Source organism: Odontesthes bonariensis, chromosome 8 (assembly GCF_027942865.1).
Source record: "Odontesthes bonariensis isolate fOdoBon6 chromosome 8, fOdoBon6.hap1, whole genome shotgun sequence".
NCBI classification, from domain to species: domain Eukaryota; kingdom Metazoa; phylum Chordata; class Actinopteri; order Atheriniformes; family Atherinopsidae; genus Odontesthes; species Odontesthes bonariensis.
In genome coordinates, this window is record NC_134513.1 from 5,963,553 (window position 1) to 6,107,731 (window position 144,179).

General features: G+C 40.9%; 5 protein-coding genes across 12 annotated transcripts; 1 reads left to right on the top strand and 4 right to left on the bottom strand.

The window, feature by feature from the left end:
* Positions 1–25,187: 25,187 nt before the first annotated feature.
* Positions 25,188–31,624, bottom strand: gxylt1b (glucoside xylosyltransferase 1b). 2 transcript variants are annotated; one of them, XM_075472463.1, is made up of 7 exons: positions 31,339–31,624; positions 30,536–30,746; positions 30,290–30,421; positions 29,775–30,026; positions 29,528–29,651; positions 29,189–29,361; positions 25,188–26,500 (listed from the first exon to the last, which is right to left on the bottom strand). In XM_075472463.1, exons 1-7 carry the CDS (start codon positions 31,530–31,532, stop codon positions 26,339–26,341), a joined length of 1,248 nt encoding a protein of 415 aa, XP_075328578.1. In that variant the 5' UTR covers positions 31,533–31,624; the 3' UTR covers positions 25,188–26,338. The 2 variants fall into 2 exon arrangements, with proteins under 2 accessions (XP_075328578.1, XP_075328577.1); XM_075472462.1 differs by having other exon boundaries at positions 31,330–31,624.
* Positions 31,625–34,097: 2,473 nt separating this feature from the next.
* yaf2 (YY1 associated factor 2) lies at positions 34,098–49,035 on the bottom strand. 3 transcript variants are annotated; one of them, XM_075471446.1, is made up of 5 exons: positions 48,866–49,035; positions 48,368–48,493; positions 44,110–44,157; positions 36,929–37,084; positions 34,098–35,893 (listed from the first exon to the last, which is right to left on the bottom strand). In XM_075471446.1, the coding sequence occupies exons 1-5, from the start codon at positions 48,889–48,891 to the stop codon at positions 35,641–35,643; spliced, it is 609 nt and encodes a 202-aa protein (XP_075327561.1). In that variant the 5' UTR covers positions 48,892–49,035; the 3' UTR covers positions 34,098–35,640. The 3 variants fall into 3 exon arrangements, with proteins under 3 accessions (XP_075327561.1, XP_075327562.1, XP_075327563.1); XM_075471447.1 differs by lacking the exon at positions 44,110–44,157 and having other exon boundaries at positions 48,866–49,032; XM_075471448.1 differs by lacking the exons at positions 44,110–44,157; positions 48,368–48,493; positions 48,866–49,035 and adding an exon at positions 40,570–40,666.
* Positions 49,036–49,828: 793 nt separating this feature from the next.
* On the bottom strand, positions 49,829–53,507 carry zcrb1 (zinc finger CCHC-type and RNA binding motif 1). Its single transcript, XM_075471456.1, has 8 exons — positions 53,370–53,507; positions 53,146–53,248; positions 52,985–53,013; positions 52,697–52,808; positions 52,476–52,583; positions 52,252–52,361; positions 52,096–52,171; positions 49,829–50,149 (listed from the first exon to the last, which is right to left on the bottom strand). Exons 2-8 carry the CDS (start codon positions 53,227–53,229, stop codon positions 50,009–50,011), a joined length of 660 nt encoding a protein of 219 aa, XP_075327571.1. The 5' UTR covers positions 53,230–53,248; positions 53,370–53,507; the 3' UTR covers positions 49,829–50,008.
* pphln1 (periphilin 1) lies at positions 53,479–74,022 on the top strand. 4 transcript variants are annotated; one of them, XM_075471452.1, is made up of 11 exons: positions 53,479–53,581; positions 54,160–54,201; positions 54,566–54,630; positions 54,810–55,025; positions 58,886–58,947; positions 61,209–61,325; positions 61,585–61,763; positions 62,219–62,305; positions 64,508–64,563; positions 68,826–68,960; positions 73,316–74,022. In XM_075471452.1, coding segments are annotated over exons 2-11 (1,191 nt in total). In that variant the 5' UTR covers positions 53,479–53,581; positions 54,160–54,200; the 3' UTR covers positions 73,589–74,022. The 4 variants fall into 4 exon arrangements, with proteins under 4 accessions (XP_075327567.1, XP_075327568.1, XP_075327569.1 ...); XM_075471453.1 differs by having other exon boundaries at positions 61,585–61,757; XM_075471454.1 differs by lacking the exon at positions 62,219–62,305.
* A 419-nt stretch (positions 74,023–74,441) lies between these two features.
* prickle1b (prickle homolog 1b) lies at positions 74,442–102,195 on the bottom strand. 2 transcript variants are annotated; one of them, XM_075471450.1, is made up of 8 exons: positions 101,971–102,195; positions 82,395–82,592; positions 81,600–81,713; positions 80,059–80,196; positions 78,014–78,217; positions 77,727–77,913; positions 76,386–77,384; positions 74,442–76,286 (listed from the first exon to the last, which is right to left on the bottom strand). In XM_075471450.1, exons 2-8 carry the CDS (start codon positions 82,578–82,580, stop codon positions 75,319–75,321), a joined length of 2,796 nt encoding a protein of 931 aa, XP_075327565.1. In that variant the 5' UTR covers positions 82,581–82,592; positions 101,971–102,195; the 3' UTR covers positions 74,442–75,318. The 2 variants fall into 2 exon arrangements, with proteins under 2 accessions (XP_075327565.1, XP_075327564.1); XM_075471449.1 differs by lacking the exon at positions 101,971–102,195 and adding an exon at positions 85,509–85,840.
* Between the last annotated feature and the right edge of the window lie 41,984 nt (positions 102,196–144,179).

Here is a 144,179-nt window from a genome sequence, read left to right on the forward strand (position 1 = left end):
GTTTTATATTATAGTGGAATAAATGACTGATAAGGATGGGATAATGATTCACAATTTTCCATTCATTAAACATCTATTCGTGGCCCCAATTATGCGCTAATAGCTCATTCAGACTTCTAATGAATAAGATGTATAATTTTGCTGTCTTTTCTCTATGAAGGACAACTAAATGTATCGAGAGGGAGTTCAGTAACAAATAACTATTTCAACATTCTTTTCATATCTCTGTATATTTCGATGCGTTTTACTCATGGCTATATTTTTCTAAGGTTTTGAGCAACAGACCACTAAGCAGTAAGTGAGGTTCCAGACATTCATCAATCCTTTTCCTGAACAAGATGTGTTTATTTGCACCATGGCGTGGTATGAAGCAGTAAGTGGTTTTTTTTTTTTTTTTCTCCAAGCATGAAGACCAGATGGAGATCAGTATTGGATAGGCTTGTTTATCACCAACACATTTATGCAATAGGAAGAGCAGTGTTACAGTTACACCACAATTAAGGCCATTTTGTGGTTTCATCAGACCAGCCAATGAAGCTTTATTGGCCCATCAGTGTCTGTTAAAGACATAAAGTCACAGGCCGTGCAGCGCTAAGAGCTTCTCTTTTCAAATAAAAACTCCTGCAGAGCTGTGAGACTCTCAGTAAAGGTGGCTCAACTTGTGCTTAATGAGAGGTATGAAATATTCAGAAGCCCAGCACCAGTGCACCAGTAACACTTGAGATAATTGGAACAGAATATATAGAAAGGGCAGGGTGATGGGAAACAAAAAGACTGTAACTGTTCTTCTAGGGGATGGTGGAGGGAGATGTTATATGTAGAAAAGCTTCACTACGATTTTTCTGGCACAGTGGCACAATTTCCACACTTACTTGCATATATAAGTGTGTATATATATATATATATAAACACTTGGGTTTTTCTTGAATTACAAAAATCTGATTTCTGACTTTCACGCAGAGTTGTTCCAAAGACATGGGAGAAGTAAATACACCACCTACAAAAATGTTTAATTTACTTTTTGCTATTTGTGTAATATTAGCATATGCTTTCAAACATTTTTTTTTCCCATCTCTACCTCAGCAGGGACAAAAACAGCCTGTTACAACTGGTTTTAGAAGCCAGCCGATCTAAAGCCAGGTCTATCCTGTGGGGTGGAGGCTTTGATTGAACAGTGATGTGCTCAACTATTGATCTGGCTGACTGCTCCTTATCTTGCACAGTTATTACTGGTTTAGTGAAGGCGTCGTGATGGGCTTAGTGGTTTAGAGTGTTGTGCTGGGAATACCAGCTCTGCTCCGCTCTGCTTGGGTGCTTCAAAGCTCCCTTGAGCAGAGTAGGAGTTGCAAAGAAAAAAAAAAGTCCCCACAAATGTTCTATTGACAGCAAGGAAGACCTTTAAAAAAATCATGCTCATTAAAAAGGTTAAAAGCAATTTACGTCCCTCCATAAAGACAACTGACAGAATGTGGAGCCTTTGTTCTGAGGCGCCTGCCTTGGGTTTCTCATCAAAGAATACAAGGTTGAAATAAATACAGAGGTGGCCAATGTTTGAAAAGAGGCAAAAAGCTAAATTTGCCTGGCAAGAGAAGATATTCCTATTTTGATGCACATAAGTGCAACATCAGAGGCTGTCTTTTTCATTTGTTTTGACAAAGATCATACCAAGCTTAACTTTGAACCATTAGATCAAAGCCTATATGGTTAAACGAATGACAGATACAGCACGGGTCTTTTTACTGTCAACCAGTTATACATCAGTTAAGATGGCCACAGCTCTTTTCTACCCGTGATCTATGGGAATTTTACAAGCCAATCTCAGCCAGGGAAATAAAATGTTAGTGGACTGCTCAAATCAGACAGATGTGATGGAGCACGTTCTCATCATTGAGGCAATTGATATGTGGTCTTTTGTACTAGGACTGTGGCTGCAGAGCTGGCTGTTTACTGCTCTATCCAGAAGAGACAGACTGCAATATGCTGAGCTTCATAGTAAAACTTCCCTGCCTGCCATCTGACTACGTGTGAGACTGTTTGGCAGACTATTATTTACACTAATAGCAATTTACAAATTCAAGGCCTGAGGTTTGCTTATGACACAGGATGTCACGGGGTTTTATGCCTTGTGTCTTGATTACTATACTTGTTTTGTGTCTAGTACATCTTTAAACCATTCTGAATATTTTCTGTAGTTATTTATGTGTTAGAAAGACATTTTTACTACTAATGAATAAAAACATCTATGCTCTGAATAAATTTGTTATCTCATTATTGGCCTAACAGTACTCTTCTACTACATATATTTTCTTTAAATAAAGTTTGAAGAAGTATCATGACACATGAAAGGACTAAATGATACACCTTTTGAATGGAGAGATTCAGTGTAAGAAGGTCCTCTACATAGTATACATTTTTGCTTTAACATTTATCTAATTTGGTACTAATTAACTGAAAACAACTAAGTATGTAATATACATATGTGTCTATTGTATTTGCCACAATCTAATGCTGAATCTCAAATCTCATATGTGTTGGGTATCAAATACTTTCGTATTTACACTTACAAGAATTATATCTCATGATAATCGTGCAACCAAGGATTGTGACGCTATGAGGTTTTGAATGTGGGAACTTATGTACCACTCAGATGTCTTTTGGTGGGACTGGGTGTGCTGTTTTGACTGCATAATTACACTGACAGTGATACATACAACTAACACGTGGTAAATCCAACAGTACTCAGATAACATACTCCTAATGGTCAAAAACTTAAAAATGTAAAGCAGTTTACTTCTTGTTCTCGCTGGCTTCTCTTTTATAATGGAAGGGGAGACCACATTTTCCGTAGGTAGGGGGAGAATGTTGTCAGCACAGATGGTCATGCTATTCTAGCTGACATGTTTCATGGTGTTATTTGGTGTTAATGCTCGTCAAACTGTCATTATCACAAAATAATTAAGTTCAATAAGTTGCAAAATGCAAACACTTTAATCATGTTTTCAAAGTTTTCAATCAGCGTTTCTATAATGCAGCGTGTCCATGTTTGATTTTAAGGCAACATCACATTATTAAAAAGTACATCTCAAGCATAATTACATACTGCAGTGCACACAGTATGTTTTGCTGTAGGAAATATAGTTTATTTCACCTTAGCGTGAAGTAAAGTTGGACTGCATTGGTCCCATAGAGCATGTGCACTGATGTTCTCCTTTATGCCTCTAGAGACCATGTATGGCCTGCCAGCTAACAATCAATCTATAGTTTCTCTTTGAGAATTATTTTTGAACAACTTATCACTATTTGTAAGTAGTTTTAAAAAAAATAACCTTTGATGTTCTTATGAATGACTAAGATGTATGTTTTTCTAGTGAACAAAGTGCTACAGAGATCTGTAAAATAGATTAAACCATAAAAAATAAAAACACAAAAAAACAAAAATCACATTTTCTACATTTTCAAAGGGATGTGCACATTTTTTATCCTTTTTGCATTTGGATCGCTGGATGCTGAAGCGTTTCCACAAAGTTGCGTCATCGTCCCCCACAAGCAGCCTCAGTATGGCTTACTGAGAGGTGGAGGCCTCAACCAAGTGCCATTAGGCCTGATGAAAGCAAATTAGTTTTAGTGGTGAGACGTTTTTTTCAAAAGAACAAGTTTTTGTGCGAGTGTAATCTTCAACATCGAGAAGACATATTTATTTGGTAACTCATTTATTTATTTTGACTTGGCAACGGAGCACAGATGGTGCTCCCTACTTCCACAGTCCCTGTGAAGCTGTGAAAAATGAACACAGGAAATTAGAACCAGTATGTCCCACTTGAACCAATTGATTTAGATTTATGAGAAGCTACACTGGGATGTTGTAGTTAAGCCACAGGAGGTGGTGAGATATAAGTATGCTGAGAATAATTAGGTGAAAGGTTGCGTAATGTGGAACTATTCAAGTCTTACTTTAGTTTAATTAATCAGTAAAAAATCAACAATGTTTAACTGCACGATATTCTTATTTCAAGATGTTTAAATCAAAATCTATTCATTTATACAATTAGATACCTATGAATGAGCCAGCGAACATAGCTAGGTAATAGAGGATGGCTGTAGAGCTGCACAGTTACAAGGTTATCAATTACATGATGGCTTTAATTCAAGTATCCATTCATAAAAATTATTTTTATGCTACTGTTTCTGTCTGTTTCAGTTCAACTTTAGACAAAAAATAGTTTAGGCTGCCAAACCTCAACAGAAAAACCTCCACCCCTATCAAAGAAGAATTAGTGTTTCCTTTACTGCAGGCCAAACACATCACCCTTGTAACTGATACAGAAGAGGAGCTTCAACACCTACAGTGCCTACCCCACAAATGCTGTCACTTCCAAACCAGTCTCCTATGTTTTTCTGTGGACGACTTTACAATCTGTCATGAGATCATGTTGACTATTTGGTTGTGGTTAGGCATTATAATTTATGTAAAGCAACATTAGAGAGGTTTGTGAACCTGGAAAACTATGTGGTTCTGACTCGTTTTGAAGTACACTGACTTTTGTTACGCACATTCAAGGTGCCCTGGAGCCCCCAGTGGGGCTGAGATACCACAGTTCACAACTTTTGTTTCCAGCCTTGTACATCATTTTGCTTTATGGTTGCTTGTCATTTTTTGGGGGGCTTTTGATGGTGTCTTTATGATAAAAATGGTAGACACAAAAACTACAAGTCCTACTGAAACATATTACTTTTAAAGTAGTGTTGGGTGGTATGAAAAGAAAATGCGTATGCAAAGTTTTGTCATGTTTCCGTCAGGTTTGGAGTCTTGTGTGTTGCATTTTTTGTCATGTTCTGTGTTTTTGCCTCTTCTGCCCTGCCATCAGCTTCACTCATGTCACCTGCGTTTCTTCACTCAGCTGCCTTCACTCACTAATCACCTCCCTCTGTACTTAGTCTCCCAGTTGGTTCATGTTCATTGTCAGATCCTCACCGTCATTCATGCTGAATCAGAGTCTGTCCTTGTTATCGTCATATTTCATGTCAGGTTTTGTCGGGTTCAGTTTAGTTTTTTTTTGGTATTTCAGCTCAGCTGGGCTTTTTGTTTGGATCATTGGAATAAATCAAGTTTTCAGTTAATATCTGCATTCACTCCTTCATCACCACCACACTACACTTTTTGACAAGCTTTGACAAGCCCTAGACCTTAAGCATAGATACAGAACACTTTTAGATACATGTGCCAAAATCAGTATGCAATCAGATGTAGCATCCTGTTGTTAGGCAGTGATTTATCAAATTTAGCATCTAGTTAAGCACAATGTCATGCTAATCTTAATCATATCGAAACACAACTGATGGCAAAGACAGATGGAACTGCAAATTAATCTGGAAATATCTGGTCATTTAAATGCTTATCGTACTTGTGGAGAAGTAAGGGAAGGATTAACCAAAACGTAAAGCTAATCCGTCTAGTTGCTTTCAAGACAAAATATAGAGAAATCTTTAGATGTGCATGGTTGCTCTCAACTCATCGAATAATTCATCCATGATTTAAGGAACATTTTTCATCTGTCTTCTGTTAAATTGCCCTCTGGAAATCTGACACTTGCATGAATATTCTAGTATATGCACGGTAGATCCTCTAAATAAGATGTTGTCCTCTGATTTGGTTTCTATCTTCTGAGTTCAGTCAAATTCACTGACACAGTCATAGCCGAGTCTCGGATGAGAGGTGAAGAATAATTAGAGGGACCTTTTAAAGTGAGAAATGAGACTTTGTGCACAATGACAATCCTGATGAACCTCGAGATTCATTCAGAGAAGTTCTGCTATACAGCACACAGTCCCATTGTATTAAGCTGAAGTCTGTCACAATCCACCTTTTGGATAGGTAGAAAAAACACATGGTTGCTCTGACACAGGCATACATTTGCATGACTTTTCAATTAAGAGGCAGTTATTGTGTCTACTGCAGCTAATAAAGCTTCATGATGATTCATAGAACTCTGACACTCTCTGGCACCTGCTTCTGTTATATTAAGTAATGCAGTTTTTTTTTTTTTTTTTTACTCTGCAGCTTTGCAGATCAGTGTTGTTGGCTGCAGCTAAGTATAATAGATCATCACATCTGCTGTAACTGTTTTGAATCGAAAAATGGTAAATCCAATAATACTGATAGATGTGTATTTTTCTTGACTGTTTGTGTGTTACCCAAACTTAAAGGGGGTTATAATAAATGCAGGTAGCCAACAGGTAACTCCAAGAGACAACAGACAACTGTGGTCTTTGTGATAGATCACATGTTGGGCCCCAACTCAGGACAAGAATGAAGAGGTGTCTGTAATAATGGAGTTTTACTTCAAAGGTAGTTTGGAGCTTCCAAGATAGTTTGTATGCAGGCAGACAAGTGGAGAGGCAGGTAGGCAGGTAATGATCCTGGAACAGAGGGGAGGGAACAGCTAGGATGAGAAAGCAGAATGATTTGAATCATTTAGTACAAGTTTGAGTTTGCTTACAAAGCAGCTACCACTGGGAACACAGTGGAGGTAAAAACAAGGAAACACCAGGGAGTTTTCTGGGTTTACTGCCAGGGCAGTAATATTCCGCTCACTAAACTTCTGCTAACTTATATCACATACCTTCTGTGCTCTCTGCCATTTTGTATAAGTGATGTAATGGGAAGAAATCTCTGTTAAACTTCCCAAAACCTCCATATATACCCAATTTAAGTAGCCTAGGGGCGTCTAGATTTCTAGGCTACAATTTAAAGTCTTTATGTATCTTGTGCAACAACTCATGCTCCTCGGTCCTGCGGTTCTGCTTTGTTACCTTAAAAAGTACCAGATTTGAGCACCGCAAGTACATTCTGAGCAAAAGATATTTGGCGACCCACAAAAGCGTAAGGTTCGGCACAGAACAAATAGCTGTTGTCTGAGTTTAATAAATAAGGCGACATGACGCCTGCGGTAATTACACAAAGGGCTCAAAACAGGATCCAGCTTTTCATCATGTGCACAAACAACTCCGGACTTCAGCGGCAAAGAAAAGAAACTATTTGGAAGGATAAAAATCAATAAAAGATCAATGTGAGCAAAGAGAGAAACTTGGTGATTAAAAAACAGTGGCAACATTTGGAAAAACAGCTTTAAGCAGCTTGTTTGACACTGTGACAGAACTGTGCGCTTTGGGATCGATAGTGCCAATTAACTGTTTGATGCAGCACTTTGAATATCTACCTAACAAACAAGTCAATAAAGAAAGAAAATCTGTGTGTTCTACACTTTTCTTTGGTCTCGTTGACTTAAATGCACACTCACGCCCCGATCAATTGAGTCATTCTTATGATCTGTCACGTTAGTCATCGACATTCAGCTTGGTTATTTCTGGAACCAGCCCTCTCATGATCTGGAAGAGTAATTATCTCACAAGTACTCGCCATTTGGCAAAGCGAAGTGGTCTCCAACAATGTGTCGCAAACATTGTGCTGTAACTGTATGAACATTAACAGGCCATTCTGCTCTTACAGCTAACTTTATAAGAACAATTTATTTTGGAAGAGGAGGACACTTGAGACTCTCTTTCATCTTCAGACCTGCCAGTCATGCCAGAAAGCGAATGGAAGTTTTTTTACAAGGAGACATGCTCCCTAAACCTCCTAATTTGCACATCCTTTGACTCCTCTCCTAACGTCTTAGTCTGTTTTAGTCTGTTTTAACTAAAATGCAAGCAGAGAAGGTGAGGAGAAAGATGCAGGTTAACATTATCTTTGTCAGATGAGCATAAGATGTGTTGATGACAACATATTTATATATTTCTAATTCAATTTACAATGTGGTAGAAACATGTCTTGCACCCTTTGGATGTCTTGAATGCCAAAAAGACTTCCAGAAAGGATACACTTGTGTATCCTCACTTATAGCTCCTCCAACCAGCCTGCTTTCTTCTTCACTCCTCTTTCATAGTTTAGGAAATGAAACATCCTTCAATTTCTGGGTCACAAGCAGAAGGATGGAGGAAAGAGGAGACGTAGAGATGCCAACAAGTTCAAGATGAGCTAATATGTATAATGAAACGGTACACTTTCAAGATTTGACATGCTTTTTATGTTCTGTTATGAATAAAGTATTGGTTTGTGAGACTTTATTTTTTTTAATAAAGTACACCACAAATATTAGATATTTTTATTTGTCTTATTTCCTTCCTGCTATCACGTATTTAAAGGTTTTCCTCTCCCGAGCTTGTTGATACAAACACCAACACTTCCCTGCAGGGCTTTCCATAATCATGTAATCTACCCATTCACCTTCTTAAAATTCCCTTATATTTACCTCCGAGTTCTCCTCAGGGTGTTGAGGCGTCCTAACAAGCAATAAGCTACTGTTGAGCTAATACTATGAATCCTCCAATCTTTCATCACTGATAGGGAAAAGACCTGAGGAAAGCCGTGGGGGAGAAACATAGACGAGGCTATTAAAACTAGACCACCTCCACACATACAAACATCCACATCCACACACCCATACCCACACAACTTCTACCTCTCTGCCTGTTCCCCTCCATATATCTGAATCACATGGGCCTTATGTCTGTATTGTGTCTCAACACATAATCTAAATGCAAATGGTTAATCGTCTCTACTGTAGCCCACAGCATCCCAGGAATCAACACACTCACCCCCAATGTGTGCCATTATTAGGTTAGGAGAGAAATGATCTCAGGTACGATCAAATAATTAAGCCTTCCCTTTTTTTTTTTTTATGCGGGGGGGGGGGGGGGGTTGTCTTGCCTCCAAACAATAAAGAATGCTTTTGTGGAACACTATAAAATCGGATTAGTTAACTGTACTTAGAAAAAGAAGACAAACCAATTGCCTTGAAACTAATAATAAGTGGAATCAAAATTGTAAGTTCTGACAAATGTAATTAATATGTCTTAACAAAAGCCAGTAAACAGTAGATATACTCAACCACATAAAGTTGACTAAATTAGGACTACTGGCATCATTTTTTCATGTGGGATTCTATATCCTATTTATCATCGTCTCTAACTGCTATGGGAAGAGTTGGGTATGCAATATTTAAGAAAAATAAATCTTTGTAATAGTAAAAATGTTTTGTGTTCCCAATATGCAATACCCCGTCTGTTCATTTATCATGTTGGGAGAAAAGCTTAATTACATTTTAATGCTGGTGTAGGCATTTAACCTTTTCTGACACCAATACATTAGCTGCTCTCCTTGCTCCAGTAGAAACACCAGGGAATAGATCCTCGGAGCCACACCAATTACTGGTGGGTGGTTGAAGTCGGCACTCACTCACACGTTGTTGGGTGAGGAGAGGGAGAGGGAGAGGGGAGTCCCACATCCTGGAAGCTACTGTATATGGTAATTAGGAGGGGCAGAATGCTTAAGCAGGAGCTGCTTTTTGTGGATTTCATATCAAGACGCATCTGATATTAGAGGTCAGCGTCTCTTTATTACAACTCCAAACACCCTCTTCTTCATGCTGCTAACACTGAACTGGTGCGCAATGAGACTGGCACATACATATTTAATATCCTCAGTATTTTAGATGTGTTTTGACAATGATGGATCATGTGTAGCAAGCCACGTGACAAGATGGATAACTGAATAATTCAATGTGCTTCATCGAAACAGCTTTTGGAGCTTCTGACTATCAAAGTCGTCTGGTTTATATATTCATAATAAGAAGCAGAAACTTTCTTCTTGAGAGCACATCATGCTTTATTTCTCAAAGAAGGTTTTGGCCGGTTAAAGACTGTTGGGGCATTTCTTTGGGGGAGGGAATAAAGTTTGAAAATATAATACAGAGATGGATGCAGTTCTTGAGCATCACTTGTGACGGCTGAACTCAAACTTAAGGCTACAATATTTGACTCATGGCTTGCAGCGTTTTCTCTTTGAATAATTCCCCACTTCCTGCATTCATTATTGCCTTCATGGTCTTGCTGGGGGGGAAATGAAAAGATGCTTTTGAGTCAAAAAAGCCAATGTATTCATTTCAGTGCTTCAGGCATGTGACTGCTGAAAATGGTAGCAGTTTCCAAAGCTGTATTCACAAGTCAAAGAGGTCACTTCCTCCCGCATTTGCCTTTTCTTCTACTTGGCATGAATCCCTGAAGACTGAAAAGTGTTGGCTGAGTTACAGCGCAATCAGAGAGCAAGCTACAAGTACTGTAGTGACACAGATACTTTTATCCATTCTGAAGCTGAAGAAGAAGAAACCAAATTGGTGCCTAAAATTGTCTCTAGATACTTCGCAATTAGGCTCCCGCTGTGTTAGTCAAACAACGCAACACATCACAAGGGCAACTAATTCCCCTCAAGGTGCTAAAAACATTGCCTTGTCAAGGCCCCGCCCTTTTTTTTGTGCATCGTACATGGTCTCTCACAGTGCATCTGTCAAAATACATAATCTCCCCAAAGCATTCCCAGACACCTCTATCCAAGGACAAATCAATTAGCAGTGAACGACAGGCAGATGGTTTTGAAGGATGTCAGAGCCTGTGCCTCAGGTGAGAGCCATCGGATGGCAGCGAGCAACTGTCAAGTAGGATACTCGTCGGAGTGATTCCCCCATGTCATCCACACACTCACACACCCTCCCCAGAGCCTCCGCCAATATCAGACACATGCTGCCACAAAGAGGCCGCTCACAGGATGCTAAAATCAATGCTGAGAAAGAGGGAGAGAAGGGTGAATATTTCATACATGTATTATCAAACTGAATCACAAATTAGCATTCCCTCAGAATTTCCTCAAGTGATGCTTAAGAGCAGAATTATTTGTGCACCACGCGAGCAAAAGCTGGAGATCAGACGGTGAATAACTCAAAGAAGACTAAAATCTAAATTCTTACAGCAGGATGTCAGCATCAAATTAAAAAAACGTAATCTTTTTTCTGACTGTATACTCACAGAGCGGCAATACATCAAAGTGCTTAATTATATGATTTCCCTGCATCTTTCATTTTACCTTCTGACAGATGAGATGACGAGCTAACTGAATTAGCCAAACTGCTTATCTGCAGATAACCCAGATGACCATTTAGTTTTAATTGAGGTGTAGCGGAAGCAGGTACAAAGGCAACCATTTTGACAACAGAGGAAAGGGATGATAGAGAACCCGCCAGCTGAGAAAAAGAGCTATTGGTTAAAAAGCCCATTTTCTCCAACTCAGCCATAATTAAGGTAGGCAAGGATGATACAATACAGTACACAGTGGCAAGCATGGAGAGACAATGGACTGCCGACAAAGCAGCAACGATAGAAAATTGCTAATTATAAGACAAAGACACAAAAAAAGGGGGGGGCACAGCATCTCTGAAAAAAACACAAGTTTTCAACAGTGAAGGTGAAGAAATAGCAACTGAAGTGTCACTCTACACCCAATTTAATATCATGTGGCACATGTCTCTTGTTTTCTTTTTTGCTGATTTCACAATACATCCTTCAGTGCAGCATATTAACTCTGACAAGCAGCCAGCTTCCAATCGTGGAAATTGACTCCACATAACTGCCAAAAAGATCTTGAGGCTTGCTAATTTAGATTTATGGCTTTAAATACCAATCAGATAAAGTGATTAAAGCTTAGCTTGTCCAGATCTTTAAATCATAGCTTCCCCTCCCAGAGCATCATCCTCTGATTGTCCATGTCTCGTCATTTCATTATTAATCTTTCTTTGTTTTGGAGCAGTGTTGCTCCCTTGAGAGTTTAACTTGGTGCAATTAGAAGCTGTAATTATTCCTCTGTCAAGCTGTAAATCTAAACAATCTATATCTGTCCTTTCTCTTCATTGTGTCAGTTGCTGGACAGTGTTTGAGGGACTATTGTAACAAAACGTACTGTGGGATGTCAAAAAAGCACCATTCACAGTGAATAAAAACACTGAATAAATAATATGTTCAAGAATACACTGAAACATTTTTCTATGTTGGATTGGAGACTGTGCTGATGAAAGAGTTTCCTTTATTAACTCTGCCACTTTTGTAAATGTGTTATGATGCATAAACATGGGAAAGTGTTCTGCATGTGGGAGCCGCTGACTGAGCTCATCAAAGCCCAAGTAATGCCTTAAATAAGACCCCAAAACTAGGTGAGTTGAAGAGGAAATGTCGAGGATGCAGAGCAGGAACAAGTTTAAACCATTTGTTTCCTTGATCATCAAGGGAAATGTGAGATCACTGGTGAATAAATTGGGCAAGCTTGATGAGGATGCTGCAGAAATATGATATGTTGTTTTTCAACAAGACGTGGCAGCAGGAACAACTTTAACATCTCTACTCGGCTGTAACATGAGCAGATAGAGACTGCAGACAGAGAGGTAACAGTGGGAAGGAGGGATCACAGTGCTTGTTAGCAACAGATGGTGTAATCCTGGACATGCAACAGAGAAGGAACATCTCTGCACCTCAGATGACCACCGGTGTCTATGAGTTCCTGCAAATGTTGTCTCCTGAGCGAGTTTACCTGCCGACACCATACGTGTAGCACACCAAAAAACAACCTGATCTATTCATGGGGATCTCTATCCCACCTTTCCCTGATACACTTCAACTTTCTAAATATTTGTCAGTTGACCTTTATTTTATTCTGTTTAAATATCTTTTTATAACAATAGCATATTTTCTAACCCTAACCCCATAATGTATTATTGAACTGAATTTACTAAACACATAAAGAGGTTTTTCAGACAGCAAACTTAGACTTATTTTATGGTTCAAAAGGAAGCATTGACAGTTGTTACAACTTGTGTCTCTTGTCTTATTATATGCAAATTACAGTGTGCACGTGCCAAGCTCTGATTGGCTAACACTCCAAGAGCTAATGGAGGAGAGTTTGTAGGGGTGGGCTGCCATATTACTGTCTTTAGTTTCTCCTGTTTTGTTAGACCGGGAAGGTAAGTGATTGTCTTTTCTTTTGATTGCTTCATTTAGGTCAGTTTCTCTCCTGTAGATAGCTTTGTTTGTTTGTTGTTTTTGCCTTGGCCCATCCCTTAACTCCAAGCGGACCTTATACTTCTTATACAACTTATAAATAAACTTTCGTGTTGAAACTTCTGAATTATGTCTCCGTGGCTGCTTGAGACCTGAGGAAGATGGGTCACATTTATGTTGTGCCTTGGGTACCCCTAGACTGGGCATAACACAGTCAATGCAAGATATGCAAAATTCAGGGATATTGAAGAAAATTCAAATAAAAACCCTTTTTTCCCCTCATATCTGTTGCATTCATGGCACTCCTGGTCCAACACGTGCATGGCAGTAGGAAAGACTGGCGCACTAAAGGTCTGCATATCCCACTCATTAAATGTGTGCCGCAAAGGAAAGAGGTGCAGATAAGATGGCTTGAAGCTGTTCTTCATTTATTATACGGTGCATACTATATCAGCTAATAAATTAGCTTGTGTTTGTTTCTTTGATTTGCCAGTGTGGCACCATTAAATGCGGAAATCTCATCAACAAAGCAGCTGCTATCATTCCCAAGAATGACCTCGTACTGCAGTGACAGCTTAATCGCAATCCCGAGAATGCAAATCAGTCATGATCAAAATTTAAAGCTTTAATCACTATTGGCCAATATAAAGTGCTGACAGCTAAAATAGTGTTCACTTCCTCAGAGTGTGTCTTTTTATGATGACACTCAATCAGAATGGATCTAACCACTTTGCAAATACAACTTTAGTGTGATGAGCCTGAAGTAAATTATGATCAGAATTTGTCATCATAGTGCATACATGCTTCACTTTAGTTGCTGTTTGTCTTTATTACTCCCATGTGGATAGAGAAATTGAGGGGTGTTTTTTATCATTAGGTAGAGTACAGTGACAGTAAGACCTCTTGTAAGCTTCACTGTGTGAGTTCATATGTAGCTCACTCATTTAATATGATCATCTCTAAGACAAAATCTCAGGTTTTTCATTTTAATTTTATCATATCCATGAATACATCGGAGGCCAGCTGTGCTTCTGAAAACATGAGTGTCTTTTTGGAATCAAAATGTTAATTAAACCATAAATTGAATCTGACTGAGGAAAGAGCAGCAGTCCATATATGTGATCAGCATGAGAGAAATTTTTCAAAAGTGGGAGGAGTTCATTCATCTTGAGAACATTAGGCTGATGGCTGGACCCTGTAACACACATTTAAATGGAGTATTCCATTGGATGCTGAATTAATTTTGCATTTTGAGTCATTAACCTCCTAATTAATGAGTCCTTTGAACATGGAAACACACCCTCGGACACCCAGAGCAGTGAAGACATAAAGTTCCGCAGTCATCAAGCTGTGTGTGACCTTGACTGCAGTCAGACTGATGTGTTATTTTTGAGATGGCCGAGACTCTGCTGTTCTTCCTCAATTGAGATGTTCCTTCCGCTAAACCCATATAAGTCTTTTTAGTTTGCTTGTCTTTCTCCCAGTGGGTCTCCACATCTGTGCTCTCGACAACGTGAGCCACTTCTCCCCAAGTGGCAATGATGTGAGCGACAGGCAGGGTTGTGCTGCTCACATAAGCTGTCAGTGCAGAGGACGTCTGCGTATTCCCAGATCAAACTGAGGCCTGTCTGTGCAGACGAAATGCCCTTGATGTGTTTGCTTTAGCGGGAAGATCCAGTGGCTGGTTCTGACTGCCTCGTTGCTGCTGGCTCATGACTTGAAAAAAGAGACAATTCTCTCAAGTCTCAAATAGGACAGATTGAAAACCATGAAAAAGTAAAGCTTCACTAACTGCAATGCTTAGCAGAAATGTAATAACTGATACTTATTAGTAAACTTTGGCTGTACAGTGGAAAAAATGCCCCTCCAAAAATAAGTAAAAAAAACAACAAATACAAGATGTTTTTGCTTAAAATAAGCCAAAAAATCTGCTAATGGAACTAGTGAAAATCGGCTTGTCAAGATTTCTTGAAATAAAATGTGATATTTAGGACTTTTGAGTTAAAAGTGATATTGAAATTAGCTTAAAAACCTCTTCAAATGAAAAAAAAAAGCTTGTTTCATGTGAAATATGACTCAAAACAAGATGTTTTCAAGACTTTTTCACTTAAAAAGATATTCAAGATGTATTGTATTAAAACAAGTCCCTATATCTTGCTGAAATGGTACTTGTTAGGCAATTGTGTCTTATATTAAGTGTAATGAGATACTCAATGAGACAAATATACTTGGTAAGATTTAGATTTTTTTCCAGTGTAAATGAAGAGCTCTTTAATACCTAAATATCGTAGTTTAAGTTTTTAAACTATAATTAGCAAGCCCTCTAATGAAGTGCATGACACAGAAAATCGTGTAGTGTCCTGCATGGATTGCATCTCCCTGTGCTTGATATTGTTTTGACTTGGGTGCACATAGTGGTCCACCACCATTTGTTTGACAGGAGAAAAAAAAAAAAGGAATTTTACTTATTAGGGCCAGAACCAAGTCTTCCGACCAAAGGTGCTAGTAGAGGACACTGGATCTGCATCGCACCACATCATTTACACATGCACTGCCACAAATGCTTTCCCCTCAGCCGTGTTGATGGCAAGAAATGATGTAATCTTAAAAGGACGAATAAAGTCAGCAAATGTATAGAATGTGTTGTTTTTGCAGGCTGTTTCATGCTTTTTTTTTTAAAAAAAAATGCCTGTGCTTCTTTAAAAAAAAAAAAAAGAAAGAAACCAGCCTTGTGCACTGGTGGTTAGAAAAGGAGCACAGCCACTTACGGGTCCAACAACAGATGCCTCTGCCACAAGCACACAGTCTGGAAACTGAAAAGGTGATATGTGACTGTGAGACATCTGTTTTTCCCTGAGTCCTGTCACATCCTCCCATTTTCACAATCCTATCCAGTTAACTTTGTATTAAGGCTGTCAGACTGTACACCACGTGTTACAACTGCTCAGTTACTGCACTTGACAGCAGCCTGCTCTTATTTCCATCGATATAGGTCCAATAGACATTTTCAGAAGCATGGTTCTTTTTGGAACAAGTTTATTGGCTGTATTTGCGAGTCTCCTCGCTCTTATCATGAGCAACTTTTGGACCTAAATTGGGCTTTATGAGGTGCTGAAAGAAATGTCTTATTGAATGTACTTCCTAGAATTTGGAACAAACAATTTATCATATTCTTTGCAGCATTTCACTTTGGGATCATGATCACAAAGCAAACATGTTTCAACTCCACACGACAGTATCTATCAGGGTTCACTTATCTCATGAGACTCTGCTAACAGGAGACATGACAGTGTTTTCATGGTGACCTTTTATTTCAGTTCTGCCTCTCCCTCCCTTCCACCCTCAGACACTCTGAATCCATCTTTGAAGGAGACAATTATGAGTTTTTCTAATTATATCCTTTGCCAATGTTCCTTCGTTTGGATGCCTGTTTTTCCCATGTGATGCTATCGGCAACTGATTCCAACCATCAGCCTCATATCCTGTCTCGCATCCTCCGCCCGGAACAACAGGAGAGCTCAGCTTGATGAACAACGTTGATAAACATGCATTTGATTATAGAAACTTGGAGCAAAGCCAGGATACCTCACCATTTGTCGTTATGAATTTTACTCACTCACTTTTACTCAGGAACCAGATAACAGCCAGTGATTGGACATATATGATGGCAAACCTTCACGCTTCACTGCTTTAACCTCAGGAAATAATACAGCTGCAAACAGATTGAGAAGGAACGGAGGGATTAATTTCCAATTAATAAGTCACGTCAAAAAATCAAGAGGCACGTTCATGTGTGTTTTGTGTCTGTTTTACTGAAAACGCTCCCACTTTAACCTGTACATAACATCACATAAGGTGGAAGTACAAGGTCGTTAATTAACAGAACAGATCCTTATCGTCATGGGAACAGATAGGGTAAGATGTCACTGGTATGTTTTGCCACCTTGAAAGGTTTGAGAATTACATGGTGTGAAACACACACACACACACACACACACACAACCCTTCCATCAATCCATTTGCAGCGGACATTTTGCTTTGTCTTAACAGAGCTTTGAGGCTTACATGTGTGTCCAGGCAGATCAATAGGTGCTCACTATAAAATGGACCCAGGCGTAAATTAGCACACCAGGGAGCAAGACAGCAGCACAAGATTCACCAGGGTGTAATTTGGACAAATACACTTCTGCTGCCTGAGTGGACAACAAGTAGTTAGAGGTGCAATTTACGGCGACATTTTCTTATTTAAGTACAGGTGGGTTTTTTTTTTTTTTGAAGAGGTATCGTGGAAATGATTTACTTTAATCCTCATGAGTAGAGACACAGATAAACCTTTTTGTACCACATCCACAGACTGCAGAAAACAGAAAAAAGAGCTCTATATTAACTCAAGTTTCTTTGTCCTTTATACAGCTACTGCAGAGGAATCCATACATAACTGATTAGAGGTATAAACAACTGTTAGAAAAATATAGAAAAATCTATAGAAAAATAATGTCTGTGCTATATGAGAGGTTTGTCATGTTGTACAGACTGTAGTTTTCGCATTTTCTGATGAAAGTTTTGGTTTCATTGTGAGCTTAACTTTTTTATTTTGAGTCTTACTGGATGTATTGTTGTTACCAATGAAAAAAAATCTTCACAAAGCGCACAATGCCTTTTACACCACAAATCATTAATGTTTAAAACTTGCATTTGGCTGGTGAAGTATTTATCAGCTCAAACAGTAGTAGTAATAATGTAGTTAAAGTAATCAAACGGCGACGCCTTGGACAGTTGGCTGCGCCAGCCCCATAAGCACATGTTTGAGAAAGACTTGCTCTTTTATGCTGGCTTGTGTGACAGCATGTAGCTAACTGTTCTCAGCTAATCTTTTTCTCTCCTGCCATGTAAAGTTAATAGCAGAGCTAGCATGCTGAGTTGAAAAGTGTCTCTTGATGCAGTACCATTTGAACATAGCAATATTGTCTTGACATATCAAACATTCTGTCTTGAACCAAGACCTGGGAGCATATAATTAGTTGCCTGCTCTTGGTTAAAAATGTCAATTTATAATTTTACAGTCACTATTTCTCTTTTTGTTTTTGCAGCATCCATCCGAAGTCTGTTTCTGCTATCGAGGCCACTTACCTTGTCACTGAGAGAGACGATTTGATGCTTATTTTGTTCCAGTCTAAATGTCGACAGCGCTCCTCGCTGGAAATGAAATGCCTCGACAATTGCATTAAGTGTTGTTTTGGGGGACTATTTTTGCCCTTGTGTGCTGGTGATAATATACTTTTTGTGTCCTCAAACACCTTATTCTCTCTAAAAAAAAACTGAGTAAAGTTTAATGTCATATGCGATGAAATCCTATCCACTGCTGCTGTCAGTAAGGCCTTTAAATGCTTCTTTCACCTTTGGAAAATTGAGACTAAGTGACAGGCTAACAGATTAACCTGATTAACTGGAACTACAGGGGAGTCCTTCCACAGACTGCCGAACAACTGAAGCATCAGTCTTCTTATTAGATCAGAGCATGGCAATGAACTGATCTTGTTGTAAATATTAATGCTGATTGAAATCTATCAGGTGCTCCAATTTCAGTGCTCAGAATAACATCATAAATGTTGCACCGAGCCTACTAAGAAATGGCACACAACAGTCCTGTGTACAGGAAAATAGGTTATTTTACATTTGTGGCAATGTGATTTGTGCAATATGTACTGGATTTAGTTTTCTGAACTTAACCAAGTGGCTTTGGTTCCCATACGGGGAGAAAAGAAAAAACAGCAGAGACTTGTGACCGCTTGAATTAGCGACAGTGAAGGTCATGATAAAAGAGGAGAAGATGGGTTGTGCCATTTGTTAGACCAGGAATAAAGGTCCATTAAGTGGTTGATTAAGGTGGCGTTCATGTGTGAGCCCAAAGTTGTTTGTGAAAGGAAAGTAAATTTGGTAAATAAAGCATGTAGACACTGTCCTTCACAAAGAGGAGGTAATCTTTCAAAACTGTGAAAAATATGACCATGCCTGTCAGTTAGCTAATCCCAGAAACAGATTATACCAACTGAAATCTATCCCCTAAAGCACGGATTTACATTTGCCCATATAAGACAGAGTTCCATTCATTCATATGTGCCATATTTTTCCTTATCTTTTGTTCTATTATTTATTTATTTATTTATTTATTTAGCATTACTTCATCTACTTAAATTAGGGGATTTGCCCAGTATGCTGATTGGAGTAGAAGCTATTTCTCTTGCTCAAAGCATATTCGGTAATCACTCCCCATTCACGCTCCTCCACTTAATCTCTGCTAAGACGAAGAAAACCACTCGCACAAAATGTTATCAAAGTGTTTAATAGTCTGGTGAACGTGCTGCTCGTGGGCGGCGGCGGTATCTGAGCTGTTACACCCTGCAGGCAAAATCTTGCTGCTGACCTTCCACTGCACGCTGATCACAATGTCTCACTGGCATTGTACAACATTCATAATTAAAGATTGGCTGGTGTCGTGTTGGTAAGCATGAACTAAAATAAAATTACATCTCAAACCTCCTCTATCATTGAATATGTAAAGCATCTTTGATAAAGGCACAATAAACTCTTAAGAGCCAAAATGGGCGTGCGCGCAAACGCACCTGCGTCGATGCAAATAAATCCGCAGACATAAGACTTATAAACACTGTCACAAATTCCCACATTCACATACACATGTAACTGTGTGCACACAGACAATAGCCTCAAACTCCCCTCCAGCCTGGCAGGTAATTGCTGTCTATGGGGGGACAGGTGCCTCTACAATAGAGTGCCAGTGTCCAGGCAGGCTCTATTCACTGCCACTGTAATTACCTAATTGAAAAGCCCACAAGGGAAGAAGAGAGGATACATGTGCGTGTGTACGAGGGAGAGGGAGAAAGAAGGTATGCAGAGTAAAATATGAAGAAAGGAGAAGATAAGCGCTGAGCTTTTAGAGGACAATGAAGCTCCATATACACACACATCTGCTTGCACATGACTACACATGCACATATGCTTCAAGAACATTTGTTTGCACACATGAACATTGAAGCACATAACCACACACAAAGAGGCGCGGTGTCTCTTCTGAATCAGATCACTCTGGGAGTAACTACTGTCAGGTGCAGTTGAGGGATGAAGTGAAGGAGGGGGCTGTAATGGGAAATCTATTGTCGTACGATGAGGATGCAGTGGAGAAAAGAGTGGGAGGGTCAGGGTTTGTTGAAATATAAAAGCAGCAGGGTCACTCTCATTCCAGATGTCAGCGGTGAAGCAGTTGGGTTTTTGTGTTTGAGTGTGTGTTTGCATCTATATAATCTATATAAGCACCTTGATTCAAAAATGTACTACTACATATGTATTTTAATAGCAATTACCTTCTTGAGTGAACTTCTATCCATAGCCATGGACGTGTTGAGAAATACTTGATGTTGGCACCTTTAATTTAAATGAAAATTGCACAAACACATCCAGCAAGTTGTAACAGAAAACAGCTTTTCAGTCGTAGTCACATTGTGCCAATTCACATCAAAAAGTAATCTTCAGTTACTTCACTGTAAAAGAAACCTGACAAATTCCTTCTGAGCAAGTACTTACTGGCAGAGGAAAGAAACGCCTTTGCAGGATCACACTTGTAGGGTGGCAATCTATCTGGACCAGTGAGGAGACAGTTGGAGACACAGCAAGAAATACCAGCAGAAAGGCGCACGGGGGGGCAAAGTTACAATCATAGGAGGTCTCCTAGCACCCCCAGCCTTTAGCAGCATATAGCGAGACATGGTTCATGGTCACCAAAGCCAGCACTAACTACCAGCTTTTATTAAAAGAGAAAGTTTTCAGCCTAATATTTAAAAGAAGAAATGTCTCCACAGCCGGTTCCACGCATGGCGAGTTCCACGACTGAAGGAGTTGCCTGCTGTTTTCCTTTTGGAGGCTTTTGTAAGCCTGCAGAGTGCCCTATTGGAATAATGCAGGACTCTGTCTTTAAAATACAATAGAGCCTGGTTATTAAGGGCTTTATATGTTAAGAGAGGGATTTTTTTCTGGATGTTACAGGGTGCCATTTTAAGGTTAAGTTCCACAACAAATTATGAGTCACTCTGTAGGAGGAATTAAAAGAACTCCCAGCCCATAGATTCATGAAACACCGTTGAGGTAAAAATCCAAAATACCTTTCACAAATGTCAACTGGTGAATTTAATTTTAATGTTAATTAAAATGGTGACTGCAGTTGGTTTGGAATCATAATTTCATCACTGTATAAAACAAGAAAAATGAGGTTGAACGGTTTTGATGACCACATGTTCCTCTTATGCGGGTGGTCCGTGGGGAAAAAAGCTTATCGGGCTGCAGGATTTCCTCCTTTTTTCCTTTTTCTTCAGCAGCAAGGCTGAGTGAAAGCTCTTTATCTAGGGTTTTTTTGCTACCATGTAATGACAAAGGTAGCTAACAGCAGCCTATCTTGGTTCAGAGCTAAAACATTTGCGAAGCAGCTCACTAATTAATGGAATATATGAATAAAACCAAATTCAGTCTAAAACCTGAAACCCGGTTTTAACTTTGTATTTAGAGGTGAAGTAATGGCTGTTCAAGCACGGCTTAGGGAGTCTGTATTTTAGCCATATGTTAGCATTTTTACCTTCACCGTTAAGACATGAGAGTGATTCATGGAAGGAACATATTATAAAGAGCAAACACTGCCTCTAAAACATTCTGTACTTCATTTTGTTGCGAGCAGCATCTAAACAATCTCACATACTTGAAGAGATAATAAAGATTTCATTGTCCTTGAATATGCTCGCTGCACTGAAGCAGCCTTGTTTTGCCCATGATGTGGTACAAAGCGAGGGAGCTTGTATCCCCAAGGCCAGCGTTTCCTAGCAGGCACAGACTCAAGCGGGGGGTTCTTAAAAGGTTTTAGAAGTACAGCCGCACCTAAATCTTCAAAACCACTATGCCACTCTTTCTTGAATAGATCCCCTCCAAAAAGAAAAATCTCTGCTTGATGAGCACATGGGATATTTTTGTATTTGCAGCAGGGCTGAGGAGTTACTCTGCCCTCTGGGTGCAGGAATAAACAGATATCAGAAATGAGTAACTGGGTCAAACACTGCGGTGGATTTCAAAGGTGGATTCTTGGAGAACTAATGTGTGAGGACAGAAGGGTGAAATGAAAAGATTAAAATAAGCAAAAATAATAGAAAAAAAAAAAGGCAAGGGACCATATCTGGCAGACAGCTTGCTGTCATCTTTACAGCAACATGATTTCTTCCAGAGCTGGATGGATATCATTTGGCTTGGCTAGGTGGCATTTGCCATGTAGAGCCAGACAAACACTCAGAGTAAATAAGCTGTGAGGTAAATAAAGCAATCTGCTAAAATACCCGTCAATCTCTCCGTCAGTCTTCCCACTGAATCTGCCTCACAATTCAGTGTCGTTGTGAGCAATGCACCCCCTGTACTCGGCATCAAACATACCCTGCAGTCGCACACACGTGAATGAGAAGTGCGGAACATGACATTCTGTTTGTGGGGGAACGCAGGCCTCTCATCTCCCGCAGCACTGACATGTAGACTGCATTACAGAATGTAAATGACCCCCTGCTGCGTTGTCTAGGAGTAAGGTACGACATAGTGCTCAAACTGCGCCTTGTGTGGGTATATGTTTGAACATGTGCACATTTTGTCTCGTCTACTGTGCCTATATAAGACTTAATCTGTCAGAAATGCCTTTTTTTCTTTCTTTCCATGTGGAAAGTCGCATGAAAAAAAGAAACTTTACAGCAGGTGCTCACGATAAACTACAAATATAACACAAAGTTCAGAGTCCATGTTGAACTAGTTTCCACTCTCCAATAGGATATCCATAAGAAGAGGCTTTCAAATTCAGCTATTGCTTTAATAAGGGTTAATGAATAATTAATTCTTTTATAGACCAGTAGTAGGCCATTAAAACAAACCTCACCGGGCTCAAAAGAACAATATGAACTCTTATAGAGCTGCAGAAGTGTTCCATCAATACATTTCTGTGAAATAATGACAGTGTGATGAAACCGCAGAGACTTGTACAGTTCTCCAAAGCTCTAAAGAGCGCTTCGGCATCTTTCACTTCATTGTTTTGGTTTTATGGCTGCGGCTTCACTGACGCAGGCCCGTATGTTTTTAACAGTGAAACTGTTTCTTGTTTTAAGTAATTGGCATAACTTTTAAATGTAAATGGTCAAACTCACCAAAGCATAAATAAAATGGTTATTTTTTATGCTTTTTTGATGATCCCTTGCAGATGACTGCCTGTTGCCTCAAACCCATAAAAATCACCAAAGAATGGGCTTTCTCCTTTGGCTCTGCTTTTTCTGCAGCTGCCTTCTTTCTGTCTCCAGTTGAGTCGGTGAGATGCGGCTTCATCAGGTTGATATCTGATGACTGACTTGGCCATTGCTGAGTATTTCATTGCTTTGTTTTCTTCATCTTTTCATCTTTACTGCACTTTTGCTGAATCTGAACACTGTATATCCTGATGTACCTCAAAATACATCCCATTACCTCAGTCACATCATCAGTTAACACTACCGTCAGTCTGAGAGTCAATGCCAGTTATACATATCCGTCCCATGCTTCCGATCACAAAGCTGTCCGTGCCTCTAATGCCGTTTAACAAGCGGTCTGGGTTTTCAATATGTTTTTGGGCATATTCTACTGTTTTGGCACAAAAACTACTCGGACCTTTTGTAATTGCTCATGTTTGTGAGCAATTTTTTTAATGATAGCCTAGGATAATAATATGCCTAGAATGTTCCCTTTCACATGCATGTTGAGCTCCTTATTGTGGGTTCAAAGGAACAACTTCCACTTTCTTTCACTTGCAAATTTACTTCCAAGAGTCGCAAAATGACTGTTTGTTCTTGGTCTTTTTGCTTAATACAACTAATGTATTAACAGCAACAATTCTAACAGAATATTAAAGGCAGACTGCTCATGCTGCACTTACCAAACTCTATTTATCCTCAGGAGAAAAGCAGCACTCCACAGCTCGGTGGGTGTTTTGTGGTGCGAATGAGGCTCTCAGCATTAGTGAACACGTTACATGTTTGTTTTCTCTAAAAGTGTCTCTGCCTGTTTTCTTTTGATGATACCATTTTGAGGTTCAACTCTGTTTTCAGGCAACCTCCAAAAGATCGAGCTTTGAAGCCACAAAGTACCCTAATTGCTGTATTGGCTATGACAGCCTTTTTCTTTTCTTTCATCATGAACACACTCCATCAGCCTTTTCTCTGCCCTCCCACTGTTCACTCGTCTCTCCTCGTCAACGCTGTGACCACTGACAATAGCAAAAAAATGGCCCATCTCACCTGAATTTTTTCCCATTATTTCTCTCTTTGTCCATCACCAACACTCACACATGCACACTCGTACATTTAATTATCTGGCGATGTGCCTGCTTTCCCCGCATCTTCCACTCAACCCTCTCTGAAAGCTGGAGGTCACTTATTTATTCTAAATAGTTTCTCTTGCAGCAGTGAGGACACAAAATAAATTAAATCCGAGTTATTTATTGCGAAATAAAGCATGTAGTTTCAGGAAAATGAAACCTCGGAAGATGGACCACCGACATGAGGCTCAATTCAAGCCCGTCTCCCTCCGCCACCTCAGGGGAGCAGCCCTGTTACATGTTGCATTTAAGAACACAGGTCAATAAAGGTAATTGATAAGCTCTCATAAGGATATATAGTGATGAATGAAGGACATATCTAGAGCAATGAATCAAACCACCTCGAGTCATAAATGGATGATTGTATGCCCAACCTAATGGGAATAAGCAAAAACTCATCCCCTGAAGTCAATGGCACACAGCGTCATAGATAGGCACCTACAGAGCTGCGATATTGGTCCATTACTTATACTTTATTAGCACCTCAGAGCTGAGGCAGGAATAGTGAAGAATCGGGTGGCCCAGTCATAGGTTATTGGCAAGTCCATTGATCTGCTCAGGGAGGTGTTGGAAACATGGAATCAATCTTCTTCAAGTTAGATCTTTATGAAGCCAAAAAATGTGACCAACTTCATGTTGGTCCAAATCCCTTTTTTCATCTGAAATACATTGCTCCTTTTATAAATACATACATATATGTATGTATTTATAATCTTTATGATACATAATACTTTCCCCTCCTGAAAATGAAGTATTTTTTGTGACATATGAAAAAATGCTGCCCTCTGCTGGTCAAACGGCACACTGGCGTACAAAAATATCAAACAGAAATTGTATTTAATGAAGAAACACAGAAACACACAAATGTAAAGAGTTAACAGGTGGTAACCTTACATTAAAACCATAAAAAACACACACTCAGTCTTTTTCATTTCAATCTAAAATACATTCAGCAGTGAGGAAACCATCACAGACATAAAACATTCTTTGGCATCAAGAGAGAACTTGTAGCTTATTCACACGGTCAACAGTCATCTGTCAATGCACTGATATGTAATGTATGCAGCTACAGTATCGTATGCTTAAACTTACATTACCAGCATTTCAGCACGTCAAATAGAAATGAGAAGTTAAAAAAAAAACAGTAACTGGAGTGATTCCCTGACATCAAATGCGTGGATGGATATTGCTACAGTACTGTTGATGAGGGTGGCACGCTTGCATTTTTTGCACCTGGTTCAAACCTTTCAACATTAATAAGAAAGAAAAACCGATTCAGCATCTCTGCGGTCTGCATGCATGAAGGGAAAGAGACAAAGACGATGAAAAAGGTTTCATATCAAAACATTTCACAACCTGTTGTCAATAAAGTCACATTCATTTCAATGATCTTTGAGTGGTTTCTGAAAGATGAAAACGGAGTCCAGTGCACACATCTTCCAGAGAACCTCTTCTCTTTCAATGAGAGTCATTCACAAGTTTCAATAAATTCTCCAATATGGAAAGACCCAGTGCTACTCTTCTTAACTTTTGCACTTTTAGTCAGTCACCAAAAGTACATGAAGAAGAAAGTGACTGCTCGAATGAGAATGAGAACAAAATAAAAAAAAAATGTTTTGAGAGGAAAAAAGCTAAGATATGCATTCCAGTCGAATAAGGTTTCAAGGATTTACATCATGCTCTTATCCGGCGCTGAGCGGTTATTAGTCTCAGTCTGACATGATCCCAGCTGTCTGATTGAGCTTCAAGCAGCTGTTCTCCAGAACAGCTTCACAGCTTCACACCGCAGTTGTCGGCTGTATGAAAGTGGCATGGTTTAATAGTTTTGTCAGGCTAAAAACTCGGGTTACTAAGCTGCAGCTGGTGTGTTCTGTGCGTTGTGCACCGTTTTAAGAACTGAAAAAATAAATTAACAAGCTCCAGTTAGATTTGTTGCTCGGCCTCCCTCGGAGCCTCGGCTCTGCGCTTTAGTCATCGTCCACGTGGAGCTTTCCCGTTGACGTTCGCCAGACTGTGGCTCAGCGTCTTTGTGAAGAGGGTGTGGGATTTGCCGCAGTAAGTGTGCGTCGTCTTCAGAAGTTCCTCCTCCAAAGGATCCAACAAAGAAGTGACAGGGTTGGTGCCAAACGCGTACTGGAGAGAGAAAACAACTTGTGAGATTTTTCGGGATGTTTTAGGATTTGCACACGAGTTCTTCAAAGTGAAACTTCCCTGAATGAGTAAAAAGCAAAGCATGTTGTCGAAGGGGATTTATCCTGAACATGAGCCGTTTTATGTATTAAACTGATTTCACGCTGCTGGAGATGGATGGTACTCTGGCAACCTGGGATTTCTTTTCTGGGATAAATTAAATAAACTGAATCGTTAGGCATGCCGATGTCCCGCAGGACTCCAAATGTGGCCGCTCAGCCCGGCCAAGCATCCAGTCCCAAAGCCATCTTAATGCTATAGGCTTACAGTACGGCCATAACCAGAGATTGCAGTGGATGTTTCATGTCTTCCCAATAATGAAGGGGCCTTTACAACGCTCCGAGGAAATCAAAGGGGAATTAACATTTTTTATGCCGGCTCATTTGCTTGCAGTTGGGTCCTTGATATGGGGTCACAAAGAGAATGGCGTTTTTATGAGCACATACTTATACACACCAGCTGCTCGTAAAGTAGCGTTTACAGTTTGTGTATAGATTGTGCGCGGCTGACGGGGCACTGCTGGTGCGCAGACTCCAACTGTAAAGGCAGCGCCAGCTGTAAAAGTTAACGGCCGGAGGGAGGGAGGACGGACTGCTGTGGTCTGTCGGAGACACGGACAGGGAGGAGCACTGTTTACCGTGTTCCGTCTCTTTGTCTGAAGACACAGAGGACGTACAGTTCATCTCCACTTTATTAGGTAGATGAACCACTGCAATAATGAACCTGGTTAACTCCATCTGAACAGCAGCGCTCACGTGTGAATACTGCGTCCCTCAGATGTCAGAACGTTCCAAGACTTCTTACAACCATCTTTGAGCTGCTATTTTCAAAGCTAGCAAAAAAATCTAAGAACAACTCTGTCATGTTGGTCACTTTTTGGCGAGGACAGTCAGACAGTGTACCAAAGGGTCTGAGTGAGGAGACGCGTACTCCACTGCATTTGGTTCTGCCTTTCTTTGTTCTGCTGATGCTTTTTCCTCAGAAACAACACAGCAGAGCACGTTGGTCTGTTCCATGTTAGATCGAGCAGGACCAAACCCTTAGAGTAAGATCTCAAACTTTCTTTAGTGGTTGTGGCTAAGCTCACACCTGCAGATAAGGAACAGAAGACAGCTCATCACTCTGCCTCACCTCAGCTGCTCTGTCACCTGCTCCTCCTGTGCAGTTAGCCTTCAGCCACAGCATATATCTACATCATATATCTGCTCCACAACAAACGTGCACACTTTTAACACGCTCATGCTGCCCGTGCTTTTTACAACTTCACACTTTCAAAGTGAGAAAGCTTGTGTTTCTGTCGGCTTGCTGCTGGACACAAAATGAGCTTAAACCCTTTCGATTTGTACCGCCCTCTTTTTAAATGTACTGAAGCCTCACTGTGGAGTGATGTCATCATGTGAGATGATTAAGCACACAGAAAACCGACCCACTCGCCTGCATCCTCCTGCCAAACCAGACTGGATCACAAATCTATAAAAGCATTGCTGTGGACTGGGGGGACTGTTTGTTGGACCTTTGTGTGAGTGTCTCCTCTCACAAGCACCTTGTACAAGAACATATGTGTCTCGTTCCGTAATTGATCCTGTCCTCCAAAGCCGTAGCTTTAACTGCAGACTGTGGATCAGGTATGGATAAGCCATCAGCCTGATCTATGTTCAATAGGAAAGCAATGACACTTCCAGCGTTGATGGCTTCATTAAGTAAATGCCACTTGTGTCGTCAATATCATTACACTGCGGGCAAGCAACTCATAAACATCCTCATGGGGGAAATTAGCTTTCACTCCAACCCTCTGTGAGTGGTACAGATTTGTGCTTTTCAATGCAGACGCAACAATCCAAAAGGGCAGCAGAGAGCAGATGTGTCACTGGGGTTATAAAAGAGCTTTTCACCAGCTATATTACACCCACAAGACTTGGGAAATGGCTTGTCAAACCCCCTTTTCTAAAGTTTGATATATCAGAGAGCCTTAACAAGAGGCGCTTGTTCCTTTTCACTGATGGAAAAGTTTTGTTCGGTCAGTAATTACAGTGTAACACGTCACGGTTCTTTTTGTTTTTCAGTTAAGTCCCAACACAAAACGTTAGAGTTGAAACAGGACATACTTTCTCATTAACATGATCCAACATAAACACTAATGTGTCCAGTCAGATATGCTGTAAGAGAGACTTTCCACTTTGAAGAATCCTTGGCATAAATCTAAGGGACAGAACCCCTCAGATGACATTGCAGGTGCTGTTTGAACATAAATATGACAGAGAGGCTGAGGGGAATGCACAGGAACCAGTTTGGTTTAGTCACTTCACTGGAGACACAAATGCAAACAAAGCTGGTGTTGTGACACATTCTGTGTGCATGTTTCAATCCTGTTTGCATTTACAAAGAAGCAAAAAAAAAAAGAGACTTTTCAACAGCTCTGTCCAATCAGAGTTCTCTCTCTGTTCCTTTACACAGGGACCTAATGTCAACCCAAAAAGACCGACCGGGCCGTTCCCAACACAGCTGCAGAGCTGCGGAGCTGCAAGGCTCGTCTGGAAACACTTGGGTCCAGCACGAATGCTGGCTCAACAAAATGTTGGAATGGATATAAAAGAGATGCACAACCCACACACTTCCACAAAAAACACAAACCTTTTTTATGGCCTCGTAAACGGCCCTGAAAGCAGGTTGTTTGTTGTCATGGTAAACCCCTCTGTTTCCATGCAATACGTAGATGCCGTCCTCCTCAGCAGAGGCACAGTTACTGCCATAGATGCAGTGATCTGGGCGATAGTTCCACTTGCACGGAAACTCCTGCAAGAACTCTGAGAATGGAGGGCAGAGAACACCTCGGGGACATAAACTCGGCATTGAGTGTAATTACACCTGCAATAAGCCAGTGTCTAACAAGAATGATACAGAAATCTGGACTTTAAGCACATAGATCTGCTCTATGCACAGTTATTTGGGTCTACACAGGTGCGGTCTTACCAGGGTTGTGGTGAAAAATGATATTGAGAAGGTCCTGGTCTCCCCAGGTTATATTCAGTTTGTATTTCTGGAGTAGAGGCATCAGCAGCTCTTCCCAGCGCAGCCCCACCGAAGTCATGTCATTCTGTTAGCACACACCAACAAATAGGATGATGAACAGCTACATTTTCAGCCTGGGCATCAACGACAGCAGTAGGAGGCCATCTTGTGGTCCATAAAGGGCAGCACACCCACGCATGAGCCTCACCCTGAAAAACGCGCTCCTCATCCTGGTCATGTTCATGAGCATGACGCCTGAGTTGATGCCCGTCCGGCCGTAGAACGGGTGCCGGGCGAAGCGGTTGTACCAGGCGATGCGGGGCTCCTCGTGCTCTGGGGCCATGGCAGCCAGCTGAGTGGGATTAAACTGCGACAGGAAGGCCCACAGGTGGTCGACAGGCTGCAGGAAGAGGATGTCTGAGTCGACGTACACGATCGAGTCGAAATCTTTTAAGATTAGCTGCAAAGCACAAAAGGCAAAGGCAGACGAGACATAGAAGAAAAATTCAAATGAAAAGATTCTCCAGTGGTTTCAATCGGGGCGTGCTGCAAGCACAGAAGGCAAGGCAATTTTATTTATAGAGCACAATTCGTACACAAGGTAATTCAAAGTGCAGAGGAATCCCTGCAGACGAGTAACAGGGCATCACTGATATCATGACAGCGTCATATTTCCACTTTGGTTGCAATTAGGAAATAATTTTGTTGCTATAGGAAACTCACAGGTAAGAAGAGCCTCTGAGAAGCGCAGGGTTTGAAGAGTTTCTTCCACTCGGCTGCGTTGTCACTGGGGAAGCTGATGGCGTACACTGTGTAGTTGAACTTGGAGCGAACAGAACCCGTCCACGACTCCAACTGCAACACAGATAAGAATGCACTGGTGTCCTGGTGGGAAAATGCATAGAAGAGCACCTTTTCTCTTTTCTAAGACCCCAAAATGAATGAATTATTGAAAAGAATCCTTCTCACGGCTTCCATGAAGCTGGCGTGGAGCTGATCCTCAGCGAAGATGTGCAGGTAGAGGGGCTTGATGGTGAAAAGCACAGCGGATTTGATCATGGTGAGAGTCTCCTCCAGCCTCTCTCCACAGGCCACCACGGCCAGGTTCATGGGAGGCTCAGGTCTCCTCTGAACGCCGTGAGCAGCTGCCTCCATCTGACCACGCTGACGCATGATGTACCTGTGGGGAGAGGACAGAGTCAAAGTGGGACTTCAGTGGGATTTCAGGGCCAATGTGAACCGTCAGGACACATGAAACTGTTTTGCCATTTGAAAGTTAGACAACTGTTATCTCCTCTGAACAGCAGCCACTTTTACCAGCTGTCCACCTCACACCCTCAGATCTCCTCTGAGGCGTTAAAGGTCAGCAAGAAAACTAAAAAACGTATTAAAACTACCTCACAAACATCTGATTATACATTTGCACAACCAGATCCTTTTTTTTTTTGCCTTTTTTGTGTCAATTTCTAAGGGATGAAAAGTTGGTGTGGGTTCTGGGACACGTACTGGCTTTTTTTTCTACATTATGTTCACAGTATTTTTGCAAAAACAGCTGCACACTTACACCTGAGCCGGTCGTAATCACACAATAACAGCCCATTCGTAGTAAGTTTCTCGCACCAATGTCTGACATTCCTGTGCATCACTGGTGTTGGTGTGTTGCTCACTCAACTTTTCAGTCTACGTTTAACAACACCGTTTTTACAGCAAAATCCAAATGGCGACCTTAAAAAAAAACAAAAAAACAGAATACCCAATTCTACCTATTGTACCAGCGTGGATTTTGGTGCCCATTCTTGTCCGCGGCCCCTCGCCTGGCTCCGGGGTCTTTCGGTGGGATGAATACCCTCTTCGGTCCGTTTGCCCCGGCCGACACGTCCGAGAAAAACAGCTTACTGTACACGTATAAGCCCGAAAACACGGCAAATACCATGCACAGCATCAGTGCACGTATGTAACGCCGCATTTTGAAGTTTGAAAACGTATCTCGGAGCTAAAGTCATGACACAAAAACTAGCGTTTTGGACTAACTGCGAAGTTAGACGCCATGATGAAACACTTCCGGTTGACGTTTAGAAAATAAAACCGCTTCACGCTGGATTTTACAGATGTGACAATTACGCCCTCTGGCGGACAAATGTGGATTATGCAACTGTTGCCTCCATTTCTCAACAAATCTAACACATCTCTACTGCAGACAGAGAGGTAACAGTAAAGGAGGGTTACAGTGAATTGAACTGAGTTTAATTGAAGTTGTTTGTTTTGAAAAAAACTTTGTTTCTCTCTTTGTGTAGTTTGATATGGTTCTTACTTATAAACATGTCATGATCACACTGTAAGGAATAGCATCTCTGCACCCTCTGGCTTTAATTCTTTTGGTATTTACTTTTTTCTTTTTAGAGTAACCTTGTATACTACACCTTAAACTCTATCTACATTTCTCTATCTAAGAAGGCTATGTTGATTCACAAAGCCAGAGAGGCTCAGGGGACACACAGGAACAGGGAAAAAGGTGTAGGAATTTATTCAAATACATGTCAACATAAATGCAAAAACAGAATGTGAGGCAAAAATAGAGTTTGGACAGTTTTAATGAGCTTGAAACTCAATATTTGTTATGACTACTTTTAATCTTCAACCAGAGCCCTCTTAGATAATTTATCTTGCCATTTCTTTAAGTAATCTTCAGGAATAGTTCTCCAGGGTTCTTGAAGGACATCCCAAAGCTCGTCTTTGGATGTGGGCTGCCTTTTGTTACGTTCTCTGCCAAGATGATCCCACACTGCTTGAATAATGTTGAGGTCCAGGCTCTGGGGAGGATTCCTCCCTCCATCAGACCCTGCTGCTACTTATTTTCAGTTCACTTCTTGTATCATTTGGCACAGCTCAGCCTTTTCTCCCTGTTTCCCTTCCTTAAGAATGACTTCTTGACAGCTACATTTCCATGGAGACCCTTTATGATGAGGCTTCAGCTAACAGTAGATGGATCAGCTGAACAGCCAAATTCGCCTCTCAGCTCCTGTGTCAGGTCTTTGCTTGATTTTTTTTTTTTTTTCTTTTCTTCCTATCTTGATATGGTGGAAGCATTTATGCGCCTCAAAAACTTAATCCGTGAATTTGCAAATCATCAATAAACAGACAAAAGTACTAGTCTCCCTTTAGAACTGGAAAAGCTAATTTGCACCTTCATTATTAACTAATAAGCTCGATTAATTAACGATAAAATAACTATTTTCTGAGTACTATTCAATTCAGTTTAGCAGCTTTGTACGCCATTTTTCAATATTTTATTCTGAAGGGAGCATCGGAAGCTTCCGGTCCTGTCCTCCAACCTGAGGCAGCTGCTACACAAGCGAGAGGCCGAGACCCTCCGTGGGGGAAGGGTGGGAGCGAGAAGTGAATTGGTTTCACCTCTGAAAAGACTCATTCAGTGTGACTTTAAGAGAGCTGTCCTTTTAGATGTTGGATGCTTTTTTTAAACACAACTGAATGTCAGGTGAATTATCATTAAGTGTGGGAACACAGAGTCGATGGCTGATAATAAGTGGAGGTGGCCCCGGTGTAGAACCCGGTGAAGAATAATAAAGTAGGAACACGGAACAGACACAATAGAATCTTCGGAAACATATATATATATATATATATATATATAATTGAATAATATTTTAAAATGTAATAAAAAAGCTGTTTTCTGTAATGTGCTTTTTTGAGGGGGTCTTCTGACGTTTTTCTCCTTTTTGTTTTGTTAAAAGTTGCATGTTGCTTTGTTCTCAGTGGCCTGTTTTAAGTTGTAGTTCCTGAAATGTTGCTTTGTGTTGGGTTTAGTTTATTTTCAGGGTGCTTTTCTTCTGTGAAAAAGGGTTATTTTCGGTTCAAATCTTCCTGCGCTTTGGGCTTGAAGTGTCACGTTTCTATGGTTTCTCTCTTGTTTTTATTTTTATTGCTGATGTTTTTTTTTTTTTTGGTTTAGTTGTGTTGTTTCCAAACGATGCTTTGTGTCTAGTTTCATTGTGTTTTGTAAAGTGTTTTTAGTTTTAACTGATGTGTTTTTCACCTAGTTGATGGAGCTACTCTATATAACTCTTATAACCACAACATAGTTTAACCAAAATGTAGCATTAAGAATTGGACAATGGTGTAAAAAAACAAAAAAATTGGCTTGATGATGTGAGGAAGACACAGTGATAATGAAGTTATTCTCACATTAACTGCTTAGAAAAGGAGGAGGCGTAGGCATTCACACACCTGCATGTTCAGAAGAAATAGACAAGTTCTTCTTGTTTGATTTTTGTGATTTTCTTATTCAGACATGTAATAAAAGTCCACACACTTTTTTTCAACAAATAAGCATGGCAAAACTAAAAGAAAATAAACCTACTATTAGGTGACACCAACATATTTTATGTGTCCTTGCATCTTTGCCACAAATGTTCGAACAGTTCTCCGAGTTCACACCTAGTCCCAGCTAAAGTAGTGAACCCAAGAAAATCACATTAAACAATACTAACAAACTAAGACAGTGTCTCCCACAATATATCAAGACTTTTAATATCATCATGCCATGACAGTCCTCAGGATGTGTGCTAAAACGTGAAGTAAAAATCTCAACAACACTGATATGATGAAGAATACAACCACATCAAAACATTGCAGTACAATATTTTAGAAATATCTATTTTCTTTGTCATTATTCTACAAGTTTTATAAGTTATTGTGTAGTTAAGTTGATCTATGGATGTTCTGCTGAAAGTTTAATAACCTCTGAAACTCTGCCACTTTGCTCAGTTCATTTCTGAAGTCCATCACACTGCAGACATCTCTTGCACAGCTCGTAAAAGTTCATGTCCAGAAGTGGAATCTTCTTCCCGTTTTGAGTCCAAAGAGAGGGCCGAAGCGGCTCCTCCAGTGCTTCTCTGCTGGGACCTGAAACCAGTGCAGCCCTGTTTGTGCAGCACAGAATGATTAAAAGGAGCATGCTGGTGTCATTTACAGCTTTAGCGACCGCCTCTGGCATTTTGTTCATTTCTAAGTCATTCATATCAGTCACTATGCAACAAATGTTTAATCAAAGCAAACTGTGATAAACCTTGCTCTAGTTTTTTTTTTGCTTTCTGAGCAGCACGAGCGCAGCTTTTAACTCTTAATTTGGTCTACAATCGGCCAGCATCAGTCCTCCACCGTCTTAGTGGTAGTTGAACAAAATAAATGATGAGATTAAAACACAATGACACCAGGATTTACCTTTCAAAAATTCAGCCAAATGCCTCCTAAATGGACATAACAATCACGTTTTCCACTATCAAACCTTCTCCAAACATTTTAGAAATACACCACATGGTGCCGGGAGTACAGTCTCTACGCTGTGTCAAAAAATAGGTCCCACTACAGCAGAGGCAGTCCACGAGGAGAAGCTTTGAGTATCAACATCGGTGGGAAGGGTCGCTGTCAGGTTGAAGGCTCAGTGCAGGAGACACTGATGGTTCGGCTTTTTAACGGGTCACTAAAGATTCCAGACGAAGGCAGAAAATTCCACACAGGGGGTAAGAATAGGTCACCCTGCCAGCCAACCGTGAGCCAGAGAAGAGAGCAAGGGTGGGGCTGCACATTTCTTTGAATAACCACACTGTGGAGGAGGAAAAAATAGAAAAAGGAAGAAAAAAAAAAAAGGATCCAGCGCCCTGTCCAAACTCGATCCATAAGTTCATTCAGACACATTTCTCAGGTCAGTTCTGAAGAAGTTTCTCATCAGGATCAAACTGTCTGCGAGCAGCGGGTTTGGACAGCGTGTGGTTTCCTTCTGATCACATGAAGTATCCCATTTAAAATGTCCAACAAAAAGTCTGTCATATTGCTTTCTAAATGCAGAATTTCAGTCTTTTAGCTGACTAAACTAAAACCGTCAAAGCAACTTTGGGATCTTTCAAAACAAATTCCTCCAAAAAACAAACAAAAAAACCCCCCTTTTTTAATAAAGACCGTGCTGCTCTGAATGAAAGGCAGGATGCTCCACTAGTGACCTGTGGACCTGCATGTGAGATATGGGTGGGGGCCGGGGGAGGATCTGAGAGGCTGACTCAGTGGGATTCCCCGTTGACCGAGCTGCCCTCTCCTCTAGGCGAGGAGGAGCGGGACAAGCCCCTCTCTGTGTTTTCTGAGCTGGAGCCGTTCTGGCTGAGGTGGTCGGCCGAAGAGGCGGAACTGGAGGAAGTGGTCGAAGTGGACGAGGGCTTGGCCTTCTCCTTAAAGTCCGTTATGATGACTGTCAGGTCCCCAACCGTCACCTCCAGGTGCTGGGCGCTGCTCCGGTCGATGTTTTTTAATCTCGGCCTGACGGTGCAGAAAAAAGAAAGAAAGAAAGAGGTGGTTAGGTGGGATGATTAGAAAATAAACAAATTAAAAACTTTCTTATTTCACTCCCAAATAGCCAAACTTTCTTGTAATCTTTTAAAGTGGTCTTTAGCAGTAGTTCTCCAGGGTTTCTCAAAGACTTTCAAAGATTTATTTCTCGGGATATTGGCTCCTTTTTCACTCATTTGCAGTCAGCTCCTTGTGTTGCAAAGACATATATTTGGCTCTCCTTTCTATAGCTGCATTTATGCCAAAGGTAACGCAGTGTTTGCACCGACCAGATGATTCCCTGTTGGCCAAAAACGTTGGTACTATGCACGCTATCAATCATGAATTGGCATATCCAGCCTGTACCTCAACATTATTGAAGCAGTGTGGGACAGAACGGAACAAAAGGCGGCCAACATCCAAAGAGGAGATATTGAATGTCCTTCAAGAAGCCTGGAGAACTATTCCTGAGGACTACTTAAAGAAATTACGAGAAAAATTGTCTGAGAGGGTTAGTATAGTATAGTGGTAAATACTGACTTTCAAGCTTATTAGAATTCTACTTAGTTTTTACCAAATTTCCATTTATGTTTAAACAGATTTCAGTGCCCATTTTCCTGGTGATACATAAAGAAACGAGGAGTGGCTCACTGAGTCTTGCAATAAATAAACTCTTGTATTAATTTAATCTCAAAGTTTTTCAGTTTTTCTGGTGAATTTAGGACATTAATCTAAAATGAATTGGAATATCAACCCAGTTTTTCCATTTGTTGACCCTCTAAGGCCTTCACTCCATTCTATGCATCTAACGAAGAAAAAATAAAACTATATTGGAATTGATTTACCCAGTCTTTTCACTAAATCACTGAAAACTCCCGAATATCTTCCTAATGTTCCTTTGAAATATATTTCTCACCTTCTCCACCTTGAAGTAATTCATGTGTTGTGACATGAGTGCCAACATAACCAGAGTGATTCTGATATCTGTTCCCTGCTGATCCCTAAACCTCGCGCTGGCTTGTTTACCTCATCTTCTTGTGGCCGTTCTTCTTGAGCGCCGGCTCTCTGTCACTCTTGTCCCTCTCGACTCGCTCCTTCTTTTCTTTCTTGGGCTGCGACGGCAGCACAAACTGCTGCGTTACCTGCTGCTGAGAGACGAGCTGGGAGACGGGTCGAGGCTTCCTGATCCGGGGGGAGGGAGGGTGAACAGAGACATAAGGCAGGAGAGAGAAAGGGAGACAGTGTGGCAGATTAATGAGAAGGAAAATCACACTGAGCACATGGTCTCATGCTAGCCTACCACCATAATCAGGACACAATAATGGCTGCCAGTGCTGGTTAGGATGGAGGCAGCAACACACACAGTGCATTGAGAATAAATTCTGCCATGAGGTAGATGTGGTATACCTGCACAGGCTTGTTGTAACGCTCACAGGGGTTCACACTGACAAGATAAGATCTGTTCAGAATATACAAGGATGCAGGAGGAATCTCAAGCGTGCACACATACTGAATTCAGAATGCATGTACGTAAAGGCTGGAGGTGCAGAGATTACAGCTTTTCAAGCCAGTAAAGATTCATTGTTTATCCCAGTTTCTTTTTGTCTAATCGATCTAACGAACAGCCTATAAATATTTCCTTTACTTGAATATTCAAATCCACGTTTTGAATGACTGGTAAAGAAAAAACTACTCCAGGTTACGTGAACCTTTCTTATCCTCCGGCTGTTTTTTCTGCTTGCATGCTTTTCCAACCTCACTCCTTTACATATAAAGAAGTGGGCAGAGTGAGGTCACAGTATGTTACATTTCTACAAAACATTTCATTTCTACGTTTCCTCTGTCCTCCCTGGTTTGGAAAGTCAATTCCACCCTGAACTCTGTAAAGCTGGGGGCATTAGAATCATTTCATTTCATTTAGATCTGGCAGGTCTCAACTAATTGCCATTCTCTGTTTGGAGTGATGGCTGCTGAAAGTTGGTTCTCCATGCGACTCTCCCCGATAAGCTGTCAAATGACTTCTTACTCAGCCAGAAGTAGACCAAGAAGCAGTCACTGTACAGGTGCAGCTCCTGGATGAGCCTAAACTCTCCGAACTCTTGTCCTGCCCCGAGGATATGAAGAACCTGCCCTCGCTTAGCTGCTGCTCGCCTCCTCCTCCTCAGTAACAGGAATGGCAGGACTTGCCTCTGACAGCTTGACAAATACAACCGACATCCAGGTTTGCAGCTGGAAAAATGAGCTACTTCCTGGATATCTTCTCTGCACATGCACACCCTTCTCCTCTCCTCTGTGACCCATCCCCGGCAGTGAATGCAGCACATCCCGCGTCCTATATGAAGGCCCCATTAATTCTGCTAATAGCCTCTTCAGATTATAATTTCTACATCACAGCTGTTATGCCATTTTGCAGCAGATGTTGGCCTATCAGAGACATTATGAGTATCAGCATATATGTTTTGCCAAAATGCTTGAAAAAATAAGCTTGGGGATGTCGGTGTAATCAGAGTGCCGAGCAGCCAAACTTAGTTTGGAATGCAGCCCTTCAGAAAGACAATACAACACGCAGCCAGGGTAATAATATCATATATTTATATTGTTTATATGTTTGTTTTAGTTGCCAAGCGAAAGTGTATCCCTTCAAACCAACCTTAAAGGACCAAGGGCATGTTTATCAATGTTTTCTGCCTGATCCGCATCTGTTTCTAGGAGGTTGCAGAAACAACTAACAGAGTTACTCACACAAGCAACCATAGTTTGAATTTACCACCCCCTCATGCACTTCACTATTATTGCGAACAAGGAAAAGCAATTAGCTACTCAGGTAACAGCATGCGCAAAAACAAACAGCGCGTTTGTCAAAGCTTTTGACCTGTCATGACTCGTTTGGTTTCTGTAGAAAACGGCGTCTCGTGTTGCCCACAGTGGGAACAGGGCGAGGAGGCCTCACGCTGATCTATTACCCGTAATAATCATAACACGGGTTCACTTAGCGGCAGCTGAATTGACCCAGCAGATTTTGTGACAGACTCGACAGCAGTCTGTTCGGTAAACGGCAAAATGATAATGTTACCATGAATCTATCAAAATAATTCTATAAAGTTAGCATCACAGTCTGCTGTAGATAGAATTAATAACAGTGAAACATCCTGTAGTTCCCTAAATGCTCGTCCTCAACGTAATGTCTACTGTCTATAAAATTGCACATAATGCAACTGCTCTGAGTATATGCATGAGGGCTGAAATCCCATTTCTGTCACGGACTGTGTGTATGTCTGAGTGTGTTTAGGGGCTGGCAAGAGCCATAGCCAAGAGGCGAGTGTGCTGAAAAGGCCATCTGTTGAGAGGGTCTACATATCGAGCGATGATTTTTCATGCGAACACAAACACATTTACTCACACACAGAGTTACGCGTTTAAATGCGCCTGCACACATCACAGCATGAATCCACGGCAACCAAAGGAGAAAACAACTCAAATGTGGATCCGCATGAAAATGCTGTCGTGCTGTTAGAGACAGATGCTGTACTGACTGCACACGCCTGCACTCGTGCATACATACACATACATACAGCAATGAGCATGAGGAAAAGAGGATGAAATGATAAGAACACCATCTTGTTTGTTTTTGTCCTATTTAACTGTCATATTGGTATTTAGTGCTAAAAATCAAACACTGAAGATATAATACAGTGTTGTCACTCTACTAGCTTAGTATTTTATCTTCACCAGTTTGTTTAAAATGTATCATTGTGTTTATGCTCCTATAAAATGACCCTAAAAGCTCATGCTTCATGAAAAATGAATGTCCATTAGCGCTTGGCTAATTCAATCATAAGGATGGTAACACAGAACAAGTACAGAGTGTCTTTTTAAATGTACTCGACCTAGCAGAATCCATCTGTAGAATTAGTCTGAGCGCATGGACAAGTGTTGCAGTGCTCCGTGCCACATTTGTGCCAAAACAAGCCTCGGTGTCCTATTTAACTCGGTGTTGAGTCTTCTACATTACTTTCAGTGAGGAGTTACATGGTCAGCTTCCATGTTCTGAGGGCAAAGCTGTTGTTTAACAATTCGAGGATGACCTAAATTTGGGCTCAGCTTCAAAGAGACTCTTCCAGTCATTTTTTTAAGAGTTATCAGTGCCTTCACAGAACTAAATGTGATGTTAGCAAGGCTAGAGTGAAATGCAAATGGGTCTCTTGGCCTACATAACTATCTGATAAGGAGGAGATGGTAAGATCCTTTAATATGCCTGTCTTGTCAGCAAGATGCTGCAGAACTGCTTAGATTCTTTCTTTTAAACAAAGTCAGAGGCCTCGATATGTCCTCTGAGTCCTATGTAATTCACTACTTTTGTTTACAACTTAAACCATAAATAGCCCTCTTAACAGCAACTATCATATTGTGACATGCACAAAAGAATTGTCCTGATTTCAAATACTTAAAACAAAACTAAAACAAAATAAACCCCACCAACTAGGTAGTGTCTATCTGAGACCGTCACTGTAGTTCTCCTCCACAACATTAGGTGGCAATGCCCCGATACCACAGAAACAGATTCAGGGGAAGTCAAACAAAATGCATTTGTAACAGTTTCAATGTTTCTGTTTCATTTTTAAGCAGGGTTTTATGTTGTATTTTTTTAGCTTCTACAATGCTTTTACCTTCTTGGGTTTTGATTGGTCATATAGACACTCATCCAGACGGACCTGCTCGTGCACTCTTCCCTGCAGCTCTTCCTGTCGGTTAAATGCACCCCTCACACCAGGTTACAAATATCAAGACCTGCTTGACCAGACAAACAGATACCGAAACAGATGGAACGCCAACTTTTCAATTTTGGTGAGCAAAGCCGAGAATGGTGAGCATAAACAAAGCATCAGGCCTTAGGAGAATATTGATCTATTGTACAAAGGTGTGTTTGTATGTGGTTGGTCAAAGGTTAGCCAACTGCTGTGTTGACCACATAACAAATGCATCTTACCAGCAAAACTAAAGCTGGTTTGAGGCCACTAAATTTAGAACTTTTTGAAGAAATTTAGCATTATCAAAGAAAAACACTTTGATGCTTCATCGTCCTTTATGGGTTTCTGTTGGGCACCTAACAAATGTCACTGCGGTTCCCCCATATGAACGGTACAGTTTTAACATGTCTGTTAACCCTAATAAACAAACATGACATCATACAATATATCTACATTCACTGAGGGCCTTGGTTTCATCAAACACATTGATACAAAAGACCAAATCGGGTTACAAGTTAAAGATGAGCAGTATGCCTCATCATCAACTGTTCAATATCACAATCTACTTGGCACGGTAGGAAACATGAGCAACTGAGCCTTAGAGCAACTGAGGCCAATGATAAACACATTTTGTATATCCAATCTTCCTCTGTGCGTTACAGTGATGCTGTTGGCCACTTACCCAGCCGAGCCAGCTCAATAATCTGAAAATGAAAGAGGAGGCTGGTGAGGCAAAGCAGCAGGTCTAAACAGAGCTGTTTCTCTTAACCCAATCAAACCGTGTTTATCTTACAACTGAGTCCTTCACCAGCAGCCTCCCTTTGGATACCGAGTGTGTGTTTGTGTGCGTTTATTGACTCCAAAAAGAATTTCTGCACATAACGTAACAGCCTATTCTCTCTGACATTAATACTGAGTGTTGGAACAGCTGCTGAAGTCGATATTTGCTCCCCCTCATGCAATCCATTCTACAACAGCTAATAGTCCCACGCTGAGAAATTAGGATGTTATGAGCAGGGCTTAAATACAGCAGAATTTATTTCTTCAAAAAAAGGGGGAAAAAAAAAAGGGCAAACAATACCATCATTCTTCTCCTCAATTTGCAGAAGTGGTCCAGGAAAACTTCCTTTTGCCTTTACTTGCTTCTTTTAACTGCCACTTATGCAAGACACTTCTGTTTTACATTAGTTTAAACCAAAAAAAAAAAAGTGAGTCTCGCTCTAAGCCTCTTCAGCTCCTACTTTTAAAGATGAGGCAAAAGCTAAAGACCAATGTGCTTCATTCTGCAAAATAGGGGGCGGAAAACAAAAATGTCGCCACTGAACAAGGAACTCTGGGCGACCTTTTCTCAAATATGTCACACGCACACACAAGTGCACACGTCATCTATTGCCATCTCACTCCTCTGGCCTTTCTCACTCTCCTCCCTCCTTCTGATGCACCCATTGACCCAAAACACTCTTCCCCCCCTGCTGCTCGCCTGTGCTCAAACCAAACAGCCCCTCCTGTGGTGCTGACTGGCTCATAACCATAAAACTGAATCTTTGTATGTAACAGATTCAATAGGTGGTTAACAGTAATGTCTGTGCTATAGTGCGCTAACGGGTCACCTCAATGACTCATGACATGCATGAACCAGGACATTAAGAAGATAATGGTTTGCTTGGATTCAAACTCTCTCCAGGGGGTTTTATGTGATCTGATGTCAACCCAGCACAACGAGAACTATTGCGTTACTTTCCCTTGAGAACCATGAATCTCGAAAACACCAACCCAAGTTTATTAGGATTGCTCAAATAATTTTCTGTATTGATTAATCTGTGGTTTGATTATTTAGATTAATACAGGAAATACTGAAAATGTCTTCAATGCAGTGTCTGATCAGACCCAAACCACAACACATAATCTCTGCAGCTCTGTGGTTAATAAAAACTGCCCGTTTTGAGCTTTGTGGCAAACCCTGGGTTAACCCCCCCATTTTCTTTACCGATCATCTTTTATGCACATCTTCTTAGTGCATTTATTAGTCTTTAACAAACTTAAAACAGCAACACAGAAAATGTCAAACCGTCTAATTTTTTTTAATAACCTCATGAATTGATCTGAAGTATTTGGCTGACGGCGTGCCAGAAGTTCCCCAACCCGTGAGGAGTAAGCCGCACATACTTGGCATGTTTGACGGGGAAGCGGACTGTGTGTTTATCAGTTATCGAGTATAATGCCTGATGAGGAAACAGCCCACAGGACAGCTGATGGTCTGCAAATATGCACCAGAGGGTTTGGTTGCAAACAAATCTCCCCTCCCTGTTCTGTGATGATTGTGAGAGCGCTGTGGAACACCTCATTTTACGCCCTGTTGAACACCCTCAACCTCGCTGTGAGTGTGTGCGTGTGCCCATCAGGTTTTTCTTTTTAAATTCTTTTTCATCAGCAGGTAGTATGCCGCTCCTGGGAGCTCCTCCAACCAGATGATTAATATCTTTCCGTGCCTGTACATGCTACTCCTCTTTGTGTGTGTGTGTAACACAGAGACAGATGGCTTTCCACGTCCTGTGGTTTATGACACCTTCTACAGCCCGCTGGCCACACTGTGCTACATTCTCCTCTCTCAGAAGCGCCTGCCTGCACAAACACACAGAGCAGGGTGTCGTGCATCAGTGTCAGCGCAGTAATTACAGGCTTATCACGCAGCCATAATCTTGAGCCACACTGACGTGATAACAGTCAAATTCATTGTCAGTAGTGTACACTCTGTCTGTATGCTGAGTGAGTGAGGAGGTTATCGTTTAAATTGTGTGACAAGCTGTCCGTTGCTGGTTTATATCCTGCTTTACGTGTATGCCACCAATCAAAAGATGTTATTTTATCAGTCATTATTATCATGTCATTATTGCTGTTTTATCGTGCAAAAATACCACCTCTGACAAAATGTTTGTCTGGTGTCTCCTGATGTAATGCTAATCTGACCTGATTCGAGGGATTTTTTTTCCAAAAATCAGACAGCAGGGGACCAACAAAAACAACTGGATGTGTTTCGTAACACTTTGTCTGTGGAAGCCTTCACTCGGAGCTACACAAAGGTGTCGCAGAACAATAAAAACAAACTCAGCAGCACTTTAGGGAATGGAAATGCGAGATTCTAAGGAGTTACTTTCTGCTAGTTTCATGTTTTGTGTGATCAGAGAGGAAAATGCACAATGGCACCTTCAAAGCAGCCAAATGTTTTTTTTTGGTTATATCGTAAACGTTTTTAATGTGCATACCTTGGCAGATAAAGAACCAGGATAAAAAAAGCCTATAAAATATGTAGAAAAAGGCAGCTTTTACCTAATATAGTATACGTCTAATAGAGTACATGGTAGAGGTCATAAATTTGGCCAGAAGGTTACATGATTATCCTTTTGGGAAGACTTATGATGTCAAGAAACAGAATATAAAAAAAATATATAAAATTCTCACCAGAAAGTCTGAGTGCAATCCATAACCCTTTCCACAAAGAGATCCCCACTGGAACAACAAGAAAAAACAGGGGTAACTAAAAAGCTGAGAGGGCGCCCCACGTTCAGAGGTTGAAAGCACCTCGTTGCAGACGGCCCAGGCTTGAATCCCGACCCGTCGCCCTGTCCTGCATGTCACACCACTTTCCGTACATCTACAGGTATGAATAAAGGCCGCTACAGCCAAAAGAAATGACACTGATGTTATGTCACCTGTGCTCATCTTTGCTATAAAATAAGACGATCTTCAGACTATCCCCTCTTAACACATGGCTAACAAAGATGAAGGGTAGACTGTTTACATGGTCTCTGACTTTGTTTCTCCAGGCTGGTAAACTTAAAGAAGAAACGTATGCAGACACATGTGGAGCACAGGCAGTTTTTGATTATTCTCAACAATCTATTCAACATATTTAAATCTAAATAAATGCACAAATACAAAATCTACTTGATCAGACAATGCACGCACAATCTTATCAAATAACCTTTGAAAGTTGGACTTTTTCTGTCTAGTTACAAAACTGTTTAATTTGGTCACACGTGAGATAAAAAAAAAGCAACAACCTCTGCAGTGGAATTACGTGTTAATAAAGCTTTTTCACACGTCGTGCGTTTCAGATCGACACATTTTCCCTATGGAAGCATCGTCATGTGGAGCCTTTCTATTGCGGTTGCACACATTTTTATCGTGGTAGCAATTTGTGAGGTAAAAAAACCAAGATATTGGCAATAAATTCTTCTTTGCATTACAAAATGTTCCGAACAGATCCCACAGTTTGGAATCCAAAACCACATTGGGGCTAGACTTTGCAACTTCCTGCCATGACTCCCAGTCTCCGTTTCCCACAATCAGACAGCTCCGGCAGGCAGATCGTTATCTTCTATCTTCTAATGAGTGTCGAATTCAAAAAGCTCAAGCCTAAATTATAAGAACTTGATGAACAATATCCGAATCCAACGTTTTATTTTTAAAATGTTCAAAAAAGCTGCAATTGTGTCCATTTTTAGATCAACAGAATATGACTCTGTTTTGATAATGGACTTTAGTTTCAATTGCATTTTAAGCTCCAAACTTCCAGCGTGACATCATCAAGTCAAGCACAATTGCACCATAATTTTTAGCACGTGGAAAGCGAGGTTGAGTTTTTCCAAAGCATGAGCAAATAGCATCTAAGACAGCCAAATGTCGAAAGCTTCTCAGCAAGCCAGAGTGGCTGAAGCTTGTTTTAGGTGGAGCCGATGAAAACCTGCACATCAGTCATTCTGTCAGAGAGACGCCCAGGGTTAAGTTCATCTCCAGGGGAGAGACGGAGACGTAGGAAGGGAGCAAACTGCAATCACCGAGATGAAGAACAAATAAAAGGCAGAGACAGGGTGAGCACAAACTAACCGGAACGTGATCGGGCTCCGTGTCCTGACCTGCAGTGATATACTGTAATGCTGGAAAACAGAATGTGGAGCGTTTCCCTGGTGGCTCTCACTTGTCAGATCAGCTCAGTGAACTGTTGCAGGTGGTGCAGACACCAGAGAAGGTCACACGCTGCTCTGTTATACCCTGTAGTATTTAGCTATAGATTGCATTTAGCTGGAACAGCTGTCTGTCAGCAACATGTCACATGACATTTTCAGCTTTCATTCCAAACAAGACAGGAGACTTTAGGATGACAATATAATCCAGAACGAGTCATAATGGGTGCAGTGGGAGGCCTTCTGTGCCTTGCCCAAGGAGCCGGTCTGGGTATTTTAGCTAATGTAGGAATCAAACCTGCTTTCACACCCCTGCACGACGTCTGTTTTTAAAGGCTGGGACTGAGACCAAAGACTTACAAGTTGACTTGTTCTCTGCAAAGTTAATGAGACTGCCTGATATGCGATCCAAGAGCTGCTCCAAGACGGCGTTAATTAAATAATGTGCGCTCACAGGTTGCAGTGGAGGAGCAACATCATTTTTAAGGATTAATTTACACTAATGACTGCAGCGAGTTTGCAGCAGGACAGTGTTTTTCTCTACAAATGGAGGCAAAGAAAACAGCAGCATAACCAAACTTTCAGCGCGGGCAGGTTCCAATTTTGTTCCTTCAAATTTGACTACAGAGGTGCTGACAGAATAAGTGGAACATCAGCCAGTTCCCACTTAGTCAAACTGCCCTCCATTTACAACCCTTCCCTGAGATAAGGGTGTCCAATTGCGCGGATGTTTCCGCTGTCTGCCTGCAGTCAGAATCACAGCCTTGACATTCTGCCTTCAATCGGGCCGCCAGCCTCGGACCCCTGCTGTAGATCATCTCACCACATCACAGGGATGTAGGGGGCAAGATCAGCTAAACCTGACCCTTATAAAACATTCATCTTGTTGTCCTCACGGACATCGACATGTGAAGACTCTTATCTCCACTTCTCCAGTGTGTCTTCTGTTTTTAGCCTCTACTTTTAACCAAAGGAATAAAGAAAAAAAAAACAGATGTGTGCTCTGAGATGATTTAACAGAAGCCACATCAGGTGCTGTAGGACTCTTCCTCAGACCACTGGACATGACGTGCTGCTGTCAAGCCCCAATTCATCACCTCGCAGCAACAGCTCAGTCATGCTTATTTAGTAACCGGTGTAGGAATTTGCCATGCCTCACATTTATATTCCGCACATCGTTCGCCCTTTAGCACCTTCAGCTTGCTCGCAGAGAAATCCACTTGTCTGGCGTGTTTGGCCATTAACAGCTGCGACCACCTGTGTGGCCGCTTTTGCTGCAGTGCTAGGCCATGTTTGTTGTGTGTACGTGTTCGTGTGTGTCCTTCTACAAGCGCACGACAATATTTCTGCAGCACTGAAGTCGGCAGGAGTTTATCCGCATCAAACAAGACCTTCTCGCAGACATTTTTCTAAATTTGTTGCTTGAGCGTCAGGGGTTTTCGTGATAAACTGTTGCCCAGATGGGGAAGACGAAGAATGCCACATTTTCTGGTGTCAGGAGGACTGAAGACTCAAGGTTCTTGGCAGAAAATGCTGCTCAGAAGCCCAACGTAGTCAATGAAGTGTCCACAACAGTCAACACTCAGCTACAGGAAGATGGACAAAATGACAGCAGCAATTCTGTAACTCAAGCTAAACTCAACAACTGTACATGTGAGGATTTATGCGTGTGTGTGTGTGTGTTTGCATTCAAATATGCATGCGGTCATGTTGAAAATTTGCATGATGAGTGCATCTGGGTGTGCGTGTGTGCCTCTGATGACAGCAGGCTGATTAAGCTGTTGCATAGTAATGAGCTACGGCTGTCTGTCTGGCAGCTGCTCTGACAACCTCTTTTCACAGCTAGCCCTCCCACACACACACACACACGCGAAGAAACAAACACAAGCATTAACAAACCCACGCAACAAAGAAACACCACAAAAGGCATCAAAGATTCATTGTTTGCTCTCTTGAAGCTTAATCATTAGGAAAGTTGTGCTGATGCAGAGAAGGATAATTAGTGATGCATTAAAGAGGGAGATCACGTAACAACACACACTGTGTCCCCGAGCCAGAGCAAACAGCTACACTTCCTCTCCTTCGCCCTTTGTTGTGTTTTCCTCTCGATAATGACTGCCACTCAGGAATAACTGCAATTTCCTGCTTTAAATCACTGATGTCAGGGGAAATATCAGCCACAGGCGCAGAGGGCGTGGAGTGTGTGCCTTTGTGCTGTTTATTTGTACGCCTGAGTATTTGTAAGCGAGGTCATGAGCACCCTTCTGAGAAGCATCTATTGCCCCTCCTGTCTGTTGCAGATTTCTCCAGGGCAGTGGGATGAATGTGTGGACCGAAACAGCGAGCCCTTCCTGTTAGTGGTGTCAACACCCGAGCAACACTGAGGAGGGGACTGCACAACTCAAGGGATAAGTAGAAAGTAAAATCAGCCAATCAACAGACTGAGTTTGACTGAGTTTAAGGATCTGCTTGTTTTCTCTTACACACAAACATACTGAATGAATACACTTGAAGAAAACTAGAGGGGGAAGTACTAGCTAACATTATGTTTTTGTGTGGATTGCATGCAAAAGAGTGAGAAGAAACAAATATCCGACAACAATACAAATAATTACTGGTAAAAAACACACAAATTGCAAAGAGAGATGGGGCGACTTTGCTGTGGGGGGCGGCCCCTCTGTCCCCAGGGACCTCCTCAATGGGGCCCGCAAAAGCCAAACACATCAAAAAGCAACGTAAATCCGTCGCCTTACCTTGTTGATGTCCCCTTCCTGACATCACACATCATGCACTTAAAAGCCTCTGCCGTGTTCTTGTACGTACACACGCTGCAGTCCCAAAACCCCTCGTCGGAGGAGGGCTTCGGTTGACGCTTCGGCCTTTAAAGACAATAAATGTAAAAAACAAAAAGGAGAATTAAACAAACGAAAGGAGCAAACAGGAAAGGAGAGCAAATGAGACACGGGTGAGTTCGGCTGTCTTTCCGACAAGGCTATCGATAGCAAACATCTGGCCTTCAGCCTATAAGATTTAGGAAATCCTCTGCAAGCTCGCTGTGATCTGACACTGTAATTGCCGATGAGATTTTCACACCCGCGCGCGGGTACCTCGCACACACTCACACAAAACGCAGCGCGAGAGAGTGAGAGACCAGAGAGAAAACCCATTTTTTTTCCCCCTCCGTGCGCTCGCCGATGTCCGCTCCCCTCCCCTAGCAAAGAATATTTAGGACGCACTGAGGCGGTAGTTACCTTGTGGGGCTCCTCTTGTCGCCCATGCCAGACCAACGTTTATTTAGAGGAGCTGAGACGAGCAGAAGTCTTGTTATTTCAAATTATTTTAACCAAAGAAACGATGCGCCTGTGCCGCTCGGCTTCCAGCTGTCGTGGAAACTCCGCTTGGGAAATAAGCACGTGATTCAATGCGGCCAATCAGAGGCCGGGTAACTTCCCAAGGCTGACATTCCTCTTCATGAATCAAGGCTGCCTTCACGTACATCTTGTAAGCTTCTACTTCTGTTTTTTTTATGGTTGCTAAATTCTCATATTGACTACTATAAGAAATACGTACACCTATATTACAATGTTAATAGTGGAACGTAACATATAGGTGAATGTTTGGACATTTACGTGGAATATATTCAACACAACACCCATAAAATTGTAGTTTTACGCCAAAATGACGTTTCAACTCATTATCACATCTCTAATATTTATCCTTTGTACAGCAGGTATCCATCCATGAGCTATTCATGCAGCAACAAAACAGCATGTGTTCAGCTGCTGCATCAACGTGGGGTGCCGCTTAAAACGGATCACTGTACCCAGAATTATTTTACATCCCTGCATCTTTGTGTTAACCTGGCACACAGACATGTCGCAGCTGTTTATTTACACAGACTAATTAAAATCAGGGAAATCCTCAGCCCACTCTGTGTGTTGACGCAAGCAAACATTAAAAAGAAACACATTTCGGAGCGGACAAACGAGGCCAAACCCTTTCACATCCAAACGACTGGATCTTTCTGTAGCCAAATCCCAGCTGGAGTAACTCCACTTAGCTGTTTCACTTTAATAGTGTCCAGGTCATTGTATAAAGTGCCTCTATTTAAGTGGGATTTTGAATGAATGATAATGTTCTTTTTGCCTTTAGAAACTTGACATTATCCATATCATCAATTGACATATTTGAAACCATAGTTACTGATAAACACATAAGAAACAACACTTTTCCTTTATTAAAGCAAACAAAGCAGTTACTGCACACCCATGGATCACACTGAATCACAGTTACAATAAAAAACTGAAACAAAAAAAACAATATCTGACAGCAGGGGCACTTGTTTTGCACCCGAAAAATACGTCCTCAAATTTATTGCTAAAGTCTGTGTGTTATTAGTCGCTGAGCTCCTCCTCGTCACTGAAGTATGCGCTCTTTTTTATCCTTGGTTTCTTAGAGTCTGAGGATGTCGAAGCGTGAGCCCTGTCCTCTTCTGCCTGCCTCTTCCTTTTCTCCTCTTCCTCGATACGAGCTTGCTGGAGGGACAAAACATAACAAGTTTAGCAGCTGACGCATAACACAACAAGCGTTTAAGGAAATTAATAGTTTATGGAGAATATTCTATAGCACTCTCTCTTTTTGAGTTATTTAAATCAAGATTGTAGACTTAAAGTCTGAGGGGTGCTCTACAAAGCAAGTTCAGCACAGTCAGGATTTCTCTGTGTTTGCTGGCTTGACAAAACCTGAAACTCATCAAAGATGATGGATAAGAAAACAACTTTGTTAACCTACGCTCTCCTCTTTGTGTTCTAGGTATGCTCACAAAAAAAAAGAAACCAAGGCATAATCCCATTTTCTTGTCAGTTTTTTAGCTCCGCAGAATGGCTTTGTTGGCTCACACAATGCACCGATTATATGATTCAAGAGTTTTGAAGAAGATAAAAATCTTTACAGCGGCCATTAACGGGCAACGTTGAGGATCGTAGACGCAGTGGTCGGCCAAGGAAACTTAGTGCAGCAGATGAAAGACACATCAAGCTTATTACCCTACGAAATCGGAAGATGTCCAGCAGTGCCATCAGCTCAGAACTGGCAGAAACCAGTGGGACCCAGGTACACCCATCTACTGTCCGGAGAAGTCTGGCCAGAAGTGGTCTTTATGGAAGAGTTGCAGCCAAAAAGCCTCCGACAAGGCCAAGCGACTCAAGTATGCACGAAAACATAGGAACTGGGGTGCAGAAAAATGGCAGCAGGTGCTCTGGACTGATGAGTAAAAATTTGAAATATTTGGGCAGTACAATAATGAGTGTCTGCGGGCAACAGTGAAGCATGGTGGAGGTTACTTGAACGTTTGGGGCTGCCTTTCTGCATATGGAGTTGGACATTTGGTCAGGATTAATGGTGTTCTCAATGCTGAGAAATACAGGCAGACACTTATCCATCATGCAATACCATCAGAGAGGCGTATGATTGGCCCCAAATTTATTCTGCAGCAGGACAACGACCCCAAACATACTGCCAAAGTCATTAAGAACTATCTTCAGCGTAAAGAAGAACAAGAAGTACTGGAAGTGATGGTATGGCCCCCACAGAGCCCTGATCTCAACATCATCGAGTGTGTCTGGGATTACATGAAGAGACAGAAGGATGTGAGAAAGCCTACATCCACAGAAGATCTGTGGTTCGTTCTCCAAGATGTTTGGAACAACCTTCCAGCCGAGTTCCTTCAAAAACTGTGTGTACTTAGAAGAATTGATGCTGTTTTGAAGGCAAAGGGTGGTCACACCAAATATTGATTTGATTTAGATTTCTCCTTTGTTCATTCACTACATTTTGTTGATTGATGAAAATAAATGATTGACACTTCCATTTTTGAAAGCATTCTTTGTTTACAGCATTTTTTTCACACCTGCCTAAAACCTTTGCACAGTACTGTATATACTTTGGCCATTCTACATCACCAACTGAATACATCGCTTTCTTTCAACCTACAGTTTGTTTTAAAGCTTCTTTGGTGACACAATGCATCACTTAAAAGGTTTGAATATTCACATCATGAGGTGTCAAATAGAATGAGTCGTAGTCACATGGGTTGATTTTTAGCTGAGGCTCAAATTCGGGATGTATAATTATGTGATTAAATCGACATTACATTGAGGTTAAATTTGGCTTTTAAAAGTCCAACATTTGATCGAAGTCTAAATGCTGAACACAGATTTTTCTATTTTGATTCACTCAATTTTTTTTCAGTTATTTTACAAACCAATGTTAGTGTGTGGAATATTACTTGGGAAATATCTCATCAAAATAAGTAGATTCAGAATTGTATTTACCTCATCTGTTGGTGATGTTAGTGTTACGACTGATCAGATTATGTTATATTTGATGCTTTGATTTGAATGGCTGTTAGAAGTGAAAACTGTTACCTATAATGCAACACTTTAAAATAAAAACGCACAATTTTTATACTGTGCATCCTTACCTGAAAAGCTATGGCTTGACTTAGACTATCTAAAGCTGGGTCCTCTCCCTCTTCTTCACTTTCTTCATCTTCTTCACTAAATGGGAAAAAATATAGACGCACTGTGATGCACTCTGTTATAAAATCTTCTGTCAATATCTGCTCCAAAATACTTACACATGCTCAGGTTCTTGTGCCCTTTTCTTTTTTTTCTTTTCCTTCTTCTTTGGAGGCTCCCTCTCTCCCAACATGTTTTTGGGGCATGCGTAGCTCAGATGTCCTACATCCTGGGATGGTTCATTAAGATATACACAGAGGTGGATTTTCATTCAGAGAAGACAGAAAAATGGAATATACCTGCACAGGCAATTTGACAAAAACTAAGTAAAGCATGCACTGACCCCACATTCATAGCATTTAGATTTATCCGTGTAGTTCCGTCTCCTTATAAACTCAGTTGCTCGCCCATTGTCTACGGCAATGCTGGCTTTTACCGTCCTGCCAAATAACTGGGAGACAAGCAAATTTCATCCTGACAAATTGACATTCATCAAAAGAAGATCACAGGAAATGAGACTGCAGTTTCAGTGACGTTAAATATGTGAAAACTAACACAGCTCACCTGCTTGTTGTTAATTGCTCTTGCACAGTTATGAGCTGATTCTCTGTCCAGAAAGAGTACAAACGCCACTCCTTTACTCTGGCGAGTATCTTTATCCTTGACAATTGTAACCCTGAGGTATAAATGAAAGCTATTATTACCTGTACAAAAACCTGAGGAAGTATTAAACTATTACTATTGTCGTTAGTGGCAATTACTGAGAGCCAGCAGATTCAGAACTGCTTCACATTTTCAAATATATGTTTTTAGATTAACACAAAAATGAATTATGATAGAACCATTACTTACTTTACGACTTTTCCATATTTAGTGAAGAGCTGAAATGACAGTGCGTTTCAGTTATACAGCTGACTGCAGAGGCTGCAGTGGAATATCACTCTTATTTGTGTTTTATTAAACTTAACCCATGTGCAATTTCATAACCCCAAAACACTTATAGGCTAAATTACCTTGTGTAGGTCATTGTTGGTCAGAGAGAACGGCAAATTTGACACATACACTGTGCTTTTGCTTGGTGCTAAACCCCCGCTCATAGTGAACGCATCGGGAAAGCTAAGAAAAAATACACAACACCCAAATTATCATGCCACACGGACGGTTTAGCCATTTAAACTAGCCGTTATATATTCAAACGTAACTTCAAGAAATCGAACACATTCACCAAATTACTTACCGTCGCTACCGTAACTGTTCGGAGAACACTTGGTTTTGTTAAAAATGCTCAATTCAGTGTATTTTTCAATAACTTAACATTTAGCAAACAGAAACAAACGCCATGTACGTGCGTCGCAAGTTGATGACGTCTCCTAATTGCCCCATAGAAAAAATAGCCCTTGTCCATGTAGCTACCGGGAAAAGCTAGGCTAACTAAACGATTTGGAAAAGGTGAGATTGTTTTGCTATTAGGCGCTGAAAGAAACGTCTGTTTTAGTTCTTTAACATGTTTTTATTTTCAGTAGGCGATGCGTGACCTTAAATAGTAAATCTTGTTTTTATTTGAGGTGCTAACTTACCCTCACGTCAAATAGAACGTGCAGTTGTTTGCTGCATGGACGGGGGTTAGCTAATTCGCTGTCCTATTCCTCCATCCTCCACGAAGCTAGAGTATTGTTGTTTCTTATAAGCAAAACAACATGTTTTATGTATTTTCCGCTTTTACAGTTTGGAACAGTCAAGATCGTGCTATGTAGAAGATGGCGCTTTTGTTTAAATTGACAAACCACCTTAGCGTCCAGTCAGTCAAGTCTGCAGAAACTAACTTCAGCCACATTGAGTCAAATTGCTCCACATTTTGTTGCAATTGTGGTTATGTAGAGAAATCTGTTTTATCATTTAAAGACTCGATTACAGTGTGTGTGTGTGTGTGTGTGTGTGTGTGTGTGTGTGTGTGTGTGTGTGTGTGTCTCCCCGGCTCAGCTGCTTGAAATCGTATGTTGTATTAACGCTACTAAATGTCTTTCCAGATTGTTTTGACGATATATTCTCAGAGATCCTTAAGACAAAAAGTAAGTTCCAACTCTTCATGGTACATTTATGTAAATCTCGGTTTAAATACTTAAATGAATCAAGCAGGGTTGTGTTTTGCAACCTCTTGAGTAGCACATGCAAAAATTTACTTAGTATTCAAAGCAATTTTTTTTAAATATAAAATCATCTTTGGAAAAGCGTTTTATGGCATCTTAGGTTAACACAGAAATCTCTGTTTAATACAGGTTGATGCCATTAAGCTAAAACAATGACTTAAAGATTATAATTCATGGATTAAAATTCATTGGCCTGCTGAACAGTTCCTCCTTAAACAAATTATCTGAACACTTGTTTGGATTATTTATTTTGTGCACGGTATCTCTCACTTTCTGCCCTTTGCAGTGACATACAGGAGAGACCGAAGTGTACGAGAGGTCTATGATGATCGCTTTGTACCAGAAAGGCCGGTGAGTAGGTCCAAAACGTCGCTGCTTGTTTTTTTCTTAGTCTTATTAGTTTCTAACACAACTATCAGAAGTCTGTTTCTGTCACGCAGTCCTTGAATCATTAAGCAAAGACGTGAAGAAAAATCCGAAGAGTTCAATCTTAAGTTCAATAAAATAATAAAGTATATCCTTCTGTGCAGGGTCCGTATCCACGGGCAGCTGGAGGGGTGGAGAGGAGAGGCCCCTTTGGCAGGCCAGAAGATGACTATAACCGCGGTGGGTATGAATATGAAGGAGGTCCTCGCTTTTACCCAAATGGAGGTGGCCCTCGAGGATATCATGAAGATCAGAGGGGTTACCAAGGAGATGGTCATCATTTTCCTGTTGAACGCCGAGCCATTCCCCCTTCAAGAAGGGTAAGAATGCGATAAGAATCATGTTCTATTTTATAGAATATATTATACCATATTGATCGTTTATATATGCACAACCAAATAGTCAACTTAAAGCTGCCGTCGGCAACTTTTTTTTAGTCATATTAGGTTGAACTGTCATGGGATTCTGAAAGGAGAATATTAAATAGGCTGTTTAGGAAAAATAACGAAATCTGTAGCTCCCTCTGAAGCCTGTAATCGTGCTTGCAAAAATCGAGCGCTCCCGGCTGTTTTTAACTAATCACGTTAGGTTTATTATTTATCTATTATCTGAGCAGAACAGTCACCAACCACGTCTTCCATGCTGAGCGTGAGTCTGCCCCCAGCTTATGTGCGCACACACTGGTGTGAACTCACGTGCACAACCTCGTCCACAGAGGGGGAGGGACCTGAAAGTTGTATCAGTTCGAATTTTCCGACTTTAGACTCGGAATTTTGAAAACCTGCCGACTGCAGCTTTAAAGCTTTGTAGTTAAAGGTTCAAGTAGAAATATAATCCTGTTTGGGGATGATATTAATATTATTATTATTATTATTATTATCATCATTACTGATGATTCTTTTTCAAGAATGTCCTGTTCAAGACGGATAGCTGCTCAGACCAGCAATACTTACAACAGTGCAGACACATACACATGTATGATTACATGTACACATCACGTTAAACAGAACAGCGAAGCAGTTAAAACTGTGAACATCACAAACTAAGAAAGAAAGAAAAAAAGCACCAGACTTACTAATAAACGCAACAGTCATCGTGAATAAGAGTTCTGCTGTTTGTTCATGACACTTAAAGCCAGAAGTCGGTGCATCTAGATCAGGGATGGGCAACTGGTGGCCCGGGGGCCGCACACGGCCCTCGTCCTCACTCAGTACGGCCCGCAAATAGATCAATAATTATTTAATAATAAAAAATAAAAAAACTTGTAATTATACTGTTGACCGATAGAGGGAGCACCATACGCAAACAATAGCGGGGCCCGGGCCGCTTTCCGCAACAGCGAATAGGAAAGTCAAGAGCCAAGGCCACTAGCAGTGGCAAAAAGAGAAAACTTGACAGAGAAAATCGCATTTTTCAAATTCCTTTTTGCACTTTTTTTTAAGCAAATGTTTTGTCTTTGTTGCTTATTAAAGCTGCAGTCGGCAGGTTTTCAAAATTCTGTCTGAAGTCGGAAAATTCGAACTGATACAACTTTCAGGTCCCTCCCCCAACCTCTAACAAGCTCCGAATCGCCCCCCAAACCCCTCCCCCTCTGTGGACGAGGTTGTGCACGTGAGTTCACACCAGTGTGAGCGCACACAAGCTGGGGCAGACTCACGCTCAGCAGCGTGTGCACAAGCTGTGATTGACAGGTAGGATTCCTCCACCCTAACGTGATTGGTTAAAAACAGCCGGGAGCGCTCGGTTTTTGCAAGCATGATTACAGGCTTCAGAGGGAGCTACAGATTTTGTTATTTTTCCTAAACAGCCTATTTAATATTCTACTTCCAGAATCCCATGACAGTTCAAGCTAATATGACTAAAAAAAAGTTGCCGACCGCAGCTTTAAGGACATGTTAAAATGCATTTATATGCAGAAAGTAGTTGTATGTTGGTGCAATAAACATAAAGATATAAATTCATATAAAATTTGTTCTTATTGAGAATCATTTGTAGCGTCTTTCATATCCAATTATTCGAAGTGCGTGATCATGTGGCCCTCCAATGATAGTGCTGAAAAAATGTTGGCCCTCTTTATCATGGAAGTTGCCCATGCCTGATCTAGATGATGTAAAATGTGTTTAAAAGGCTCCAAACTTTGTGGTGACCTATTAGGGATGTTAACCTATGACCGATGGTTGACCGAATCAACGTCGTCCGGTTAGAATTTTTCTGCCGTCAGTTTAAAAAAAAAAAAAAAAAAAAAACTCACTATATCTTTAGAAATGTTATGTGAGCATGAGCCATCCCACGATGGAAGAACAACTGTAGCAGAGCTCACGTAGCGCCCTCCTCAGAGGTCCTCTCTTACACCGGTTGCAACTTGTACGCCGTACATGACGGGTCCTGTCTGCGCAGTTAAAACAAAAAAATCGCCACTATTAACCTAAATAAAGCCAATGTGGCTGCGTGTGGACTACGACATAATGATAATTGTAACACTGTAATGGTAAAAGACACAAGACTAACTTAGCCTACTTGTTGTGATATATTCATCTGTACTTAAATGGCATGACGACAGGAACTTATTGCAAAGGATTTTGTGCAGCATAGGCTACGCCACAGAGGCTGTTGGCATTCGGTAAGTTTTTTTTTTTTTAACGAAGTCATTGGTTGACCTACTTTCCTGTAACACCGCCAAATGCACTGTTCTCTGTTTGTGACTTTGTAACGTGAGCTTTTAACAGCCCGAGTTCGGTGCCGCGTTTGATTCGTGTTTAAAAAGTACCGTGACTGGAAGGGCGCCGTTGCGCCGTGTGGATGTGCGTGTCTGCGCAGGCACAGCAATTATTTTTCTACCCAAAACCCTTACTCCTCCACAAGTACGCCTAGAACTAGTGGTCAATGATTGGGGAAAATGTTTAATACCAAGGGCACGAACTAACATTGATTGTGTGATGGGAGCCTAACCAGTCTAAAATGGGGGCATAACTTGTTCCACGAGGCAGAGAAAGACGCGCGACAGGACACAGATATCATAAATGGAACTTATAGTATTTTCGGTGACCGACTTTAATCGACTAATGAGGCTCAGTGGTCGGTCAAGACTTTTTTTAAATTTCGACATCCCTATGACCTATATGGTGAACTACCGCTGCAAGGCAGGATGAGATTGGGGTCCAAGTGTTCCATGAATCCTGGAATAGTAGGGACGAGTCCGAAAGTGAGACTCTGAGCTACAATTAATCTTCTTGATCAAGCAGATGTGTACTAGGGGGAGGGTTATCCTCCCAGTCGAGCTTGATCCGTCTCTGGACCCGGGGCCGTGAGGGCTGTAGTCCGTATTGTTGCAACAGAGCGGTTAATGTCAGGTGGGATGATGTGACTACACTCTTTGCTTAACATGTCACTCTCTCTTCCAAATAATCACCAGTTTGGAGCAAGAACCAAACATCAATATGATTCCGAGGAGATTATCTTCACGTGTCACAGGCATCACTAACCACATTTTACATTGGATTAAGTCATGGCGGGCACAAAGGCACATTGCTGATCCACTAATTCCATGTTCAGGTCACACTCCCAAGCTGCCTCGGTTTGGGGAGAGATGGCGAGTTAGATTATCATAAACGGTTGCCTAAAACGGAGAGACTCTTCTTCTGCTTGGAGCAGTTAAAAGTCTAGCAAAGGACTGGCTCAGTTGCATCATCCTTGTAGCTCTGTCACACTGATCACACCATTACTGTGCCAGATTCTGAATGACGGGTCTATGTTTGAAGATATTTTAAGCAGTGGTGTCAGTATGGAAGGGCTGTGCAAACAAGGGCCTTCCTGAGCTGGCACCATTTTCTCAGTGAGGAAGTCATGAGCAGTTTGTTCCCACAGACTGTAAAGGGAAACATTTTATTGTCTGAAACAGCAGCAACTGGTATCCTCATTTCCCAAACACTTCTGGACTGCTGTTAAAAGGAGTTGATGCTTCTCTGTGATGCACACATACTCCTGACCCAGTTTGAATTAAACTGTTGCTGCCATCAGCTTTTAACTGGCCGCACATGTATGAACAGTCGAGTATTTTTAACATTTGATATGTTGTCTTGATACTATCTTCAATTACGGTAAATATATAGTTTAAGATATTTCGATTTTTACAGTGTGGACACTTACTATATTTAATCTTTTATAACTTTTATTTGTTTAGGAGGACTACCCTTACAGAGTACCAAGGGAGGACCAGCACACAGGGCGGCCGATTGAGTTTGGGTAAATGTCTTCTGTTTGTGTGAGAATAACTGATATTCTCTTTCCAGAGAATCAATAGTCAGTGGGGTTACATGGCACTGAAAGGATCAGATAATTGGCTAAATTACAATAAGATTGAGTTATTAAGTGCATGTGCATGCACCTTCATCTGACTAAGAATTGGATCGGATTAAGACCCCGAAATAACTCGGTTGAAAGTCAAATTAAACGTGCTTGTAGACGGTGAAGCACGTGGTGAATTAGACTTTGCGTTCTGCGCATGCTCGAGATTTTTTCCCGGGGTCGGGAACCGGAAGTCGGAAGAGACGATATTACCGATGCTCCGTTGGGCATCGCGTTTGTGCAATAAGTAGTGGTGCAACGGATCATCATTGATCCGTGATCAGTTCGGATCAATTATTTCGGTTCGGCACACACATGATCCGCGGATTGATTTATGAAAAAAAAAAAAAATGTGCGCATGTTCAGTCCTCACACCGCCGTTACCATTCCTGCTAGTTCCAGGGACAGAGCTACTTTCCAGGCTCTGGGTAAAAGTCTGCAACAGTTCCCTCTTCAATAAGCAAACAGTCCTATGGCTCGTTTGTGATTTTTTTGTTCTCAGCGTACAACATGTAGAACAGTGGGCATGGAAAATAAAAGTAGGCTAGACTTCGGTGACTACTGTAACGATAACTGCTGCCTCTGTCTGTTTCCATATACTCGCGCTGCCACACAAACCTGTCGCCTAGGTTACCACACAGACATAGCACGTAGCTGACATAGCGATAGCTAACATAAAGAAAACCCCTAACAACACAGCGTGGTCATGGCGAGCGGAGGAACAGAAGAGCGCCCCACGTCATTTAAATCCCGTTTCGGAGCATTTTGGCTTCCCTGTCAAATTTCATGAAGGAAAGAGGTTGGTGGATAAAACCTGACGGTGTGTAGGCACTGTGGCACAAGAAAGCCACACAACAGTTGTTGAGCACAACCGCTCATCACCGCGGTGTTTAAGCAGCCCCTTCCTTCACAATCCGACCGGGCTAAAGCGATCACAAACGCTATCGCTGTGTTTTTATGTTGCACTTTGAGTTGTTTTTCTTTGATTATGTTGAAAAGAAGATGTTGATTGTGGACTTGTGAAGTTGATTTTATATATTTCAATTTAATAACTTAAAAGTGTTAATAAACAAAAATACAAAACATGTTTATTTGTCTAGTCTTTTTTTTTTTTTTTTTTTTTTGCTGATCCAAAAAATGATCCGATCCGTGACTCTGATCCGAGGAACAATCCGAACCGTGAGTTTTTTGATCCGTTGCACCCTTAGCAATAAGCAGCTCACCACAAAAGAAATGTAGAGGGACGTATCTTCATCTTGCTCTTCATTCGCCATTTTCTCGAATGCCTGAGTTTGTTGTTGTTGTTGAAGGGTTAAACCGGAAGTGGCACTATTAGCAATAGTTGAAATGGGTACAGCGCCACCTATCGTATCGGGTGTATGACATGTTTTGTGCCTCTGATTCGATTCATTCACCGCCATCTATCCAAGGATAATTACCCTTGCTCAAATAAGGAGCAACTCATTCTTATTGTAATTTAGGCAATAATCCGATCCCTTCAGTGCCATGTAACCCAACTGAGTGTCGACAAAGTTCTGCTTTAAACGTGGTATTGGTTGCTTAAAATTGGTTATATTCAGTTTGGACAGCAGGGGGCAGTCTTTTTCCATGCACTTATGAACAAGTCCTCTGTGTTTAAATCTTCCAGTGAAGCAAAGTAGATGTCTCTGCAGGGGTAGACCTCCTCTTTTCAGTATGTTTGTTTAAACAGCAGCGATCATAAATTATGGTCTGTTACCAACCCATATTGGCCTGTCCCACCTTTTTCACATTTCATGCAGTCTCCACAGCGGTTTACACGGTTAGGGCGGCTGTCAGTCTTGAAAAGTTAGTCAGACAGTGACTGTTTCGTAGTTGTGTTAGTCTTTTCTTTTTTTTATTTGGAATTTATGTGTTTGTACTCAGTTACTGAAACTGAAAAAATAATACCAGATTTTCTGGATGCTTTTTGAATTGAACAACAGAGAGCTGAGATCAAAGGACACAACTTCCGTGCCTTCGTCATTGGATCATTCAGATCTGTGGAAGTTTGTAGAATTTGTCTTAATCGTAGTAAATCAGCATTCCCATTCCTTAAGACTGCATCTTTTCTGTTTGGATTCATATTTGAAGTGTGTAACAGAAAAGTGAATTACTTACCTCTTGTGATTCTTCCTCAGCGCTAGAGCGCCACCACCTCATAATGTCCGCAACCAGGGCATCTATCCAGCGCCTAGATCGCTCCCAGAGAGTGGGGAGGACACATTGGTGCAGGCCATCCGGAACCTGGACAGAGGGTACGAGAACAGACATCCTTCATCCCTGCTCAGGGCAACCGCATGTCGTCATCGTGGAATAAATGTTACATGTCATTCACTGCTTTAGTCAGAAAGACATTAGCAAAAATCAAGTGTCAATTATTTAGAATTTAATTTGTTATAAGGAAATCGAACAATATGTGACGTGGATGTCAGAATCGTGCTACGTTAAAGCATAAACGGATTGTGTGTGAGCCAGTTTCACACAAAAACATGACCCATTTTCTTTTTATCCCAGCGAGGACAGGGACCCGTTCAGGAGAAAGGCTGCGCTGTTTCCTCCCCTCAGAGAGCGTTCACCTGTGCGCCGTGACGTGGCCCGCTCGCCCCACAGCCGCTCCGGCTCGAGCGTGAGCAGCAGAGGGTACTCGCCAGACAGAGCCAAGAGCCTGCCTTTTCCATCACAGCAAGGCAAGAGTATGTAGAAAGCCTAGTTTCCCTTTCCCCGATGGAGCATGAAGCTGTAAAAAGTGAAAACTGTAAATGGCTTGATGAGCTATTTATCGTTGGAGCATCCTAAAATGTCCACTTGTCACATAACAAATTGTTCCGCAAAAGATTTGTTTGGATGTGTTTATAATTTGCATTACATTAATTATTATAACAGATATTCAATGAGTTCGAAGCAAGTCTGTTAACTACAGTGTGGAAAAGGTGATTTGCATGTTGTCTTGAATTCACAAAGAAAGCTTAAAACGGCTAAATGAGACATTTCAAAAGCTTCATGTAGATGATCCGGTGCACTTTTCTTTCTTTTTCTTTTTTAAACCACACGCAACAAGTTCAGCCCCAAACGTGTGCATTCATTTTTGCCCTTCTCAATCATTTTATTCTCTGTACATGGCTGATAATCTGGCTGATTGGCTTTTCAGGCGTGGACGGTCCAGAGAGTCACGCAGGTGTTTCTGAGCACCTCTGGGGGGCGCTCTTTCCTCAACAGATTGGACATGACACTTTGGGTCTGTACATTAAGTACATGTGAACAAGCTCTGACTTGGGTGATGTCCTCACTTACATCCTTGTCATGTCAGGGAAAACGATTAGAAGGAAGTGAGAAGGATGTAAGAAAGGAAAAGGACTTTCAAAGTTTTAGACAAAATGAAAGGCTGGAACTACCTTTCACAGAAGACGAATATGAATGGATGAATAAAAGTACCTCCAACAGATTTAGGTGTTATTTTTGACACGGATGTTTTTTTTCACCCAGGTCTTGAGTGAGTTACATCTTCAACTTTTTATCTTAAGTAGAACCTAGTGGGGCCTTTAGTAGGATATTCATGCCATTTCCATTCCCTGTTATGGAAGTACTTTAGCACTTTACAGTGTGCCTACACAGACACACCGACTACAGTTCAGGATGAAAGATGGACTTTGCAAGTCGCGTCTCAGATGTTATATTATTTCTACAGTTTTTACTGACGAGGCCAAAAACAAATCTAAAACTAGCTTGGCTGCAAAATACATTAAAGTGCTAAAGTATCTCCTTGCTTCCAGCATGCTGTTTTTATAGCCTTTAAACCTTCAAAGTCTCCTTTTTCCACAAGTCCTTTTGTTGGGTTCTGCTGCTATCTTCAGTTTTGTTCATCTCTCCTTTTATATTTCCATTTTAACAGGAGCTTTTCCCCTTTAATAAGTGCTTTGTGTGTACTGACATGAATTGATGTCATGTTTACGCCGCAACACATTGGTCCTACATGTTTGTATTGCATTAGCAATTTGAGATGCATGATTTCAACTGCTTAGAAGCATAACAGAAGAGTTGTCATTTCTTAGTTAAGCATTAGTGCAGTGAGTGTGAGACCTTGCTGTGACGTAAGACCCCCGAGTAACACTCAGAACAAGATAAGTGGTAAATACAGTTCAGTGTAGTTGCTGTAGAGGTTAGCAGTTGACCAATTATGGTTTGTTGGTTGTTTATTTTGCCCTTCATAGGACATACACATTGCTCCTGCACAAGAAGACTCAGCTTTCCGGGGCAGAGGGGATGGTAGCGTGTACGTTGTACATTAAAGAAAATCGGAAGCCCGAGTAGATTTTAAAGTGTGCTTTAAAACGGCAAACGGCTGAAAGTAAAAATGACAAATGTGAAAGGATTGTGCGTGATGTGCCAAGTGAGCCGTGAGCTTTCTGTCGTCAGTGCAGCCTGAAGCTAAATAGCCAATCAGAGTGAGCTTTTTCATCGACACCCAACACACACAGAAAATGCAACAGAGGCGGACGTTCGCCAACGTTACAGATGTGCCTGAAGGTTGATTGTTGGCTTCGTTAGTGATGGTCAGCGTTGTGAAACAATCAGCTGATTCGAATCATGTCAAAATCGCAGATAATCGGCCTGATTAATAATTTAAAACTGAAATGGACAGTTTAAGCACTGGTGATACATCGTATTATGATAGGCAGGTATGTTACATACTGCAGTATATTAAGCATGTATTTCAGTCTAAATGAATGAAAACAAAATGAGGTGACACACAGAGGATTTGTTTCAGATGTATAAGGAGGTCACAGTCGTTAAACTCAACCTATTCCCAGTCTGAGTAACCTGAGTGGACAGAAAGCGTTTCTAATGTGTCCTGCAGGCTTCCATCCGCTCCGTTCTGTCTGCCACTTTGTCAGGCCTCATAAAGATACCACCAGCTCGTGCGTGGAAGTGGAGGGGAAAGGGTCTAAGGTGTCTGATGGATATTCCTGAAGCCCAAACCTTCCACTCTGTTTTTGTTTCATTTCTCGGTGTCTAGAGTTCACATTCAGTGTGAGTAGACCACAAAGCCTTGGACAGTGCTGCAGTCTGTGTCAGGAACTAATGAAAAATGAGCAGCAAGAGCGTTGGTGGTGCCCTTAATAAACTTGTTGCAGTGACGTCACCAACTGGAGTTTGGAGCATGACTGTCGTCCATCTGTTTTTTTTTTATATTGAGTGTGGAACCAAATACGAACATCCTCTCAGAGCCCTGATTACCATTAGCGCACACATGCCCACTCTCCAGTCATGTGAATTGTCCTTTTCCTTGGAATTCCATCCTCTCGCTGCTTTTCTCCCTCTTCTTCATCATTTTCTTAACGAGCTGCTTTTCTTTGTAGATCAGATGTTGATGTTTGTCCCCTTTTGAACTGTTAATGTGTCAATCATTTCGTGTCATCTTGTCTTCCTAAAACTTTAGACAAAATCCCCGGCTTGTCGAGAGAAGGCTCCCCACACAGCGCAACATCAAACAAGGTGAGCTCAGGCAAAAGAAATCCAGGAGAATAAGTGTCTCAGTCCAAAACCGCAATGTTTATTTGAATCATTCTTGAATTTTATTTTGAAAATCCTTGTGGGAGCAGAGTATAAAGAGCTTTTCTTTTTTTTTTCCCCAGTTATGTTACTTTTGTTTAAACCTGGTTATTGCATTGCTGTCCCACATACACTGTGGTCTGTTTTCCCATTTATTGGTCATGATGGACTCTGCCCTTGTCATTGTACAGCAGGGTGCATCTGGAACTTCTTAAATTCCATCCTTCTTATGAGCGTTTAGTTCCTCTAAAGCATGTTAATGGGTTTTAAAGTGGTGCTCGCACACAGCTTAAAAGCCATCAGGCCTGCGATTTGTTTACCTGTGGTGTAAGCAGACTTCAGTCACACGAACTTTTAATGGTATAGGAAAAAGGGTCAAGTGTTGACGAAGCTTAAAAAGAAATGCGTCTCGCATTGATTGTATATATCTTCTGAGTTGCAAATAGAGGTTTGTTTTTGCTGATATCATCCATCTTCAATTATGCAGAGGAGTGTAAATAGAATCAGATGTGATTAGGAGCGGTGTGTCTAGCAGTGACCACCCAGAAGCGTCGGGTTAAGTCAGTAGCCCAAGTCATAACTTTATCACATGATCTTAACCGCAAAGCCAGCAGAAGTCCCTGTGGAGCCCGCTGGGATGTGTTTACGCTGTTTACAATGAACAATCGCTTCCTTTTACAGATGAAGAATATGTCTGTGTGTGGCTGACTGCCAGATGGAGCAAGTCGGTGGGTCTTGTGATTATTTAATTTAGTTTTATTTTTTTTTTCGAAATTGATTAGCAGCATAAAGGCTTGTGGGACCTTTCTGAAGTTTTTATTCCTCGTTCACCAAAGACTGGTATCTACCTGAGAGAGTTCCATGTCGATGACCTCTGAGCATTATTGTAGCCAGATAACTCTTGTTATCTGATGATTGGATGACTGCCTTTAATCACATTTAACAGTGACATTTGGATCAAGTTTCGAGACTTTGGTCCTTTAAATTGTCACAGATTGAGAAGTTTTTCAGCAAAAGTTTGAACTCGGATTTTATTAACAACTCTTTAGAATCAGTTCTAACTCAACCAGGACAGGAACAGAATTTGATGGCTTTTCTAGATAAATTGGTTTGAAAAAAAACTACAAGTGGCTACAGAAGTGGGTATACTCTTAATTTCTTAGCTCACCAACCATATGGGAGAAAATTATTTGCACAGTGACACAAATATTCTGCTGTTTGACATCAGGGACGATGCATACGAATGAAATAAGGGCTTGATCCTAATTTCACCTAACTAACCCAATAAATACAATAAATACAGCTTGTACTAGTCTCAGAGTAGAGCAGGACCTGTCTGAGAGAAATGGACTGATCCAAATCTGAAGGTGTTTGAAAATACTGAAAAATGTTTGGGTATATACCCAGCATTTTTTATTACAACTTTATTCTCAGTATCGCCATTACTTTTAAAAAAATGTTTGGATTTATCTCTTGTCAAACAGTGCAAAGAGTCAGACTGGGTGCCCTGAATCGGGGCCATTAACATGCCGCAGATTTTCATTTTACAAATTGGTCAGACTAGAAATGACAGTCGCTAAGTTGGCAACTGTGAGAAGTTTGAGCAACCTAATGGCTGGCAAATACGGAGGGAAAGCTCATTTTATACTAACTGATTCAGTGCACTCTTTTTCTTAGTATAACAATGTTCTGAATTATATTCTTTCAAGTCAATCCATTCGCAGATAAACCTCATAATGGAAATGGTGGAAAGTGTTTTTTATATATGCCATTTTCCATTACCGTCCAATGAAGATTATCATGAAAGTAAGTGCAGTATAAGCAGTTCTGGTGTTCTGCGTGGTCTGCGGTAAATTTTAGTGGTGCTTTCCTCACCAGTCAGAAAACTTTAAACCCACACAGCTTCTGGAGTAAATGCTCTAAAGCTCTAAAGTGATACCGAGAGTCCCTGACACAGAACCGACAGTCATTACTTGTAACATTTCTACAAGTCGAGCATAAATCAGCTTTGATCAGAAAGGCTATAAAAAGTGTATCTTAAATTGCTGCTTTAATGTCAGAATATATTTCGGGTTGTCTTGTGGTTTCTCTGAAGCACTTCTTAAAACATTCAGTCTGAATTTTTTTTTATAGTTTAAAAACGGGGATAACAATGCACATTTTTATACAAACTCTCCACGAACACATTAATGATCTTGGATTTGGATGTGCACGTGAAAATGCCACAAATGGCTGAGTGACTAATAAGAGTCATGCACTGGCTTTAAACGCGAGTAATTACATGTAAACATCTGTGTGTCTAATGTGCATTTTTCAAATGGCCACCTTCCACCACACAATCAACTGCTGTGATGAAAGTTTTACATTGTGCCCCACCCTACACACACACACACACACACACTGTTCTGCTGCTGTTGTGTTTGATCTGGCCTGTGGTGCATTGTTGTTCTCTGCTCTCGGGGCACAAACCCATAACCTTGGCCGAGATGAAAGGCCTTTGCTGTGCCCCCAGTAAAGCTGACTCTTAATGGCCCGGGTCACCGCCTGCTGTGGAGATTCAACAAACACACGTGCAGGCTTTCTGGAGCCATCCCAGGCTAAAGCAACCAAAGAGGAGGGACCTAAAGAGCAGCTCCAGCTCTGGCTGCGAGCCAGGGTGGTCTAGTGGGTGGAGAGCTGGTCCTCAAACAGAAAGGTCACCAGAAGGTTTAATCTCTGGCTGTACAATACATTCTTGTACATTTTTACAAACTAAGATGATGGCTGAGATGTACTACAGCTAAACAAGTTTGTATTCTACATGAAAGGATTTATTCTGTTCTGCTGTAAAATTGAGTTAAACTTAATGTAGCGATTCCCTTTTTTACCCCAAAGTATGCGCTCCATTGCCAGCCTCACGCACTCATTTTTCAGTCATTATTGTTGCTTAGAAAGACTGGTGCCTTATGAGGGTGTGACACCCACCACCCCAACATATTTGGCTGATTTATAAGAAAAATATACAATCAAAGGACAGAAATAACTTATTGGACAATAAAAACTATAAATCTACCCATCAAACAAAGCACAGCTTTTTCTTGTTAAGGTAAGGAGGAGTTAAAAATCTTTTTCTGCATTTTTTTCGTGCTGCATGAAGGACTTATGACACCTCAGTTTAGGCCAAATTGCAGAAAAAATGTGTCTGCCAAGTTCTGAGTTGAGAGCAGAACATTTCCAGGTTTGGCTGTGCTGAGCCGGTTGAAGTTATAGACTTGGACAGCTTTTCTTTTCTTTTTTTTTAACGGAGGAGAATGAGGCTGGAGACTGACAAATGCGGTTTTTCAGATGCGCACAAGTTTATTTGAGGCACGTCTCCCCGGCCTGGCTTCAGGGAGTGAATCCGAACGCATAATTGGATGGTTCCTTATTCCTTATGCTTTATTTTAGACCTCACTCAGCTTTGTGATGTGCCATCGCCTGTGATGTCTTTACTCGGTCATCTGGGGATGGAATATGACTTAGTCCGTGGCCTGCTTCCTACTAATGTATGAGTGGACTTTAGTCATGGTAGGGCAGTTCTGTGCCTTGGCCTTCAGACTCTAATATATCAGGAAATGAGCAAAAGAAATTGAGCAGTGATCCAAGCTGGCCTCGTTTCTCCCCATTGCTTACTTTTGGCGTTCACAGTTACACTTCAGGATGCTAGAGCCATTAGATGGCTAATCTTTGCTTGTCTTGGGGTGCTTATAATTCTCTAAAGATGCTGTCTAAAAGCACAGCTGAGATATCCGCTCTGTTATTTTTCATGGAATGGGTGCCTTGCACCCGAACACGTTCTGATGTGGATTTGTTGGTCTGAAGTGAAGAGAAAGCACTTGAATGCCGGGTAGATCTGCGGCGCTGAGTAATGAAAACGGCGACCTGTGCTGTATATTTTGCGTCTTCATTTTTTTTTAACTTGTCATTTTAACTTTCCCCAATGAAAATCACTTCATACACTTCTACACAGCAAAGATCTCCCCTTCACTACGCCTCGACCTCGTCTCTTTAAAGTGTTTTGTGTCATTTCCAGCATTATGTTTCATCTGTCAGACCTGTCATTTTTTTTAAAAGGAAAAAGTCTCTTTCAGCTCTCATTTTTCTTGATGTATCGGCCGTCTTCGTGTCTCTTGTCGTGTTTAAAATAACCCCATGGGCTCACTTCATCTCTTCCTCTACTCCCGAAGGAGGAGAACCATCCGCCCGAGCCAGAAAAAGAGGATCCGGCGGCGGCTGTCATCGAAGAGAGCCAAAAGTCTACAGACGCCTTTCAAGAGAGACGAGCTCTGGCCATCGCAGCCAAAGCACAGGAGATAGAAAAGGTATTTCTGTTGAACAAACCTCCCTACAGTACGGTATATACTGTGTGTATATATGTATAAAAAAATCTATAAAAGTTAGGACATTGTAATGAAGGGAAGTATAAACATATGGATCTCAGTTGAGCATTTACAACCCTCATTAAAAATTGGTAATTTGTCAGACTTTTCTATAAATGAACCAGGCATGTCGCATACCATTTACACTTGGCATATGTTTCCATTCATATGGTGGCCTTGGGTTCTCTAAATCACACATGGGTGATTGTACTGGATAAGCATCACTAAAGCAGCCAAATATTATGTTCTGAACAAGGCAGGAAATGAACTTAGTTGGTGAATTGTTCATGCTATAACTCACTTATTTTCTCCTTTTATAAGCTTCACTGCAGTATTAAGTATTGGCAACAGTGGGTGGTTGTTAAATCTAGCCTTTATAAAATGTATTTCTTTCTTTATTTTTCATATTAACTTGAAAGGCTGCAACTAAGCACAGCTTAGACGTGATATGGGCTTATTCTGCATACTGTAAACTGAAAAGGTCAGCTGCTCAACCCAGTTCAGCCCGGAGCTTCCAGCGCTGCTCGCTTGTCTAATGAAGACCATTCCCGCACCAATGAGCGCTACTGCTGCTTTACTGAGACAGTTAAACCTGAGCTCACTCTGCCCTGGAGCGCACACACTGCGCTCTCACATTGAGCTGTTTGCCACTTGTAATGCTGTTGCTGACGCTGCAGTTTCTGCCCTCTTTTATAGCGTCTCTCTCTGCTCCACATGTGTCTCCTTTCATTTATTTTACTAAACAAAAAGCTTCATTTGTGAGCTGATTAGGGTTTATTCCATGTTTCCTTGTCTGATATATGGCGTGTTTTATTCTATATGGGAATCTATAGGTACTTTAAAACGGGCTCATTTAGTGTTTCAAGGTTTGGGAGGAGAATAACTGTTTAATAATAAAATGGAGAGGGGACGGTATCCCCAACTTTCACAGGAATATGGAGTTTCAGGCTTTCTGTCCAGCATTTCTCCTTCTTAGATAACCATCAATTCCTGCTGACAGTTCCAGCTTTCCCCCTCTTTTGCCCCTCTGGCTTTTGTATTTTCCCCATCGTGTGCGTGAAGGTGGTTTGTGATTTGGCAGCTTTCACTCAGTTTTTCATGAGAAGCTGGTTTGTTTAGTCACAATTCTGAGGCCAGAACTAAAGTAATCGAATCAACATTTTTCTTGCCTTCTTAAACCAAAATAGAGGATAAATAAAAGGTTGTAGAGTTTTTGTTGTTTTTTTTCTTTTAAATGCCAAAGCTGCTTAAAGTGTATTTTTAGTTTGGTAAACATTTTAACCCATTGCACTTTAGGAGCACTGATCAAAACCTGAGAGACCTGCTTTCACATCTTTACCCGACACACCAGCCGCTGTAAAATGTATAAGCACTCGTCTGGTGGCATTAACTTCCCATCATGCCCACAACACTGAGCTAAACACACTTAGGTTAACCATTTGTTTTCAGTCTGCAATAACAAAGTCAGTTTAACCTGTGCTGTACCAAGTGGCAGCAGTATTCCTCTTACAGTAGGCACTTGTTTGTAGGCAGATGTTTGACTTTCTGCACTCAGTCTGGTCTGATCGAGCCATCTCTTCTGCACACACCGACGCAAATACACAGAACTCAGCAGAGCCTCAAAAGCTCACTAAACATCTCATCACTTTCTATCAGGAGGCATGCTTCACTCTGGTCTTTTTTCTTTCTTTCTTTTTTTTTTTTTTTTTTTTTTTTTTTTTTACCAGTGCTTTAGCTATGTTTGTGTGGCTATGTGAGGCTGGTCTGCAGAAATTCAACCCCTGACGCGCTCTCATTGTTGAAGTTGACTTTGGCTGCAGTACAAACTAACTGGTTATTGTGACTGACAAGGTTTGAGAGGCTCTAAAGGGGTTGTTTTACTCCTCATCACTCAGGCTTTGACACTATGAGCAGTTTTATATCATTTGTTGAGTAATATGAATAGATTTGGCCAATAGACAGGTGTTTTTTTTCAATTCATTTATCCTTATTCTGTTTCTCTCACTTCTGAAGTGCGTTTTCTGAACCAGGCATTCTCACACACATAAATAAAAATATCTGTCCCCATTCTACACACCGTTTGAAACGCCAATAGGAAATGAGGTTGAAGAACAATTTGTTCTTCGAGGGTAAACACTGAAGAATCCTGAGACAGATGCTTCTACTTTGTAACAACTCCACCCACAGTCCTTCCTGATTGGATAACAGGAGGGATTTTCAGGAAGTTTGAATACAGGAAGCATATTTTCAGCACATTGTCATGTAAGAACAGCTTTCCTTGTGTACACAGAGGCTGTTGTCCACACACTGATTGGATACTTCCTGGGTCAATTTGATAAATAAATTCAGTTATCGGCTGTTGAATGGGACTACAGGACAGATAAAGATTAAGAGGACAAGCCTTTGGCTCTAAATTGGGCACAGTGAAGAGAGTAGCTGTCCCAGATTAGTTTGTCTGACCATTGCAAAACAATTTTCCACTTGGATCATTTTCTGTACATGAGGACTGAGGGGAAACGCCCAGAGGAGGGTTTGTTTTTTCTTCTGTACACTGACACTGCTTATATCTTGATGGCCACCACATTTCTCCTGGAAATTCTTTATTGTATTGCTTCTGCCGCTATTTATAACAAACCCTCCATAGATTGAACAATAAGAGGGTCACTTCGATAGAGCTGAAGCCTGACAATTAGTTAGTAGTAGTTAGTTACAGTAGTTTTAATGTTCTCCACGTGGAATTTAAGCATTCTGTATGTCTGAATGCAGTTTACCAAAACTTTCCCCTCATACAAATCATCAGACAGTACTTTGTTTCTCTGTTTTGGTGGCTGTTTTCTACATCTTTTCCTTTTTTACTGTTACAGATGGCATCATTAGTAAATCTGACCTTTAACACACTCTTTTCCCATCAGGATTAACCACTAAAAACACCATTTTATGTTGCACAGCCACTTTTAATGTAGTGATGTGTCCATCTCAGCTTCACATTCAAGCTTAAACAGCTGGTGCAACCAACTCTCGGCAAAGCCCCACTTATCACGGACTACATTTCAATCATTATAAACCCGTCGAAGCTTCCGATCAGCTGAGTGTTTGCTCTTATACAACAGCACACGTGTTCTATTTTGAGCACATATTCTGGAAAGAGGCCATCTGTTGCTACAAGCACATTAACTCTGTTTGACAGCAGATCTTTATTTGGGATCTCTCCTCTTCTCCAAGCATGCGTCCTGTTCTAGGAACATTGTGAAAGTCTATAAATAAGCTGGTGAGTTGGACTGCACGGCAGCACAGAAGCCATGGTCAGTATACAGTGAATGAAAGTCGCCCTTGCCTGGCCTAATTTTACACACACATGCACATGTATAAACGCATACCTCTTGTCTCTGGGTGTGTTTGTGTATTAGCCTGCGGCCTGTAGACTAGATGGAATAAGTAGAAGAATTAATGAGTTAATTCACCTCCACTGACTCTGGAAAGAGACGACTTGGTGACTGACTAAGCAGAGACCGATTAGATGAGTAGTTAGGCTGCGTCATGAAATTGTGTGTGTGGGGGTGTTTTTTCCTGTCAGAAAAAGGGCATTTAAGCACATGATTTAAGAAAGCTCTTCAAGCCAACTCAACTATAAAAGAAACCTAGATGATTTGGTACTAAAGTTTGTCTACTGCCCTAACAAAAACACAAACTAGCTCATAAATACTGTCATCGCTTTGGATGACTGATGGTCCTTCACATCTGGAATTTCACTGTCAGCTGACGGAGGACCATGAGTTGGGAAAATAATCTGTCTTAGCGTTTTCCATATTAGACCCTCTGTGTGAAAGTAACAGGCTCACTCCCTTGTTTGGGAGACATTTAAGGCTCCGTGTGAAATAGCAGCTCCTAAATAAGATCCAGCACCTCTTCCTCATTGTCCTTAGACACTTATTGGAAGTCACTAATTAAATGTGGTTTTATTGCTTCTTGGCCTACCCTGCCCTACATAAAGAGGCCTTATTACATGTGAGAGAAGAAGTGTTTATGTTTTGACACTACGTGATGTGTGTTAACACCAGAATGCTCAGCTCAGGCGTAGTGACACTGGGGTGTTTACACCGAGGTGACAGGTAGTGCAGGAAGGAAATGGCTCATAACCCCTAAAGAGGTTTTATCTCAAAGCTCTTTATTTTCCTGCCTACGTCCACATAAGTTCTAAATGTGTTTAGGTTATTTGAAAATACAACCTTCCTCCAGCCTTTCTTTTGCTGTTTTTAAAGAGCATCTGTATTTATTTTTACGTCTCTGTTGACCACCAGGTTTACCGTCAAGACTGTGAGACTTTCGGGATGGTGGTGAAGATGCTTGTGGCTAAAGATCCCAACTTGGAGAAACAGCTGCAGGTTCCCCTCAGGGAGAACCTCGGAGAAATCCGCGAGCGCTGCCTGGAGGACCTCATGCACTTCATCAACGAGCTGGACGAGGTGGTCCGGCAGCCGGAACCCTTCACCTGTGACTCAGCCGCTCCCTCCACGTCACTTACTGCTCATAAACTCTCAAAGACAGGAGCCAACCACAACTCGTCATTCTGATGCATTACCCTAATCTGCTGCATTAATGTGAGACTGAGCATGGTGGGATTTAACGGCTTTCATTAAGGATTGCTGGACTGCACATACCCTACAGCACAGCAACCTGATGGAATACCCATCACAGGAATGAACAGTGTTATTTTTGAACAGACCTTTTTTTCTGGGAAAATGATAATTAGAAATATTCCTTACAGTCGGTTTCTGTTTGAATGTTATAAATGATCCGTTATATTTAAAATGATACAAGTCTCACATTGTGGAAATGTCTCACATGGTGTTTATTATTTAACCTTTTTTGAGCATGATCTCACTTTTTGTTGTTTTTTTTGTATGTTTTTTTTTTTTCCCCCTATTGTAGCATTCGGATGTATAAGTCGGTGCTTCTACATTTAAAACAGTTCAACATCATTGTATAAATTTGTACCGTCTAGAAATGGCATTTGAATTCTATTTTCCTGTGTCGTGTCATTTAATTTTTGCCCAAGTTCAAAAACTGCACAAACCTTGTTTATCCCGGTGGCTTGGAGACAAAGCCTCGCACTAAAGGTTGCAGGAAACATGAAGTTGGAGGCTTGCTTATGGCAAACTCCAAACATGTTCCAGGCAACATCTACAGAAAACTATCCCATTTGCAGATCTAATCTAACAAAATATAGTTTTCATGGAAGCATTCATAAAATGATCCATCAAATAAGGTTATTTTGTCTAAGCAGACCCTCATAACTGTGTGGAAACTTGGCTCGCAGAAGGGGTTGTGCATAAAATCCCACTATTTTATGCCCATTGCTCTCGAAGCGTGTCCACGGTCTAAGGGTAATGAAATATCTCAACTCAAGCAGAACGTTATTCAAGCTTTGGAGAAAAAAACATTTATTACAAGCAACTTTACACCATAAAGCATTTGTTCGGTTATGTCAGAGCAATAGCAGTGAAGAGGTGAAAATACAGGTGCTTCAGCCAGTTGGTTTATAATTTATACACCAAAAGTAATGTGGAACGTGTTTTTACAGACATTGTTCTGGAGTACAGTAATTGGCACTTAACTGTGAACGAAGTGGCACCTGCTTCATTGTTTCTCAAATATTAACACGGTTTGTTATCTAGAACTACTAGTTTTTCTAAATCATACACTTCAAACAAAACAGTTCTTTAAACTGCGGATATAGAAAAATACCAGTATTAAAATCTTAACTTAGTATATACATTTTAAATTTTTGTGCTATTATGCATTAAATAATTATTGGTTAGTTTCTATTTTCTACTTGAATTATCAACCTCTGTATGAGAGCTTTGTGTTTTTAATGCACAGATATACCAATGCCAAAGGTTTTAACTGAGCATGAACCATTTTGAGAAAAGAAAACTATGGTAAAAGGTGAAATGGAAAAAATGGGCTTAATGTCAACTGTACATCATTTCAGTCTGGCCGATCTGAGGGCAGACCTCTAACTTGGGTCCATGCACCTATTAGTGCAGAAATTCTGTAGAAGCCAGAATCTAGCCCAAATTAGCACATGTGCAAAAAGTAATTTTCTGTCCTTATGTTGCACAGATCCATTTTCTTTTCTGCCTTAATTACAAGTTTAAATTGCTTCTTACATGATATGTATCTTGACATGACCATGTACCCTTAGTGCTGCCTTTCTAAAACCAGATTTGGTCTGTGTAATCATAAACAATGGGCAGAAAAATCGCGACTGTAGTGCAGATTATGCCAATACGCTGCATTGTTAAGAAAGTATACAGTTTTTGGATCGGTGGCCCTTTCGGCGACAAGCCTGTGAGCTGTGGCTCTGAGAAGTAAGGGCTGTGACCCTCGTTGGGTAGTCTTCTGCATAGTAGCGCCCAGCAGCTCTTGGCTGAGGGATTGGTTGGCCCAGGAAATAGCCCTCCTCCTCAGAGTCTGATGACGAAGAAGAGCATGTAGAGCACCAGTCGTCTTCATCTTTGTAGAAACCCATGCAATGTTCAACCCGTGGGTCATTTTGCATTGAGCTCCGAAGCATATAGTCAGATCGGGTTTGGGAATAGGCCAGCGGCAACACCTGTGAGGGATGCTGTGGACGCGTAGCACCAAATTGAGGGTTTACCAGACTATGCTGCTGGGGCTCAAACAGCCTCTGTGCTCTTTCCATTGGCACCATGTGAAGGGCGTTGTCCGAGCGGGTTTTACGACTCCTATGGTGCCGGCCTTGTCGGTGTTGGTGCTGCCTTCGGCGCACATGGTTGCTTGCCGAACGGCTTCTCTCTCTGCCCATCTCATCTGGGCAGTATGCCCTCCTCTGTGGTTTCTCACTCATGGGATGCTTTGCAATACTGACCTCAAAGCCATCGTTATATCCATTGTCCACGGTGTCTTCTGAGAACTTGACCATCTGAGGTGGCCTGGATTGCGACTTGCTCCTCCTCAGAGCTGGGGCTTGAACAAAGGACGGAGAGAGGCCTTCTGAATGTGGAGACTTTGAATGGAGTCCTCCCGGAGTACCTCCCCTTATTGCAAGTGACATTTCCTTCTCTACCCCCTCAACTGCCTTTTCCATATTGAGGTTGAGAGAGTTGGCACTGTGGTGAAGATGAGACGAATTAAAAGTTCCCATGTTACTCATCTTTTCACAGTCATCTGCCACTGAGTGATCCTGCATTGCGTGAAGCGTGTAGACTACAGGTCTGTCCCTGCTATCTCCATCCACTGATGCACCTAAGAAGGGTGAAGAGGAAATATCTGTTTTGAGCACATTCAAGTATGTGATGTTCAAAGAAACTATAGCTGAATCCATGCAAAAAGCACAATCCTTACCAGTGATATTTGAGAGCGCCAGGGAGTCCATGGAATCTCCAACACCCTTCTCAATCCTTCTCAGTTCATCAGCAATGCACTCAAGAGAGTCTTCATACCACTGCCTGGTGTCTGGCCAGAAGGTCTGTCTTTCTGCTCCAGATTGGTCCTGATCCTGGTCCAATTCCAGCTCTTGGATCTTTCTGGCACTGGCAGGACCTGGATGACTTCCATAGGCTGAGTCTCCAAGCCCATCCTGTGACTGGGCCCAGTACATTTCAGGCAGATGCTTTTTGTCTATTAACCCAGGGCTGAGGCTATTTGCCCTGGATTGAGAGGAAATCTGGCTCTGGGTGGGACTGACTGGGGTGAGAGGGGAGGCGTTAATCCCTAGAGATGTTGAATCGGGCTTTAGCCAGGGATCAGACAGACTTGTTACCCTGTTTCTGTCACTGGTAGGGCTGTGTGATTTTAGGGACGGCTGCTGAAGTTGCGGTAACATTCCTCGGTCGCCAAACTTAAGCAGGAGCTGAGTCATGTAGTCCTCGTGCTGGGCCCACTCCTCTGGATCCTCCTCTCCACCCGCATCCTGCTCCTCCCGCTCCCTCCAGAACCTCTCCTCCTCCAGGCCGAGGCGGGCCAGTTTACGCCCCACAATATCAATGTCACCTTCAGCATCTCCATCTCTTTCACAGTCTCGGAACTTGTGCTCATATGAGGGAACGGTGGCAGGAGGGTTAAACAGCTGTGACTGTCTCCACTGCTCAGCAGGCCTACTGCTTTTCCCCATACGTACACTGCGCCGAGATTCACGTGAGCGGGCTGACTGAAATGCTGAATCGGACGAGTCTGAGGCATGAATATCTTCCCCCTGGCTGCATGCCTTTGAGCAATAGATGCGACCTTGCTTGGGCAAGAAGGGGCAACCCAGCAAGGAAGTTTTGCACTGGGCACAAGAGAAGCACTGATCAGTGGCATGCCAGTGTATGCCTTCATATGTCATCTGGGCATGGTCAACACCTAAATGTTTGTGTGATGAAAAAGAAAACGAGATTCATATTTAGCAAGCAGGCATTTTTATCTGGGGTCCAATAGGGAAAGATCAGGGCCCAACCACAATTCTCCACTTGTCCCTACCTCTCAGTTTTGCAGAGGTATAGTGCCTCGCTTCATTTAGGGATTAAGGTGTAAACTATCCATTCAATTGGACCCCAAAGCACTGGTCAAAGGGCTAGAAAGCCACAACCCTGATCCTTAAAAGGAAAGGGCCAAGAGGAGGCTAGGGACTGGGCCTTATTCTTCAATATGATCCCAATAAGAACATAGACACAAAGATCTTTCTTATAAATAAACATTTCTTACCAATGTTTTCACCACAGGCCTCACAGTACTCTGCATACAGTGACTCAAAGCACCCACAGCAGTAGGGCCGTCCATCTTTCATGATGTACCGCTGCCCACCCAGCATTGTCCCACACTCGAAACAGGCAAAGTGCTTCATGTGCCAGTGACGACCCTCTGCTTCAGTGCACTCATCTGCAAGAATGATCTAAAGAGACAGACACATACCGTTGTTAATTCTATGTGGACTTGAGTCCTTTTCTAAAACACAATGGGTACTTGGTAATGTTATTATCACTGCCGCCTACCTCGTCACAAGAAGAGCATCGTGGTTTGAGAAGTTCAGCGTGGTGTCTTCCACAGAGGATCTTGTCATTTTGGTAGAAATAGATAAGATCCACCAGAAGTTCTTGGCATGTGGCACAAACAAAGCATGCTGGGTGCCAGCAGGGGCTTGGTCCGGCTCTGGAGGCAAAAATAGCCATCTCTCCACCGTTTATACCACCATGGCACTGTCAAAAACAAACAAGAGATCATGTGTAAAAGGGATATTTCAATCTTATAACCTTGAGATATTCAGCATAAACAAAGGAGAGACTATGCAGATAACTATCGAATAGCTACCATACAATTGCTGAGGCCACATTCACACTGATGCTATAACAATGCAACCACACAACATGTGATCATCCAGTAAATGCCAAGGGAATATGATCCATTCAACACAAATCCACATATCCTAAGTAGTCTTTTTCAAGGCTACAGAAGCACTCTGTTTAAACTAATTGGAATTGTAGTGACACCGACCAATGTGTTCCTGAGTAGGGCTTTTTTTTTTATCTACATAGAGAAAGGCTCAAGAAAATTATTCTTAAAAATTGGCTAAATTTAGAAGTAATAACTTCTGTTGAAAATGATCTCTCCGAGCATACCTTGAAAAAACAGGAAAAGCTTGAGCTAAAAGTTCTTCATAGTTTTTCTCAGCTTTTTTTAACCAGTGACTGTTTGATTTTTGGTATGAAATCAATTATTCACTGGACGGCATCCTTAGTCTGTAATCTTAAACAGAGGAACTGGCCTTGGTCCTCCGACGAAAGATCGTATGACTCCACAGAGATCGTCAGAGCGTGCCTGAACATGCAGTCTTTAAATAACTAAGTATACTTATGAGACACCCATAGGCAGCTAGAGGATAGTATGCCCAGCTGCTAGTCATTATTACCAGTTTGGATAGACAGGGGCCTTGGATACAGGGTGTTGAAAGTCCACAAGAGTTAAGGAATAGGGAAACTGGAGAAGAGTTTTAATCCCTTCCTAATATGTCCTAAGTTTGACAGTAGTTCGTGTTTGCAGAGCCTTTGTGGATATGTATGCATGGCCAGTATGTTTAATATGTGTGTGTGTGTGTGTGTGTATATGTGTCCATTGGTGATCCTGTAAGTCATTTCAGCATTTGCGTGACCTTGCATCCCCCATGTTAGCATCTGTGTCTGAGTGGTGACAGACTGCATCTGCCTGTTCAGGGGGAATTAAGATGGCCGCACTTCATCTGCACCTTCTGGATGCCTGGCAGATGATGTGGTTCACTCACTTGTCAGGGATGAATTTTAGCGGAAGCCACATAACACCAATATTTATGTTTGGTGCAATGGAAGGAAGTTTTTTAGAAATACGATCTGAAATGGATTTAATGGCACTGGATGTTATGTTTACAAAGTATCCCAAAATGAGGAATACAAAAGGGAGGTCAGCTCCCATAACAGGATTGTTGCCAGTATTGTGTCCTTTCAAATCTCACTATTATTCAACCAGAAAGTCTAATTGGATTAAAAGCACCAAGTCCAAATTCCAGGGAAAAAATATTAAAAAAAGAAATACATCTCCAGAAATGTTTCCCATAAAATGTCTTGAGACTAGCTGCACATACTAAACAAATCTAATTATACTAGTTCAAGTGGAATTTTCTGCCACATACTGTGATTATTTTGGAAAAAAACAGGATTTTAAGACTCTGTGCAAGAATTACTAATTAACCTGACTATTTTTTGCAGTCCGTCATGCTGTGATATAGATGGGTGGCAGGAAATTGGCTGAACTCCTCATGAGGAACTGGCCTCTCCGCTCGGCTTAAACGTGAGCCTCCTAATTTCCCCGTTTCCTCTCCTGCCCTAATGAGGAAGTTTATGTCGGTGATTAAATCGCTATATTAGCCAGTCAGGATTGTGCCCCAGGCTGCCACGGATAGAATACTGGATGTTAGCACAGGATATAACTAACTTAAGACTGACCCTTTGGTTTCCTTGTAACTGTTATCATATGAAAGTGTGTGCATGTGCACGTGTGTGGGACCTACACTTTCACAGCGGGTGTGTTGCAAAGCTCTGGGTAGGATCTTGGGTGTTCCTCGCCCCAATGCCTCCCTCTTCCTCTGGGTGCTGAACATGTGGAGCTCCTTCTTTTCCTCCTCTGTTAGAGAGTGGCAATAACGCACCTGTTGAGAAAATTTAAAGAGATGAGTGGACATGAAAAAAAAGCCAAATTATGGCTACATGGGGAAGCTGCCTAGGAGAAAACTAAATTAGCATTTCAAAACATACACCCATTACCGCTGATGGCCCTGCTTTCATCTTTGCATGCAACTGTGGGAAAGTCTATATATGGCTGGAAAAATAGTTTGATTCAAGCTAATTTCCCCCCTTCAAGACTGCTTTGAAAGGATGGCGTGAGCAATACACAAACCCTTCCTCTGTGTTTAGGCATGGGGATGAAGGCTCAGATAAAAGACCAGGACTGTCCTAACAAGCAGTTCAGTTGCTCTCTAAACAACAGCAAATGATGCTGGTGTGCGAGCTCACACACACATGCACACACTCGCTGTCTCTTCCTCTCTTTCATACACACGAAGGGCTTATCCCTCCTCACCACAACTACGCAAGGAATCCTCCAGCAGTTTGCTTCTTCTACGACCAGGTCTGCCAACAAACATCGTAAAACCACTCAGTCAAACACTGTGTTTGTGAGTTTTGAGTGTACCTATTGTGTATCGTCCGTATGTCTACACAGACCACCTTTTTGAGTAGCACCCACCCTCCCCCTCCGGTGATAACCCTCCACCGTCTCTTCTAATGTAAACTCTATTAATGCAGATGTGAAAGGACTGCTGGTTTAAACACCGTAAAGCTGTTATACATAGGAGGCATGCGTGACTTTTACTGTCACACGACTGTTGCAGCTATTGTTTAGCTTTATTAGAAAAAACTAGCAAGAGCGTGTAGACTTTACTCAGCTGCCAGCTTTAGTTCATCTGGGTGCAATTTAAAATCTTTTCTCGCTGCTGTAATCGAAGTGATACAAATACTACTTTTTCAAACTTCATTTCACAAATTTGAAATATTGCAACATTTTTGTATCACACATTGTGTGCGATAAAACAGCCACCATTTTAGTTTATTTGAGGGATTAGCTAACAATTGGTACGGTTAGTTTATCAGACGTCAGCCTCCTTTTGACTCCACTTTTTTTTACTACTTGGTACTTTTCTTTTCAGTTGGTTACTAAGTGATCAACTCCTGCACACCTGCATAATTCCTAATTCTCTGAAAAGAAAAGCTTGATTGCAAATATGTGGCCACAGATTGCTAATCCATAACTCGGGGGTAGCAATTTGCACCCTTTTTTTCCCATCTCAGTTAGGACTGTTGGTGTAGTATTGTCCCATCTCTCAGGGCTCTTTCACATGTTGTAATATGGCTTCAAATTGGATTACAAAGCAGAATATATTTGGTACCAAAAGTATGTGAGGTCCACAAATTGGAATTATCATGAGGAGGTGGGGTTACTGTTGCTTTATTCTTTATATACCAAATCGTGGCGTCACTATTAGTGTTTCTCTACCTCGTTGTCGTGTGGTGGCAGCTGATAGAGGAGCTGCCGGATCCTGTGCTTCTCTCCCGGGCTGTTGATGTACGGAACCTTTTCTTCTGGCAGGCAGGAGAAATACATCTGAACCTGGACATGAACATCAAACGAAGCAAATGTTGAATCTTTTTAGGTCATTTGTAACTTCTTTGGTGAACTCCTTCAGGCAGAAAGAGAGGAGTCTTTTGCAGTCAGCCAGGCATAGCATTGTGTGTCCTTCTTTTGTGCCTCTGTAGGCCAAACATGTCAATCTATATCCAGTCACAGGCACCTGACTGTGAAATCTCTCTGCACACAAGGAAACAGCAAGGGACTGTAAATGTTAATGTTTGTCTTGGTTAATTTCCCTCTACAGGAAAATCGGAAACATGAGCAAAATCTGGTAGTGTCTGTGCACTTCCAAAAAAGAAAGAAAATACCACAATGTTTTCCTAGTGAAATGAGATGAATATATGTTCCTTAAATACACAACTAAAAGTGAAAAAATATTCCATAGCCAGATGCTGGGCTTCAGCATGCAGCACTAATCTGCCAGTAGGGCATACGGAACAGCATATCTACATAATTAACCTTATTTGAACTAAAGCCCTATGCTGTTAGCACACAGTTTAAGTAGCAAATGTGTTGGGTTTTTTTTCCAGCTTTTTTTCCACAAGTTCTCCTAAACTGCAACTGGTTGGGTGAGAATGAAGCAAACACGCAAGGCAAAAAAAAGAGGTTTGACCATTTTCAAATACTGAAATTAAGATAATTTTGAAAGAAAAGCTCTACCTGCTCAGGCCGGAGTCCTGGTGGCACCCAGGCATACTCCTCCAACGCACATCCAGAGTCATCATCTGACGTGGAGCTCCTCTGGAAGCCCACAGACATCTTCCCCACCTTTCCCACGGCGCGAGCCTCCATGTCGGGGCCCCGAGGTAAAGGGTGCTCCCCTCTCTCGTTGCGCTCCAGATTCATCGCACACGGGCGCTGTGAACAAAAAGGAGGGGGGGATTAAGGCTTCATATTTACATAACCCACCTTTCACATTATATTTTACTTTTTATTCCCTCTGGCTTGCTCATATATTTTTCTTTAATTATGCAGAAAAGCTCTGGATTTGACCACCTCAACACTGATTGGCTGGAACACTGCCAATCGAGAATCTCTTTAGCACTTCTTGCATTTTGTAAATGCCTGCAATCAGTCACTTTGCCTCTGTTTCCTTTTATTTCTCAACAAGATAATTGCTTTTATCCTGGCAGTGTTATAAGAGTTTAACATAATTACTGGAAAACATGAGAAGAGCGGAGAACAAACAGTGAAGAAAGAACAAAGTTTCTCCTCATCATAACACAAAATCCCTTCACAATCCAAAGCTCTTGAGTCACACTCAAGAGTAACTTATCTGCTGTTTTCCATCCCACCAGTCTACCCTGTCACACTTCCTTTGTTTAACCATTACAGAATCATGCATGGACAAACTTAGGAAAATACAAGATGGAAAATAAGTATTTTTCCAGAATGTTGCACTTAAAGCAAACACAGCTCTTGCCTTTCTGCTGTATGATACACAAAGACACCGCAGTTACATTTTAAAATGAGGATGCCACTTCAGAAGTTTTTAAAAACACCCGTTGCTCTTACTTTCAAAAACCAGACTGTGAAACTATTCTCCCAAATGTAGCAGCAACCTTCAGAGCAAGATTCATCCAGGAAAAGCTGCCACAAAACTATCTACGTCCAGCAGCACCTCAAACAGCTTTTGTTCTCCAGCTCTTTACGAGCTCATCAGTCCTGCTGTTGTTTGTCCCCCCCTCCGCCTTCAGCGGTAGCGTCCTTATCTGAGCAGATATGTTCTCCAGAGCCTTCTCAGGCTGATAACAGAGCTCAAGGTGTTGAAAAGGCCACTTGTCCGTTGTCCCTGCTCTGCTCTGATTCTTTGACATGCAAATCCCCACCATAGTGGGACTTGTTTAGGTAAAAAACAGACGGAAACTTAACACTGGGCCTTCAAACTGTATGTAGATTAGATCTTTTACATTTGAACAGCTTTTTATGAGGCACTCAAATCTTGATAGCTTCTAATGACTGATGATTATGGCTGTTAAATTTGACTTTAGGGAAGTCAGTTAAAATCATTTGAATAAAAGTTTGTTCCAGGTGATAGCCAGTTACCTACTGAAGTGGAGACCAAACATAAGACTCTTCTGAGCGTTATTCATGCTAAATTGTTTTACTCAGATTTTTAAGATCGTCAGGTTACAAAAAAACATTTTGAATTACTTTTACCATTTCTGAAAGGGTAATAAAGCTACAGAATGTTAAAAGTACTGTAATGAGACACTTTTAACCATGTTCTCATACTGAACCTTTTTAGGTAATTAATAATTAGGTTATTGACATTCTATGCACCTCATACATATTTTAACCCTTTCAAATTTTTTAGATTCTCTGCTAACTTGTCCTCAAAGAAACGTCACCCCCCAGGCTTCCTACATCCCACCATGTAGTCAAACTCCAGTAACAAGACTGGGGACATATTAGCAATTCCCCCAATTAGCATACAAGGCTCCAGAGCACCAAATTTACAGATTAGAAATGGAGTTAAAAGTCAACCCAAAGCTCTTATCACAGGACAAAAGGGTATTTGAGTGTCGCTTTGTTCTTGAGCGACTAATCTATCAGGTTTTATGGTAGGACAGATAATGTTATCACGCAGAAGTTATCTTTGCTTGTACCACTTTATCTCATCTAACTGAGTTAAGACCAGTAAGTGATGCGATTAGATGGAGAAACCTTTCATTTTTCTCAAGACTATTTTGTGCCACTTAATGAATGACGCCAGGGGTCTTTCATGTATAGATAAAAAAAAGATGATGCAAAAAAAACTTCTAAAAAATGACAAAAACTACGAGTCGATTGTAAAAGTAATCCAAGACTTCTCCGTGAGTAAACTGGAGTGGGTGTGCTTCCATTCATTACGCTCATGACTTGTGTCTGCCCTTCAGCTCTCCTGCCCCTCATCCTGCAAGCTACAGGGAAAAGGTGACTGCAGATTCCTGAGCCAACATACACAGCAACTCACATTTCACCATGTCACCACTTGGCAATAACACAATGGCTGTCTTTGTCAAAAAACAAAAACAAAAAGTCTACCTATTCCTCCTCAAGACGCGGGCCGTGGTGGAGACGTGACATAAGGAGGTGAAGAAGGTTAAAAAGGAAAAGTTTTTCTTTTTTTTTTAAAAAGCCATCACAACACTGTGTCTGTGTAAACACAGCCCACATGTTGCCTCCTCGATCTTAACTGACACTTTTAAAAGGGCTCCATTCACTAGTAATCAGTTAATCAAACGTGTTACTCTCAAACGAACGCAACCCCAAACAAACTAAAGGAGCATATCTTAACTGCACTGCATTGTCTGAGAGGTAAGATATTTCTTAAAATATCAAACTGTTACTGTTTGAGTTATCTTTAATTAATTAAAAAAAATTAAGGACAAGATATGAGGGGCGTAAGTAAAAAGAAAAGAAGTCTTCTTCTACCAAATGTCAGGGTTTTTACTTTAGGAAATCTATTAAATAGTGGAGTTCAAAGGCCGAGGTCATTGCTCTTTGCCTGCTGAAGATTGTTGTTTTAAGGCCAAATGGGTGTCAGGGGGTGCACATGAGACTTAACACAGTTGGAGAGAGACCACCTGCACAGACTCTGTAAGGACGGTACATATACAAGATGCAAGACCTAGACGGGGATAGAAATGCATTCAGGCAGGATTAAACTCATCAACAGATCTGAGTAACAGTGGTTGCATTTTCCACAGCAGAGCTTCAGAAGTTCCCATCAAAGAAAATCTGTGCATCTGCGAGTTTCAGCACTTACACTCCTAAGTTTTTTTTTCTTACCTCCAGGAAAAGCATCTCTCTTTCCACCTTTGCATAAAGCTCTCATTCACTGCCACAATCCCCTGGTCACAAAGCTCTCTGGCTCTGGCTCCTTTTCTGCAGCATGAAGCTCAGAGGATCCATGCTCTAATCAGATCCAGATCAGTCAGGAAGTATCCTCCCTCCCCCCCACAACACCCTTCTCCAACCAGCTTCTGCAATTCAACGTCAGCAACGAGGAGCGTTTTTAAGAGAGCAACTCCACAGCAGTCAGTGAAGCAACGTGTTCAGCAATCCCAAATTTTTAAAGTCCAAAGCAGGGAGGGCAGAGAGGTTGTGTCTCTATCTGAAGTGTCTCTGATCCCTCTGTGAGTGTGTGCTCTTGGGGCAGCCGAGCCTTGTCAGCCCCTCCCTCATTCCTGCCCTCCAGAACAAATCGCCTGTCGCTGCACTTCAGTCTCACACACACACAAACTTCAGAGTCAACACCCCCTTCGATCTCCTTCTCTGCATCCACACCCCTTCCTCCACCGGCGTGACACCAAAGTCCTCCAGCCTGCACCCCCCCAACTTGACTGCAGGATTCCTGAGAGCCAGATGACATGTCTACTCTCCTCTCACTCTTTCTTTTGTCTCCCAGTTTGCCTTTCTCTCTAAAACAATTTGTTCTACCAGCCAGACAACTGTTCACTCTTATCATGCCAGACATGTGCTTTAACCTTGCAGAGGAACAGTTTTCCCCTACTTAAGGTAGCTATAAAAGTGTGAAACTTATTTACTCTCCCGCTTGCAAGAACAAATTTACTCCTCAAAACCTTCCTCTAAGATGAAATTTCTTTTGCAAACTCAAGTGACTGTGCTGCTGCTTAATTAAAGGCATCCTGAGATCATCCAGCATGATGCATTTAATGTAATTTGCTCTAATAATGTTACATTAATTTGTATTCAGCTACTGTTTAGATCATGGGATGCATCGTTAATGTGCTCTCAGCCCATCTGATCCATTGTATCCAAACAAAAACTGATGATTTGTACACCAATACGAGAACAAAGTTGTTAAAAGATTTGAGAATTTAAAGAAAAATGACAACATGACAGACAGCACAAAGACTTTAGTTAACTAAAACCTACAGTTGGTACGAGGGAAAAAATGCTGACCACTAGGGGCAGCAGAGACAAACTATAAACAGAACATTTGCTTGGCTCGTTTCCCTATTCATCACACATACATACGCACTTACAGAATATGGAAAGTGCAACACGACTGCCGTTGGAGCTAAAATAAGACACTTAGTTTCCCCAAATGTAGCATTTTAAGTCCTACTCCAGCACCTATAAACCCTCTGTGTACCTCCTTTAAATTCGAGTAAGGAAAAACCTTCTCATGCCGTTAAAATTGCTTTGGAATCGACTACATTTTCTCCCTCATTCAGTGAATTGGGATATATGAATATGCTAATGTGACCCCGCCTGTATGCCCACCTCCCAGCAGCTGACACCAGCCTACCCTGTCTCTGCAAGGCAATGACCAATTCCAATATTGGAAAAAAGGAAACCAGCCACACATCTTTGCACCAGAGAGGAATTCTCAAGGGTCGCATGAACTATCACGATGGTAATGTTTTCACAAGTGAGGGAAAATATTCAATCCTAAATTTGAATAATGACTGTAGTAGGAGCACAGCTTTTTATGTTATATGTCACCGTCTCAGAATCTAAAATTCCATTAATAGTTTTAGTATTTGGGTTTTATTATGCTCTTTATTTAAGTGTTACCTCCTTTTTTATATTCATATTCTGTAGTCTTCTGTAATCATGAAACCACTTCTCTTAATTAGCTTTATTTCCCATTTTATTTAGTAAAGCTTGCCCCCCTTAGGATTCTGTTGAGTTTGCTTCCTGTCTTTTAGTCACACCATGTCCTCGTTTGCTGATTGGCTCACCTGCATCGTGCTTGTCGTTATCTCCCTCAGTATGTCTAGTTTTCTTTGTTCAACGCCAGATTTTTTGAGAGCTTTTGTGTTAGTAGTAAGTTTCCTATGCCAAGTCTGTCGTCATGTTTAGTTTTTGTGTTGTGACCATTTTCTTCACCTGCTTACCTCCCTCTTGTGACCTTATATCTTGGTCCTTGTCTGTGTGTATGAAATGGGCTCCAAATGCTCTTTGATAGTTTCTAACTTTATCTGTCTGCCAGAAAACCAAAACAATAGGTTGAAAGACACATCTCAGTGAAGCTCTTTGTCTTTGACAACATTTCAACAAAAAACTGACTGTATCCTTTCTGTGATCGAGGTATTGAAGCATTTGTAAGCATTTATTCCATAATGAAACCCCCTGTGTCTTATTGGTGTTTCTTGGGTTAAATATTGACCATGCTTCCTCCCAAGTCAGCCTCATCCATCTCGAGAAATTCTCACGCACGGGATCTGTCTGCTCCCTCCGTCACTAACATTGTCACCCCCTTCCTTTTTTGGGGGGCGTTCTGAATGAGGGTGAGGAGCAAGGTCCCCTGTTCTCCTCTCTCTCTCTCTTCAGTTGATAACAATGACACCATTGTCAGAGAACAATTCACTTCAGTAAACTCTTTACAATGCAGCAGATCCAGCGGTCAAGAAATTAATTACAAAGTGTTAAAAAGGTGAAACTCGCAATAGTAATGATAAAATGTGCACCAAACCTCAATCTGCACACAAAGTATAGTCACTGGAAGTGCAGAGAGACGTTTGCTGCTATTATTTGGACAAGCTCTGCACCATCCGTCATGGTGAAAAGCTGAAAAGCAGCAACGGCTTCATTTAGAGAGTCAAAGATGACAAATGAGTTTACTCAATCGTCCAGTAGACAAAGATGCCCTCTCCTTTGACAACGCCACAAAGTCGACATGCAGAGAGCGCGAAAGAGCTGTTTGTCCCATGCCAGATTACCTGTTAGAAATGAGAAATGAGTCAGTCGGCTAATTAGCTTAGGAGAGTGAGAGAAAGGTTCCCTGCATGCTTAAAAATGGGACCTTCTATGTGCATTGCCAACACGGTCTTCTTTCCTGGCATACAAATGCATATTTGAAATCAAGTTAGGGGTTAAACGCAGGAAGTCCAGTCTGAGGGCAAACCTTTCAGAAAAGCTCTTAGGTTTTCCAGGAGGAGTTGGCATTGCCGTGCAAAAGCCACTCTGTTAAACCCTCAAAGATAAGCATACTTTCCTGGGCTATCTATCTGGATGTGCATTTCAGAACACTCTATAAATCTTATTCAGACAGATGTGCAAAGAGGAAAGCCCCTACTTTTGTGACACACAAGCACTCAATTCAGATAATGAAAACAGGCAATGAGTGGGTGAGGAATGCCCCTGCATGAATCGAGGACAAGATCTCGATGAGTGTCTTTTTCCCAGACAATAGGCAGAAATCTGCCTTTCAGGCTGGGCCTGGGCTTGAGACCTAGTTCTCTAGAGAATAAAAGAGGACAGTTGACCTTTTGCTTCCTCCTAAAAGAAAACGGAAGGCTGGATGGTGCCGAAAATGCATCTTTTTAGAGGAGTTTTATTGTGAATGTTGTAGAAGTTCCATTGTCTTACTTTTAGGATTTTTACATGTTTTTGACCTGTTATCACCTTGATCTATCAGCAAACCTCTTAAGGATCAGAACTCACAAAAAATGCCAAATTTTTTTCTTCTTGTAAATTTATCAGATAGTAAATTGTTTAGTGAATAATACATTTTTATGTGTCTTTGTCATTATAAGGTAAAAGGCATCAGCAGTCTGGAAACTTACTGGAAACATGCGCTGAATGGACGATGACCTCGCCTCATTCAGATGTCCATGGCTGGTGAGCAGGAACTTACAAATGGAGAGTTTATGCAGTGACCTTTAACCCCAGCATTTAGTTCATGTGCACAAACGCACAGGACTCACATGTAGATGGGATGTCTCTAAATTGGAAAAATGGAACTACTCTGAGTTCAACCAAACTATAGCACTTCTTCTCAATCTTATCAACAGTAAAGCTTATAGAATTTAAACAAATATTAAGTGACCGAAGCACATGGCTTTAACTTTTTAAGCCTTTGTTTTTCACCCAAATTCCTTGACCTACCATTGGCTATTACCCAGAATGAAATCAAAGAACATTAAAGGTCCAAAAATTCCAATTTAATCCTGATTGAATGAAGTAAGAAAACATTTGGACACAAAGCTTTTGATCAAGTCCCTTCGAGGACTTTCTGAGCAGAGTTCTCTCTCCTTGGCAAAAGATTTGGACCGGCAGTTCAGACAAGATCTCGTGGCCTTTTCTGCACCTGAAATCCAAGACCAGATCTAAACTACAGGCAGCACGCACACACACCCGGCACACTTACTTATTCATTTTGGCCACATATTTTATCCATCTTTTGGAGCACAACTCAGCCGGTAACTTGGCCTTTGTCCGATCTTTAAAGTAGGGGGAAGGTTTACTAAGCAAAAACACACTCCTTCCAGCAAAGCAGTGCTCTATTTTGTATAACAGTCACTTTCACACCAAAAGTGTTTCATCCCCACAAGGCTAAAATCCTGATTTTATTTTTTAAAAATGGGTTTCAAGAAGGAGTTGCTGAATAGAGAACACAAGGACAGTAACATGTCTCAACATGCTTTAGGGCACTTTGTCATAAAAGCCAAACTCAAACAGAGCATGGAGGCCATTCCTGATGTCAAATTGGCATAAAGTGTAAATACACAATGAAATATACAAAACTGTCTAAATAGCTCTCCAGGATTAAAACCAGAACAGGCCTCTGAAGTGGCTGCACTTGTCACATTGTTTCCAAAAGTCACAAAAACTGTGAAATGTGGACTCAGGACTCTAATGAGAGGGTGAGTGTCAGACATTTCATCAAATTTGCAGTATGAGGAAGACGTGAAGCTACTTTACTCATTTTGACATTCTGACAGTGAGTCCAGAGTTCAGTTGAGGACTGTCCTCTGGGTCTTATTACGAAGACATTAACACTGACAAGAAAAATCTCTCAACATGAGCAATTACATTACCGGTTCATAATTGACAATTGATTGTGGACAGTTTAAATAGTCCATCTGCACAATGGCTAACAAACAGCTTTCACACAGATCAGATTCACATAAAGACCTTGGATCTACGTCTCAATTCACATTCACTATGATTTCACCATTCGCTTCTTTTCAACCCTTTTCCTGTTGACAGACACCTCTCAGCAGCCTTTCACACCAGGAAATGGATCTTAAACACTCTCTAACAAGGTACACCGGCTCGACTCGCTGCTGCAGCATATCAGGTCTGTGGAGTTGCTCTTCAGTGGTCTTGCCAGGTCAGTGTTAATATTCTTTAACACTGACCATCTGAGTGTAATTCAAGTTTCAAGCAATAAAGCCTCTACTGAGATTTGCTAACCTCCGAAGGGTGTTACTCCCACACCTCTAGGACAAAAGAAGTAGCAATAAAGGTGCTATAAAATGTAGGAAATTGTCAGCTGTGAAGGGAGCATTGGGCCACTGGTAAGAATTAGGTTTGAAGGGGTCTAAGTTTAGATTCTTCAGATACCTCTACTTTTTAAAAGGCTGACGTGGTGTTGCCAGAAGGTACAGGCTGAATTAGGCATGGCTTAAATAAACAGAAAATATTGCTAACAAGAAAGAAAACCTTGGTGAAGAAGACATGAAAAACTGCTTAATGCACTATGATATAAAGGTTAAATTTCAAAATGCTTCTGGCATAGCTACAGACTCCTCATGCTTGATATATCATGGAGATTTCCAGAACTCTCACTCCATGCAGAGCGAAAGATTGTAGGAATTCAACCAATGCAGAGGCTATAGAGACTGGCTTATAGGCATTACTCCAAAATGTAAACACTGCATTGTTCCTTGGCAATGGCACTATATTCAATGCTGATGAAAGTTAGCTCATCGTCAATTACTTCTGCCTTTTTCTTCAAGGGTGAGGCTAAAAGAATCCATACGAACACAAACACAGATGTAAGTGCCACATACCTCAGGTTGCTCCCCACATTTTTTACTCTTGTGACAGACAAAAAAGTATATTTTTGACCAAGGGTACCAAAAGATGAACTTGCATCTTGAAAGCAAAAAAAAAAGTCCCAAGAAAAGGCTGTTAGCTTATATATTTAATAATGCCTGATGACAGTCAAAGAGAAAAAGAAAAAACACTTTATCTTCTTTTTGTTGTCGAAGCAAGATAAATGACACATTAGCTGCACCTGTCAGAAATAAATGCTCCTTGGCCTACATATTACTCTGATATAACTCAGAATTATGCCACACTGTTATCACGATAACATGTAGCCCCTTTCTCACTTTAAGCATCTAATTGACTGATTTACAGTCAGTCACAGTTCAGCCAAAAGAAACAGAGCCTTTAATGAATTGTGCCACTCAATGCAGATGCAAGCAGATCCCTCTGAGAAACAAACGGAACAAAAATAACAAAACGAAAGTGAAGCAAATGTAAAAACAGCTACATCTGATGACATATCATGCAAGTCAAGCACAGGCATTGCGTCACATTTAGTATGGGAAAGCTGTTTGTACTCATTTGTGAGCGAGTGTGTTTACAGCATGTGTGAACCCCCCCATGACTTCTGTGTAAGAGATAGATGTAGGCCAGGGATTGGGGTTGTGTACACAGAGGTTTAATGATAGGACCTTAGGGGGATGGCACATCAGTCAAGCAGAACATACAAACACACACTTATATGAGTGCACACAAACCATCTGTGTATTACACAACCAGAACCCTCGCTTTCACGTAATTTAGCTTTAGAGGCACAAGAGCTGGGAAAGACGGGTTTGACCAAGTTTGGAGCCCCAGGGCACTTTGTCACTCTGGCTGCAGTTTGGCCTACATGTGCTGGCACAGTTGTGTCAGAGAAGGGTGTGTATCTGAAACCATATATCCTTTCCCAAAGTGCATTTTTGTTTCACTTTTAATGAGCGGGTGCTTGAGAGGGATGTTAAAAGGAGCCATAGAAAAAAGAAAAGAAAATCAGCATAGCTCAGCATGGCAACTCTAACATTTTAGTGGCGGCTTTGGATGCCACGAGGGTGGCAGATATCGAGGCGATGTGTTACATTAAAATAGCTTTGAGCATTGTGCTTGAATAAATTAATTGCAAAGAAAGTGGCATGACTGGGCATTTTGCGGGGTGTTTGCTTCCCTCCTGTCCCACAAACTGTGGTTGAATTTGGCCGAGCAGGTGCCGATTGCATTCCACACTGACCCTCTAGTAGCGGGCCTGAGGTTCATGGGTAAACAGACAAACCGTTTGGTGGGCTTGCTTTGTAATTTCAGAAACTGTCTTGCACTCTCCCTGCCTGTTTCTTCCCTGCAACCCCCCACCCCCCTTGTCTTTCCTCTCGGCCAGCCATATCCTTAGTTGGCCTCTCTGTTAATTCAGACCTACCTGACAGTTCTGACTAAAACCTTCTGGGTTTACTATCAGTCCCACTTGGCGACAGGCTTTGCTCTCTAAACACACACTGAAGACAAATCTGCAACAGATGGGAGACAAACTGGGGAGGAAGTAGTATAAAAGGATATACAACATATTTGTTACCCTTCTGAACCAAACGATAGGGTTTCATCTGAGTTCCGAGCAAAGCCTGAGGAGGGTTGTAATGATGTGCACATCGGCGGCTCCCAGGGGTTTAACAACACGTATTACTTGGAGATATAAGCCGTCCATCCACAAACAAATGTCTTAAAGGTCCTAAGGCAGAATCATGAGGACCTGCTCTGAACAGGACATTAATATAGACTGTAATGAACACATGTAAAGTACTAAAAAAATAAAAACATATGCAAACCCACAAATGTGCATTGGTACATTTAAGTATACACAAACAAATCCGGCCCCACATGTTGCATTTCACGGGAGTCTGGTTACAGATAATGAACCCTTTAGTCCCCAGTTTACTGTCTGTTTTTTTTTAGTCATTTGTGTAAACAAAAAAATACATTTATTTACAACCACATTAATGCCATGTAAGCTCGTTTTCAAAGACAAAAAAAAAAAAAAAGGCAGGACGTCAGCATTAAAATCCAGACAAGAATCAAATCATTGTTTGCGTTGATTTTGCAATAAGCACTTGGAAAATCCCAAGCTTCATCAGCCCATAGGTGAAATTGTCCTATGTTAACATATCACACTTCTTGATTGCTCGCCATAAAACATAAAGACAGGAGGGAGCTTGCGCAAGAAGGAAGAAGTCATGTCAGATGAAGGTATGTCTCTTAAAAGGAAGAAAGATTTTGCTTTAGGGTGTGGGTGTCATATAGAAATTAACTGCTCTGTTTAGGCATAAACTCATTTAAATCTGCATAAATAGATTTATTTTGGCCACCTGGAGACGGCTAAAGAAGCTGTGAACATTATGCAGACATACTGTATAATCACTTTGTAGTTAATTATTCACTTTGTCCACCAACTCCTGAGGAAATACTAAATACTCCACTTATTTGCTGCTAAATGCTCAACTATCTTCAACTACTTGCTGCTTGCTATGTAGAGTGCAGTAAATTTTTAGGGCTTTTAACAAAGATCAGCTGTCTGCGGTGATCTAAGAATCTCAAGAAAGTTAACAAAAACCATCACTTTGCTGGCCGGAAAACAAAAGCAATAATCTAAATAATGCTGAAAACACTTAACAGAGTTCAAAGGAACTGCACAGCAGTAGGTACTTCACATTACATTTGGATGTTTTTCTGTACAAGTAGAGTGTGATGGCCCCTAAAATCGGCTGGCAGGCTTGACACCGACTGGTTAAACGTCTGAACATACTATTAAAAACAAAAGCAACCTCTCAGAAGCAAGGCGCTGAAAAATGAACTGCTGCTCCTCCATCATTGTCATTTACGACAACTTTTGCCACATATGCTGAGTCAACAACCGGCAAAGAATGAACCATTTCTGCTCCCTCCAATGTTGTAACTGTTTTGATTACATGGATCAACAGTTACGGTCAGTACTTAGGATTGTTTTGGCTAACTTGGAATTTGCATCATGGTTAAAGCGTTTACAACATTATTTCTTCCCCATCTAAGTCTTATGAATCTTGCACAACAACAGAAAGATAAAGCCTGAAAGGGCCACTTAAGGGCCTGTTTCGGTAAATGTTCAATGCATGACGTGCATTACTGCACTGCAAAGACAAACATTGCCACTACATCAGTTGTTGTTGTAGAAATATTGATTATAGCTGCTTCACAGACCATTTCAGACCAAAAGCCACACTCTTCTAAACGATCAAGCAAAAGTAAATGTGCCGCTTTTGGCAAATTTGGTGAAAATCCTGTAATTTTCCCCCACCCTCACTTGTACTGTATTTATCACAACAGACCATTTCCTGACTCAGGGTGGCATCAGATTGGAGGGAGGGAGCCATTTCCCCTCTGAATGAATTAAAAAGCTGGTATTCCTCAGGGGTGATGTGAGCCAAGAAGGAGCCAAAGTGACAGACAAAGCATGTCTCAGGAGACCTCGAGAGAGACAGGCGACCACCCAAGGTAATGCTAACTTCATGTTTAATCTCCCTCAAATTGTCCATCTTGCATTTTTCACAAAGCTTCAGATGTCTTCTTAAGCACATCTGCTCCTGTTTAGGGAGACAGATTGACAGTCATCAGTTCATGCACTAGATTCAAGAGAGCATCCCGTGCTATCTGAGGTTTCTGATAGAGGTGAAACGGTAAAAAAAAAAGAACGGTTGGCTGAGAAAAGCAGTGAGAGAAGGGAGAGGAGCAGGCTGTCCCTGATTAGATCTGACTTGGGACATTTAGTTCAGGCATCGCAACAAAAATGTCTAACACATGAGACTAATTTAAGTAGCGAGGACTGAAGTTGAGTCAGATTCTGATCCCAGAACCACAAATACGAAAGTTTTTCAGCACATTGATTTTCGGATATTTTCAAAACTGTTGTTGTTTTTGACATCTCTGAAACATAGACTGAAAAGCAAGCAAGGCTCTATAATTGATTTTTAAATCTTCATGCCCAAAAGGTGATTCACCACATGCCTTCATTTGGCCAACTATTCCACTGCTTCAGTGGCACGGTGGCAAAGCAACTTTAACATTACCTGATGGGAGTGAAACAAGTCGGTCCTCTTTAAAAACTGCAGACATTAAACTGTGAATCATGAAAACTAGAATTAAGAGGATTTCCCGCCACAACAGTGATATTGTATGACTGATGTAGCACTCAACAACCCAGAATCTGTTATGGAGACCTTTTATGTTTTTCCCAATCAAAAACAAAACTGAAAGCTATCATTTGTGTTATGCCTGAGGGTGGTCATTTGACTGGGAATAATTACGTGGTTGTTGCAGTGCGATCTTGTCTCCCTATACGAGACTCTCTTTCTATCTATACCTCTTTACCTTTACTTGAGCTTTAAAGCCTTTTAATTATTATCATCTAATAATCATCACCTTTAATGTCTCCATGACTGCTGTGGCTGGCGACTGGCAGTGTCTGGGCAGGTGTGTGTTTCTGTGTGTGAGAGTGGCTTTAATCATCATCAAATAGAGCTGTGTGTATAGGTAATTAAGTTGGTGCCAAATTGACTCTCACTCGGAGGCACGAGTCGGGAGCTCTCAACAACACCACAGTTTTGCATCACTTAGTAAGCACTTCGGGCAACTTTATTTCAGCTGCGCTGCAAGTTTTGACACAGATTTGAGTGCAACTCCCTCTCAGAGTCCATTACTCAGTGTCGTAGGTTTTTCTAAGCCCTGGATTACTTTTCCTCCCCACAGGCTGACCATAATACCAGGTTTGTGGAGCCAATGCGGCCTGAAGGGTTTGGTCTAAAACCACTCAACGAGCACAGGGATCACAATTAGTGTTTGTACGTGGAGGACTGCCATCACAGCCCCCCCACACACATGAAAGACCCGACCGAGACAGATGCCTGACGGCCTTTTCGAATGAGGCAAAACGAGCAAAAAGTGTTTGAAAGTAGGTTACAAATGAAGATATTTCTTATAATTAATGAGTCTCTTGAGTGTGGTGGCTGTGAAGGGAAAATCACATCGACACGGGACAAAACACAAGGAAAAAAAGTAAAATACCACAAAAAAGGAAAACCACATTTCAGATCGCACAAAATGAGACAACAACACAGCATCCAAAGCAAATGCATAAAAGCATAAAACCCTTCAGACAACAGTTCACAAAACACGAAAGAAAAACAGAGAATGCACCGCAACTGAACAAAACTCGAGATTTGTCAAATATTTTGTGAAATGTTTTTGCATTTCTCTGTTTTCTGACATGTTTCTAAGGCAGCGGTTTACTAAATGTTGAGTTTTCCTTCTTGTGTTCGTGGTTTTGGTTTGAATATCGTGTTTTTTGATATAATGTTTTGTATATAATGTGTAATTTTTCTAGTTGGGGTTTGTAAAATGCTGTTAAGTTTTGTTCAATGTTTGTGTATTTTGCACCTCAGGGCCACCGTACTTGATTTACCATATGATTTATAAAATCAGTGTATTCATCTGAGATACAAACATGCAGCAAAATCGCATATTTTTTCGAAGCAGGAATTGGAAAACGTTTGACTTGTTTCTGGATAAAAGACCTTGATGATTCATAGGTTTTTGTTCAACACTATTTACATGTATCCTTGCACTGCACAAGAAAATATGTTGATGCTAAATGTTTGAACTGACTTTTCTGTGGAAAAAGAAGTCTGTTCTTCATTGACCACTGGTCTATCTCTCTACCGGCCCTTACTGGTTATTTGCTTGGCAAGCATTGGTATACATATATGTGTGTGCGTGTGTGTGTAAGACGGTGTGTTTTCTGAGGTTTGGAATGATTTACACAACCACACACTCAATTAATTCCAGTGTGACAGAACAAACTCGCCTGTGTGTACATGTGTTGGTCTTAAGCTCAGAGAGGTGCACAGACAGAACAGTGTTGACTTACTATTAGATGCACGTCTCTTTTTTCCCTTTTTTTTCGCAGAGGTAGACGCACATATGCAAACACACACAAGCTTCACATTTTAGCCCATGTTCCTTATTAGTTGTATTTATTTAATCTGATGCCAATCTGCGCTCCAAGTCAAACAGGGTGAGTGTGAAAGCTACACAACCCCTCCGAAGCAGTTAGTCAGTCAAAACCAGCTCAGAGCTGTACATTATAAGTCTGTTTGTAATAGGATGCGCTGAAAATGTCAGAACCTGCTCTAAAAGTTACTAACTATCTATTTATCTATGTTCCAAATATTATCTTTGTGACTTTTTGGACTGAATTTCTTCTGTTTCAAGCAGAAGGGAGGAAACACAGAACATCTTGAGCTCTTCAAACAACATTACTGCTGTGACCAGACAATGTGTTTTAGCAGAGGAGCCAATGGCCCTAATTCCAGAACACCCGCGGTTGTTGAATGAAATAGGTTTTCCAGGAGAGTGTCCAACAATATCAAAACAATGTCCAGGCTGGATTTCCTCTCTGGCACTTAAACATAACCAGAGATAAAGAAAGGGGGAAAAAAAGAAAAAGAAGAGGAGCTGAAGGATAAAGTTTTTTTTAACAAAATCAAAGATGAATTCGCAATCTATCAATTTATCCTGCAAAAGCGAGACACATCCAGTCATTCTGTCAGCATATCTCTGAGAGGTCATCTCGGTAAGATCTGCCTCGCATCCTCTTCCCCTCCTCAATGTGACATGTTTAAACAAAATCAACCTTTTTACCCCAAAGGTAATTTGTTAAGCCAGTAAAACATCTTCCATAAAACTTCCCCATTACAGAGACAAAGACCTCTAATTGTGTTGATTCTTGGGAAGAATTTTTATCTACATATGTTGATGACAGGAATCCACACTTGGATCATATGAAGCCAATACCACAGGAGCAATTGGAGAGGGCAGATCTCCACACTAGACAATGCCCTTTTTGGCAGTTTAAAAGAAAGTTGGGCTTTGGGCTCAACTTCTCCATCAAGGTTCATGAATCTGGTTTGGCAGTATTAGTGTAACTGCTGACAAACAAGATGAGCACTCCCAAGGCAAAAACTTCCACTAAAAGCCTTTACAGATACGAGTGCAGCTCCTCCTTTGGGCTTCGTGAAATATGTGAAAGTACAGTGGTTGCACGGGAGATTGAAGTTGATCCACCACTGAAGCGCCTCAAAGCAGACAAGAGGGGTAGTCACCGAGGCTAAACCAATGACACTGACGTCATTCATCTGATTTTCCAATGTGTTTAATGTCTGTAGGCACGCACTGATGTAGGGCTGACCCGCCTCTGTTTGATATGTCTGAAATATCAATGAGCAACAGTACCTGCTTAACAAGGATGTCCTTTTCACATCAAAACATTAAAGGGGTTTAAGACTAATATAGGCTACTACTGTGTGATTTTATATGAAGTTATCCAGATCAGCATCAAAATTGGATGGGTTTTTCATTTGCTCCTGCCTCACCATCAAGTTTCATGAAATTTGGATTATTTATTCCTCCACCTTAGTCGCCACTTAAGGTGGATTTTGAACTAAATCAACTGGAACTTACCTGCCTTGGCTTTCTTCAAGGAGCTAAATGATTAGGCATTTCCTCTGACGTCTAATTCTTAGTTTTTGGTTGCTGCTGTTCTCTGACGTTTAATAGCTGGTGCACAAAGCGCTCTGGGATTGTTTCAACCAGTTAAGTAATCCGATGCATTGTGTGAGTGGCACATTTGAGAAACAAAGAGACCTGCCTGGAAGAGTGTGCAGAAAGGTCCGTCTCCATGCGCATCTACAGTATATGATCAATCAACTATAGTTAATCTTACAAAAACATCAAAAATTGCCTAAAAGTGAAACAGAGAAGTAGAAACTGTGGTGACACGTTTGTCTATTCATGTGGACGGTACTTCCCTCTGAGAACTATTCCTGTGGTGTTGTGGTGCCATTATCTCAGTAGTGATACCTACTGTTTTGGAAGAAAACTGCTGTGCTGCACTGTGCTGAAGTGGTAGTATAAACGACCGCGATCCTGTGTTGACCACAATTCGCTCACGCAATGACCAATGCAGCGTAATCACAGTTTAAGGTACAAGGTAGATTAGGCTAATTAAATGGGCTAAAGTGTAAAACGTCTCCCTTTGCTGTAGTGTTGACACTGCTGTGCTGATCACAGCTCCCTCCATGAAGCTGTCAAAACAGCAAGTGCGTTTCAGCATGTAAAAATTCAAATCTGAGGTTGTGGATCTTTTTATTTGTACTTTACAACATAAGCTAAACAATTAGAGATTGACGTTTGATTGCTGATTCACAGCTTTGTTCTCAAAATGTCCAATTTTTAAAAAATATTTTATTGCTCCGATTCACTGTTGTCTTGTAAACCTTACCCTTCTATCTTCATCATTTTAGAGCTCTCTCTTCCAATGCAGCTTTCGGTGTGGGCTGTATCTCCCCAGCTTACTGAAGTGGGCAGGATCTTAAATGTAGTGGTTACATACAATAACAAATATTCCTGTGGTACAACTTCAAGAGAGTCCATTCTACAAGCTAATCTGAGATGACTGAATAATCTCAAAACTGCTACCTCTTCATCAGAGCTGGTTTTAGGGTAAATATGCATCCCCCAAAACTTCTGTTAACCCATGGTCCCTGCAGTGAAAATTGTGGGGATCAAAAGACCTTAATTCCCGGAAAAGAGCTTTGTAACTGTTGAGCAGAGGTTCCTCTTCCCACTACAAGAGCAATTAACAAGAATGGTTCCCAGAAACTGTTCATTCTGACAAATTGTACCTCTGGATACAAGTTATTATGCATGGTTGCCAAAAGAGCCGGTATTGTATCTATCAGAAACAATCATAGCGAACAGTGGTCAAGATAAACATGCAGATCATTTCAGGTACTGCATGACTCCAGTCTCCCATGTGGTCCAAATGGCTGACCAATTAACAGCAGCTTAGCTCCTGGGTCCAAACGCCTCTCTGTCTCTTTCACACACATATAAGCTTGCATGAACACATAAGCAGTGACAGAAGAGCAGACACTGAAAAACACACACGCATGCATGCACACAAGCATTAAAAGTAATGGACACCCAGATCCAAAAGCAGTTATACCCTGTGCCACACACAGACAAGGACACACAAACACACACACTGATACATACTCATTAACAAAGGCTTAGCATTGCAGAGAGTGTATACCCCCAGCAAAGTCTGGCTGACTGGCCTCCCACAGAGGGGGAATACACCTCAGTCACCTGATCCTCGGCTGCTGTGATCTCAGATCAGCGAACTACAAGGTGGTTTACATGCAGTCATTAGGGGACCGAGGATACTGTTGGGGATATGTGATTCAAAATGTTCTTTAAACTTTATTTTATATTTAAACTAAAGAGCACATAAAAGTAACTTCATTATACAAGCTTTCTGATACATTTCAGAAAATATGACAAGACTCTAAAAGTCGCTGTCGAAGATGTGCAGCATCTTCACAAATCTCTCCCACCACTAGGTGCCACCACTGGATTCATTTCAGATCACAGCAACTGAAAGTTTGTCCAGGCGCTTTACTGTCGGGCTCACTACTTTTCTGTCTGCTTTCTGATTTTATTTCATGCACTCTGAGCGAAAACTCCCATTATGATTTCATTTTTCCTGGTTCTTCCCCTACCCGAACCAGGGTTTGCATCCCCACCCCGCTGACTGGTGTGCAGTTGGTGAGAGGCTGAGGTACCTGACTTATCGCACTTACTCTAGCACTAGTTTTGCTCTTAGCTGTTTGGTATTGGAAGGAAATGCACTTATGATTTCTTGTGACCTGAAGTTCTTTTGCCTACCGATGTTGAACGCACTTATTGTAAGTCGCTTTGGTTAAAAGCGTCTGCAAAATGACCGTAATGTAATTTTAATGACAGTAAATTAAAATCATCCAAAAGATTTTCGCTGCAATGGTGGTAGAGTGTGCAGTGAAAATGAGGAAAAGCCTTTTGTGGATTCACTTCGAGGTGTTTGTGCGGATTTGGAATGTGGTCTGTCAACACTGGAGTTTCTGAAGAGTTCAAAAGACCCCGAGAGAACTTTGAAAGAGAGAAAAAAAATTTGTAGATAGACCCAAAGAGCCCACCTGAGTGACAAGCAACAGCTGAGTCCACACATCTGGAAACCAAAATGTAACCCTCCATTAAGTGCGTCTTTACGCGCACACACGTTCACAAGTTAAAACTCCCCCACCGACTCCGCCGCAGATTCACTTTTTTCTCCCTCCTGCTTCAGGGAAAATATGTCACACAGCCTCCTTAACCACCTCTTTTATTCTCAATTTTGGGTGTGTTGCAAGAAGAATGCTCTTTCTCTAGAAGATGCAAGCCTTCTTCTTGAGAATTAAAATTTTTTTTATTGAAAATCCGCAACACTGTAAAGCAGTTTAACCCTCAGATGATGTTTGGTGAAGTAAAAAAAAAAAATACCTGAATCAATAGTTTTGAGTCAAACACTCACCTCTCGGAACAACTCGGTGCAGCGGAGGGGTGTTGAATATTCCGTTTGTCAAGATATAAAATCACGACTGTGGAGGCATCCGGGTAGACTTCAACCGACAAAAACACAACACCATTTGGAGCCCTGAATCTGCGAAGTGATGGAGTGTTTCAGAGCATGAGCGTGGATAGAATCAGAGAGAAACAGAGTGAGGGACGCTCACCAGAGTTGAGCTGAGCGATGCGCAGCTCTGGCACCAAATTAAAGTGTCCAGAAATTACATTAGCGCTGCACTGCGCCTATTGGCCTAAACGCGGAGCTCCCCACGCCTCTTTCCCTCCTCCGCACTCACACACACACACACACACACACACACACACACACACACTAGCACGCCTAACTTTCTCACTTACAGGCAGATCGCATACTTCCAATCCATGAGTACATGGATGTGTTGAGGGTGTAAACACGCATTCCTGGCTTATATTTATGGGGGGAGATAAAGAAAAGAAAGAAAAACAAGAAATACGTACATTAGTTTCACAAGGAATCTTCTGTTTGGATGGACACCAAAAAGCCCAGATTGGCAGTTAAATCTGATTTATTGAAGACATGTTTACGGTTTCTCCTTCTGTCTGTGTGGCATCCATGGACGCACTGTATCACATGGCCTGTGCACGCACCACACATTAGCCTCCTGAAACTCAATGCTGACACTTTGTCATGTTGTATTCCATAGTTTGTCATTCTATGTCCCATCTCATATGACTTAATATAAAAGTGTGTATGTCCAATATTTCAATAAAGCAGTGTGGCTTTTTTTTTGTTTGCAATCTCAATAGGTTATTAATTAATATACAGGGGACTAGTGTCACAAGATCACCTGCTGATTTCTTGGAAAGTGAATGTCAAAAGGTGGTATCTACATCAGTGATTGCCAGTAGCACTCCACTACTCGACTGTAGAGTTTCATAGATGATTTGTGTGATTTTACTCAAGTAGGAATGTGAGGGTGGGTGATGATAAAACAAGGCAGCGCTGATGTTTTTCACATTCTCTTCCTGCGCAGGATTAGAAAGGTTATAAAATAGCTTTGACATCCTGGTAAATGTCTGCACCAATTTAGCTTAAAAAGTATTACACTTTTGCACTGCCTGAAACGAAAAGAACCTGTTCTTCTGACAAATGTAAACACAACGGAGGTTGCTCACATGGGATACATGACTGAGGAAGTTCCAGTGTTAGTTCAGAGCCCCTGACCAATCTCAAACTAGCTTAAACATACATAGGACTGGCTCTCTGACAGAGAATAGCATGTTTCGTAGCTGCACCATCATTTTTTTCTGGTTTCTAAGTAACCAAGAAAAGTTACGTTCGGTGGCTGTGGGTAGGATTTCAGACTGCCATTAATAGTGATAATGACAATAAAAAAAAAAAAGCATGGATGTGAAATTGCAGCAGCAGTGTAAAGCCAGTAAGATTCCGGGTATTTTTCTTGCTTTTCACCACTGTTAGTCAGTGTTAATAACTGGAGTTGCAAACAGTATCTGTTTTTATGAAAGCCATTTGCAAAGGAAAAGGGCAGACTGTGTTTATATCAACTCGTTCTCTTTACCAACTTGTTAAATACTAATGCTTGGTTAGAAGCCTACTACATTGGTTTTAATGCAGAGGGTATCAAAGTATCACTTTTAGATGTAAAGGGTTTCTGAGCGAGTAACATCAGTCGCAAGACACAGACATGGCAGCATAGAAAATGCTGGTGAAGCCTATAAGAGCATAATGTATTCTATTGTGTGTTTTAATGCTATGCCACAATTCTTTCCGAACCATAACCAAGTATTTTCAGAGCCAAACGGTTACGGTTATAAACGGTTGTGGCACTGGGTTGACGTCGCAGTTTGCTCACACAATGAACAATGCATGAGTACAATCTGCTCTTAGCTGGAAATATGCAGCTGTACAGCGATTCACTGTGTGTTTGAAAGTAAAGGGGTACCCTGTTCATTGAAAACTGATGCAAAAGGGCTTTGGGGGACAAATTGGAAATGAGAATGTGTTGTTTATATTGGTCTAGAAACTACAGCGAGTGATATTAAAATATCCAATCATAAATGTTGCCCTGTGGTAGAGACCATCTATTATCAGTGCTGATTGCTGTCTGGAACTGTATTAGTAACATTCAGAATAAACTACAGGGAGATTTAAATGCAACAACACCGGTATTCAAACACATATATATTAAAGATCTCTAAGCCTTTGCTGCCAGTGACAAAGTCAGAAAATGATAGCCAAATAGTTTGAAATTATTTTCAGTAGAATAAGACAAAAATATTCCTTGACTCTTGTTCACTGTTGTTGCAGCAGTAAATCTTGGTGGGTTTTTTTAAATGGAAAAAAAAGGGACTCCAAGCAAGACAAAATGATCAGAAGCTCACTCTAACACTTATTTAGCACTACCTTGACAAAAGCTAGCATTTTGACACACTACTTCATAAACAGAAAGTAATGAATCAGTTTTGAAGGCAGCAGTTCTTGAAATGTGGAGCTGAGCATTTGAATTGACTTTCCAGCCTCAGCTGTTGAGCCAGGGGAGTAAGGATAGCTGTTTGAATGTCCGTGAAGCTGGCTGCAGGACACACAGAGCAGGTCAAACAGTATGGCTTATTGTCCGTGCCAGCCAGTTAGCCCACACAGCGAGGGACACACGGACGCCCTCGTTCACCCTGCTGGCTGCTCCTCGGACTTTCTGACAGCTTGATTTACAACTTACAGTCACACTTCATACTTCAGGCATACTCTTGCCTGTTTTCTCTTGCTCTCGACTCACCTGTAGTGTTCTACATGTGAAATACAGTTGCAACTATGCTTAACACCTATGTTCACCTTAAGATTTTCTGGGGAAATCTGATCATCTTCTGTGTCCCAATCATTCTCTTTCCACCTGTTCTCATTGCCTCAATGCAGAATAGAGCCATTCTCTGTGCTTTGCTTAAGCTCTTTGTGCTCCCGCACACAGACATCTGTAACATTAAGCCTATTTACAGCAGACACAGAAGGAGGGAGAGGGGTATAAAAGGTAAGCCTATAGGCCTACACATGCAGCCAGAGAGGAAACGGGGATCAGTGCCGTTGGGATAGCACAAAAGGGCCTCTGGGTCAGTAAATCCTGCCCCTGTCACCTTGTGGTGCACGAAAAACACAGCACAGTTGATGAAAGCGTAAGAGTCGAGCGCAGCACGTTGCACATCTTTGATCACAAGTTTTCTCTCCGTCTATTCTTCTCTTCTTTGCTTTTCTTAATGGAACACTGCTTTGAAAACAATCCAGATTGATGTGGGACTGCACACTTTGTGATGCCAGCTTGAATGTCATGAGCAATGACTGGCAAACTGCAGCACGAGGAGGTTATCTTTCAATCAGCATATCTGGCTTTCAGGAACGATAAAAGGCATTCGCACCATCTGTCATGAAGCAGCCTGCTTAGTTATCCCAGATATTTGGCATTAGGGGATTGGAGAAATGTTAGAATTTTTACACCACAGCCTATGTTTGGTGATTAATTTCATGGGTTCAATTTTGACTGGAACCCATAGTATATTTGAGAGTATCAAAAGTAAAACAAAAAATTGTGGCAAATGATTTCAGGACTGCTCTGAAAAATGATACCTAGTCATTAAAACACTGGTAAACCGCACACCGTGTCATATACGTGACTAATGAATTTCTGCATTTAAGTGACATTTAACCCTGTGAAACTATGTCCGAAAGATGAACCTGGGTCATGACCGGCTCGGAAACTACAAATAGCCACAAGTGCTGTGCTGTAAATTCAGGTATTTGTCTCTAAAAGTTATGGCTACAAAAAGTGTGAGTTGATTCAGTAATATGCATCAAAAAATGCTTTTTACTGTTCTTAGTAAGGCCCAGCTGGCCCCTTCTTTCTTTGACCCTGCATAACCCAGCTCTAAAACCTCCTGCCCCTTTTTTTGTGAGAGTGAGATAAGTGGTTCCAGATTTGGCCTAAAGGAAAACTGTCAATCAAACTGTGGGAATCTGGGATGTATTTCATGATGCCTTAACACTCCCCAACCTGATTCATTCTCTGCCAATGCTTCTCTAATTGTCAGACTAAGATTTCACAATGGTTATGTGCATGTCTGGTCAGTTACTGTCACACGTATTTATCTCTTTCTAATCTTTGTTTTCTTTCTTCTCTGTCATTTGTATGCTTATCTAATCACTGTCATTACCAGGGGCAAAATTAGTGTTGGAAGAGTGCAGTGTTATCACTGTCCTGTCTGTCATCAGATCCCTCAGTTCCCTCATGTCGGGAAGGATCAGGTTACTGTAAGGATCTACAGTGGTTGCATGACGTCTATTTATGTTGTGCATGCACTTGCAGAAATGTTGGGTTTTGTTTTGTTTTGTTAAATTTTTTAACTGGAGGGAAGCGTGGAAATAAGTTAAACAAGGAGTTCAAATGAAATTTGAGGTAAATTCATGTTATAAGATAACATGGATGCTAAAGGATTTTCTCTGAATACGCAGAGATTGAAGCATTCTAAAGTTTCCTTTTAATGAAATGACACAAAGAAGAAATTACACAACAAACTGATGCTCTTTGAGAATTCAGAGATCAGACATATATGGCTTAGGGATAGAGATAGTGCACATAATTTGTTTAGTACTGGTACTAGACTGCTCTGACCCAACCACAGCAGAGTGTCACATTGCTAACAGTTCAGCAAGCTAACAGACGGCCAGTAACATAATGTGGGGAGTGCAAAAGCCTAAAAAAAGATGAGGCAGCTGTGCAATATTGCAATATTACAATATTTTCCTCAGATGTGTAACATTAAAATGAAAAACTCTATACCACTATATTATTTAACTTGCCATCCACCATTCATCCTCAATTTGCATGTACTCATAACTAGGGGAGATTTCAGGGGATTTCCTTTTTTTGGAGGCTGTACTTACCATAAGAGCGACATTCATATTCATATTCAAATAGATCATTATTGTAATTATGGTAAATACAGCTCCAATTGTAGGCACCAAAACCACTATGGTTAGGGTATCAGCAGCTGTGTAGCCTAATGCTTGTCCAACCTGAGCTTAAACATGGTGAAAATACTGATGAAATTAAAAACAATGGTCCTACATGAGACACATCATGAAGAAAACAAAAAACTTTGCCTAGCTGTCACTGAGACAACTATGATGTAGATAAAACACGTTAGTTAAAAAGCCGTAGGTATGCAGGGCATGTTTTGTGGCCAGTGGCCAAGGCTGGGATAACCGTTTATAAACATTTAATTCCAGTGCACATGCTAACCAAGCTTTTTTTGACAAAAAAGAAGATAAATGTATGTAAAAAAAATAACTAAAATCTCTAAAACCAAAGCCTGGTATTACTTAAAGTAGAGTAGTGTCGTCATGCTTGTGTTTTATTCATTAAGTTTTATCAATTTATGTATTATGCTTTATTCTCACCAAGCTTGCGGCAATATAGTCATCAAAATTATGCTAATACTAGTACCTCACCCCTATTTACAGCATAGCAAAGTTTCAAGAGAAACTCATAACTGAGAATGACAAGTGGAACTTTGAGGGTGAGATGAGGTGTGACACCAGTGGGGCTTAGCAAACTAATTCAGGTATTTTTATGAGAGGAAAAGCTCAGAGGGAATGAGACGGAACGCAACCCTTCCTGATATTTGGAATTCCTGCCACCTCTGAGTGGTAATTGTTGAATCAAGTAAATCAACAGTCTGTGCCCCCCTACAGGGACAGTTTCCTGACAGTTTGCTTTTTTCATATACAGGTGAGTGACAATAAGTGAATGCACTGGTTAAATGTTAATCTCATTAAGTAGATGTGCTGTTCATACCTCAAGGCACTTCTTGTCTCTATGCACACACAGACACCCACACACACAAAAAACTATCTAATTAGGCCAAGAACACATATCACATCCGGCCTGCTACCTCCAACCTGTTAAGGACCTCCAGCAGTTAAGCTACCATTGCTGGCATACCTTAGCACTTTGTCAGCACTCCAGAGAGCCTGCGTATTTTGTGTCTTTGACCATGTTAGGTTGGGTGGTCATTAAACACAACTTGAGTGGTTGGAAGTCGCCACATCGCTGCCTCTGACTTCCTGCTGTGACCTTAGTCCTAAACACAATTACTGCACATGACAGTCATTGCCTGGTCAAAAGACCAACACTTGACTTACATAAAGGATTTAATGGCAACTCTTAAAATGTGAATAGGATGCATGTCACATGCATCTGTGTTAAAAAGTCTGCAGTGTTTCTCTTTGAATAAGGGATGCGATGACTGGCTGAAGATAAATGCTTTTAGGTTTAAATTGTTTGTCTTTGGGGTCTTGTTAGACCTCTCTGCATCCCCACAGGCCTTGCAGTGATAATACCGGGGCTTAATGTGCTTAATTGGTCACAGGTCACAAGGTGTGGATACAAAGCATGCCTAAAAAAAAAAAGTGTTTTTTTCTGGTAAAATACAGTCCTTAATTATGTTGTGACCAATGGGCTTGCTTGCAACAGACTATGCTGTACAAGCTGTTAAATCAGCTTTTTGGAGGGTAAATATATGAATTAATCTTTGGGGAATCGACAGGGGACCTTTCATCCAGTCATTAGATGCAGAGCATGATAAACCAAGAATATATTTACACAAATGACGACACACACAAAATTTATTGAAATTATTTCTAAACAATGTCTAAGCCTGAAAGAGTGAACTTTTAATGAGGCCTTGAAATTGCTTTAAGCTTATAATCAGAGATGGCTTAGAGTGTTCACAACTTTTACTATACTTCAAATCCAAATGAATACACAAGCTATCCAAATAAAGTAATCAAATATCAAAAGCGTGACCTATTTTTAGATGACATTGTAGCCACTTTATCTATGACTTTATCAGAATATAATTTACAATATTTTCAATGCATTGTTGCCTGGGTCAGATATGTGGCCATAGGAGGATTTCTGCTCTCGTGTTATGCTCTCTGAATATCTAAATGCTCCATCTCCTCCTCAGTCTATAGATCTTAAAGTCATTACCTCACTCCTTGAGTTAATACTAAACCACTTATACATGACACTGTCTAATCTTTAAACCTTCACTGATCCAAAGACCCCCGTACATAATCAACTCTTAAAAAAGGAACAGAGAGAAACACTGTAACTGAAAGCTGAAGCCCATGCATGTCAAACTGCTTGATTACGTTTATTCTACTAATCATCATTTGTTTTACACAAGTGAAAAAGCTAATGGCAGACCAGATTTTAATGTTCTAACCCTAACCCCAAAAAAGGGGGGTATTAATTAAAAAATTTAAACAAGGATTTCAATTAGAGGTCGATCGTCTATAATCAAGCACACACATAGTGGATAAAGTGACAAGAGTGGGGCCTCACTGGTATGTTTCAGCCTAATGAAGGAAGTGCTGTAGCCTGTCAAATGTGCATAATATGGCATCGCCTCAATTGATCAGTTATCAGCTTCATATACAACTTCTCTGGAGGTTGAATGTAATCCTGTGTGATGTTTGTACTGTCTATGAGCTTCCACCAACTTGAACTCCTTTTAGTGATTTTTTTCTTTCTTTAAGTATTTTGTTTTGTGTCATTGTACGTTTTTTTGCAATCCCTTTGTATGTGTCTGTCATGTCTCTGTGTTTAAGGTGCAGTTTCCTGAGTGATGATTGAGGGCACCTGCTTGAAGCTGTGGGTATATAAGGGGATCCTCCCTTCACTCTCTGGAGCTCTACTCTCTGGCACAAGCTCCCAGCCGTTGTTTGTGTTTCACTGCTTTTTGTTGTAAATAAATGTTATTCTTTTGCATTTTACTTAGTATGTTGTCCCTTAATTGTGTTGTGACTTTGAGCAGGTCGTAACAATTTCAAGTAGTGAGCTAGCTTCTTCTTCCTCCTCCCCAAGGCTCTGGCCTCGGGGAGGAAGTGTGTGACAGCGCATATAGCTCCTGAACCGTTCTCAGGAATTTCTCACACACAAACACACACAATCCAGGGGATATGTCAGCCAAGGGCAAGGCTGAGGATCAGAGGGAGGGTGAAAGTGAGGAAGGAGAGGAGGAGGACGAGGGACCGCAGAGAGGAGAGGAGAAAAAAGACCTTGGGTTGCACTCTCGACTTGGGCGGCCAGGGTGAACAAATGCCTTTGACAGTCCAGAAATTAATTTTCCTGTCGTTACGACAGCAGCCAAATACGTCAAACCCTGCCTACAGTCCCACGACCGCAGCATGTCAAAGACGGATAAAATATAAGGGAAATACTTTATTTGCAAACTCTTTTGAAAGTTCTACAACTGAGGTGTCTCAGGGGAATCATGCTGATGCAGTTTTAAGTTCTAAACTACTCTATAAAACAATCTGATATCCACTTGGCAACAATACCGTCACATGTCCATGAAAGATCTGTTAAGGAAGTTGCCCGAAAGTTTGGAGTGCACACTTGATGAATTATCAAGTGTGCACTCTGTACTTCTGTACTTGTCATGTGAAAGTAGTATTGTATCAATCTAACTCAGTCTAATGCAGCCATGAGTATTACAATTATTTTTATTGCGACTGTAACATTAGAACAATTTATTTTTCAAACTTGCCTCACATCACCCCTGGTACAAAAGCCCAAAGGCTTCAGAAGTGAGAACCTGGCTCAGATAGGCTGATGAAACTCAATGAGAAACACATGTTGCATTCATGAACACTTGCTCTGATGCACAACTGAGCGCTCTTACCAACATACACTAAAGGAAATTCGCAGCAGTTTTAGCTTTCAAATGATATACGTGCAGTTTGAGTATATGCAGAACATAATCAGCAATCTGGCCCTCATAACATATCGGCAGTGATTTACTATACATTGATGATGCAATGATGCGTTCTGTGCTGTCTCCACAAAGCACACCCAGGGAAATGTGCAGGGCCTCAACTAATGCTCATAGCCTTGTCCAGCAGAAAATCCAGTCTACCACCGGCTGGAGAAAGAAAACAAATGAAGATTCTGGCCTGATAATACGGTCGCTGTTTTGTTTGAGAAGAAACGAAACACATTCTGGCAACAAAAAAAATGTGTCTGGCAATTTTATGGACCCCTAAATCAAATTATGTTGACTCAGTATGTATGATTTGGAGTTGAAAGCATCTATTTTTCTAAATGTATGTATGTTGCACACTAATTTGAATAAGTCCAGATTTATTACAGTTCCAAATCTTTTAAGAAACATTTGCATGTTTGGTATCAGTTCCTAGATTACATCATGTGTTTTTTATGAATCAGAGTTGGTCTGTATCCACTGCCAGAAAAGGCAAAATATGGCATTCATCTGTCAATCCAACTATCCATTAGCTAGGCTTGCTTATCCCAGCTGACACACAATAAAAAAGAACCAAAAGCCTCTTTCTTTGCAAACTCCACACAGAAAGACCCAGCTGACCAGCAAGATTGGACACAGAACCTCCTTGCTGACAGGTAAGAATGCTAACCACTGTAGATAACGGCACAATCATTAAAATTACATAAAATCAGCCAAAAAACAAAAAAGAAAGAAAATCAATGAGCTCAATAAAGATAATAAGCTCAAAACCAGATGTGCTGCAGCTGCATTTGCTTGCTTTCCAATAAATGCTTCAGAAGTGAATTGGAACAAGTTTATTTCTCCTTTAGCTGTATCCATATTTGGTGGAAACATCAGCTTATGGAAGCCTTCAAAACAAAGTGACCAACCTCCAAAGACATTATCGCAGAGCATGTTTTTCCTAATATTTACACTTTTCATGACATGAAACCTTAGACATGGTGTCTTACAGTTAATTGTGGAAGTGTGGAATATAGGATTGTTTGGATGACTGATTCTCATATTCTGCTGAGACTTATTTTCCACTATAGTTTTCACATTAACCAATTTCATGTGAAATGTTCAATATGAACATCACTCTATTGTGCCAGCCTCTGCAATACGTACATTCTTAAACTTTGGGGAAACATGATGGTTCTCAACATCCAGGACTTGGTTTGATGCTATTTTATTTGTCTTATGTATTTGTGTGTCCACAACCATGGGTCCCTAAATAATGAGCATTGTTCCTATTCTTTTTGCCTTGCTCTATACAAACACTGGTGTCCCTGTTATTGTAGTGTCAGAGTTATAGTTTCCTGTGTTGTGCGAACAGTTAGATATAGTCTATTCTATGAATTCGCTCCCTGCAGATGCGAGCAAAAGCATGCAAAATTTGAGGATTACCAGAGATTTGCTTTGTGTTTGCTGCACTTTTCCCACAATGCTCCTGATATTCCTCTTGACACATTCTTGAGTCAAATGTAAACTGTTTTCTGTCTTTTCTGGTCCTATTGATTGTGTTGTCCTCATTTTATTCGTCTCAATTACGAGGGGTGTGCAAAATAGGGCTGTTTCTCTACATACAAAGCAGATGCACAATTTAAATAGCCATGCTTCATCTGTTAGGGCACATGGCACCACATAGGAGTTTGAAAGCTGTGCCTAGTGTTTTCCCAGTCAATTTACAGTGCTCTATTTATTCTTACGGATATCCCATGGGTCCTTCCTGACAGCTTTCATGGTACACCCTGTGCCACCACATTTTGGTGTTACTCGTCAGTAGTACTGATACCTTTTTTTTTTTTTTTTGCCACAGGATAGGAAAAGCTGTTCTTTCAGACAAGCTGTAAAGAATTGTGCCGTGTAAGACATGTAGACTACACTGTGTTTTTAAGTGTACGTTCCATCACTTAGGTTGGTATGGTACAGTTGGATTAATCCATTCAGCATGTGTCCAGCGACTGGGTGTGGATGTGTGTTTTGGTGCATGTCTGGAGACTCTGGAGATTCATCTGTGCAACACATGCCCAGGAAGTTCTGTCATCACCTCCATGAAGACTGGAGGAGAGAGGGAGAACAGCAGTGAGAAGGAGGAGAGGAGCGGAGACAGATGGAGGATATCAGGGGAGGAAAGAGCTATAAAAGTGAAGGAAAAGAAGGGGGGATTTGAGGGATGGTGAAAGTGCGGGTGGAACGTGTAACATAGAGGGGAGGGGTTGAAACTTTCCGGGTGGGGGGAGGATCTGAGAAAGCTTTCCCTGTTGGGTTTAGCCCTTCTGACAAAAATTTTGGCTTGTATCCACTGAACATGCCTCTTATGCGCCTGTTCCATCTATCATTCTGCCTGTACCAGTTTCCCCCCCCACTGTTGTTTCGCCTCTTATCTGTCTCATGGAAGTAATGAAAGCCACACTCAGTCAAGTGCGGACACTTGAGTGGTTTTATTTCCCAAGTGCAACAAAAAGAAATGTTGGTTTTAGTGAATTTTTTGTAAACATATTTATTCTGGGCTGCACGGTGGTGTGGTGGTTAGCACCGTTGCCTCACAGCAAGAGGGTTCCAGGTTCAACTCCCAGCTGGGGTCTTTCTCTGTGGAGTTTGCATGTTCTCTCTGTGTGTGAGTGGGTTCTCTATGGGTACTCTGGCTTCCTCCCACTGTCCAAAAACATGCATGTTAGGTTCATTGGTGTCTTTAAAATTGTCCCTAGAAGTGAGTGTGTGTGTGGTTATTTGTTTCTGTGTGGCCCTGTGATGGACTGGTGACCTGTTCAGGGTGTACCCCGCCTCTCGCCCGATGACCGCTGGGAAAGGCTCCAGCCCCCCCGCGACCCGACTGATGGATTAAGTGGGTTTAGAAAATGGATGGATATTTATTCTGCAGTTGTGGAGTGGATAGTCAGTAACTGACTTCTTTTGATTATACCCTTTTCAAATTTTGCACATCATCAGCAAAAATTCCAATATGTGGCAAAAGTATTTAGTTAAAACTTCTGCTTAAACTTTGGTGGCTTATTTAGATTTACAGTGCAATAGAAAACATAATGACTAAATGAATAATAGCATAACAAGTCAATATAATTCATCTTCAGGGAAATACCACTTACTCCTAAGGGAAAGTGAAGAACATCAAAATGCGTTTTGCAAATGAGGGAGAGCCAGTTTAATCTTTAATCTTAATGAGCTGCAGCTCACAGTAAAGTGTGTCAGTGCTGTAACGTTACACCTGCCTGAGCTCTCCCAGGACTGCTGTCGAGTGCAGAATAACACACTCACAGGTGGGCTCAGGTGTGCGAGTGGGGAAGTAAGACTTACATATATTTGTTAAGACTGATGTTTTTCAAACACTTACAGACCCAGTGTGCATCTCCTGACAAACTACATAAGTAATAATGTCACCCTTGGGAGCCCATACATTGTTTACTTACATGTCACATCGGCACTCGGAGCACAAAATACTTTAAATTTTGATCTCATGTCTTATTGGATAATTTTAAAATTATATTTTTCAAATGACTCCTCCAATCAAAATGAGAAACCTGGGTGGGCATCTTCTGAACTACCACTCCTACACTCTGCAAGAGAAAACACGACTACAACTACTCTCACAATCACAAGAATCATATATCATTTAATTGGTAGTTATTGCCTGCATGACCCTGTCTTTTGGAGGAAAAACTGATGTTTTGAAATCACTTTTCCACCCAAAATATACCATACAGTGTTTAAATAGTGTTTAAATATTGGTAAATCCTTGCACTCTATTCATATTTACATCGTTCACCCTGTCCAAATTTTTTCCTTCTTTTGACTTTACAGAAATCCTCTCCTTCTACTTGAAGTGTGGTTTCTTTTCACCGCCCTACATGAGAGTCTATAGAGGCTTAAAATCACCAGAGTGGTGCCATCCTGTGCTACCCAAATGTGTCCCCTTTGCAGATCTTTACAAGTTGCCTTAACACTGGTGAGCAGCAATCCTTCCCTCCATCTAGTCACAACTCAACAGCCGTAATACAGGCTTTTAATACAAATACAGTCCATGAATGCTGATTTATGCAGGCAGGCACATGGACAAAAACACTAAGTTGTGCATGTGCTGCACCACCATAGATTCCTCCAACCAGGCGCACCATCATCATCTCATGAAATATGTAAACAAAATGATGACCAGGAGGCTTTCTGCTGTCTTCCGCTGAGGTTATTTGTTTAGCTGATTGTGCTTTGGACTATTCTGGAAAACTGCGTTGTTTGAGAGTGCAAAGAGCTTGTGTTTGTTTGAATTTATGTAACACCGACATGAGGACGGATCAAGAACAAATAAACACAGAGGAGAGAAACATGCAAACGGACAAGAGAGGAGAGTTGCAGAGGGGAAAACTCTGTAAAAACAATGAACATAGTGATCCTAACTTGAATCTGTGGGACCTCTGCATCTGCACCACACCTGGTTTCTTCCATGTCTGGAACCATAGTATGTGAGTGTGTACTTGTGTGTGTTGTGATGCCATGCCATTGCGCCAGCTCTGACTCACCGTCACTGCCGCACCAGGCTGCTGCCTTGGCTCCAGACACACTCAGCCACCATGGCAGCCAACTCCCACAGAGCCTGTCGATGTGTGTTGTGAGGGTAAAAGAGGGAGAGAAAGGGAAGAAAAAGAACAGAAAGCGAGTAGAAAATCTGAAAGTATATGTTTCCTAAAAGGTTACATCTTTAATTTTCAAGAAGTGCCTTTTTAAGGAAGCTTCTACATAACCATCTGTGTACATCAACAGGGAGGGCAGGAATCAAGATTAAATCTGCTGAGATGAATGAGTCCCCAAGGAGCAAAGCCATCAGTAGATGCCCCTCTGGATAAGTTCCCAATTTCCCCTTAAATGCTCCTGCACCCTTTGGTTCGCCCAATTTTGGTTAATTTCCTACAGCTAATGGGTGAATGTTTAATTGTGCCTAAGCAACAGTATCTTGATGGTGGAGGTCACTTGGATGCATGATTTTACGTTCCTCACAATTCTCTGGATCTCAATTGAAACCTGAAACCATCGTTTATTACATAAAAGAACAGCTTGAAAAAAAAAAACAAAGGCCAGAGATGGTTCGGTGCAGCAGCAGGACTTAATGATTAATTCGCCAACAGATGACAAGCCTGCAGGATGCACACAGATTACATAAGGTAAGAGATCCCTGTGTCTACTCACGGTGTTAATGATGAACTGGTGTTGTCTGCAGTTAATTGGCTGCTTTGTACTCAGTGTGCAAGTGTGACAAAGTGCTCAAAGTTCTGCCATGAAAGTGCCGACCCATTGTGATTTCATCAACTAGAAGCTAAGCAGCACACATGTTGGCAGAAAGTATCATATCAACATTTCAGTGTGACTGTGCTGAATAAATTTACAACTTAAAAAGGGGGTTTGTAAATAGGTTGGTTGATTCTAATTCATGATGTAGATGGCCTTTTTGGGTGGCCCTAAAATGATAATAAAAACGAATTAGGATATGCTATTTGAATAAGGCAATGTTTACTATACTATAGTAAGTATAGACTAGCTAAATTGTAATTGCTGTAAATGCTATAGCGTAATGTGTTAGCTCAGTAAAGTTTTGACTGTGTTCGAGCAACTTAACCTCATGCTCGATGGTAGCATCAACTTGCTAAAATGCTCAATAAAGTTGTTGTGCAGGTTTATTCAAACCAGCCAGCATGTTTGCTTTATTGCAGAACATCCCAACAGCATACTAACAATTTTATTAGTCACAAAACCCAAACCACAGTTTACATTGTGTGAAATACAAGTAACACACTCCATTTGAGATTTCCTACTGAGAACACAAATTCTGACCTTCCAGATGGACATTTTCCCCAATTCTGACCTAAAATTTAACTGTAGCTGCCCTGCACATCAGCAGTGGTAGACACTGTCGTTTTACAGATGCTGTTTATTAGCTCTTCTGTCTGGTTGTTTCTCGTTTTATCAGTTGTACACAAAGTCGTAAAACTGTGGTCTCTAGCCTGCAATAGAAAGAAGAAGAAAATAAAAAGCTTGAAATTTTAATGTTGTGGATCCAGCTTATTTTGTTGCTATAACGTTTCTCACAATAAAGGGTTTCATCTACAACTGAGTTGAGCTACAGTTAAAGTTCAACATGGCCTTCTACTTGGACCACTGTCCTTGTTCCAGCTTACACGACAAAGTTACTGACTTTGGTATATCCCAGTGCTGTGAACTGTGTGAGGAAAGAAGCGTTGGTAGCATCTCCTTCAGCCCCACATTACAATCAACATGCTCAATAACGGACGCTTATTTGGAAAGAAAATGCGCACTTTGATTTGGTAAGATTGTTTTGTACTAGCAGTAACAGATTGCTTATTTGACAAAGTAACTAGTAAATGATTACTTGAATAGCAAAACTTACTAGTTACCAAAAGTGATTTATGTATTCTGAGACGGAGACAACATCAGAACATAGCAGAAGCATAGAAAGGTGAAATCATTACAATACCAAATAACAGTATGATAGAGCAAATTCTAAGAAAAAACTTAAACTATAAGCTTGAAAAATAAAGGTTGATTTTATTGAACACAGTTCATTTTTATCTCCTGATCACTGATCAATCAGTGCATCTGAATACATAGCTAATTGCAACAGATGGGCTCACACAGGAATGCAAATTCATGGCAAAAGGAAAAAATCAATTTCCCAAATGAATCAGATACAACGTGCAAAACATTAGTCCATCACATAAGTGTACAGAGGCACATTGTGCCCTTAAGCTTGTTATAAAATCTTTAAAAAAAATCTTCAGCACATGGTACTGTGATGTATAGATGGCTCATGCCAAAAAACAAAAAACAAATCTTGAATGCATAGAAAATGCTAAACTTTCCACACTAATGAAAAAATACAGAACTGAGGGAATATGCAGTGGAAAGAGGAGACAGGCAAAGTGGAGCGAGAAGCACAGTCACATACAGTACTTTCACTCAGAGAAAAACACACATATATACACGCTTACTCACCTAGCACAGCCAATCCCCCTAGATTCCTAATGAAAGCTTTCATTATGCCTGTTTGGCCACTACTTAGAGCGTCGTACAGACTAATGATACCCATTTGCACTACTCTAAACTCTGACACCAAAGACTCCGGCTGTAAATCACTCCCTCCATACTGCACTAATTAATAAAGCCATGCCAGACTCTGTGACTCTGGGGAAATTTGATAATGTTCACAGAAAAACCTTCAAAGTCAAACTTGATTATTCTAACAAAGAAGCCCGGGAGTTTGTTTTTGCTGACACTGCGACAGAGCTCCGTAGGTGTTTTCTGTCTGTTTATGCTCGTGTATGTATGTATGTGTGAGCAAATGTTGAATGTGTGTGTTTGTTGCCTTGGGCTTCCAGGCCTACAACCCTCTCAGTGGGAATGCACCCTTGTAACTACTGAGGTTAAAGTGTGATGACCCCCAGACTACCAGGAGGTTAAAGGTTCTCAATCCTTTAGGGAACTGGTGGCGACAACCGAGACCCACAGGCTTGAGTCAATAGAGCGAGCGCTGCATCGAATTTGACAGTCCAAACTTCATGTGAACAACACTCAAAAAGACGCTCTCATTCATTCCCAACAATTTGCACATGTTGCATTACGTAAGATCAGGTCTCCTGAATAATCAGCTTCAAGACCCTTCAGAAGGACTTTTGCCCTCTCTACAACTCAGCGGGCTCATTAAGCTCCCTGTTAGCCCAAGGACTTAGCACGGAGTGACCCCAGCTCACCACAACTAAAACAAATTATTCACAGGGTTGTGTGTGTCATTAAATGCAACAATTCCTCCAATCATAATGACAATATAGGTTGTTTGTTAGATACCATTAAATATCATCCTTAAATACCACCCATAACGACGTTCTGTAAAGTATTGCCCCTACAAGCGTCAGAAGGGGAAAATGAAAGGGCAGACATCATTCTCAAGTTTTTGCTTTAACGAAGCACAAAATCCTCACAAGGTCGAAGCGAGGGTCGTTGGATGGCATGCTGGGCATGATGCTTTCAATCATACGTGTATTTGACGCTTGTTGACACCGTTGCCTAAATGGATGCCATATTGCTGACTGCTTTGTTGACATTTCAAGACAACATGCTACAATGAATTTTAGTTACTTCCTGGTTGGCTTAAGGCGAGACCATCTCTTAAGAGAGTTTAATCCACAACAAATATTGGCATCACTCAGCATCTGAAAATACAGAGATTCCCATCAGACCTCATTGGATGTTAGCACTGACTTGTTCATCGACTACTCAACAACTATTTGATGGATTTTTGTGATGTTTTCTGCAGGCATTTATAGGAGGAGGAATCCCACTGATTTTGGTGAGCTGCTAACTTGTCCCTGTTATTATCTCAAATGAGCATACCAGTTTAACACCAAGAATAGCCGCATTCGCACTGTAGGAACCTTTGGCAGTTCCTATAACCTTTTCAGGAACAGGGCCGTTTTCTCCCGCATTCGCACATACAGGAACTCGGGACCATGGCCCTCAGTTCCTATAACCATTTTAGCTCCTTCTCCGAGGCTGGGTCTGTTCTGGGTTCTATAGGAACACATCTGATGTAGGTGTTTGGTGGTAATATCACCGTCATGCAGACCATGAACATGGTGGCCTCCCCGCTCTCCATGTTAGCTTCTTGGTGGTGTTTTTTTCGTGGGTTTTTGTTTTGTTTTTGTTGTTGAATGTGGCGCTAAAGTAACACGTCACTGTCACAGACAGTTGCGTCCCATCGGTCTCTATCAAGGTCCTGACTCATGTGCGAATGCAAACTGAAACAGTTCCCCTGGAGAAGGGCAGTTATCAGAACGAAATTCGAGGAGGACCGTTCTTAGAACTGCGTTCTTAGAGCAGCTCTGTCCGAACGCGGCTATAGATCAGCAGAGGGAGCATTAAAGTTTCTCCAGCAGTTCTCCGGTTTCCTGAACAAGTGCGTTAAAAACTAGCAACTCTGACATGAACCCTCATGATCCTTTCATCCATACCAGCAGGGCTTTTGTATACATCATATTCAATATGTAGGGACTCATCTTGTGAATTCCTCTCACATCTTAAATGACCTTCAACTGTCAAGAAGCAGACGGGGATACTTAATAGGCATCTATTGCAAATTTCATTTGGGAATGTGTTTTGCAAAACTCAATCAAATTAAGCAAATTCTAAAGTGTTTAGTCAGAGACTAAATGGATCAGCTGTTGGTTTGATGGATGGACATTTCCTGCCAACCAGCTCCCACTCAAGCATGAGACCATACATCATGCTTGATTATGTCTCATTTTGTGTGCTCTACAGCTCTGACACCTCCTCCAGTTCAACTGATTGCTAGCAAGAAATGTCACAATTATAGCTCTCCAGCTTTTAAAGTCACGTCTACGTGTGGAGCAGCAGTCTGCTCATCACATCATGGCCCTATAATGTTGTTACTGCTCTCCCTCCAAATTCATTTTTTAAAGCAACTTAATGCACTTTTCCTGCTTCCTGCATAGCTAATCTTGTCATTTTGAATAAAAAGACAAGATTTCGGTGAGTAATTCCCTTATTTTCCAGTCTGCACTTTGAACCAAGACCACCTAGGATATATTTCTGAGCAGGCTCTTGATGCAGCCGTCCAAGTGGAAATAAAGACACTATTCATTGACTTACTGGCCCGATTACTGTTGACTTAGGCAGAGGGGGAAGAAAACATGAAAACATATGCTGCTTTAGACACAACCTCTGGCCTTGTCTGAATTCATTTAAATGTAAATTCAGAGTAAGTTAACTACACAATACCACAATTTGTAAATGTCATCCTTTCCATAGATTAAAGAACAAAAAACGATTTTTCTAGAGCTTCAAACACCTAAAGATACAATTGTCCCACTCTCACTTCTTTGACCTGTATACTGTAATGTTTGAGTGTGTTTAAACCTCTCTGGTGTGGCGCAGTTTGTACCTCACAACGTCTTTTCCTTTGTTTGCAGCAGATCATCACTTGCCCAGAAGTGTCCTGCGGAAAGCCCATGCACGTTATCCACACCCCATTGAGTCCCAATGAAACCAAACGCTGCGGCCAGGCACCATGTAGCAGCAAAGCCACTCACCCTGGGCCCACAGAGGGGTTACTAATGCAAAAGAGGGAGCAAAATGACCATTGAGGACAACAATAGGTACAGTCTGTATCTTTGTGCTCCTACTTCATCCTGTGTTCCCTTAGGCCACGTAGACTGGATGCAGGAGAGAGCACAATGACGTGTCAAACAGAGAACAGTCTAAAGGTCCATTAAAAGGACCTATTTTTTAGATATAAAACAGTCTAACAACTACATGATGGAATCATTACTTTTCATCATAACATAATTGTCCCAACCCAAAAGAAATTACTGTCTCATGAGCAAAGCAAACTTTATGCATGTGTGCATGATCACATGACATGTTTTATGTCTCCTCCATGGTTCAAAAGAGTGTCGCCTGTTTATCAAATAAAATAAATGAGATAGATGAAGCCTTAACAAAATGGCAATGAGTCAAGCAACCTGGATCACTAAGAATTGTCAAGAAGAGGGTCTTCACAACAAGCACAGCAGCATAAGGCCTGAATGAAGCTGACTTGATTAACCTCTTTTGCTTGACTAACCATGGGGGTGTGCATGTAAATACATTCATGCATGCATTTTCTCTCTGTGTATGTATGCCATCTTTTGTGAAGATGTTTGTGTGCATATATGGATGTGTATTGCTTTATGTTGCAGCAGCATTCAGTCCACCAATGGCGTGGCACCGTGCAGCTGATGGGCTTAACGTAAATATAAGAGGCAGGGCTGTTTTTACACCCTGAGCCAAAACCTCTCCAGAGGTCAGCTGGCCTGCAATGCCAGGAGCTAACCGCACATCCATCATGTCAAATACTGCCAAATTTATTTATAAAGCATCTTTTAAAAATGCAAGTTAATGTCAAGGTGTGGTCTATGGAGCAGCAGACGACGTCACTGTGTCGCCTGGGGGGCAGTGGCAGCTGACACCGACTGCATTAGTGGAGCTTTTCTGAGTTCTGCAGGCAGAGGTTAGCAAGGTGGTGAGAAAATAGCAACAACACGTACACTAGGCTCATTAAAACAAAGAGTTGTTCTACAGTACCAAGTGATGCTCCACATTGTGTTGGGCCCCAGGATTAGTCAGCCCTTTGTTTTTATAATCTCTGTGATTCAGGATTAGTAGGGCCACATGTTCATTGTGTGGATTTACCGAACAGTCAGTGATATTTTAGAGAACACCAAGACTTAAGATGTTGTGAGAATTATTCCTGTTACAACGAATAATGTTGCAGTTTTTCCTGTAGCAATATTTACCACCAGTGTAAACAATTCAGTCTTTTTCAATGTGGGAGGAGGAAAAAAAAAACTGTATTTGCTGTGTTTCTTCTTTACATATTTTAATTCATGTCATGGTCATTGACTTTTTGGATTAGTTTATTTTTGGTCTCAGTCTTGTGTTGCTTGTTTTCTTGTCTTCAGCTCATCTCACCTGCTCCTCATTGCCAATTAGCACAAGCGTTTCCTCTTAATCACCCTCAGTGGTACTTAAAACCTTTGCTCTTCAGTTTTTTTTTAATCTCTTTTACAGAGGAGCATTGCTTCATTACCATCAAACCCCAAAACATTGTGTTTCTGACAGAAGTTGAAAAGAGGACATTCCCAAAAAATGTGTTTTGTTTAGTATATCTTACATAAAATACACAAAGCTATTGTGCCACACACCCATAGTAAAATTGCAAACAACTAAATGACCACAAAATGGCCTCTTTCATTAAAGAAAATACACTTATAAATAAAAAAAGGTTTAATTTATAACATCTTTCAGTTAAAACCTCACTGGCCATTGGTTTAAATTCGTATTGCTTACAGCCACCAGTGTTACATTTCATTGACAAGGATGACAACCACTGTCCTTCCCCAACAGCAACATTTATGCTCGGAGCCTAACGACATTGATCATTTTATAATGGCCAAGTAGAAAGATACTGAAACACCGGCAGTACCAACAACAGATGAGGAAATGCCAATAAAACCTATTTTTGAAGCGTTTTTACATTCTTATTTCCATCTCAAAGATTTGCCAGAATATTTTTGAATGATTTATCTGACAGTAATATCATGAAGCGTTTATATCTTTAATTCCTGAAAGGGAAAAGTTAGCATGCTCAACGTAGATTGTCAAATACACAGAAAAGTGTCGGCTTCCTAATCAACTGGGCTTTTAGAAGATTAGATTTTAAAATGAAATCAAGGTCAAGGACAGTGGTTAGGATCAAAAGTTTGATATTTTGGCCATGGTGACCTTACCCTAACCGCTGAAAGCCTGACTCTTACTTCAATCCTGTCACTTAGCTCCAACCTTAACCATTAAACCAAGTTTTGACTTTTAAAAAATCCCTTAAATCACATAGGTCCTATATTTGGACCCCAAGGTTCCTCGTTTTTGGACTTTTATGAATTAAGACAAAAAAAAGGTACACAAAAGTGGAAGAAAATTTACTGGGAAGAGTTCATATCAAAATGATAGTAGCTCTTCTGTTCAGTTAATTCAATTAATTATAAATTCTACCAGTCATCTCCAGTCTATGAGATCTGGTAAAATCATTAAACCGCTTAGTTGAATAAAACTAACTATTACCACGTTTAGCCAAGATCTCCCTGTTTACCAAGAGTGTTTACTTCCTCATTTGATTTGGCAAAACTGGTAAAATATTAAAACTGATGGAAAGCAGTGAATTGATTAACACTGAGATTAAGTAAATCATTCATTTCATCAATGATGCAGCTCAGTTTCATCTGAGAATAAATTTGTCTCAGTGTGGCAACTCAACAAACCCACATCCTATTGTCCTATTAGATTAAAATGCAACAAATCCATGTATCTATATTGTGCCCAATGCTGCTTTTTCTATCGTAAAAACAACTGATTTAGGAGTGTAACGATGATGAATTCATGTTTTATTAAAAAATGTTTAATATTCATTTAATATTTAATTTGAATATTTAATTATTCACAATCATAGATATTACTACACTCCAACATAATTCCAAAGAATGAAACTGATTACAGGTAATCTATGTTGGAGGTGTTAAATAGATGCAGGGAATTTCTTACTTCATATATGGGAACACACAGTCATGAAAAACAGTAAGTAAATCTTTAAATTTTTAAGGTTTTGCATATCAGGATACACTGTGCTTTTATTTGACAAAATTTCTGCCAAAATGCAGAAGCTGTGTATGAAAAATAAGTCCATCCTCACTGCTTCAATAACAATTAAGAGGGTAAGTAGCAGCCAGGTGCTGCTGATCAAATGCACTTGATCATCGGCAGGTGTGAGCACCTCTGTAAAAGCAGAAGCTTTGGCAGTCTGCTGGTCAGCAGCATTCAGGTGTGTGTTAACACAACAAGGAGAAAAAGGCACAATGATTTTAGAGGAGATATTGTTACCACCCATTATTTTGGAAGGGTTATAAGGCCATTTCCAACCAATTTCAAGTCCATCATTCTACTGTGAAAAAGATTCCTCAAAAGTTAAAAAAAACAAAAACATTTAAAAACAGTTTCAGAGATTCCAAGGAGTGGAACTCCTAGCCAGCTGATTGCAAAAGAAAAACATGAGAAAAGAGCAACATCTCAGACTCTACAGGCCTCACTTAACACGTTAAAGTTCATGACAGCACAATTAGAAAAAGACTGAACAAGCATTGCATTTGGTATGGCTGCTGGAAGAAAGCTTCTTCTCTTGGCAGCACAGCTTAGGTTTGCAAGCTGCATCTGAACAAACCACATGACTTCTGGAACAATGTCCTTTGGGCAGAACAGACCAAAGAGGAAAATTTTGGCAATAAACCAAATGCAGCATATCAGCATAAACTCCTCATTTCGACTGTTACGCACGGTGGTGGAGGGCTGATGATTTGGGCTTGTTTTGCAGCCACAGAACCTGGATACCTTACAGTCACTGAGTCCACCATGAATATACCAAAAGTATTTAGTTTAAACCAAAGTATTGTAGAGTCATTTGTGAGGCCATCTGTCTGATGGCTAAAGTTTGGCTGAAACTGAGTTATACAGCAGAAAAAAAACATTTCAAGCACAGCGGCAAATCAACAACAGCAATAAAAAAAATAAAAAGAATCAAGTTGTTGCAATGATCCAGTCAAAGTCCAGAGCTCAACCAGACAGGTATGCCGTGGTGGAACCTTAATAGAGCTGAGCATACATGAATTCCAGCAAACTTCAATGAACTGAAACAACATTGTTAAAAAAAAGGGTCAAAATTCCTCCACAATGATGGGAGAGACTGATAAGGTCATACAGAAAAAGACTTCTTGAAGTTATGGCTGCTAAAGGTGATTACACTCTACAAGCTGCTCAATTATGGGGAGAAATCAGTTTGTCACACACTGCCTCTGCATTTTGGTTTAGTGTTTGTTCAGTAAATAATGACATGATATACTGAAACATTGCTAAATCTGGAGGACTTCAACTTATTTCCTGTGCCACCATCCTCTTTGGTTGTCTTTTAGGTAGATTTGTATTTTTTATTCAGCAGGTTAGGTTTTGTATCTTATCTTTCACAATCTGTTTCATCATCAGATGAATCCATACAGTCACGTTTGTCCAAAACAAATGGAGCTGCACAGCCAATCAATCAGCGCCGGGTGACACACACACTGTCTCACGCAACACATTAACCCCATCTTCTTGTTTGCCTTCCTGCAGAAAAAAGTTATTTGGAGTAATTATTAATGGATCTCTGCAGGCTAATGGTAAATGTACTCTTGCTGTGCCCAGTGGCTGCTACTATAAAAGCCACACAATCACATCTCGGTTTGGCAGATTGTCAATATCACGCCATGGTGTTTGCATTCCCAGCTCCCAAGCTTTAATAACTCTGGAGCCGTGCTGGGTGTGTGGACATAATTCCTTTCCTGAGTTGGCTGTGGGTCTGGATAAGGAGGAGCAAATGTAGAGGGATATTGTACAAATTGTTACATTCAGAATAATGTCTCACCTTTGGTTCATTTGGTTTTATTTTTGGTTTTATTTATTTATTGGTTTAAAAATGTAATACTTGCTAAAAAAAACAAAACAAAGCTCCACATTTACTCCTTTACAAAAGGACTGATGTAGAGCTGTTTGTTTCTTCATAGCTCCAACACATACACTATAAATTTTGAAGTTAACCGCTAATATTTCTAATTTGAATGACCTTGGGACATTTCAGTGCTGTTCACATCTTTCTGGAATACTTTGTGGGTTAAGTTTCAGCTGTGCCCCTTCTTTCAGGAGGATTTTTACAGTGTGCCACATCAGACAAACTTAAATTGGTCTGAACTCTAGGTGACTTTTCTTTTGTCCTCCAGCAAAAAGCCCCAAAAGCCCATCATTCTCAGCTTGTAACTGTCAAACTGCTGTTTGACACGAGCACCTGTAGCAAGGATTTATTTTTATTTTAGCATACTATAAACTGTGGCACAGATTTGCACCACTAACTTGAGGCAATTTTTTACAGATTTCACAGATTTGATATGGTCCATGTGAAGAAAAAACCCAAAACATCTGCTCTTATAATCATGATCTGTCTCACTGGTTGGCTTTGCAGTATGCACGTTTCATTGTTTCTGTGTGGTAACTGGAAAAAGCATAACTTCACTTGTCCCTTTATTTATAGAAATACCTACATTTGGAAAACAAAACTCTGACTAAAGGGACCTTTTTATACATCATTTCTGACAGGTCAACCTACTTCATCCTCGCATTTTGTGAATTTCAGTACCATTGCATCATTTTCCATCTCTTTGGATTTGAAATTAAAATAACTGAGCCTGTTGTAGCAGGAATTACAAACATTACCTGGACTATGTTTAACTTAAGTACCACTAATTTAATTATTTACAATCGTAATTCACTGTCATGACATCATAAGCTAAAGAACTAAGCATCTAATCGATCCCCACGGTACTAATTCCTCATGTTCTGTGTCATAATGGAGACTGATCAGTTATATTTGTAATAATGGTGGATTGGCATGCTCGAGCCACTTCTGCAGCATGATGGGAGAAGCAGACCTAAAGATGTAACAAAGACTCATGAACACACATTGGCTTCACTCTTCTGCTGTCGGTGCTCTTTTCTTTTTCCATCTATCCAGAAAGTCGCTCTTGATTCTTGTTGCACCACTCTGTAACGTGTGGCCGGAGTCTCTGTGGTTAGCTATGTTAGCATTTTTTAACAATGGAGCACAATGGTTTCAATATGCGAACAACTGTAGGCTGCATCATTTCAGTATTGAAAGGGATATGTGTGTAGCTCTTATGAGTGGCAACTCAGCATGGTAACATGCAGTTGAGTCAACCTCTGACGAGAGCTCAACTGAGCTATTTAACTGGACCACCATCTTTATGCCAGTATACCTGCCCGAGTGTGTAGAAACAAGTTATTCACTGAGATATACAGTGCTGAGATGCTGTAGACTGTGATAAAACGCTCTCATTCTGTTGCCTTTAACTTTCTCTGTGGGAGATCATTGCACATTTAAGTATTTCATTTCTCCTGGAGTGTGTAAAAAGATGCAAAAAGATTAAACGTAAGAGTATGTACACAGCACCCAGCTCCATTTAAGCCTGGTGGAACATATACATACCAAAGGATTCAATCCCCAACAGCTTTATCTGGGTGTTTCAGCTCAGTTATGAGGAGCACAATTTTGGTCGGATGAAGGCATTAACCTGTGTTTAAAAATGTATCTTCTGATGACCCCACTCTGAGTTGCTTTTAGCTTTAGCTCATCTGTCAGGAGAGCTTCCGATTCTTCAAATAGAGAACACTCTGTCTGCTGTTTACTGCAGATAAGACACCAACTACTCACAAGTACTACACACAGCCCCACTTCAGAAAAACAAAAAAACCCAAAAACCTCTTCAACTTTGACCTGCTCAAACAAAATCAGCATGACCTTTTCCATGTTCTTCTGGAAGTGAGAAGATCTTAAGTATGTCAAGGCAGGCCATGATATTTATCTTAACCCAACCAAGTAGTTTTTAAAGCCTACACCCACAAAAACATTGAAAGTGGACACAGTACTAAGTCAGATGGGAAACAACCATGTCTGAAACTCCACTACCACCCTTCCAACCTCCTTGTCAAGACTTTTTCAGTTATAATCATTCATTATGTGATGGCTCCATTAGATAATACTCTGGTTATTTTTGTGTCCGTCCTTACATAGAAAGAGAGGGGGGAAGAGTTGTGTCTAGGACTAGCAATAGATGAGATTTAATGAAAGTTGAATAAACATCTGTAAGAATGTGTTGGACTACTTTCATGAAAGTGGATCATACATATCTTACCCTTGTAGGAGTGGTTGAAAGCTGGCAATTGAGGCATTTCAGTGTGTGGCAGTTAATTACTGAGTTTCTGGTGAAATGCCCAGTGGATACTGGCCTGACCCACATTTTATTTTTTGACTACTGTGTTTCCTTATATACTCACATATATTATTTTTCAAATTAGTTTTTGGTACATATTCTTTTGTATCTTGTGCTTTCTGGATCACTTGGCCAGTTCCATCAGTTCTTTATGATCTTATTTTGAATTCCCGAGCTTAATTTGTACCCTAAAACTCAGATACAGATAAAACCTTTGTGTAGAAATAATTTTCCCCCCAAAAAAGTTGACTGTCATCACAGATTTCCCTGATTATTTTAATGTTTGCTGTGTGCAGCTGTATACCTAAGCACGCCAATACTGGTTGGCTTATACTGGTGTGCTTTGGTTGGGACTGTAAATGTTCAAAGAAGGTAAACAGTGACAGTAAAGAGCACATATAAATTATACAAGGGGGAAGTTTCCTGAACTTAATACCCATTTCCTTTTTACATGAAAGACGATGCCCTGGAGTCTCTGGAGGTTTACTGTCAGACACAGCTGAAACAATAATAGGTCAAAAGTCAGTTTAAGTGTCTGAGACTGCTCCTTCTCATAAAGAAGATTTTATCCAGATATATCTATTTAGAGCTAAATTAAAATCAGTCTTTAAAAAAAATTCCAAATGAATACAGAATGTCACTTTTCATGATCTCAATACGTGTCATCCATTTAAAAAATAAATAAATTGAAGGTCTATATATTTTAGTGAGGCAGTCTTCTCATTAAAACTTGTATCGGTCATTCAATTCTAGCTTTTCATGAAGTTCAACAAATGTAATGACCTCATTCCTTGATAATCTTATACAATACAGTACAATTACATGTTATATGCAAAGCCCCACTCTGTATAACTCCCACCCCCCCACCCACAGCTATGCTGAGCATGTCATGCTCCCTCCGTCCTACTTTAATGTGTAAACAAGTTTTCTCTGCACTTTCATATTTTCATTTTTGGGCATTTGGGAGATATTTGTATTCAAAACAGATTTATTCAGCTTGCCAAATTTCTCTTATAATATTTTTTGCCTATTCATCAGGACAGCTTGTTAAGATGTCCCGTAGCATCTTCATCATTATGTGCTCTTCCCCTAATAATATACAGACTTTAGCCTTAATTTGAACCCAGTCGCATCCCAACCCCCAACCCTGCCTCAATGACCATAAGATATGGGACAGACTGAGAAACAAAAGAGAAGTTTGAAAAGCCCTGTCTGAGCCATCTCTTTGTTTACATCCTCCAACATGACACGTGATAGATCATATCTCAATGTCAAAGCAAATTGAGCCCTAAGGCGGCTGTCAAACTTTTGACAGGTCCTCCAAAGTCTTGACTGAAAGCTGATCACAACCAATCATGCAGTTTTTAAGTTCAAATAAAGACTGATTAAATGTGGTCCAAAGAAAGTACATTTCAAATGTGGGTCACTGTAGTAGCAGTAATGACCATCAGTTCAGTGTATTCTGTAAAGTTTAACATCCTACATCTCACGTGATAGTTTCAGTCCTGATTACTTTTACACATTTACTGACTTCAGCCTCATTTCTGGTTGAAGTGTGCCACAATTTTTTTAGTTTCCCATCTTCAAAATTTGAATTACGACTAAGTTGGCTTTGTTTAGCTTAGCATGGTACAATTTTTAACAATAATTCAAGATGAGAATTAGGTTAGATGTCTAACTTGCCTTCATCTGGCGACCATAAATCCAATGCTAAAAAAGCAATTTTTCTGGATGTTTAACAAGGTAATTATCAGTTATTATATTCACAATTACTTGGCTGTTTTCATTGCATGTCTTGCACAAACGAAAATATTTCACAACAAAAATAAGGACTGTGCAAAATGCCGTGTGCACACAAACAGTAGGGGCTTTAAAGATAAGCTTAGACTAATTCTACAATCAGTAGCTCTGTCAGTGCTGCTCCATGGTGACAAAATGTTTGTCAAAATATCTACTGAGATGTAGAAGCCTAGCTAGCTATCAAATTCATGAGCGAGCTAAAGATTTCAATTAGTCACCTGCCAACTGAATTTTCCTCTAAATAAAGTAAGTGCTTTATACTTACCCTCCCATTATTGGAAGTCTTGCGTGGTGGTGTGACCTCTTGTGGAAACCTCCAGTAACGCTCATTGTCAGTGCAAACGTGGTCGCAAAGCAAGTAGCGTACTTAACCTAACCTTTTAAGTTTTTTTTCATTACGTATTTTAACAATTAATACCAGATTGTCAAAAATGGGCTTATTCAAGGCAGCAGTAAGTTTCTTTATAGAAAAGAGCCTTGTAATCCAAGTGATTACTCCAGATTGGACACATACTTTAGAGTGGCGCCCAATTGCTTAACGTTCATTGTGTAAGTAACTAAAACATACATTTCGTCAAGCTCTCCGAGGACAGTAGATTAAGAAGGAGAACGGCTGAGTTGGACAAGCTGTGGTGACAGGGGTCTCTGTCTCTCTCTTCTTGACCCCCTGGAGTCTTACAAAACTCAGAAGGGCCCCACTTGGAAGCAGGATCTCTGCTTGAAGCCATACCACACAAATGAAATGGGCATGCTGGCACTTTTTTTTTTTTTTTGCTCTGTCAGTAACACACTCATCCTGAGGCAAGTATATAAAACATTTTAATTGGAAGCTTTTCCACGCAGGGGATAATCCTTGAGTGTTTCTGTACAGCCGGGACATATTTTGTGGACAGCTGGGGGATGAATCACTGGGAGACAAAAACACTGTAACAGGACAAGACAAAGAAGTTAAGCAAGACACATTTTCAATTAGAAGGGTTTTGTTGCTAGCACATGCAACATACTGTACTAATTTCATTTGGACGTAAGGCTACTTCCTTTCGCCAGCGTTCCTGCTCTATAAATCAATTATGTGTGTGAAACATTTGCAGCCTTAGTGAGTCAATCTACTAATGTGCGTTACACAGAATGTAGGATTTTAGTAGTCATTTCGGCTGCTTTTTATGTCTCTACAATCTGTTGTAGGCAAACACATTATCAAAGCATTCTTAAGTAATATGGCATGAGTAAATTTTTTAAACTTATACAGAAAATTCAGTAGCTCCCATTGTACTGTGTATATGTGCATGCAGTACTGTGAAAACCTTTTGAGCCACTGGAAATGCAGCATATCAGTTAAGACACAATTCTATTGAGCTTGAAATTCAGTATTTCATATGGCCTCATTCACTCTTGAACACAGCCCGAACCCCCTTAGACAGGCTTTCTTGTCATAGTCTTCAGGAATAGTTCTCCAGGCTTCTTGAAAGACATTCCAAAGCTCTTATTTGGATGTTGGCTGCCTTTTGGTCTGTTCTGTCATGATGATACTAATCAATCCCAACCTATAGCCTATATATATATACTGCTTTAATAATGTTGAGGTCCAGGCTCAGGGGAAGATTCATCACTTCGTAAGAGCTGTTGCCACTGATTTTCAGTCCAGTTCTTGTGTCATTTGGCAACCCTAACCTCAGCCTTTTTACCCCCCCTTTCCCCCTCCTGAAGAATGGCTACTTGACAGCCACCTTCCCATGGAGATGATTTCTCATAAGGTTTCAGTGAACAGTAGATGGATCAACTAAAGGCCCAATGACCTTGGTCCATTTCATTCCAACCCACAACTATGGTCATGAGATTTGGGTATCGACAGATAGAATTAGATTGTGGAAATAAGCGGCTAAAATGAGTTTCCTTCAGAGGGTGGCTTGGTTTAGCCCTACAGATAAGATAAGGAGCTTGGAGTAGAGCCGCACATTGAAGGGAATCTGCTGAGGTGGTTTAGGCATCTTAATACGATGCCTACTGGTCGCCTCCTTGTTTGGGTTTTTAGGACACGTCCAACTTGGAGGAGGCCCCAGGGCAGGCCCAGGCCAAGGTGGAGGGATTATATATCCGTCGGCCTGGAAATGCCTTGGGATCCCCCATGAGGAGCTGGAGACTGTAGCTGTGGAGAGGGATGTTTGGGTTTCACTCTTGGACCTGTTGCCTCCACCTGTCCTCTGATAAAGGGAAGAAAATTGTTGGATGGATATTGATGGATAAACTGAATTAGTTGCATTTTTTATGCCAGAATAATTGGATTAATCAGAGGGGGAAAAAAGCTACATGGACTTTAAAAGGCTGCATTAATGTCTTGCTCCTTGGGAAAAATGAGGGATGGCTCAAAGTTTTGCACAGTACTGCATGTAAAACATTAAAATAAAGCACAAAAATCTGTGAGACCAGCACAATTTTTCTATTACCAGCTTGTTAAAGTGTCTGTTTAGTTGCATATGCTGCCTCTACATCTACATGGACAGTCATTCATTACAAGATGTTACGGCGGCAGCAAGAAGAGAAGCAGAAACCTGCACAGCACTGACAGCACAGTGAGCACGGTTTAGTGGGTGCACATGAATGTTTTGTCGGAGCACAGATACAGAGAGAGGCTGTTCAGGCCCTCGTGCCTTCCCATTCCTCTACAAGCCCACATGTGTTTTATTAGCAGCCAGGCCCTTCGGACTGTAAATTCCAACGGCGGGCTGGCCTGAGGGTATGCACAGCCCAGGGTTAAGAGAGATCACAGAAAAAGAAAAACATGACAGCCATGGGAGGAATCACCTCTCGTTCATTCTTTTAATTTGTATTTTTCTTTTCAAGCTGCTTTACCTTTATACTTTTACTGTATTCATTACTCTATTTTTTTTCCTTTACCATCTGTTTCACCTCTAGTTTCTGACTCTATCAGGTTTTTTGTTTGTCTTGCACCCTTTTCATATAGTTTCTTGTCTTTTCTGTAGATCTGCCTTTCCCTCTCTCGATGTCCTCTTCCCTCCATCTGGTTTTTCTCTCCCTCCTCACTTTGTCTCTATTTCTCCTTGGACCTCACTGAGTTTTTGTTCTGTGACTCCAAAACCACAGCATTCCCACAACAGCAAACACTTATGAGAGAAGAGCTGCGGCTTAAACAATGGTTTCCGTTTGCCCCAGGACAAAATAACTCTTACACGCAAACATGCACCACCACCCACCCCACACACACACAAATACTCAAACACACACACTCACTCCCCAGCACCAATCACTGAAATTTATGTTAGCTTGCTAATTTTCCAGTCTCTTTCCCCTCTATCAACATGACAATCAAAATTAGAGCTCAACATGGCAGGTCATGACCTGCACCTCTCCGATGCTCACCCAAACCCAGACGTCCTCCTCAGGGTGAAGGACTCACACACACACACACACACACACACACACACACGCACACACACGCACACACACACACACACACACACACAGCCTCGGGGGGAAATCATCCCTCTCAGTTTGACTGTATCAGGAAGGAGAAGAAAAGTGAAAGCGATTAACCCAAAATAAATTTTTCATCAATTGAGCAAATATCTGTTTCCACCAAAAGGCAAAGTTCCGTCCAAACACTTTTCATAAACTAATGAAATAATAAAAAAAAAGATATATTACATAAATACAAACAATCTGTCCAAACAATGGTGTCCTCTTGTCACAATTAAGTTGAAGCACAGAAAGTCTATTGCTTCATGGTTCAATAGGTTTCAATTGCTGTGGACTGACCCTTTGTCTCAGATTTTGAAGCATTGCTTCCTTGATTTGAATCAGTTGAGCACGTCTTTACACGTCAGTGTAACAATAATTGACAGGTGGTCCAGCAAATCACAATGCTCACTCTCTGTCAGGACATTCTGTGGGTCTCTCAGCTCTACATTTTTGCTTGGTTATTTTGTGCATTCGGACAAGAGATTACTTTAATAGATGGAATATGTTGACAATTTCATTTTAAGCTTACGTGATACATTATCAACAGACTCTGTCAAACACGTTTCCTGAGCTATGAGGAAAAAGCACCGTTAGGTTCAAGGTGTGGTGACAGCCCTCATCTGCAGTCTGAGTCTGTCGGGTCAACCTCATCGTTTAAAGCCGACAATATGTCAGCCCTGGCAAAAGTATTCAGACGACTTCACTTGAAAGTACTCAAGCACCACTGTGAAATACAATTCAATTAAAGTTCTGCATAAAGTGCCTTGTAGGTATAATTAGGAATCAGAACTTTATCAAAAGTTCTGCAGAAAACTGACCCTTGTGACACTGATATAGTGATCATTTCATCATGCATGTATCTATAAAAAATGAAGTGGTTTACTGGAAGAAGAGCTTATCTGGCACACATTTTAATGCAATGAATACTTGTCTTCATTTATCTACTGAAACTGAAATCAGACGAGAGAAAACACGATAAATACGGCCAGTGGAACTCGTATGAATTTATCACGTTAACATAATAAAAAAAATTCTGAATTTGTTCTTATTCATCTTTAACTTTTATTACATTTCTTACATATTTTGTCTTTTTTTTTTGCAAAATAATTGCACAATATATGAACGTGGGTTCTTTAAACCCTGACCCTTTTACATTTCTAAAGGGCACGTACTTTACTATGCATACAGCAGCATATCAGTGATGATGTGATGCCTTCATCCTGATGTGCAATATTCATGTCTGCTTTTTTTTTCTATTTGTATTTTCAAACTACATTTAGGACCTGCAAGGGTGTCCCAGGCTCCCTGGCAGATGATTTTTACTATTTTCTGAAACCACACGAGTCACATCACTGCTCTTTGGCAGCGATGGGAACACAACACCCTGATGTACAAGATCATTTTTCTCTTTTATTAATAACACACGCTTACTGACCAGAATGTTTCACATTGAGGTTCGGAAACTGAATTTCATCTTCATGCATCTTACTTTAAAGCATCCTGTGCCCTGGGAGGTAGTGGTAGTTACTGAAAGCAACTCCAGGTAATAGTACTGAAAAGAATTTAATCAGCTTCTTCTTTTTTGGGGCAAATAAAAAGAAAAAACGAAAACTAAACAAACAACTGTTTTATTTGGTGAGAAAAAAGTTTCACTTAAAATAAGAAAGCATTGTTTGCCTTTTTCCATATTAATAACATATTAATGATATCAAACTAAACCCTGTCGCCAGATTCTGCTTATTCAGTTTTTACAGATCTGATATGCATGGAAAAGACTTCGGAGGTTAAAACTTGTCTTCAAGAGTTTACGAGTGGTGACGCCATTGCTCTGTGCAGTTTAATTACCTCTCTACCAGCAGGTCTGGTTCCCATTATGTCTGCTAACAGCCAGCTCTCCTCTGCGCTTCTCTCCTTCCCGCTGCCTTGTCCTCAGTTGGCATCTCTTTCACCACAGAAAGAAAACTCATCTCAACAAGCATTCGGACCTACACTCCTGTTTTCACTGCAGTAAATGAAACTGTATGCCAGCCAACTGGTAAAGTTGAAAACAATCTGTTCAGTCAGATGCAGCAGTTTTAAAGAATTTCTACGTGTGGTGCACTCACTGCACTTACTGTTTGTAAAAATATCAGCCACAATGGGATATCTGCTTCGTGCTGTGCTATAAACAGCATTAACAAGAACCATGATGTTGGATCATGAGTGCTTCTCCATATGACAATCTTGGCACTATATAGAGCATACCTTGATGATGTGTTTGAAGCTTGAAGTTCTGACAGCTTACTGGCTGCAACCCAAGAGCTGTTCAAGTGGACAGTGAGCGGCTCCGACTTAATGCTTGTGAACTGAGCAGCATATTCTTGGCGCGCTCTTCACCACTATTGTTTTTTCTTGCTTTCTCTTGTCCTCAACGCTTCAAAAGACAGGATGTGGACACAATGTTAGACCGCTACGCTAAAGGGAAACACCAAAGAGGCGTGAAATAAAACTGTGGTTTTAACACAATCTTTTTGCGCAAGAGAATGTGGCCACAGCATCCTCTTGGAAATTAAATCAAATCATTTGGATGGTTGCTAGTTGTATGGAATGACGTTTGCAACTCTATACTCTTGAAAAGGATGCTTTTGTTGGGTTGTTTGGGACAGTGCATATTTGTTTGACTTTACTCAAAGTCTACAGTAGCTTTTTTTTCAGTATTTATTGTAGTAACTGTGCTGAGAATGTGAACCGCATCAAAGAGGCTTTGAACTGAAATACTTTGTCTAAACAATCTGATGTCTTGAAGGCCAACCGACTGCACCATTAGAATGTCAAAATTATAACGTATTCCAACCTGTTCTCATGTCCAAGATGTAAGTGGCAGCCATTTTGTAAAAGTTAGCAGAGCCTCTGAGAAGGTGTCCTTTGGCATGCTGCTGTGATTTTTATTATTTTTTCTTTCTGTTTATTTTCACTAAATAAAAACCCACTATGTAGTGAGTGGCTGGCTGCTGAATGCAGAATTCTTAAAATGTTGAACAAAACTGATTGTGATCAATACAAAAAGAAACAGAACTGCATATATTGCTCACATTCAGATATGAATTCTAGTTATAATTCACTGTTATTCAGTGTATAACTGTTTACTAAAATATTCAACTCTGTAAGAAGATACTAATGCATGCTAGTGTAATGTTTACGACTTATTTATTGCCTTCCATGCTTCATATACAGTTAATGATCTCTACATTTGTGTTTCCAAAACAGATCTTATTGTCTTTGGTGAATCACTGATTTTTCCTCTGGCATTGACATGAGTTTGACAGTTGTGGCTTTCAATGACAGATTCATCTATTCAATGGATTGAAATTTGGCACATATGCTCATGTTCCCCCTTGAGATGTTTATATTTTCTTATTAGTTTTGGAAACCCCTTACTTTTCATATAACACCATCAACATTTCAAAAGTTGGCTTGCATAATACTGTGGTTTATGACGAAATATCTACAATAGCATACAACATTTCCATCAGACTCAGCTGTGCTTTGCAATTACTGCTAATTATCAAATGGAAACTGAGGTAGGGCACACATTAATTACATCAGCTACACATGCAGCATATTAGCATTGTCTTGTTTTATTGGCTTCAGAAAATGTAAATTAAAAAGAATGAATCAAAACCATGACCACAAGAATAAAAACACATTTGAAAATCGTGTCTACCCTGGCAAAGCTTGAAATAATTCATCAAGTTTTTCTGGTCTGTGTCGATAAACAACCACCATCTTCCCAGATATGTCATAAAATACCACATGACTACTCCTTTTACTGACTTACAGCCACAAGGAACACAACCGCCATCCCCTGGTGACACTACCCAGCCCAGTTTATTAAAGCTGCAGTCTGCAAGATTTGTTGTTGTCATACGTAAAGTCCTACTTTTTGGCATTTTAAGAGTTTACATGATCTATCAGAACGCTTGAAGTTGAAAACGGTGACCTCCGTAGTCGCAAAATGCAAGAAATGCTTATTTTTTAACCGAAAAATAAAAAGTTATTCAACTTCCTGTCCCGCCCCATCAAAACACATGAGAACTCGTGCACGTAGACGTGCACGCCAGATGCGCCTACACGACTCCTCATTCATCAACTCACCTGTCATTTGCGATCATGGAAGACACAGTAAGTAGACTAGCCCGTAATGAAGTTCAATAGTCCAGATAAATAAGCGTGGGGACGAGCCTACCTTGTATCGCGCGTGCACAATCGGTGATTGACAGGCAGCAGAGCCCAGCTCGTAAACCTGATTGGTTACCTTTTACCGGTCCGGTCTGCAATTTTGTAAACAAACCTGCTGGCTTTGGAGGGACCTAGCGGGACATATAGGGGACCTAGAGAACTCTTTTTTTTTTGTATTGGGGTATTTAATGTACTACTTTCAGAATCCCCGGACAGTTCCAGGCATTATGCTTGAAAAAGAGTTGCAGACTGCAGCTTTAACTTCAAACCAGTCTATCGAAATGTGTCAAATTTACATTTATTTTTCTGTAGTTTCTCAGAAGATTGCTTCATATTGGCTCTGCTAATGATTAAAGAGCAGTCTTCCCCCTGCAGACGGGCTACCTCGTTGATCCTGCCAGTAATATACGCTTGTCCCAAAGATTAAGCACACAAGTCCAAATACACACCACACAATAAAACTGCGAATTGCTCATTAAATTGGTTGCGGTTCTGACATTCTTCCGTAAAAAGTCGCAGAGCTGTTGGCAAACTCATGTACATGTTTTAGGGTTTGACAGGTATTGGAGTCTTGTGATGGATATTGGGGTCACTGGCAGCCACTTTCCAATAATGCAAGCCTTACTCAAGCTGGTGGGAGTGACATTTCATCCCTTCAGCTTATAACCTTCATAGAAACATTTTTGCTTCCACAAGCTTGAGAACCACCATAAAGCAGCAACAGTAATTAAGCTTTTTGGTGCAATATGTATTTTATTCTGTATTTGTGCGTTTTTAACCAAGTGCTTTCAATGCCTAACAAATTAGTACAGTATTAATGTAAAGGAAGTCAAAATAAAGAAAAAAGAACCCCATATAATAAAAACTCTTGACAAACAGGCAGAATGTGTTGGGAATAAGAATGTTTCTGGGGCTATAGACCGCAAATTGTTGCTCTTTGAACCAGTTTTCTTGGCTGAGAGCATCTGATTCTTTGGCTTCTGAAACCCAAAAAACAGGTCTGAGATTAGGCAGTGGCTTAGTTGTAAGCTGGATCAATCTGTATCAATCTGTATTGTAAAAAGACACTAGTTGGATGTTAAAGTGACATTCTAATAATATAGTTTAAGACAGGCTGCAGAGGTTGTCATGCTCTCAAATACTGATTAGTCATCCTGTTAGTGGCAAAGGATTGTCTGCTGTAATGTAAAGCCTATTCAAATTATATTTGCTATCTTGTTCCCACGGATGTTCACTCATATCATCTCCTGCTGCCCCTATATTAAGTACTCCTATCCCCTTCCACAACCTCCCCTCTTATTACCTGCAGGGCTTTAGGGTGAAGAGGATGTGGTCTGCTTAGGTAGGATTTACTAATGTTTTTCCCCCAACAAAGTGCAATGACTCCAGCTGTGGGTACAGACTTGCGAGTTTATGTACCTGTACTTCAACATACACGCACACACGTGATTAGTCAGAGATCAGGAATCACAGGCCTCGCGCTGACCTCAGAGTTACCTGCACAGGATGTTTTACTGTAAAAAGTCGGATAATTAAACCAAGACAGAAAACAAAGACACTGTGTTCTGACCATAGTCTTATCACATACATCACAGTACATTGTTATTCATCTGTAGATGTGCTCTTATCAATGTGTGGGCATAGCATGTGCAGGCAGCTATTACCTAAGCATTACATTACGGTTACAGCGGCGTCAGCCAGAATGTGGGCAATATAACTATACCCATATGAAGTGCAAGTCCCACTTGGATTCACACTGTGAACTTGGGTGTTACACTAAGAATTACGGAAATACACAAAACACATTAAGGATGTAAAAAGAGTAAAAGTGCAGGAGAGGACCAAAGGGAGGAAGAATGTGCGCTGTGAAAAATGTGACAGAAATACAGGAGTTTGTTGTGAAAAGCAAGATGTCTGGGGAGGGGGGTGTAAAGGTTTGGCTCTCACTGTAACCTGCCCAAGCTGTCTCCTTATCTGGACCGGTGCCACATTGCAGACAAATGCAGAATGTAGTCACTTATCTCTGTGTCTGAAATGCTGCTAATGTAGCCATTATCTCTGTGATTTGCTGATAGGGGATGTCCAGTGACTTGCTTTCTAGTTAATAACATGCTAGCAAACCCCGGCCAAGTCAGAGAGACTCAGCTGTCTCGTTGAGGTAAGTTAGTTATGAATGACCATAAAAGCTGCTTCCTTTGCAACTGTCAAACATTTCAGCAAAAATACAAATGGAGTTGGTACCCCTGGATTCCTAAAACTTCCCAAGTCATACAAATGTCCAAATAAATTTTCAGTTAAGTAAGAACAAACTAAACATGAAAGCAACTGACGGATAAATTCCCTAAATGTAAATTATTAGCAGCTCTTAGAATTGGTCCATGGAGATATTTCTAAATTCTGCGATAGATCAGATATACCATAGAAAACAGTCTCTGAAAGACTGTGATCACATCCAAGAGCTCATCCTTCATTCACAGGTAAAATGAAGCGGAGGCCAGGAAGATCGGCTTATCCTTGCAGTCAACAAAATGATGGTGGGGATGAAAAAAGACTGGTTTGATACTTGGAATGAAGAAACAAAGAGAGGGGCAAATCATTGTGAAAGAGAGAATAAGAGACATGGACTGGGATGAGCCCTATTATAAGTCTGCAGGAAAGTACTGATACTGTTCCCCTGGCAGGCATTTTCCTCACCACCGTAGACTCTGAATCATTCATACTGAATAAAAAAGCCTCACAAAACTAAGTGCTGAATCTTTAATCTAACAAAGAACAGTGCTGATGAAGTAGAGTTTTAAGAAATCCCATTCTTTGCTGTCTGACAGCTCTCTATAACTGTTACAGGTAACATGTGGTGGGAGCAGCTCGCCTTCTGAAAAAGATTCCAAAGCAAATTCTACCACACACCACAAAAAACGCGAAAAAAAAACATTGTATCTTGTTTGTTTAAGACTGTATCAACATATGCAGAAACCTAAAAATGACAAGTCGTGGCTGAACCGTGAGTTATTTGCTATCGCTAACAGTCAAAGAGAATAGTTGCAGTATTTATGCTAAGCTACAAGTAAGCTCTTGAGGTTTGCAGGCATTCCTTTATGCACAACTCTTTTAAGTTTCCACCACTGCATGTAAATCTGGTTGAGGTCTGGACTTTAACTGGACCATTGCAAGACCTTGATCCTTTTTTTATTCCTTCGCTCTGTGGTTGATTTGCTGCTGTGCCTCAAATGATTGTTCTGCTGCACGGCCCTCTTTCAGCCAAGCTTTAGCTGTCAGACAGATGGTCTTACATTTGACTCTCGAATACTTTGCTATACAAAGGAGTTCATGTTTGACTCAATGACTGCAAGGTGCCCAGGTCCTGCGGTAGCCCAAATCATCACCCCTCGACAGCTGTGCTTGATAGTTAGTAGCCCTATCACAGTTATGTGCTGATATGCTGTGTTTGGTTTCCACTAAAAGTGGCCCTGCTTATTTTAGCCAAAGATCTCCACTTTGGTCTCATCTGTGTAGAAGTCTTGTGGTTTGCAAACTTAAGCCGTGCTGCCATGTTCTTTTTAGAGAGAAGAGGCTTTCCCCCTGGACAACCTTCCAAACAAGTCGTACTTCTTCAGTCTCTTCCTAATTGTACTGTCATGAACTTTGACACTTAACATGCTGACTGAGGCCTGCAGAGTATTAGATGTAGCCATTGGGTTTTTTGCACTTTCTCTGAGCATTGCACGGTCTGACCTTGGGGTGAACTTGGCGGGGCGCCCACTCCTGGGAAGGTTCACAACTGTCTTGAATGTTTTCCACTTGCGAATAACTAAATTCACTGTAGAATGATGGACTCCAAACTGTCAGTATTGGCCCCATAACCCTTTCTAGATATATGGGCAGCAGTGATTGCATTTCTAAATCAGCGTGGATGCTTTTTATCCCTCGGCCTAATTTTTTTTTCTTAAACAAACCCCAATGCTCCCATACAGCAAACTGGTACTTACGAAAGTAAGGATATGCATAGTTTTTCACACACTCTACCAGCATTTTGGCTTCGTTTTTGTTAAATATGTAATGACTATGTCTAACGTGTGCTTTTGTCAATCAAATTTCTATAGTTAAATTTTTTTCTTTATTATTTAAAACTTGATTTTAAGTTTTTTTTCTACTTATTGTCCTAATATGATTAACCATAACTCCTTAATGAAAGTAAATTGGGAAAACAAAGATATTTCGAGGTAAGATTTCCCACCGAATGGAAAATGTAAGATCAATTTGTAAACTAAATGTGGGCTGAGTTGAAGAAAGAAGTGAACGAACTCTCACTGACTTGCTGATGGATGACAGTGTTGCTTGCAGTGTGAACATTGAGTTCCGTCTTATGTCCACCATCCGCCTTTTTTTTCTGTTGTTCAACAGATGCTTGTGGGAAGTGTAAGTGTTGTGAAGTGGCTACTGGAAATGTTTTGGAATAAATATCTTGTTACATTTCATACATGATTTAGGATAATATGGGCTCCCGAGGCATTTGGAATGACAAAAGCATGACAATGTAATTGCCTAAATTTCTTTCTGAATGAGGGGGAAACTGCATTGCAGTATGGATGCCTGATGGTAGTTTTGTAGAGTTCATCCCACAGGAATCTGGCTCCTATTCAATTCTCATTGTAACACATAAGTGAACAAGGACCCAGTTGGATGACCAATATGTAAGTGTTTTCTTTTTTCTTGTTTTCAAGAGTTATGACTGGCAATGAAACGTTGTGAAAATACTTTTCACACTGGTCCAGACCTCCTGCTGTTTTTCTGACTAAGTGTGGAAAGGCTCATTGCAGAACACTTTGGAGAGCAGTAATTCCTCCTTTCAGCCGGCTGTGACCACTCAGCTTCTGCCCAGAAACATCAAGCTTTTGTGCAAGATTAACTATAAAAGAAAAAAGAAAAGAAGAAAGAGAGGGAGAATAACAGAGAGCAAAGTGGATAAAGATGAGACAATTTAGAGCTTGAGAGGAAGAGAAGAAAAATTAGTGGAAAATGCCAGAAACAAGACAGTGAACTTTTTATTGCCTTGATTTACGAGGCGGTTCTCCTTCCCAAAAGAGGATGTAGTTTTTAGAAAGCAGAAAAGTCAAAGTTAACTGTATACCTGAGAGCATTTTAAATCAATAAAGACATTTTTTGTAGCAGATTAGCATGATAATGTAGAGGAAACAAACCTTGAGTTATCACAGTTGTGTTACTATAACAAATGACATCATTTTCTTTTCTCTATGAATTGCCTGGTTTTACTTATGAACTATGAGCCATCAAATTCATCAGCAGAGACTGTGACACACAAACATTTTGCCTGGATCTATTGAAGCTGCAAAAAGAACGCCAAATCATAAACACTGCACGCTCATAAAGCGATCGTGGTACAACAAGAACAAAAAGCACCTTCTGATGCATAGAACTTGGCAGCAGAGACATAACCAGGCTGGGTAAGACATACAATGTCATCTGTGCCCTCTGTGTGTTGCTTTATAACTTCACCATTCATCTTCCCTTTCACACAACTATGCACTACCATCCGTCTCTCTTATGTTGGAGGATGTCATAAATCTGATCGCTGAGAGCTGTGTGTGTGCACTTGCATATGTGCATGTGTTTGGCTCCTTGGTTTAAGTTACAAAACAGACACGATATGGCTAAATGTGTTTTCCTCCGATGTTTTGGGTTCCTATTTACTCCAGTTTCATTACCCCGTATCAATTGTTTTTCAAGCAGCACCTTAAGGGCAAAAAAAAAAAAAAGATTTGCTTATTTGTCTTTTCCAACATTAGGCCCAAAATAGTTTTAAGATGCTTGAGAACTTTAAGAAGCCTTGAGGGATTTAGAAAATGAGAATGGAGAAGTTGAAAATTAGGGATCAACAAAATAAAATGAAACAAACTAGACTGACTGGTGACCTGAAATATATGCAAGTATTATGGGAATTTCCACAGAGCTTATCAAACTGCTTGTTAATCGTGTGATAAAGTCATCACATTTTATGTATAAAAAATGCACAGAATTAATAAAAGAAGTCTGTCTTTTCCTCCTTCCCCATGAGTCAGTTTCAAGAAGCAAAGGGACTCTAATGCTGTTTTTTAATGCCAAAGGTAGCATGCTTAAACTGTTTTCTTTTTCAAAAAGGCGTGTGGACCTGCTAAAACAGGCCAATTAAATCACTTCCCATTTCCAGTAAGCTTTGACAGCATGAAGAAATGGTGTTATAATGTAGCTGTTGTGTTATGTGTTATACCTCTGTTAATATTACACATGACTTTCTTAGGCAATTAGGCTAGTTTGACACTTTTGACTGGAGCACGGATGTCAGCTAAAACAG

Bases quoted from the DNA above. Each gene is read 5' to 3' on its own strand.
- gxylt1b (XM_075472462.1), bottom strand. From the start codon at position 31,532: ATGCGGCGTTACATACGTGCACTGATGCTGTGCATGGTATTTGCCGTG. The intron at 30,027-30,289 runs GTGAGTTTCCTA...TGTGCTTTGCAG, and splicing joins CTCAGAGGCTCTTCTTACCT to CTAATCTTAAAAGATTTCGA. The intron at 29,652-29,774 runs GTGAGGCTCATG...GTGTGCTAACAG, and splicing joins TGAGGAGCGCGTTTTTCAGG to AATGACATGACTTCGGTGGG.
- yaf2 (XM_075471446.1), bottom strand. From the start codon at position 48,891: ATGGGCGACAAGAGGAGCCCCACAAG. The intron at 48,494-48,865 runs GTAACTACCGCC...TTGTCTTTAAAG, and splicing joins GACAAGAGGAGCCCCACAAG to GCCGAAGCGTCAACCGAAGC. The intron at 37,085-44,109 runs GTGAGAATTTTA...CCCCCGGATCAG, and splicing joins GATTGCACTCAGACTTTCTG to GAAGCCTCGACCCGTCTCCC.
- zcrb1 (XM_075471456.1), bottom strand. From the start codon at position 53,229: ATGAGCGGGGGTTTAGCACCAAGCAAAAGCACAGTGTATGTGTCAAAT. The intron at 52,809-52,984 runs GTAAGTAATGGT...TTTATACCTCAG, and splicing joins AAATATGGAAAAGTCGTAAA to GGTTACAATTGTCAAGGATA. The intron at 52,172-52,251 runs GTAAGTATTTTG...TTTCCCATTTAG, and splicing joins GCACAAGAACCTGAGCATGT to TGAAGAAGATGAAGAAAGTG.
- pphln1 (XM_075471452.1), top strand. The intron at 54,631-54,809 runs GTGAGTAGGTCC...CCTTCTGTGCAG, and splicing joins GCTTTGTACCAGAAAGGCCG to GGTCCGTATCCACGGGCAGC. The intron at 55,026-58,885 runs GTAAGAATGCGA...TTATTTGTTTAG, and splicing joins CCATTCCCCCTTCAAGAAGG to GAGGACTACCCTTACAGAGT.
- prickle1b (XM_075471449.1), bottom strand. The intron at 77,914-78,013 runs GTAGGCGGCAGT...CTGTCTCTTTAG, and splicing joins GATGCTCTTCTTGTGACGAG to ATCATTCTTGCAGATGAGTG. The intron at 76,287-76,385 runs GTAAGGATTGTG...CACCCTTCTTAG, and splicing joins GGCGCTCTCAAATATCACTG to GTGCATCAGTGGATGGAGAT.